A 134949-nucleotide genomic window follows, 5' to 3' on the forward strand; every position below is an offset into this window, starting at 1 on the left:
TGGTGAGTTATCACAAGACAGTTCTCAAAATAAAATATATTGATAATGATATTAATCCGCAATGTTTTAAGGCCCACCGATTACAAGCTGATCAAACTATATGGTAAGAGCTGTTAGTCAGTGATCCACAATTGTGGAGCAACTTGCTATTTGTTGTTCACAACTCATACTTAGCTTGCTGATAATCAACAACTCAAGACACCTTTTTACATATTTGTTTTGTCTGGTACATCTGTAAATAGCAAGTTTGCAATTTGAGACTTTTATGTTGTTTCTGTACATTTTATATGTACAGTGTTTTTATCAATTCAATTGTGTGCTGCTAGTATTTTACTAAATGATGATTTCCTTGTCAGCTTGGCTCTCTGACATTTTTTATGTTATTTAATAATAAATAATAGTAATTGCTGTATTCATTCACCCAGGGTATTGTTTATTTGCAAAATGCTTTATTATTAAGCACACTCACTGTTTGTTAAGCTTCTGAATTTGGCAACCTTGTGATCTAAAATCAGTGATTTTTTATGTTCTCATCTATGGGGATAAAATCAACAAAAGGCAAGGACATAGGTGCTCTAATTTCATATTTTAGGCTCCATTTTTGTGTTTAAAAAAACAACTTTTAAGTGTTATTTCAATGTCATAAATTGAAATAGAAAGATGCAACTTTGTGGGCCTCCCGGCCTACAGCTGTATCAAAATTCGGAAAGTTAGGACATGCAATGTTTTAATACTAACAAACTCTGGTCAGTCTATGGGTTTTTAAGACTTGTAAATGATGTAAAAAATAAGCGCCCACCTAATATGACTTTGTTAAGCACCCTGGGTGCTTCATGGAATAAATATGGTATGTTTGGCCATCTTTAAAAGAAAAAGCTTTTTCTATTATTTTGTTGTCTTCCTGGTTTAGTAGTTGATAGTTATTACTTAAAGATGTTTTTTTAAACTTCCGTGGTCGGGGTACGCGCTGGTGAATTGCGATCGCGTAAAAGTGACAAGGTCGCCTAATACGCGCCGAACAGACAACCAATAGGTCAACCGACTTGTTGTCAAGTGCGTTGATCAGCCAATCAGTGTGATTGCTTATCTTTTCTGTGTGTACCCTTGTGTACGCGATACGCACAGGCACGACCACAGAAGTTTTAAAAAAGCAACTTAAGGGATGTAATATTGTTTTTTAGTAAATGGTTCACAAGTTCTCCCTATTCCAGATAAATACAATGCTCATTTAAAAAAAATAAAAAAATGCATGATTTCTGACAATTTCAGTCACAAAATTCAAAGACTTGGAGCAAGTCTAAACATTTAAAATTTGTAGTATGGGGTATGTGTTTGCTCATAAATTGAATATTTTATGATAATTAGTTTACAAAGATATAAGACTAGAATTACGTGGTTCGTAATTAAGGTGGCCCCCACAAAACTATACACCACATGAGGCCACCATATACTATCATAATACCAAGTTTGATATAATATTGGATGGCTGAGCATGATACCATAACATATCGGATGAGTCATAAAAATATCGGACGGGCCAACGGCGAGTTCGATATTTGTATGACGAATCCGATATGTTATGGTATCATGCAAATAAGCCATCAATATTATCATTATTAGGTTTTCTTAACTCCTAATAACCCTGAAAACATAATTATGAAGTTGATCGGTGATTGCGTTTAAGCTGGAGAGTGGATTAATGAGAATGAAGGCAAACTATGCAAATGAGCTCATTAATATTCATAAATATGCAAATAATGCAACACAAAACTATACAGCACATGAGGCCACCATACCCTACCTCCGTACCAAGTTTGATATAATATTGGATGGCTGAGCATGATACCATAACATATCAGGGGCGTAGCCAGCTTTCTTGGTCGGGGGGGGGGGGGCAAAATAAAATTTTGGGGGGCACAGACGAAAAAAAAATGCAGTTGCATCATACAAGACTGTATGTCTTCGAGCTTCCCGAAAAGGGCCTCATTGGGATGATGTGCGTGCGTAGCGCGAAAAAATTGTATTTTACACTATTTTCGCCCATTATCCGCTAAAAAGGGCTTTATTGTTACAATGTGCTTGGCGTAAGCGCTGAAAAGTTTTGTATTTTATACTATTTTGGCCCTGAATTTTGCTAGAAAAGGGGCTCCTTGCCCTTTTTCTTTTCTTTTGCCCTCCTGATTTTCTCGTTCATTTTTTGTCAGAGGGGAACTTTTTCTTTCATTTTTTTGTCAGGGGGGCACTCTGCCCCCCCTGCTCCCTGCTGGCTACGCTACTGTAACATAGCGGATGAGTCATAAAAATATCGGACGAGCCAACGGCGAGTTCGATATTTGTATGACGAATCCGATATGTTATGGTATCATGCGAAATAAGCCATCCAATATTATCATTATTAGATTTTCTTAACTCCTAATAACCCTGAAAACATAATAATGAAGTTGATCGGTGATAGCGTTTAAGCTGGAGAGTGGATTAATGAATTTGCTTCCGCCCGGACAAACAAACAAAGAAAGAAACAAAGAAACAAACAAGGGAACAAACAACCATCTGGATGATAACATAAGCCCCACATATATGTGGGGGCCAAACAAACAACCATCTGGATGATAACATAAGCCCCACATATATGTGGGGGCCAAAAAAATGTGTTTTCCAAAAATTAGAATGCGTAACCTGAATGTCTTGGGGCTTGATTACAAAATATGCCCTAAAAATATGAGTTTTTGGCCCGTATTTCCAAAAATTGGCCAAATATTAAAATTTGACTTTAATAGCCAGTTAGAACTAACAAAAGGATTAGTATTTAGCTGTTTCATTTGACAAAACAGGATAATATGTGACATGATCATAGGGAATGAGCACATGTCAGCAATGTTCACAATTATAAGTTTTTTTCCATCATTTTCTGGCAGTTAATGAATGCTACATTTTGATGCAAACCCTATCAAAATCGGAAATGGTTACCTAATTATGAGCAATTTATCAATGGCTGAAAACAATATAAAACAAAAGAATTTGAACACTCATTCCTCTTGATCATGTCACATCCCAAATCCCAAAGAAAGTGCCTGGGAAAAAGTGCTGTTTTTCTGCAATAGGGAGTAAGTTCCACCTTGTTGCATTCTGCATGCTTTGGCTCCCCACCAATAATTCACCACCTGAGTCGGAGGGTACACATAAAGTATTGCACCCAGGCCCATAGCCAGGGGTGCAACAAAATCAGTTTTTTTAAAGCTTATATGGTCAAAAAAGGCCCAAATTTGGAGAAAAAAGACAATTTTTCACAAAATTTCCCCCCTCCCCACCTTGGAAAAAAGTCTACTTTTTCAAAATCAGTACCCAAAAAAATCCTGGCTATGGGCCTGATTGCACCACCCTTAATATTTGAGGAATTGATAAAAATTACCACTCAAAATGAAGAGTTCCAATGCAAAAGCTGAATTGACACATGATCATTGGTACATGGTCCAAAATATTATTTCCTGCATATCAGTTGTGTCAGATAGTATTATACTCTGACAGAGTAATGCATGCACAAATGTCAGTATGAGATGCTATCAAGTAATATGAGTCTGATGTTGACAAAATCAGATGTTAATTTATGATCATCACATGGTCTCTGTGTTTTCCACAGACACATGTTAGCTTGTGTCCTTGGCCCAACACTATTAAAGGATGTCTCCAGCAATCACAACATTATGCCTAATATGATAGAAAATCAATTATCAAGCATGAATCGCATGGTTTTATTTGAAAAACAAACTCATATTGACCATAAAAATGAATTAGTACAGCCATCTCTCAACAAGCGATATTCAAAATTCCCAGGTGCGAAATTGTCCAGTGCAATGGCGTACATATGCGGTACTAGTAATATAATGAAGGCTAACAAAAATTAAGCACAAGTAACCATGACATCATTGCACTAGACAATTTTGCCACAGGGATGTTGAATATCGAGAGTTGAGAGCCGACTGTTTTATTAATTTTATGATCAATGAGTTTGTTTTAAATAAACATACTGACAAATGGCAGATGACTATAGACTGTTCACGTCCACATCCTTTTGTGTTATTTGTGCTATAGAGGGTGACATCAACAACTTTTTTTAATGCAAAGCCATTTTTGCCTTGGTTGTTACCATGGTTACTTGCACTCAGTGAATCATATAATGCACCTCACAGGTTTATTTAGGGACAGTTGATAAAAATCTATTACTTGGCATTCTACATAAATCACAACATGCAAGAAACAAGTGAAAAGTGGTCAACAGCTTGACTCATTTTGCATGATTGCATCATTATGAAGTTTGTTTTATCATTGAAAAAAATTTCACAATCATGACACAAAAATGTCACAAAATGTGGACCAGTGTAACATTAAAAGCTTAAGGGATCTAAAATGAGCGTTTATTGCGTTTCGACAGTATTTTTTGTGGGACATGAGAGCACCTCAGACCTATCAAATTGCATTCTGAATACTGAAGCATGCTTTCTGATATCAAATAATTTTCATTTTTGAAAATCACAATATAATACAAATTTTATGACAAATTATAAAAATTTGATATTTTTCAAATTTTGATATATAACAGTCCTCGAAGTAAATTATATAAATCTAATGATATATTCTTAAAGTGTATGTAGCAGGGAGGAAAAGCCGACGGTCAATTGAAAATTTTGACCTTTAGTATTAAAGATATGGATTTTTTCCCAAAAGACCTAATTTTTTTTTTTTTTTTTGGGAAAAAAATCCATATCTTCAATACGAAAGGTCAAAATTTTCAATTGATCGTCGACTTTTCATCCCACCTACATACACTTTAAGTATAAATCATCAGATTTACAAAGTTTACTTCAAGTACTGTTAAATATCAAAAATATCAATTTTAATGATTTGCCATAAAATGTGTATTAAATTGCGAATTTCAAAAAATCAAAATTATTTGATATCAGAATGATATTCTTCAGTATTCAGAATGCAATCGATATGTCTGATGTGCTCTAATGTCCCAAAATAAATACTGTCCATGCGTTCATACCCCAGCCCTTAATTAAGGCAGCTGTGTACTCTCAGATATGCATGTAGTAAAAGTGCCATAACTTTGTAATTATTCACGCAAGACATGTAAAAGTATACATTTTATAAAGGCAAGACATCAATGAATCTCAATATAAGTACACCAGTTTTGGTGTAAAAACAACAATTATGAAAAAAATCACAAAAAAGTGAATGTTTGTTTTTTTTTTTATGGTACATCATAAGAAAAAAACACTCTTTCAAAAAATTTTGTTTTGCTTTTTTCTTTATCTTGAGGCACCATTCCAAAAACATTTTTTTTAGTTTTTTGATATTGACCTTATTTTTGGAGATATTGACCATATAAGGCATCAAAATGAACTTTTTAAAATTCAGAACCGCCTATTTGAACAAAATGATGCCTAAAATTGGAAATAGACCAAAATATAAAAAAAATGAGAAAACCGTTTCTTAAGTCAATCATGCTTTTTATGATGAGCATAATTGCTTACCTATAGATGCTGTATTTATTGAGTTATCGTGTACCTAAATCGTCATTTTACCGAGAAAATGAACATTGAAATAAAGGCCGTTGTAAAGTGGTCACATTTTGCATTTTGATCGAAGCTTACAGGAGAATCGACAGTTCTTGTTTTTCTACCTTACATTACGTGAACATCGGGTAAATCCACAGCCCCTTGAGAGGTTTGAGCGAAATCTATTCATATCTTGGATGTTTAAATCGGGGAAAGAACTTGAAAAAATCACATTTTATCAGCTAAAAGCGGAGCCATTTGACCGCTAGGTTTTGTGAAATCAGTGCTTCGCGGTGTTTCCATAAGATCGCCACGCATGCAGATAAGCGTCAGCGTATCGTAGTGTATATTGTGCGTTACCAAATTGCGCGATACATAGCGATGAGTTGTTCTTGGCGTGTACCCTGCTGGTACAACAAAGATTTTCTTTCCTTTTAAATTTCAAACACGAGTGGAATAGTGAAATAAAATCCTTAAAATATTGCAGTTGGAGTTTATAAATCTGGATTTTTATTCCTTGTATTTATAAAAAACATAACAAAGTACAAACATATAAAAAAAAAAACTCAATTTCGCGAAAGAAACAATGTCTAGAGTACACAGCCGCGTTAAACATCATGGTATTGTATCAATTTTAGAATGAGTTTGGAGCCCATTAACTGAGGCCCACTGATTTTGATGCAACTGTTAAATCAGTAAAACACTATTTGAAGCTTTAAATAAATGACATAACAAAGTATAGTTTTAGCAAAGTGTCAACTTTATTTAAAGTTTTCATACATTGTTTCCATATGCATATTATGACTTCCATTCAAAACCCATACTCCAGGAAGATTTTGAAATTCCAAACAATACAGTAAAATCCATTCCACATCCAAAAATGTTCACCAAGAAACAACAGAAAATGTGGTGTATTTTGGAATTCCACACAAATGTCCCAAATGATAGGTATAGATGAGTTGACCTCAATGTTTGCAACCACTCCACTGTTGCGGGCGTTTTAAAAACACGAGTCCTGTTCAAAATATGATGCACGCGCATACTGCCAGGCAAAAAACAATGGAAATTGTGATGATGCGTGCGCATACTGCCAGGCATTGACGTCAGAAGTCAACTATATAGTACTGTTACAAATCATTTCAAGATGCCCTGTATTCGCATTATGATACACAGAATCGCCAAGCAAAAAGTTATAATACATTGAAATAACTTTTAATGTTGAGTTATTAAAAGATTAGGAAAACATTTTAAAAAAACATTTTATTTCTATATCAAGAAGAAAGGTTTTAAAATGTTGTAAAGATTCATTTGTCAAATATTTTTTTGCAATGTTCATCTTTTGACAGCAATTTAAACATGTTATAATTTACAATGTTTTGTTATAACTTTTCGGAAAGTTACTACAATGTTGATTATGCGACGGGAAAAAAAACCCTACCCTACGGGCGAACAGACTTTTCAAGTAGGGTCGATCGGTCAAGCCTTTTTCCTTGCACAGAAATTTTTCCCCAATTTCTTAAAATCTGGGTCACTCGGGCTGTAAAATGTTCAGGGTTTTTTTTCTTTGCCTTAATTCTCCATTTTAAACATTATTTGACAACCTTTGTGCAACCTTGCCCCTTGTGAGAATGTTCCAATGTGTTTGTGTTTGCTTGGCATCTAGGTAAAGTTCCATAAGCAATGATCATCACCTGTGGTTGTCTAGCAAGCATCCATTACATTATTTGTGTAGACCTGGGCTGGTGCAATATTTTGCTATATTGAGGGTTGAGAACCAGAAAACCGTAACTCATCGAGGGACCCTTTATGAGTTGATGCTTTCTGGTTCTCGACCCTTGATATGATACTTGGGCAGTGTCTCCCATCTCTCCAAAAGTGAGATGTATGGTATGACCACTTGCACCTCTTCCAGTCAGTATAGATGCTAGTATGGAAGAGATTGTGATCTCTTATGCCAATACTAACTTCTATCTATGAATCAAAATAGAGTCAAATTCTGTAAATTCATTCAATCTACTTTGACACTGAGGGGCGTGTGCAATATCCCACCGTACAATGATATCACATTATCATTTTTAATATATCACAATGCAATATCTTTTATGCTTTCAAAGATGTAAGCATATAAATTTATATTGAGAGATTATAGGTCCATACACATAGTGTATAGTACACTGAATCGGACAAAATATCAAGCAAAGATTAACTGTAATGTCACAAAAATGCAACAGAGATGCCTGATAGCTTAGTCATGCACTACTGGTAACTTTCACCACCTAATCAGATGGAATCTATGGCAGAGTCATTTGCATAATTGACATTTCATCAAAACCATCGCTACATATCAATCAGAGCAACCCAAATTCAAGCATCGCTTCACATTCCACAAAATGACATTTGGTATCGCAAATACCAATACAAGAATTTGACCACAGTTTGAAGCAAGTGTCTATTGTCCACATCCACTTTGTCACCTCTGCTCAATCTCCATGTGATGCTCCCCATTCACCCTTGGAGCTGGTATATCTAACAAGGCATTACCATTGCTACCATTTATTTCTATAGGCCTAGATGCTGCTAATAATGTGTCCATCATGCCTCCAACCTCTTCAAGAGTTCTGTGATATTTCAGTTCGTTGCTGATGGCATCTTCTAGTTTTTGAAACTGACTGGTGAGGTCATCTGATTGGCTTATTACTGAGCCGTAGATATCTGTAAGAAAACATCAAGTTGTGCAGAGTTAACACAAGAAATAAATATGGTAGGGACATTAAGTATGTAAACTCTTGAGAAAGAATCCCACTGATACAGCTTTCCTGTAGTTTCATCCACGTAGAAGCATGATAGTCAACCGTAGTGCATTAGGCATGAGTTTCAAGCTTTCAGTTTAGCCAGTAAAATTTCAAATGCTTTAACAAAATGTTTTTCTTCTTTTACTTTCAGTTTTATCAAACCAGTGAAAACTTCTTTTAAACAAACGTTTTTTTTCACAGATACAAAATATTTTAGCTTTGCTATAAATTGTGTCCCGATCTGATCCACTCAGGCCAAAATCTGAAATTTTGACAACTGAGTTACTTCATGAACTTGCTCAGTTACCTACTCTTACTGATGTTGAATTCCCAGGTCTCTTGAATACTTGGCTGCAAAGAACCTTTTATATGTCAATTTTCTTATGTTCCCTCACTTTTGCCTTTATCTTAGTCTCATTATTGCCGACTTTAGCCTGATTGGATCAGATCTGGTCACAGTTAATAACCGGTCATTGCACTATCTGTCACAGGGGTGTGAGTGACCACAAACAAAACAAATTAGAAAATGGGTATGGAAAGTCTGAAAAACAGAGGCAGTGCAGAAACAGAGCTGAAAATCAAAAGAAAGAAGTCTGAACTCTGATTCACTACACTCGCACAACCATGCAGTGTCTTGAGTTTCATGTACAGAATTGGCTCTTGACAGCTTCCAAGTTTACTCAGAAGGAGAGAGCACTCAAATGGTTCACTTAATCTAAAGATGTTACACACTAAATTCGGAATCCCCCCTGCCCGAGCAAGTGGCTCTGTTGGGAATTGAACTTGGACCTTGCGCACCATAGACTATGCCATAGTCGAATTTTATTAAAAATATGTTATTATTAGTCATGATGAACCCATTTTGTTGAACTCAAAATTATACTGATGTTTATTAAAATTAAAGTATTCAATAGTAAAATGGTCATAAAGAGTTAAAAATATCAGACGATTAGTGACAATAAAAGTAATTGAATGCAACTTTATCTTACATAATTATAATGGCTCACTTTAATACTGAACAATTCTGATTTTGGAATCTACCAGTTTATTGATAGCGAACCCCGAAATTTCGACTATGAACTTTGAATTGTAAGCAGAACTTTGCCCCCTGGACTTTGCTCTCTAAAAACGCACTGTCAAGCATACTTGTTTATCAGTCCATTAACCACAAGTGCAGCTAGATGTTTGATGAAAGATTAACTTTCGCGTCAACACAAAAGCGCCACAAATACCACAGACAGTTGTTTACGGTGTAGTTAATGGTAATGGCGCGGGCCCAGACGATTTAAACCATAGCGAGGTATGGGCGACCAATCACAATCATAGCCAATTTTAGTTAGGCCAGAAATTGGCCTAACTCTCCATAGAGTCCCGTGTTAAAAATCTTAACCGCAAGGCAATGTCAGTAGTCCACTTGGGAAGCTAACAAACAGAGGGAGTAGGGTGACTGATCAGATGTGAAAATCTATCAATTGTGCACACATTAATTAAATCAGAGTTTTAAGCTTAAATACAATATCCAGAGTATGCACAATGGGCAAGTGGACTACGGGGTAGTCTATGCGCACCAGAGACAAGTACCTCAATAACTACTGCACCATGGTCTATTTTGTGGTCCATCAAACAATCCTACCTGACACCCTAGAGGCTTTTTGGTAAAAGGGGAAGGGAAGAAGGAAGAAGATTAAGAGACAAAAATGCTTTCTCCAGTCCGGTTTAAATCACAGATCCTTTGTTTGCCAAGCACAAGACCCAGGATAGCAAGCCATGAGTGAATATGCTGCCTAGAGTAGCGTTTTTCATGTGCATATGTGTGCTCGGATGACTGCACAATCAGATCACATGAGATACTTGGGCTTCATGCTGTTAGTAGCAGTTAGGGCAACATCCTTGCCTTTTATTGTATTCATTTTATACATACCTATGAGCATACTTATGACATCAATAACAGTTGCAGCAAAGTTGGGATCACCCAAATGCCTCTTCAGGAAAGTCAGCATGACTCGCACCCATTTCTCATCTCTGCCAGAGAGGGCGTTCTTCATGACACCTCGTCTGATGAGTTCTTGGAAGACACTGATGGTAACTTTTGGCATCTTGGCCCTGACATGAAGCTGGAAGAATATGGACAATATTTTTATTAGTAATACTCTTTTATTGCTGATGTGTGAAATTCAGTTATGGAATGGAGATTTAAGGAAAGGGTTTGTACAGATTTTTATAATTTATAATTTTTTTTAATATTTTTTAATTTTTGTAATTAATAATATTCAGCTGAAAACCCATCAGTGGCTCAGAAGCACACAAAATTAAATGGATGCCTACACACAAACAAACATACACCCAAAAAGGACCAGACAAATGGGTAAAAAACATACTACAAAAGATGGTGACTGGATGTGGTTTTGAATGAAGTGTTATGACAATTTACAAAGAAGATAATTCCACAATGTGGGCACGAATGGGTCAAATGAGGTCTTGGGAATAGAGAGTCGGCAGAATGGCAGATCATGAACACAGCTGTGAAAGTTAATAAGAATAGTAGATCTGTAATGAATCCTTCACTAACTACTAAATATGCACAACATTGCAGGGTTACGCAAGATATTCCATATGTGCCAAGCACAAATATGATTTCTGACCTCTTTGCACCTCATTTGTAAGCGCAAAGACTATATATGTTTCAAATTCCAGATACAGTTTTAAAATGTTACGTACATGGATGCAATGGCCCAGAATCGAGTCCCCATTTTGGGCTCAAGTCCTAAAATTACATGTGTGTGCCTGTGTGGGTTCAGAATTTTTAATGTACTTGGTGTTTAAACCTCCGCAATGTTTCTAATATTATCACCTACAAGCCACACACCTACTATCGTCAACCCCTACACTTTAGTGTTCAATTTGGTTTTCTATGGAGAAAATGTAATCAAACCTCTTCTAAATAGAGATTGTACAAAATTGACTCTGACCCTCCCCAGGCAAAATGTATGTAAGTGGTCATCTTTTCAATTCTCTATAATCTGCATACATTTCTGGGTACAAAGCAGTTCTTCAATGTTCATGACACTCCCCTCAGTCACCTGTCAATATACAAACCATGCAATTCGCACAGGTGTATTGCTCTATCTATGGTCTGACAAATTTCTGGGAATTGTTTTGGTGAATGGGCTATTCCATTTAAAATCTATACTATCCCTGTGCAAGATTTTGGAAATATTCTCCACAGGGGGAGTATGATTTCAAATTTGAAAATCACTCTCCCTCAGCGGAAGATTCAGGGTTGAATATTTCTCAGAAGGTGTATGAAATTCAAATGGAGCTGCCAAATGTGCTCATTCCGTTTGAAATTCATACGTCCCCTGTGGCAGATATTTCCAAAATCTTCTACAGGGGTAGTGTGGATTTTAAATGGAATAGCTCAATCCATGCTAGTGGTGTGATGCTTGACTGACTGATAGTGACAATCTATGATAGACTGTGACAGAGCATACCTGTAAAGCAGCATCCAATGCCTTGGAGTGTTGAAATCTTCTCAGCATTCTGTCATACTTCTCTAAGAATTCCTTTTTCTCATGTGGAACTATGACATCACCCTGTAATCAAGAGATGATTGAAATGTATAAAAACATTAATACGAATCACCCCATATTGCCAAATAGCATCCAACTGTATATGTTCACATCTTTTGATTTGTTACTAATTTTTCTGTATTGAAAAGCTGTTTTTGCCTTGGTTGCTACTCATACTCTGCGAACCATGTAAAGCACTTCACATGTTAAAATGGTTTATATTTATGGGTTATTAAATGCGTATTACTAGTTGGGAGTAAAATTGTCAAAAATAATGCATGCATACTGAGATGTTGATGCGTCTAATGCACAAGCCCGCAAGGGGAGTGCATCAGACGCATCAACATCTCAGTACAGGTGCATTATTTTGTACAATTTTTCAAGCATTATTAACCTTTTTCATACACAAGAAAAAAATTCAGTGATTTTTGCTATTTCTATAACAAAATTGTCACTAAAAATGTTGGGAAATTCAGGCAAATATAAATGCATCAACCTGCAAGAAAATGAACACGTCTGAAAGCACTATGGCATGCGTAATACACGCCTGTGCATCATACACAATCAATACACTTCTGGCATTTTAAACAGTGTATGAATAATCCGTCATAAGGCATTATGCAAACATCCTGATGATATTAACATGCTTATTGAGACTTTTATGATTGCTTTTGATTTGGGTCAAAAGTAAGTGTTTTAATCATTCAGTTTAATATCAGTTGGAACAGATCATGACTTTCTAAAATAGGTTTAAAAAAATATTTTAATCACACATTAATAAACGAAACATATAACATATCAGGCCTTGCCGTCTAGATTTTAAAGACAAGTGATCAGTCACTCGCTAGCACAATGCTAGGTGAATGGTCGAATCACTCTCTAGTGGTCAAATTACTTTCTTAGTCATTTGTATCAATTTGAAATACTTATGCACTGTTGACACCCTCCACCTTGGTTTTCAGGGATTAAGGCTAATTTATTATGATAAATCAAATACACTGTGCTGAATCTTGAATGTATGACTTGATTGAAATCAATTTTTGATGATTCACAGCGAGCGGTATTTAGTGTTTATGGTGAGTTGAAAACTGCTGACTAGAAATTGAGTTGGGGCGAGCGGTGGCGAATGCGATCGAGAGTTATCGCTCGACTCAAACAGCAAGGCCTGGCATATGAATTTGCAAAGTAGGGCCTTATTCACTAATGAGTGACAATGAGACAATGGAGCGCCAAGCCAAATTTGCTACCCTCCTGTTGCAATTCACTATCATTTTAGCGAGTCAACTTTTGTGACTTGACTCGTGGCAAAGTGTCACCGACCGAGTGCTTGGCATGCGAGGTGTCTCGGGTTCGAATCCCACCCAGAGCAAACAACTTCTTTCCTTCTTTTCTCTCTTTATTCTTTCCTTCTTTCCCTTCCCGTCGCCAAAAAGCCCTTAGGCGGTTAGGGTTAAGTAAACTCCAGCTTATCAGTCAGAAACTCAAACTGACTTGTGACTGAACCACTGGTTAACTTGACTTGGGACTCGGGCAAATGGTGACTTCCCGGGGTGACTTCATACACCTGAAACCACATCATTTGACAGGTTATTCCATTTTGGATTTCTTTTAAATTGATAACAACAAAGGAATGTATGACATAACACTTCTATAGAAAACAAGAAGCAACCTACTATTTTTGGTGCATAAACTGTTCTGCTTCTGTCATAATATCTATAGGTGAGTTTCTGAGGTCGTTTCTTCTTTGGTTTCTTGTCTTCATCAGCGTCGTCAGGTTTTCTATGCTGTATGGACAACAGACCGGTGGCCATACCAACGACTAAGGTGTTATCTGTAGGCTACAATATGAATAAGACAAAGAATAGTGCTTTGTTCAAAGTTCCTCTCATAATAGGAGAAAATTACTTGTTTTTTATTAATGAGTGCATCAATAAAACCCCACCTTGTAATCACATGAATTCACATCAAGTGCATCCAGACAGGTACTACTCCCTATTCCAGAAAAATACAGCACTAAATTTTTGGGATTAAAAAAATATTATCAAGTTCTGCCAAATGAAAAATAGCTGAATCCTTATCATTCATTAAGGGATCTGGAATTAGCGTTTTGAGCGTTTCGACAGTATTTTTTGTGGGACATGAGAGCACCTCAGACGTATCGAATTGCATTCTGAGTACGAAGCATGTCTTTCTGATATCAAATAATTTTAATTTTTTGAAATTCACGATATAATACAAATTTTATGACAAATTTTTCAAATTTTTGATATATAACATAACAGTCCTCGAAGTACATTTTATAAATCTAATGATATATTCTCAAAGTGTATGTAGCTGGGAGGAAAAGCCGACGATCAATTGAAAATTTTGACCTTGCATATTGAAGATATGGATTTTTTACCCAAAAAGACCTAATTTTTTTTGCTGTTTTGGGAAAAAAATCCATATCTTCAATACGAAAGGTCCAAATTTTCAATTGATCGTCGGCTTTCCATCCCACCTACATACACTTTAAGTATAAATTATCAGATTTATAAAGTTTACTTCGAATACTGTTAAATATCAAAAATATCAATTTGTAATGATTTGCCATAAAATGTGTATTACATTGCGAATTTCAAAAATCAAAATTATTTGATATCAGAAGGACATTCTTCAGTATTCAGAATGCAATTGATATGTCTGATGTGCTCTGATGTCCCACAATAAATATTGTCCAAACGTTCATACCCCTTCCCTTAAGTACTAACTGGAGATAAAAGAAAAAGTTCACTATTTTACTAATTTCTTGAAAAAAGAGCCAAAAACAAGCATTTTTGGCATGTTTTTTGACAATCCAGTGAAGACTTGGAACAAGTCTAAGCATTCAAAATCTTGATTATGTGCCGAAATTTTGCTCCAATTTTCACTTGTTTGTGTTATGATTGGTTATAAGAATGAAACATGTCCTTTCCAAAAATTAGAATGCATTAACTGAAATTAGTCTTAGTACAAGTCTTAGGGTTTGATTGTCACAGCATACGAAAAACACCCTAAAAATGCATGTTTTTGGCCCTTATTTCCAAAAATTGGCCAAATATTAAAATTTCACTTTTATTGCCAGTTAGGACTAATTAAAGGATTATGATTTAGCTATGTTTCATTTGGCAAAACAGGATAACATTTTTTTAATCCCCAAAAATTAGGTCTGTATTTTTCTGGAATAGGGAGTACGCCCATGCAACTGCATGTACACTATTCTACATATATATCAATCCATAATGTTATGAATCTCACCTTTTAAGAGTTAAATGAATTATAAAAGCCAAATTGAGTTTAACACTACCTTGATTTTTTGATTGATTGATCAGCATCCAAAGACCAAACTTTTGCTTGCTTGACTGACTGATTGATTGAGCCATGTTAATCTGAAAATAAAGTTGTTCTCTTCTCTTCTGTTTAAGGAGGATCGATAGGCATAGATCCTGGGGATGGGGGATAAATCCCCTCCCAATATTTTGCCAGGGGATGATCTATACAATCATCCCCCAATGTTGATGCCTGTATGTGGGTTTCTGACCAAATTAACCTCATATTTGGCCATTTTAGCCCCCAAAGTGCAATTTTTTTTGTGCTTCGCACTTTTTTATTCCACTTTTGTACCATATTTCATCAATTTAGCTTCAATATGGCAAATTTTTTCGCGCGCATTTGTACCATTAACTTATTCTGTCGCTAAAAGGTGCTTCATTCACTATACTTCACAAAAATTTTCCAATCCCATATCCCCCATTGTCAAGTCAAAATCTACGCCACTGAGCAGATCTGCAAATTTTTGTCTGAGTTAGATCACTTGAGTGTATACGACCCAAAAATGCTCCTCTTTGTTCATTATACTTACCGAAATACTCATGCTGAGAATAGGTCCTGGGTAGTCCAGATTAGAAACTAGCTTGTAGGATGTTACATCATAGATCTTAACATGCCTGGGTAAAATAAGCAAACAAAGGCAAAGATTTACTTACATATAAATTATACACATGCATAAAATACACAAAAAAATATAATAATGTTCTTACAGCCTGATTTTATTACTCTGAGATGAATCATGCCACCAATGGCGATCATCAGATAAAATTGCTGGTAAATTCTGAAACCCCCAAAACTCTTTTAATCTAACAATGCTGTTTGTTGCTCCTGTTTTGTACTCATTTTACATTCTCACTTTCAAATAGAATTCTGCTACTTAGTCATGAATTTTGGCATTTAGTTGTGGAATTTCCAAGACCACAATTAAAATTACTCAGCTTAACCTCACTGGGCACAAAGTTTCAAGTTAATTTTTTATATCTTAACAAAAATCACAACACATATAATAGTACGGATGCCCACTGTCCATACAGTTTCCACTAGAACGATTTTTCTTTTACTTTGTGCGTGCACTCACACACGTATTGTCTATGGAGAAACTGATCGATACAAGAAATCCCAGGCCTGTTAAATGGCGTACATACTTGTTTTTGATCCAAATGTAGGCCTATATCAGGGTGTTTCAAGAAATTCCTGATTCCACGGAAAACATTAACCAAACTTTTTCCTGATTGGTCAGTAAATAGAGAGGACCTTCCTTCATGCAGAGATCAACTTTTGTTAATGAAAAATTTAATGAGATGAGAACTACAACAGGTTGAAGTGACACCATTCCGTGCATCAGGTGTTCAAACGCAATTATTTCCGAATTTGGAGTGAATCAGACAAGCAAACTTACATAGTCATAAAATGTAACTATTTTTGAAGACAAAATGTACAGGATGTTAAGAAATTTAAGAATGTTTAAGCCTACCGCGGCCCATCTCAAATCATGCACTTCTCACTACCATGTCCATTTCATATGCTATCCATCATGGCTTCCATGCACACACAGTGTATTGCTCAATGTATTAAAGATAGCCTTTGAGTTGGAGCAAATTTCTCAAAATTGGTAGTGATTAATATTACCAAACTTATGCCATGATGAAATATAATAATTTTTGAAGATAAAATGTGCGAAAAAGATTGAACAATGTTTAAGACTACCGCCATTCATTTGAAATAATGCACTTATTGTTCATCTCCTCTATGGAGATATTTTCCATGGCGGCCATCTATGATCATGCTTGCGGTTTCACCAAACACACCATGGGTTTTGAGGTCTTATATTTTTTGTTGTATGTCAACAAAATCGATTAAATTTTCAGGATGATCTTATGTTCATGTTGTTATAAGCAAATATAATGTTCCAGATAATGCTAGTTAATAAATACATTAAGAAAAAGTACCTTAAAATTGCACTTTCTGTTAGTAATCCTTTTTGGACTTTAACTTTTAACATGTTCTAGCAGCCCTATATAAAACCGTAACACTCAAAAGGCCATATCTCTGGAATGAAACGTCCGATTAAGATTATTTAAACGTCTGAATCAATTTAAAAGTACTTCAAATTTGAGTGGACATGCCTAATAATAGTCTTGTACAAGACTTTGAGATTGATTTTTCTAGTATACAAAATTGGTGAAAATTATCAAATGAAAGGGAAAACAGAACATTTGCACAAGTGACTCAGTTTGCTGCTGTATCACATCCCAGGAGGTACTCAAGTTTGGTTTGGTTAGGAGTGGCCCGCTGGGAATTTGAAAGTGGACCCATTTTTCAACTTTTCCATCAAATTGTGGGTAAATTTCACAATTTTGGCTCCATTGCGGCAAAATTGGGCTACTTTCCACAAAAAAATACCAAAATTGGCCTAAGAAAAGGGGTCATTGATATACCAAAAGGCCAAAAATGCTACCCTTTGTTTGTGGCGCGTCCCTGTACGGTCATTTGTACTGAGTACCCTCCCTGGGTATCATTTAACATTTTGATGACACCTACCTATCTAGTGATCCTGTAAGCAGTCTATTATGAGCACCATTAAAACATAGAGAAGTGATGGTTTTATGATGATTACTGAGAGTTGTAAGCAAACGTCCACCTGCCAAAGCATCCCAAACTTTAATGTAATTACTTCCTGTAGGAGAAATGCAAGAGATTGATAGTTCTTCAAATTGAGATAAATAAATTCCTAATTTTTCTGGACTGGTAATCAGACGGGTGGGTACATATTTTTACAACAATTTTTTCCTGGATATTAACCCGGGTCTGGCCTTTATTTACTCATGGAGTTCATAATTTGTTTTCATTTAGGACAAAACCAAAATAAATAGGTTTAAGCCAGCCCTCAGACCTAAACATATTGAGTCCATAAGTGAAGCTGGCATAGCTGACAGAACTGATCAAGATATTACAGAATTAATGGTTATTTCCCATGTTTATTTCCCATGTCTGAATCTGAAATAACTTGGTTCCTCATTGCAGTACCACTAGTTGTGAGTTTTCCCAAATAACAACAGCCCCGGATAACAGCAACTTGGTTCCTCATTGAAGAACCACTGCTTGTGGGCTTTTCCAAAACATTACAAAACAACAAACTACAAATCCAAAAGAATTTGAGGAAACTATGAAAACAATCATTTTACCTGCAGATAAGAATATACCACCAGCAGGAAACATCACAACACTCTCCACTGGGTGACCATGTTCTACTGTTAACACACTCTTCTTTGTCCGTGTATCAAACAATTTCACTTTGTGATCATAAGAACCTGCAGAATATAGAAACAAGTAATCAAGTCATTATAGCACTTTTAGTGCTAGATATTGCAGCGTGGCTATAACACCCTATATAATTATTTTATATGGATCACGCTATGTTATATAATGTATATGAGCATGCGCAGTGCACATACTCTAGAACATAACCAAGTCTCATTATATAATACTAATTCATAGCATGAAGCATCACATAACAGATGAGATATCATTGTAATCATGACATATTGCCAAATAAAATCCAATGTAAACCTTTCACTGATAAAAATATAGTAATGTCACCCTCTGTTGACATAATAAAGCAATACTAAAGCTTGGTAGCCTGAAGCACATCATGTGCTAGATAGTGGGTCAGTCCATGTCGAAACAGATTGAGTGTACACCCACCCTCTTGGATTTTGCTCTCCTTTGGCTCAGGGGTACCTTTCATGGATCCCTAGGTGAGGTCACAAGAAAAAATTCAAATTCCATTTCGTTTATGAATGGCGGGCAATCAAAGTTTGGCGACCTCGACCAAAATTGTGAATTTAAGGGTCCAAATGACAAAGTGCTCTCTTTGAGGGCACTTTCTTCTTAATTGAATCAGTTGTGATCCTCTTTTTTGAATGTGGTCACTCACTGGCTGTGTCTGAAATACCTAATGCCAAAAAGATAGATTTCGAATTTCGTTGGGATTTCAGAGGGGGTCAAAATCAGCACTTCGTACTGTTCAATCAAATTATCTTGATTTTGAAGGACCCATGATAATGTCACAGTGCACTTATAGGTCTTAATTATGTTCAGAATGGATTAACCATATGCCAATGTCTATGAGCAATTAAAAAAAAAGAGAAATTTCTAGACCCCTACAGAATTTTAGGCCACCCCTAAAGTGGTTCAGCCACAAATGGCACTTAAAGTCAGCAAATTTTGACCCCTAATAACTTTAGGTGTACACCAGATATGAATTTCTAGTCTTTTGCATCTGAAAGAATGTAGTTTAATGTTACTAGGAACATAAGATTTGTTTTGTATTTTTGTGTTTTAGTATTAAGTTGACGCTTTCAAAAATAGTCATTTTTGCCTAACATACCATGCATACAGAGCTATACAGGATACGGTACAAAATGCCAATTTTAGTATGATATTTTTTTATATTTTTGATCACTTTATAGCCATTTGTATTATTTATCCTGATATTTCAAGTTGCTCTTGAGTCAAGTAATAAGAAAAAACTACTTTCTAATCCTCTGTATGGATTTTTAAGGGGGTCAAAAATGCACTTCCTGGCAACGATGCACATACAAAGTACAGGTTATGGGGGTCAAATTTTCAGAATGCTCCCAATTATGTCAAGTAATATATCAAATTACTCGTATGGTCATGAGGATTCCAAAAATGTATAGTTTGTTATGTGTCAGACCTTTCAGGAGGGCGCTATGACGAAAAAATGTTCATAGGTCAACGACCTTTTGAAAGTATCAAAACACAAAAATACAAAACAAATCTTATGTTCCTAGTAACATAAGACTACATTCTTTCAGATGCAAAAGACTAGAAATTCATATCTGGTGCACACCTAAAGTTATTAGGTGTCAAAATTTGCCGATTTTAAGCGCCATTTGTGGCTGAACCACTTTAGGGGGGCCTAAAATTCTGTAGGGGGTCTAGAAATTTCTCTTTTTTTGAATTGCTCATAGACATTGGCACATGGTTAATCCATTCTGAACATAATTAGGACCTATAAGTGCACTGTGGCATTATCATGGGTCCTTCAAAATCAAAGATAATTTGATTGAACAGTATGAAGTGCTGATTTTTACCCCCTCTGAAATCCCAATGAAATTCCGAAATCAATCTTTTTTTTGGCATTAGGCATTTCAGACACAGCCAGTGAGTGACCACATTCAAAAAGAGGGTCACAACTGATTTAATTAAGAAGAAAATGCCTCTCAAAGAGAGCGCTTTGTCATTTGGACACCTTAAATTCCCAATTTTGGTCAAGGTCGCCAAACTTAGATGGCCCGCCATTCGAAACGAAATTGAATTTGAATTTTTTCTTGTGACCTCACCTAGGGGTCCATGAAAGGTACCCCTGAGCCAAAGGAGAGCATAATCCAAGAGGGTGGGTGTACACTCAGTCTGTTTTGACATGGACTGACCCTAGTGTTAGTTAGATAGTGATGGCTTTTAGTTGTGTAAAAATAGTTATTCGGCACCCTGTCATATTTACATGACCCATTAATCCAAACATGACAGATTTTAACTAGAGCGGTTCTCGACTTGCGCGGTTCTCGACGCAAAGCGTCGGCCGCAATGCCTCCACCTTGACGCGTATCATTTTAACTGGTGCAATTTCACTAGGAACTGTGCTACTCTCCACCAAGTCACATCACTGTAACCCATACGGATCTCCAGGTAATTGGTTCACATGGTTATTTTGCTTGATATGCATAAATTAATGCCCATACCACAGTATTTACTAATTTGACCTCAGCTGACCCCCGGATGACCTTGGATGACCCCGAAATGACCTTCCACAAATTTGGCTCTAAATGTTGACTGTACACACCAAGTTTCATGCCCATACGACAGTTTTTAGTAATCTGACCTCAGATGACCCCTGTGTGAACCCAGATGACCCCTGTGTGAACCCGGATGACCCCAAAATGACCTTCCAAAAAATTTAACTTTATATGTTGACTGTACCCACCAAGTTTCATGCCCATACGACAGTTTTAAGTTATTTGACCTCAGATGACCCCTGGGTGACCCCTGATGACCCAAAAAAGACTGTCCAAAAATTTGACTCTAAATGTTGACTGTACCCACCAAGTTTCATGCCCATACGACAGTTTTAAGTTATTTGACCTCAGATGACCCTGGATGACCCCAAAATGACCCTAAAAAAATTTGGTTCTCAATGTTTACAGTACCCACCAAGGTTCATGCCCATACAACGTTTTTTTCTAATTTGACCTCAGATGACCCCTAGATGACCTTGGGTGACCTTGACCCACTAACCAAACCTACTGGAATTTGAAGACCGCCAATGACCATCCCTCCACCAAATTGCATCACTGTACATCTTACCAGTTCCGAGATATTGCACCCGCAAGCTCGGACGGATGGATGGATGGACGGACAACCAGGAAACATAATACCTCCGGTGGAGGCATAATAAAAATGTACATTCACATTTCTTAACCAAGTCAAAGAACTGCTTGTTTAGCTTGTTTTAGACTCACCTGTAAGCCACATGTCTTTGCTAGCTTTGCTAACCACACCACATCTCACATAGTCTGTGTGCTCAGTAAATCGACATGTCTCTTTCTCACTTGGAATGTCCCAAGATCTGATATGACAGACTTGTCTTCCCTATATGATCTGTTTTACTCTTAGACTCACCTGTAAGCCACATGTCTTTGCTAGCTTTGCTAACCACACCACACCTCACATAGTCTGTGTGCTCAGTAAATCGACATGTCTCTTTCTCACTTGGAATGTCCCAAGATCTGATATGACAGACTTGTCTTCCCTATATGATCTGTTTTACTCTTAGACTCACCTGTAAGCCACATGTCTTTGCTAGCTTTGCTAACCACACCACATCTCACATAGTCTGTGTGCTCAGTAAATAGACATGTCTCTTTCTCACTTGGAATGTCCCAAGATCTGATATGACAGACTTGTCTTCCCTATATGATCTGTTTTACTCTTAGACTCACCTGTAAGCCACATGTCTTTGCTAGCTTTGCTAACCACACCACACCTCACATAGTCTGTGTGCTCAGTAAATCGACATGTCTCTTTCTCACTTGGAATGTCCCAAGATCTGATATGACAGACTTGTCTTCCCTATATGATCTGTTTTACTCTTAGACTCACCTGTAAGCCACATGTCTTTGCTAGCTTTGCTAACCACACCACATCTCACATAGTCTGTGTGCTCAGTAAATAGACATGTCTCTTTCTCACTTGGAATGTCCCAAGATCTGATATGACAGACTTGTCTTCCCTATATGATCTGTTTTACTCTTAGACTCACCTGTAAGCCACATGTCTTTGCTAGCTTTACTAACCACACCACATCTCACATAGTATGTGTGCTCAGTAAATAGACATGTCTCTTTCTCACTTGGAATGTCCCAAGATCTGATATGACAGACTTGTCTTCCCTATATGATCTGTTTTACTCTTAGACTCACCTGTAAGGCACATGTCTTTGCTAGCTTTGCTAACCACACCACATCTCACATAGTCTGTGTGCTCAGTAAATAGACATGTCTCTTTCTCACTTGGAATGTCCCAAGATCTGATATGACAGACTTGTCTTCCCTATACAATCCGTTTTACTCTAACACTCACCTGTAAGCCACATGTCTTTGCTAGCTTTGCTAACCACACCACATCTCACATAGTCTGTGTGCTCGGTAAATCGACATGTTTCTTTCTCACTTGGAATGTCCCAGCATCTGACAGACTTGTCATCTCCACAAGACATGATATGTAGATTATCACTGGAGAATTTACTCACATGAACTGGCCTGGATGAAAAGGGAAAAGAAGATAAACTTATACTATGATCAGCTCATAATAGGCGAAAATTGTTAGGTTTTTGTTACTGCCCAAGTTTATAAAGTCTCAACATATGCCCGCGTAAAATGACAAAAGCGAACATCAGTCACGCATTATGCAAAGTGCAATTCACGTAGGTGCTGCGCCATTGTACACCATTCTATATCAATCCAAGATCCAAGTCCCGCCTATGAAATGATTAGAGTATAGACAGGCGTTTGTAGCACCTGGGGCAATGAGAGTAGGGAATCGTGCTCCTTCTCCCAAGTGGGGTAGCAACTTGCGTACTGAAAATGGAATGGTTTGAGAACCAATTATTTTCATATCATAAAAGCTGCAATGTTGAAGTAAGTATACACATTGTTTGCATTGACTGATTGACAATAAACTATTCCTTCCTACCCTTGGTGTCCTTTGAACATCCTCAGCACTGATCTACCATTCATATCAAACAAACGCACTATGCCCTCTCCTCCACCTGCCACTAGGAGGCGCCCATCACTGCGAAAACTACCGCTGTATGCCACATCACGAAAACGTGACAATGACTTGTCTACTTGATTGGTGGCTGGGTTGTACAACTGAACCTGAAATTATAAATTAATAATAAAAACATATAGAATAAAATTAGAATATGATCGGAGAGGGTTCGAGCCTTGGGCTTGCCTTAGGTGAGAATTCTCTTCCTCTCCCAAAATGTTCCTATAACGTCGGAAATACTACAATTGTGTTCAGTTACTTTACAGAATAAAATTGTAGAATTTCTTCTCACCCCCATACACTGCTTAGCACGTGCAGATATAAGTAGTGTGTGTGCATGAATAAAACTGTTGGTTCTGTGTACAGGAAGAGTCAAACCCTGTGTAAGTTAAGTGTCAGAGCTATTCGAAAAGAGAAGGGGGACCATCCCTGGTTCTGTAAACTGTGCACGTAAAGCCTGTGTGTTGATTCTCAAACAATTGAGGTAAGCACATATATAGGAAGGAAGGAAGGAAGGAAGGAAGAGAGGGAGGGAGGGAGGGAGGGAAGAAGGAAGGGAGGAAGAGAGGCAGGGAGGAAGAGAGGCAGGGAGGCAGAGAGGCAGGGACGGAGGGAGCAAGCAAGCAACCAAGGAACGGTGAGTCATTAGTCCGAAAATGGTTTAAGTTAGCGATTAGGGCATTTTAGGTTTTAAAAAAGGGATATGATTAGGCTGGGGTTAAGATTTGTGATTAGAGTCCGGATTAAGTTTTTAGTTTTGTGTCACCATTAGGGTTGGGTTTAGGGTTATGATTAGGTTATATGTTAGAGTGAAGTTTATGCTTATGGTAAGGATTGGGGTTTTTTAATACTGTAAGTTTTTGGACTAATGACTATCGACCTGTAACCTCAAATGTAGGACACAGTCATTCCAAACCAAATCAAGGTACTTTGGAGAGGTTCTCACATGACCCCTTCAGAATCTTGTCGTAAATGGAAACATAACATTATTTTTGTCCAGATCATGAATGATAAATGGTCGCATGTCATAAGTTGGGTATGCTAAAAGGGTGGAGGGATTACACTTTTCTGAAAATTGCGATACAAATTTGATTGGCTTTCCGTAACCCCATATCCTACAGCAGTGGTTGATACCTCATTTTAAGCCTAATACTATACTCTTTCAGTCTACCGAAGCATATAATTATAAATTATTCAGTAAAAAAATCACAACAGTTGAAATAAAAAATGCCAGGGGTGGAGGAGCAGGCGGATGCGGGAGTGCGCAATAGGGCATATGTGAACATTCACATGTCAGCATGTCAAAACTACTGGTTACTTTTTCAAATCTAGGGAGGGTATAATGTATTGACAGCTTTGAATGTTGAATTTGTACAACTAAAATAATTATTGACTACTTAAGGTGGCACTACACCCTCTGATAAATTTTGTGACAAATTTTGCATTTTTCTCAAAAAGTGACTACACACTGTTTATTATTATACTCTTTCAGTCTACTGAAGCATATAATTATACATTATTCAGTAAAAAATCACAACAGTTGAAATAAAAAATGCCAGGGTGGAGGAGCAGGCGGATGTGGAGCAGGCGGATGCGGGAGTGCGCAATAGGGCATATGTGAACATTCACATGTCAGCATGTCAAAACTACTGGTTACTTTTTCAAATCTAGGGAGGGTATGATGTATTAACAGCTTTGAATGTTGAACTTGTACAACTAAAATAATTATTGACTACTTAAGGTGGCACTACACCCTCTGATAAATTTTGTGACAAATTTTGCATTTTTCTCAAAAAGTAACTACACACTGGTAACAAAAGTTACATGTATATTATAGGGGCAAGGAATCCAATTCACTGAAATTTCAGTGATTCAAGACAAGGGGTTCATTATATATGTTAAGAAGTGAGGTACATTCTAGCGGTACCTCTTTTCTTATCATTTATAAATAACGTACCGCTTGGATTGAGTCACTGAAATTCCAGTGTAGTAACTGGATTCCGTACCCCTATACATGACTTTTGTTACCAGTGTGATATTATTTTTTTGAGAAAAATGCAAAAATAGTCACAAAAATATCAAGGTGTGTAGTACCACCTTAAAGGGTTATATGTTCCATATGTTCCATTTTTTTCATTTTTAATGAAATCCTAGTTGAATTTCAGTATTTTTAGCAATATGCTGATGTACAATTCTCTTCTTGATATTCATTTCCTCAATAATAGAATAACCATCTTGCTAATTACTCATAAAAAGGTCATTGACCTTTACAATGTAATTAACATACATACAATTATTTTAAATAGTTCATTTGAAGCATGAATGTTTTGAGAACATATCCTCCAAATCTGATGACATTCTTGCATAAAATAAAAATTTTACAGTCATTTTTGTAATTGAGGTCCGATTTGAGAAAAACGCATTTGAAAATTGAGATTTACATAGACGCCTGTGTATTAATTAATTAGTAATTAAGCATTATCTCAAAAATTAAGCAGGTGTTAAGGTTAAAAATGGTGTTGATTATTAGAGATTGTCAATATATACAACATATCAAAGAATACATTTTTTGTCATTTTTTACCATGTAATGGAAATTGTACCCAACTTATGACATGCGACCAAATACAATTTTTAAACATAATTAAGTGCTTACCCTTGAAGAACTTGTGACTGCAAATTTGTGTGGTTCAACCGGAGAGAATTCAATATGCGTAATGGCTCCAAATTCTTTTACGGTCACTGGAAACTACAGAAAAAGGAAAAGAATGTGGCACAAAGTGTAACTGTAAGGTATCTTGAAGATTCCCAAGTTTTTAGTTTAATTGCACTCAACAGTTTTGATATTAGAAGCAAAAAACATGTTCCGCATTTAATCGACTCATGACAATAGGCAAAATATTTACACTATGAATTCAAATTTGAATGAACACAGCTTTCAACAGCTGTACTTGATCCAACCGCGATCGTATATCGCATATTTTCAAACTACAACATGAACACACAACCTTGGATACAATACTAACCAATCACAAGTGCGTTTGCATAGTTGGGTTCACTTCTGTGTTACTCATGCACAGTCGCACATGCTGGCATGCATCGCACAGTGTATGCAAATAAACATCACGCTATGTCAGGCTGTGTTCATTCAATTGAAATTTCCACCTTAAATCTTGATCAAAAGAGCAAACTTGAGTACGCACAGATATTTATGCGTTAAGCGTACTACGCAAAGTCCACATGCTACGGAACAAGCACAGTTTTTGACAATTGACCAAACTCAGTCTTTGAGGTTCGGTCATGTAGGTCGCAGCGCAATCATGTTATTCCCAACAGTACACAGAAGGTACATCATCCCGTGATCGAGAATTAAGATATTTTGCCTATTGTATGGGTGGTAACCACTAAAGTTAGAAATCCCTGCTTAATTCCTGATAAATTTCATTTGCAAATGTACACATTACTTCCTTTTTTCTGAATCGGTACTGCATGGGTGCAAAAAAGAGCCAAAAAACAAATTTTCTGTTCAACATACAGGCAGTGCAGCATATGTTGTCGTCACAATCATCATGTCTGTTTTGCCATATACACACAAATCTATCAAGATTGATAAAGAAAAAAAAAAAAAATATTTAGAGCATGCCACCCCTTCCAAACTGGTTGTGGGGAGATATCAATTAGTATGAACTGGGGCAAACTGGTTGTCAGCATAACCAAAAGATATGCACGAACGAGGATACAGCACCTGTTGTTTACTGGACCAGAATGCAATTCATGGAGGTACCAACCCATTGGATTGCTAATTTTGCTACTTATTCACATTTAACCTGAAAATGTTCTGTTTTTTCACATAGCTGCAAAGAGGAGACAATATTAGACATTGTATGTAAGTTTGAAGACAACCCATAAACCAATAGGGTTACCCCCCCCCTTTAAGTTAAGTTTATAACTATGATCTTGATGATGCAGGGTCATGCATGTAGGATGACTTGCAATTTGATGTGCCTATTGTCAGATGTGCATTGTAAGTTACTTTATTCAAATATTCTGAATACTACTCCCTGCTTTTTTCGGCGTCATTAGCTCGTGTATGTGTAGGACTGGGAGTCTGGCATGTCTGGGAGCTGAGTGTAAGCATATTGTAGGTATGCCAGGTGAATTCAAATTTGCCATCAAACTACATCATTTTATATAAAACTGAAAACCTTTTTGTTATAGCACTTTCCGTGGCAAAGTTACATCTTGTCAAAGATCGACTTTCATCAAAAAGATTCTGCTAGCAAAATTCCCCAAAACGGCATTTCGGGGGTGTTTCTTGATCTTAGTCTCATGATGATAGCAGCTTTTTTTAATGGAACTGCTATCAAAATCCGGATGTGTGAGTATCTTATTTATCACCATAAAAAAAAATTATATTTGGGTCAAGTGAAGTATAGACAACATATATTTATGTAGGTTTCCTTGAGCTAGCAGTTCTTTTATATTTCTATGTAAATATGTATAATGTATTGCCGGTTTTGGTCATTTTGGCCAGACATAGACCTTAAGGTACATATTTCGAGGAGCATAACAAACACCAAATTGGTGTCGTATGACCTTTGACATGCATGCATTCTTTTGTCGAGAGTGACATGGTCTTTCAATTCGTGCCGAGTGTCCTTGGCAGACTTGGCTATGCTTCAGTGGTCACGAAAGGAATCAATACTTGATACTTGATAGGTGACTTCCATAAAAGCATTATCTGCTGTCCCGGAAGCTGGCAACAATGTGCATGTGGTCCAAAGTGCAGAAAATTAAATGCTGAAGAAACTTAAGGTGCGGTGTGGTTAAAAACTTGATGAGTTGCTGATTACCAACTCTTGCCGGAGGCTGCTGGCTGCAACTGCCTGATGAAGGGCATCGCAGCTAAGTTGAAAGCCTCTGGTGATGTTGCAAGCACAGCCTGGGTTGGGAGCAAATTCCACAATGGTATGACTCGTGGGTAGAAAGAATATCTATAAATATCAAGGTTGGTCTGCAGATGGTGGTATCTCAGTTGGTGCTGCCCTCTTCCTGGTCTTGTGTTGGGTTTGATGCATTGAGGTAGAGTGATGTTCACAAGTCCGAAGCGAATCTTGAAAAACATGTTAGCCTGGGCAAGTAGACGCCAGTGTAATGTGTTGATCATGGCAGTGACGCTGGAGGATCTACTATAATCACCCATGGTGAAACGTGCTGCCTGCCTCTGCACACTCTCAAGCATTGATTTATCACGCTGTGTATAGGGGTTCCACACAGCTGCAGCATACTCTACTTGGGGTCTAACTAGGCACTGGTATGCCTTCTCCTTTACAGTGCGATCACAGGGTCCAAGATTAAACCGTATTAACTCAAGTGTTCTTGATGCCTTGGCTCTGATGTTTGCTATGTGTTTACTCCAAGTTAAATCAGATGATATGGTAACACAGGTCTAAGTATTTGGTAGATAGTTCCTTGGGTATTGTGTCTGTGCCTACTGAGTATTGGTAATCAAGTGGCCTCTTCTTCTTGGTGATCGTTACATGGACACACTTTTGCACATGAAATTGCATTCCCCATCTCTCAGCCCACTCAAACACTTTAATCAGGTCTTGATGTAGTGCCCTCTGGTCCTCAGGAGATGTTATATTCCTGTAGATTACACTATCATCTGCAAAAGGCGATACTGATGTAATACCATCTGTGATATCGTTGATGAAGATGAGGAATAATACTGGACTCATAACTGAGCCCTGCGGCACTCCAGAGGTGACAGGACACCATTCTGACTCTTCACCATCAACAGCTACATTGTACACATTGTGTGCGACCAGATAAAAAGGCTCCTATCCACTGTTGTGTTGGGCCATTTATTCCATAAAAGGATAACTTGTGGAGCAAGTGTTGATGAGAGCACTTTGTCGAATGCCTTGCTGAAATCTAAAAACAAGACATCCGACTGCCCACGTTGGTTGAGTGTGGTAGACCAATCATTTACAGCTTGCAGTAATTGGGTATCACAAGAGAGTTTTTCTCTAAACCCATGTTGATTATTTATGATGACATTGTTTTTGCTCAAATGTTTGGCAAGATGACTAACCACAATATGCTCTTGCACTTTGCAGCAAATGCAGGTAAGACTCACTGGGCGAGTTTTCTGGGTTGGTTTTATCACCTTTCTGACCTCTGCCCCAGCCCACTAATCCCCAGACTGCCTTACTAGCCTGTATCACGCTTTCAGCAAAAGAACGTCTGTAGTACATACCTGTTTTTAATGACGCTGCAACAATGTTTCTATTGTCAGCAATAACACCTTGCATTCATACTTTTGAGTTTGTATGGAGCACGCTTAGTACACATTATAAATAAGTGAAATCAGAATATCCTGAAATGAATTTAGGTAACGAATTGAATGACACTGACCTCGCAGCAGCATTAATGTTTTCATGTAAACATGGCGAATGTAGACATTTTTAGCCTACGTTTCGTATCCTACTATCGGATCGTTGAAACAAGAAAATCTCATTCCCCGGCCTCATTCACGAATTCACTCACCTTCCTACACCACCAGTTGAAATAAAACTCAAAACATCCCGTGTTATTCCTCAACTCATGCACCTTCATTAATAAAAATTGAAATCCTAGTAGAAATCCGTTATCGAAAATTGTTTGATATAAAATGTCAACAAAAGTAATTTTTCTGAAGAGTATATACAGCGTGTCAAAATGGCGGCTCACAGTCGCATCCCCTTCTTTGTACGTGTACCCAGGTCACGGTCTGTCTACGTGACGAACAGTCAGGGTCAGAGGACAGCGCAACCTGTCTGCTGCCATGCCGTAATATATGGGTGACGTGTGCACAACAACAGCCTAATATGGGCATAATGGCTCCGCCCAATGAACCATATACGGCGCTGTCAATCATCCTTATTCACAATCGCCTTTGTCGAACAGACTCTTCTTACGCAGGTAAGAGCTCACGCTGTCCTCACTTTAGCGATTAGGATCGACAAGCGTCAGGCCGACACAATCTGGTTGTATGCAGGAGACTATCATTGTGATGCCCACGTTGGAACCATTGGATTACGGAAGAAATATTCATACCAGGGCAGGACTGAAGCAATGCGGCCATTTCTATGTTTGTACCAGGCAAGTACCGGACATTTTTCAACACGGAGCTAGCGGAGATTACAACAAATTCGTCCAAAGGTAAGCAAAGGGTTGGGGATCGCATTTTTAACTTTGACTAAACTGTTTCGGAGTTAAGTAGACCATTTCGGGGGCTGTATTTGGTGTACATGTGACGTTTTGAACAGAGTAAAAAACGACCATTTATTCGCTATTGCTGATATATACTCTCCGAATCATGTACCGTACCAATACACAAGGTATTGGTACATGAGATCAGGTACAAAAAATGTATAACTAATCCCAAGCTATTGTCTGAAATTGCTCCTCGGTCTCAGATGATGTATCATCATGATCATAAGAACTCAGTCTTCAAACATGTTATAGGTATCCCAGGCAAACCTTAGTTAACACATTTGCTAGTCAGCCAAATTCGCTGACAATGTCAATGCATATTTACATTGAAATTTAAAACAACTGGCCGAGATGGAAACCTACATAAATATGTTTTCTATACTTCACTTGACCCAAATATATGATTTTTTATGGTGATAAGACAATCGCACATGGAATTTTAGAGGGATTTTGATAGCAGTTCCATTAAAAAAAGCTGCTATCATAATGAGACTAAGATCTAGAAACACCCCCGAAATGCTTTTGGGGAATTTTGCTAGCTGAATCTTTTTGATGAAAGTCAATCTTTGACAAGATGTAACTTTGCTACGGAAAGTGCTATGAAAAAAAAGGTTTTCAGTTTTGGCTTTGTTTACTCAAGGGCTTTAATTTGATATATAAAATGATGCAGTTTGATGGCAAATTTGAATTCACTTCACCTAGCATACCTACATGTTAAATGATAGTCATATAATGACCAAAAGATAAATGACTGACTATCATTGAGGACTGAGTTCCGCAGTCTAATTTTGGCTGACTAGCAAATGTGTTAACTGAGGTTTCCTCTCATACCTACTTATTGTTACTACTGTTCAACGTCTTGGTTTAGTGCCGTACTAACGCTGTTACTTTCCTATTCGGGGAGGATGTCGATATTGTCATCCTGAACTTGTTCACGACCACTCTGTGTTTTACATGATATTTTTCACCACTAAATCATTTTGTATAATTACCTGCAATCCCCTATACGTGATAATAACTTACTTACCTCTCTCCTACAATACTTCAAGCTTCTGGATGTGCACTGGAAATGTGCAAAAAAATCTAATTTCTCGCGCCTACACCGTCGAAAATTCCTGGTCATCGCAAACCTTGTTTGCATGGACAAGCTGGACAACGGAAGTAAACCTATAGTCTCCTTCGCAAACAGTTTGGTGTCTGTGTGGCGGGAGCGGAACCAAACTAGCCGGCGAGGAGACTAAGTCAATCGGCATTAGCAGAGGTAAATAAATACGAGTGTGTGGCGAGAGAAACTGTGCTAAAAAAACGCAACTGGAAAATAGCTTTTTTGTTGGAATGCAGAACGGTTTTTGACATCGATTATACACCCAAACTTCTGTGTTAGGCCCTTTACAATTAATTTTAGTTTCCTGTTTCCTGCTCATTCCAAAGTAGAGAATTGCAAAATATTTAATTTTTTTTTTTTTTTTTTTTATTTTGGATTTTCTTTTTAAATAACTTTAAATGACTTCCATTTGCTACTTTCTGACTTTGATCATATCAACTATAATGATGAATATACAAAGAACAACACTGTACCATTACTTATGTATAAAATCAAACATAGCTAGTTGTAAAATAATTAAATGCATGTTCCTGATCAAAACGGATTGATGTAGGTCGCGACCACTTGTTTTAAAATAAAGAAAATAAAAGATAATTAATAATTAATAATTAAAAGTCACCTCATCCCTTGTTTTCAACATGAAACAGGAAACTAAGAATCAATTGTAATAAGCCCTTTCGCAAATTCAGATCATTGCAACTGCGCATGCTCAGACATCGTCACACAATCTTCCACGAGAGATAAACACGAGGAGGCTGCAGTGCATTTTCAATGGTGGCGAACTTTGCACTTCCTTCAAAAACATATTTCTGTAAAACATTTTTATTCATTCCTACATATGTTAATATTTCCTGTGAAATACAAATACTGTGAAGGAATGAAGACCGAACTGTCAGCGAAATTCAGTACAAAACATTTTTATGCAAACGCCAAAGTTCACCCCATTGAAAATGTACAGTAGCCTCATCATGTTTATCTCCAATTTTATCGGCAAATATTACCCATGATGCACCATGATCTGAATTTGCGAAAGGGCTTATTGGCTGTGTACACCCAAGCAACAATTTGGAGTGTGTTATAATCCAAGTGAGTACAAGTGCAACTCAAAAGTGACATAACTGTTGCCATAAGCTTTACTGTTGTAATTCAATTCAGTCCCTATACAAATTTTGTATTGGGACTGATTATTCGGTCTACGTCTAGTCTTGGTTGCCGAATTCGACAGACTTTGACATACAAACGAACACGATACTTTAGCATTTATTTTTGTCATTTTGCTGCTGGGAATTACAATTTTTATATCAGGATAATTATGAAAAAAATCCTTCTTTAGCTATGTTACCTCAAAGTGTTTCCAATACAACGATTCCTGGGTTTCTAAAGCCCCAACACGTGGGTAGTTTTTGATCACCGTCTTCTTGAACGTCGCCATTTTGTAAGTGATTGCGTAATCAAAACAAGGGTTGCCAGCGCACAACAAAAATTGGTGTTGTTTCAACCAACGTGCAAATAAATCTTTTATTTTGTCCATAATAGTTAAGGGCTATGGGGTATGAACGTTTGGACAGTATTTATTTTGGGACATTAGAGCACACCAGACATACGAATTCGTGCAGCCGGTCCAAACGCGCAAATCTTCACGCCTCAGCCACAATCAATCTTACAGTAGACTAACAGGAAGAACTGATCGGGGAACTGATCAATACATGAACTCATATTTCCCACTCACAACCAAGAGTTGGAACAACCTGCCGCAACAACTAGTGGACATTAAACTATCTACACAATTCAAGACAGCCGTGGCTGAGCAGATCTTCAGCCAGGAAGAAAGCACCCAACGAGAATAAGTAACCGAAAGCACCCCTCTACATCCTCTCGCCTGACCTCCGAAGGAGGTGTTGAGAGTACCATCAGATTCAGATTCAGAGACATATCGAATTGCATTCTGAATACGAAGAATGTCATTCTGATATCAAATAATTTTGATTTTTTTGAAATTTGCAATTTAATACACATTTTATGGCAAATCATTAAAATCGATATTTTTGATATTTAACAGTACTTGAAGTAAACTTTATAAATCTGATGATTTATACTTAAAGTGTATTTAGGTGGGATGAAAAGCCGACGATCAATTGAAAATTTTAACCTTTGGTATTGAAGATATGGATTTTTTTTCCAAAACACCCAAAAAAATTAGGTCTTTTTGGGAAAAAATCCATATCTTCAATATGAAAGGTCAAAATTTTCAATTGACCGTCGGCTTTTCCTCCCTGCTACATACACTTTAAGAATATATCATTAGATTTATATAATTTACTTCGAGGACTGTATTATATCAAAAATTTGAAAAATATCAAACTTTTTAATTTGTCATAAAATTTGTATAATATTGTGATTTTCAAAAAATGAAAATTATTTGATATCAGAAAGACATGCTTCGTATTCAGAATGCAATTCGATAGGTCTGGGGTGCTCTCAGGTCCCACAAAAAATACTGTCGAAACCCAAATATAAACGCTCATTTTAGATCCCTTAATACCATGCAATTTCAGTCTTAGAATATAAAGAAATTTTATAATTCGAAGTTTATGAGGTATTCAAATGGGGTTCTCTAAATCTGAAGATATACTGCAACCAAAGTGTTTGATTGATTGATTGATTGGTTGGTTGATTGATTGCGGGATTGATTGATTGATTGCGGGATTGATTGATTGATTGCGGGATTGATTGATTGATTGATTGCGGGATTGATTGATTGATTGTGGGATTTGATTTATTGATTGATTGATTTATTGATTGGTTGATTAATTGATTGCTTGATTGATTGGTTGATTGATTGTTCGATTGATCGAGTGAGTGAGTGAGTGAGTGAGTGAGTGAGTGAATGAATGAGTGAGTGAGTGAGTGAGTGAGGGGGGGTGCACGTGCGTGAGTGAGGGGGTGAGTCGGAGTGAGTGAGTGACTTTGAGTAAGTGAGTCTTTACTTTGTCTGATTGTCTCATCTCTTCGAAACTACACAAATTTTTTATCAGCTTCTGTTCCGTCCCTTTTTCCTCCTTCTTTTCTTTTCTCTTTTTCACGTCCATTTTCTTCCTTCAATTTTCACTGGCTCCCTAGCTGTAGCTCCTATATACCCAGTGGCGTAACGTGGGTCATCATATTGGGGGGGTACGGTAACTACCGACCATGATTGGGGGCACCGGCAGTGACGTAACTAGGGTTGGTGGCGCCCGGGGCAAGAAACAAAATTGGCGCCCCTATCCCCCCCAACCCGAGAATATATTAGACGCTGGCAGTGGCGCGCGTAGCTAGGGGTTGTGGTGCCCCGAGGGCTAAAGTCTAAAGATACAAAATGCCCCCACCCCCCCACCCCCATTCTTGAAACAATTGCGTGCGGAGCGCTCGAAATTTTGGACAATAGGGCCTACCACTAATAAATTTTGGTTACCGTACTAGAAGCAGATGATGGTGGATGCGATATCGCTATTTTTGACGTCGCCATTGGATTAACACATACTCATGAAATCTTCACAAACAATTCTAAATTTGTTATGTGGTGTCAAAGCAAAATTATCTTACTCTAAAACCGTTGGGGTTCTGCAAAGTACCCCACTGCAAGTATGTTTTTAATAATTGTCCATTTATAATCGCTAACCGTGTATTGTGAATGGGGCTGTCAGCCCTGTATCTTCGCCAGCCTCGTACGTCCGAATTGCGTGTCCTATGCCGCCTGACTAGAAGTTGAATATCGGTCTTAAAATGTTCTTTCAATTGATTTTGTGCTTGGAGGGCGCAGAATCTATCCTGAATGGTCAATTTGGCACCCCCTGAGGGTGGCGCCCGGGGCACCTCCCCCCTGCCCTGCACAAGCCGGTTTTGATCATTTTCCTAAGGAATTTTCCTATTGGGCACGTGTCCCCCCCCCGTTTTCAAAATTTAGAAAGTCCGAACCATGCGTTCTATTCCGTTTCCATGGTAACGGTCATGCCATTTAAGGATTTTTTTGTTATTTTTTACCTAAAATGGCACATTTTTATAACTAGCGATTTCTTGAAAACTAAATGGAGTAGGCCTAAAGTTCATATTTAGTGTGAAGAACACATGTCACAAGGATATTTTAAATATGTAAACAAAATCATCGCTTAATTCAATACATCTATATTTATGGGTAAAAATGCCATTTTTTGGAGATTTTTGTTCAGTTTTGACCAAAAAATGTAATTTTTACATGGGAAATATTTTGAAAAAATGACTTATGCATCATGGAAAGTGTATCAATTTGCTAAGATGGATGTATGAATAAAAAAAGTCAATTATAACATTTTTCTGTAACCTATGGTTTTTGACCTATGAACTCTTGGAATTCACAAGTAGGCCTAAAATGCGTGTTTTAGTGATTTTTGATCATTTTTAAGCTATTGGGGAACTCAAAGAGAAGACAGTTTCCATGGAAACGGCAATTTACACCCCGGTCCCCGCACTCCGTGCATCTGTGGGTATTCATGCTCGTCGTAAATTTCGCGAAATAAGGGGTGTTTTCAGATGAAGAAACACGATTCGCGAAACACAAAAAAGGGGTGCTTTTTCAAACCACGTGTTCGCGAAATTGAAAAAAAAGGGTATTTTCATCGAGCAGCCTACGCGTTTCTGACAGAAAAGGGTATATTAGAAATATAGTTCGCATTTTAGCGAAAATAGGGTATTGTCGAAGGGCAAATAATTCGCGAAATCGCTAAAAAAAAGGGGTGTTTTTCCCCTAAAAACTTCGCGAAATGAGATGCATAAGGGGGTGTTTTTAAAGTTCACCGACAAGCATGAATACCCGCGGATGCACGGAGTGCGGGGACCGGGATTTACACCCATTTTTTTTGTTAATTTTACTCCAGGGAAATTAGTTCTATTTTACAGGAGATATTTGCTTTAAAATAAGCATAAATGGCCGTTGCCATGGAAACTGCATTACTCTTCGAATTCTCTCAATAGCCTAAAATTAAAGAAGTCCTGTTTATCAATAAAGTTAGTGTAATGTAAACTTTTGTAATGCAAGAAATTGCTAGAAATTGTGAAAAGGGGTCTATTTTTGCCCAAAATGGCCCAAATCACTAACAACGTGTATTTTAGAAATGCACAATTTACAAAAAAGTTTCGCTTTTCTGTCCGGGCTTTTCTCCCAAGAAGGTCCCGATTATAGAAAAAATAAACAAACTATAGCTGTGTAAACCCAGATAGGGGAGAGCGGGGAGTGTTCGCCCTAGGGGCAGGTTCGCCCACCCCTTGTTTCTCAGCACTACGGCTATCAGGGAATTTGGTGATGGCAAAATTAGGTGACATAGGTCATTATAAACTTCTCATATTAGCTACGTGATATATAGGGACGTGTTCATCGAACTGCAGCCAAAACAAAAAAAATTACACCAAAACGTAATTTTTTCTTGCATTAATAATGTTGTATTATCATTGATACATAAAAACAGATGGTTTTAATGGAAATCTGTATTGGGAATATATGGGATTTGTCAAAGATTTAATGCATTTATAAACTCCTTATTCGCTTTGTATTTTGCATACCCTGAAGAAAATACAAAATGTGCACAAGGGGCACGTTCGCCTTTTGAGGATGGGGCATGTTCGCCCTATATCTTCCCCAGGCGGACTTACCCCAAACTGGAGGGCGGACCTGCCCCATCAGCGTATTATGCAAAATATTTATAATTATACCATTAAACAAGGTAAAACTACTGAAAAGCATGTTTTTAAAGTTATGTGGTATCAGTATTACTCATACCACCGTTTATGTCCTAATCCATAATCTCCCCGAAGTTGTAAACATGATACGTTTAAGCTCACTTTGGACCCTATACATTTTACCCTGACCCGACCCCTGCAACAAATTTAGTGACTCCTCAGAAGAGAATGAATGCCCTGTATACTCTTGCTAAATGTTTGCATATTATGTTATTGTTATGCAATGTTTAAACCTTTTTTTGTGATTAGGGTGAACTTACCCCACCATATGGGCGAACCTGCCCCAATATGGGGTAAGTTCGCCACTTTGCAAAACTTTTTTGTTTGCTCTATCCTGTTGCTATTGTAAGGCCTGTAGTTCTGGGATTGTGGCCGTATATAGCTAAGACATAGGGCTTTCACATGGGCTAATCAGGTCATCCCTAACCTTAAAATTGACATCGCTAGGCTGGTCAGAAAAATATAGGGCGAACACTCCCCGCTCTCCCCTATAGGATTTTACACAATTTAGCCCTAGTCTACTTTATAGTTGAAGCTGTTGTAATTTCGTTCTGGTATACATGGTATAGGTCCTACCAGAACGAAATTCAAATTTCACGATATCTTTGCTATAAACGAATTAATCTGCAAGAATTTTGTACATAAACATTAGGTCCTATGTAGCCAGAGGTTTCCAGTAATATAAAAATCTCAATTTTTTTTTATAGAAAAGTTGGGGGATGATGTTGTGGATCACGAAATGCCCTTTTAGTGGTGTGAATTGTTTATTATTTAAAAATTTAAAAAAATTGAATCAAAAGCAGCCTATTTTCGGGTCTATTTTATCCCAAAATCAAGGTGAAATTTTATTTGCCATGTTTATTAATTTGCTATTTTAGCCCATTAGTTTTTGGACTAAAAGCTCTAAAAATAGTAAAAGCACAGATCCAGGATCTGTGGTAAAAGGAAGATTCACATGGAAACTGGAAAGCATGGTCGATATCAAATATCTATCCGATTCTGATGGACCATAGCATAGCGTTGGAAGAGAGGTTCAAGTTAAAATCAATGTGTTTGAAATTGAATCGATGCGAATCGTATTAAACTTGAGAGTGAATTAAAGCCGTTTTCTACCCTCCGTTATTCAGGTGCAAGACGTGCATACGAGACGCAATAATTGGCAATTAGACATCATTTTGAACTTCTACACATGTCAATCATGCAAAGTGAACTCAAGTGATGGACGTTAACACAGGCCGTTAAGCCTGTTATCATCATTGGAAGGGGTGGGGAGATAATTATACAAGCTATTGTTGGGTAAACAGCACTAATTGTTGATAATCATTTGAAATGAATGCTGCTCACGATCATGACGATCAAATCCAAACTACTAATTTTCTTGCACTGAACAGGTCTCTTTTTGTTATAAATTTTAGAGTAAATTTGAATTTATGGATTTTGAATAATCTTGTTTCCATGTTGATTTTATCGATGGTCGTTACAGATACATGTTGCTTATTTTCCATAACTATGGTACCGCAAGTGTTATAGATGAGGGGCGGTCAAAAAGTTCGTAGAAAATAATTTGGCTAGTAGGCCTACTCTTTCAAGTACCTTGTTCTACAAACTTATTGACCGCCCCTCGTACATGTTTTGATGGCGTGAGAATGAAATCTAGATATAAAACAATGACAAATTGTACTATTTTAAAAACTGTTGAGAACAATCAACGAACAACCGAATGATAGAACGTATAGACCTATGGGAGCAAAAAAAATAAAGACAGACATGAAAGAAAGAAAGAAAGAAAGAAAGAAAGAAAGAAAGAAAGAAAGAAAGAAAGAAAGAAAGAAAGAAAGAAAGAAAGAAAGAAAAAGAAAGAAAGAAAGAAAGAAAGAAAGAAAGAAAGAAAGAAAAAGAAAGAAAGAAAGAAAGAAAGAAAGAAAGAAAGAAAGAAAGAAAGAAAGAAAGAAAGAAAGAAAGAAAGAAAGAAAGAAAGAAAGAAAGAAAGAAAGAAAGAAAGAAAGAAAGAAAGAAAGAACCCCAATTATAGTAAAAATAATTTTGGGAATAATTGGGGCCCCTACCCAGCTGCGCACAAGTATGGGTATAACCCTAACCCTACAACCTAACCCAACCCCAACCTGCAACTCTAATCCTAACCTAAAATAAATTATATATAGGGTGCGCATGCACGGTAAACCAGAATATTATTGTCCCGGGATTATTGTACCCCAGAATTGTACTTAAAATATAGGGTGCTCAGGGTAAACCAGAATTGTAACTAAACTAGAGGCAAATGATGGTCATAGACCACAAACCTAGGTGGGGCGTGTTGGTGTTGTGGAGGTATCTGACCCCTGCAAAATTTTCCAAAAATTTTCCCCTGGTCATGTTGTTTGTTGTCGCCGAGTTTGAGTCCCTTTCTCCTTACGGATGTCCAGAAAATGCAATTTTAAAATTTGACCCCAGATGACCTTTGACCTGACCCCTGCAAAATGTTCAAAAATGTTTCCGTGGTCATCAAGTTTGTTGTCACCGAGTTTGAGTCCCGTACCCCTTACAGATGTCCAGAAAAGACATTTTAAGATTTGACCTCTATACGACCTTTGACCTGACCCCTGCAAAATGTTCCCCTGATCATGAGATTTGTTGTCACTGAATTTGAGCCCCATACCCCTTGCAGGTATCCAGAAAGTGAATTCTAAGATTTAACCCCAGATAACCTTTGACCCAAAATGTTCCCCTGATCATTAAGTTTGTTGTCACCAAGTTTGAGCGCCGTACTCCTTACAGATGTACAGGAAATGCATTTCTAAAATTTCACATCTGCATGACCTTTGCCCTGACCCCTGCAAAACGTTCCCCTGGTCATGAGATTTGTCGTCACCGACTTTGAGCCCCATACCCCTTACAGATATCCAGATAATACAATTGTAAGATTTTACCCCTTAATGACCTTTGACCCCAATTCTGTATGCAAGTTATAGGCGTGTGGTATAGCCGATGCATGCAAATGACATCATTGTACTATATATAATATGTGACAGAAGAAGCAGTTTGAAGGTATTTGGTTAAATACCGGAAATGCCCTCTTAATGACCTTTGACCTCAATTACATGTAGGAGGAGAAGCAATTTGAAGTTATTGTCAGAAAGAAGAAGAAAAAGAAAGATTGGATAGCAAAACAGTACCTAGCTCGGGGGTTGTAAACCCCAGATAGGTAAGAAAGATCGAATAGCAAAACAGTACCTAGCTCGGTGGGGGGGGGTTGTAAATCCACCAGCTAGGTAATCAACATGATCAATGCTCATCATCTGCACATTATTATAATATCCACAACAACCATGACAACCGCCAGTGAACTTCTGAATGGTGAAATCGGAGTAAGTGGCTGACATCACCTGCTTGGAGGTCAGTGAAATTAGAGTTGTGACTGGGTTGCAGCAAGGGGTGGTTTTATTACCCAATTGGGAATCAACTTCCAGCTGCAAGTCTGATTCTACTTTTGATCTCTGTTCTGACCATGCTCACTATATAGTATACTTCCATGATTATATGTGCAAGTGACATAGCATTTTGAATTTGTTACAGAGTATGAGTTTTTTTTTGTACCCAAATTTGTCAAAGGTTATTCAATGAATATACAAATATATTGGGGTTCAAGAACTGGGCCATGATAGGTGAGTCTCTGTTGCCAGCGGAAGTACAACACGACTGATTCTAATGTGTAAACCCACCTAGGTAATTAGTGTGCCATGTCTCTGATATCAGTATTAGGCCTATCTGTACACGATTTTTCAATTGGGACATTTTGTATAGGCCTACATGAATTTGTATTATTATTTTTTTTCATGATTCAGTGATATAGAGGGTACAAACACATTTTCCAAGTGAAAACTACTCCACTGGATATGCCATTATTTTCACATCAAAGACCCTGGGTCTAGATCGTTCATGTCATTGTACCCTGGCTGGGCTAGCAAGTATTTAGTAAACCTCAAAATTATGCTATTTGTCCCTGTCCCACAAAATGAGTACAAATTCAAAAGACATACTACAAGTATGCCTGCAATTGCTGCAAAGCCGCGATTTGTTAGCAAATATGGGCAATTTTGGAACAGACATCTTTAAATTTTAGAAACCAAATCAAAAACCAATCTACAAATGTTTGGGGCACTGACTGAAAAGCTATTGAAGTAGCTACAGCAAAAGAACAAATACTTGCAACAAGTTATTTTGTCCTTATTTTCAGAAAGCTGGACCACAGCACATAATTCCAAACTGTCACCCACAAGCATTAAATCACTTGAATCGGCTCAACAATTTGAGCATCATCATGATAATAGCTGCTGCAAACAAACATCAGATGTTAGACATGTTAAAGAATTACAAAAACAAATTCCACTTTCCTCATAGCAGCTATCCCAGAGGTGCCATCAGTTATTTATGGTTTTACTAAACTTTCTTTGCAAGTCCCACGGAGACTGCCCACAATATTAACCCTCACAGGTTCTAACACACACTATTACCACAGAGGAACAGCCTCTAGTAAACAAAGGCAAAACAATTTTCCATGACATCAACTTGGGTTTCATACTTTAACCCTCTCTGAGTCTCTGTTGCCAGCGGAAGGAATGGACTAAAAAAGAATACCTAGGTGGGTGTAAACCCACCTAGTTAATTAGTCTCGAAAGGAATTTTAAAGGTAATACCCCCAATTTTTTTAATTCACTTTTTGCGGCAATTTTCTGCAAAAACTTCAACAAAATTGTTTCATACAAAAAACCAATAATCATCGTGAATTCATGGGGCGTTATTGATGACGTTATTTGATTAGCATGGTGATCATTGCATGATACAAGTCTATCAATAATTATTATGTATCTATTTATTAGAGTTGCCGGTCCAATGGCTTTCGCGGATGGCAATTCATCAGGCAATTCATATTATTCATTAAGCTGACTGACTTCGTTCGGTGCAGACAGGTGTACAAAGTCTTTGGTCCCAATTCAACTTTGGAATATTTACTACCATGAAGATACACTATTTCACTGATAATAACAGTTTTCTTTGTGATATTGGATCTTTGTAGACAACAGTGCAGGCATCGTTAACAGTGAACATTGTTGATTTTAGGAACTTTCGCAGAAGTTTTAGTTCATTCCTGGAGGTTATTTCATAGTTTTGATGATCAAGCTAGCAAGCATGAGCGAGGGAGCAGTGACGGCGGCGAGCACCGCAGTAGTCAGCGGTATGGACAGAGGCTCAGACCCGGTCAACGGATCTACAAGATTACCATTGGTGAGTAGCGATTTGTTCCCAAAAGCAGATATCAGATAATTTGTATAATTAACGGAATTTTTAATTGCAATGTTTGAGTGCTGCAGTTTGTATTTTATTTCTCCACATTTGGAGTTATTTTAATCATTTTGGGCCTAAACTTCGTCATGTCAGACATAACAATTTTTATGATTCAAGCAATTCACATGGTTTGAAGGTTTTTAGCTGAAACGTTTTTACCTCAGTTCAAACGACGTTTTATATTCTTAATTAGGGCCAGTAGATATTTTTTCTTTTACCAAACGAATCCCATATTGGCTACAGGTAACTATGCAGATTGCTAATTTTAGGGGGAGGGGAATGTGAAAATGTGCCAAAATTTGGGCAAAGTGCACTCTCTAAATGTAAAAGAGTGAATTTCCACACCGAGTTGAACGAAGGGCAACCCATTTTTGAGTGGAAATACTCTAAAATCAAAGAAAGTACATTTTCTTTAGGCAATATTCACTCTTTTGAGAGTATACAGACTACTTTTTTCAATCTTTATAGAGTGAAATTTTTCCATTCAAAAAGGGGTTGTCCTCCATTTCACTCTCTCACTTTTTTTTTTTTTTTTTTGCACTCTTTCCACTCGGTGTGCATTTAGAGAGTGAACATTCCCGACTTGTCATTTTGACGGGGGTAACACTAAGGCCTACATCAAATAAGATATTAAAAGTAAAATTGGTCCTAGGCCTATAATAGGCCTATATTATTTGCTTTATTAAATAGATATTTAGTTCATAAGCAGGGTATTTAGTTCTTTCTTGAAGCAAATGTGGCCTATCTTTCCTTGTTCATATTTATTCATATATGATGTGTTTATTAAAATGTTTGGGAGTGTTAGTGTTAACATGGTTAAGTTAGTGTTTAAATTTGTTAATTTAGTGTTTATACCTACTATTCATTAACTGTGGATTAAAAAATTTAGCAGTGTTTAAAATGTGTTACAAAGTAAATTGATTGAATTGAATAAAGTGTGGGGTGGAAGTGTTTAAAACCTAATTTTTTTCTCTGTAGGCCTATAGTGCACCTGCAATGGCTGCCACGCAGGTGTCATACTGGTCACCCTGCTATGATAATTACCAAAGTCATTTTTTAATATTTTGTGAACGAGTACAAAAAATGGTTCAAGCATGCATTTGAACATAAATTTATTCACCAATATCAAAATGACTTAGGTAATTATCATAGCAGGTTGACAATATATTTTTAGATGTGTGTACACTAGTTTGTAATGCATACAGGCATTTTATGTCAAGGCAGGTTCCAGTGGCATAGCTGCCGGGGGAGTAATTGCCTCCCCTGGCAAAATTGCCTATTTGGGCCCCCCCCCTAGTACAGGGAAAAGAGAAAGGAAGGAGAGAAAGAGAGAGAGAGAGGAAAAGGGGGGGGGGGGAGAAGAGAAAGAGGGAATCCATATATGATATGTAGTTCCATACGATACCGGTATGTAGTTCTATACTCGACAATATACTTGACTTCTTGAAGACAATGATAGATAGTCCAACCAAAAGGTGAAGTGGGCAGGAGACCAGCAACTCCCTTGTAATCAACATTCAAGTGGCGTAAATACCTTGAGATTCTTATATAAATTTCAAATTAATTTTTGTTAATTTATCTCTCCCATCCAACAGTCACCACCAAACCACCTCTCACATTCTCCCCCACTACACCATCAATACTCATCGATGTACACCCATGCATTATCTGCACTATCCCAACACGCAGCCAGACAAGACCATCTAGAAACACTAGCTCGTCTTCACAATGGACACATCAAGACACCCACAGACCTCATTGTAGATAAGATGGAGCCTGTTGATTATAATGGACATTCAGCACTTTTACAGCGTCGTCAGATCAGGCAGCCTAGTTTGTCCCCGCCGAGATCTCGTAAGGACTCACAGGACTCCTTAACACATTATGCAACAAGTCCATCACAGTTAAAAATGACAGATAATGCTATTGACTTGTATGTAGCAAGAGCACCACAGTACAACTGCAAAAGCCCAACAAACATGGCAAAAATGAACAGACGAGGAAGTCCTCTTCCAGAAAGAGACTTTATAAATGGACCTAAGTATGTATCAGCAGCAGCAGGTTCACCGCCAAGACAAACAAGGAGTCCACTAGATGATTCCTTCAAAATAAATGGAGAACAGGACCCAATCAAGGACAGATCGTTATCTCCACCTATAACTCCTACAGACTTGTCCATGAAGAGGACTTCAGAGTCAGGCTCACCACCAGCAGGGATGGAGGATGGCAGGAGATCCCATGGATCTAGAGAGGATGGTGAGGATCTGATGGAAGGGGATGACAGTAGGGACATGGAGAGAGGGAATCAGTCTGATTGGACGTTTGAAGAACAATTCAAGCAGGTAAGTTTGAAACTTGAATAAGCCCAATCGCCATTATAACTTTCGGTTTTGAGAGCAGTTTTGGGACACTTTGACCTCTGACATATCGGAAAAATTGCTGCAATTATTATTAATTTATTTATTATTGTCATAATGTTATCATTAAATATATTTAAATAATCAATTTATTCAATAATAATGTTTTTTGGGTTTGTTTTCATTCTTGTAAAACATTTTAAATTATATTTTGTGCGCACAAAAACCAATTTGTCTGAATTTTCCCAATAGGTCAGAGGGCAAAGTGTCCCAAAACTGCAAAAACTGTCCCACAATGCATTGCAAACTTCCAATGCCGATTTGGCTTATTCAACCAATCGATCCGTGGTTATTTTTAGGATTTGTCAAATTATTTTGTCCAAAACTGTAGCCCTAACCCAAGAAATGTGCTGAATAATAATTTGACAAAACAACAACAACCAAATACTTGTACGTCCTTTTTCTCAATTCATCATTTTCATGTTGATTATTCATGAAAATTCAAAAAAAAAGGTAAAAATATCAAAAATGGACCTGGTTTTAGTGGCAAAATCAGCCAGAAAGCTTTTTCTGTTAAAAATAACAAAATTAGGCCAAAAAGACAACAATTTCAGATAATACCCCAAATCATGAACTTTCTGTGAAATTTGTCTAAAATATAGTTGTAGAGGGGATATAAAGGTGTGCTTTTATTTGGCCAGAATGAAGATTTCTCTTGAAAAGGTCTGCATGGAAGAACAGCACTCCAAGAAAAATCTATTCCAAAACCACATTATGCCAGAAATTCACAAATCTCATCAATCATCATGGCTTGTTGGCTACATTATAGGAAGCACCCACTCAAATTGTGAAACAACATAACATGGACCATATTACTCTTAATAATACCTAATTACATTTATATTAAATTCTCTTTGTAAATTTAAAAGGATAGAAACGTGACTGATAGATCACCTGCAAATCTATTTTCATGCACTGAATCATTTTGATTTGAAGATTTCATGTACATTGTGTGATTGTAAATAAGAAGTGAAGATAACAATTGATAAGAGGGAGCGGGGAAACTTCATTGTCATAATGCACATTGTGTAGCATAATAATAATGAACATGACATTGTGTAGCGTAACAATAATGTTCATCAAAGTAAATTTAGGTAGACAAATCCAGTAAATTACTCACGCCTTTAGCTTTCGCCATCTCGGATGATGGCTTTCTCAAAAGTGACTTGGTTCACTGCTTCTCCCTGGAAAGCGGCTGTAGCCTCATTCCCAGAGTGTGATGGTGCAAGCAGTGAGTCATATACGTGATCTAGAGTGTATGAGCCTATGTCCCGGTTCATGGTGGCGGCCCCCTTTCTCCTGATCCATATGGCCTCCCTGACTTTTCTTTTGAACTGATTTGCTTCCTTGTCAAGTATTGTAGCTCCCTCCCAATCTATAACATGGTTGTCGGCAGCGACGTGGTCCGTAATTGCTGATTTGTTGAATTCTGTGGTAGATTCTTTCCGTCTTGCGCGGATGTACTTCTTGTTTTCCGCTTTCTCTGCATCTTTCTGGTGCTCTTTCAACCGTGTGCCAAACGCTCTCCCTGTTTCACCTATGTATGATTTTTTCACAACCCTTGCAGTCGATGTTATAGACCACCTCGCACATCTGGTTGGTTTCTCTCTTGTCTTTAGGGTGCACTAATAAGCTCTTAATTGTGTTATGAGGTTTCATGTCTGTTGCGATTTTGTGCTTCCAAAAGATGCGCTTGAGCTTCTCTGAGAGGCCTGCAACGTACGGTAAAACTACCATACCCTTTGACGGGTTATCATCGGTGCTCTTCTTTGAACTGTTACTCTTGCTCTTGCTTGTTGACATTTGCTGCTTAACACTGTCCATTGCCCACCTTGGATAGCCACAGTTTTGAAGTGCGGTTCTGATCTTCTGTTCTTCTTCCTTTTTATCTTCCTCCTCTGTCACTATGCTATCCATTCTGTCAAACAGTGTACGAATGACCCCGAGTTTCTGATGTAGGGGATGTTGTGAGTCAAAGTTCAAATATTGATCCGTGTGGGTTTTCTTTCTGTATATGAGAAGCTTTATGCTGCCATCTTGTTTACGGACCACTAATGTGTCAAGGAACGGTATGCTACAATCCTTCTCCTCCTCACGTATATGACTCACTGCTTGCACCATCACACTCTGGGAATGAGGCTACAGCCGCTTTTCGCGGGAAAAGCAGTGAACCAAGTCACTTTTGACAAAGCCATCATCCGAGATGGCGAAAGCTAAAGGCGTGAGTAATTTACTGGATTTGTCTACCTAAATTTACTTTGATAACCAAACCAATCCTACAGATGAAACTGTTCAGTGAAATAATGTTCATAAATCTGAAAACAACTCTGAAACCATACAATCAAGTTTAATGGGATTTCAGCAGAGAATTAGGCAAAACACAAAAAGGGAAATTGACACCAAGCCTATACTTGATAAATGACTCGTTTAAAAAAACTTGATTTGCAATCTATTTTTGGAGGCGATTGCGAATAGGGTGCAACTCTACTAGTCTTATTACAAGACTGCCCTACCCCAACCCTAACCCTAAACTCTGTAAACGAGGACTGGACTCAAGTCTAGCAAGTTGCACCCTATTCGGTAATTGTACCCTATTTTCTTCCAGCAGTAGAAAATCTGAAGCAACTCACTCCATTAGATTTTTAGAGAATAAACAATAGGCGCTGGCATCCACAATGATCAAGATTGGACCTACCTGTTGTCTTTCACATGGTAGAGGATAGTAATATCATTTTCGTAACTAAAAGCTACTAAACCCTGTTTTATTTAGCAAATGAAAACGCCACTCTTTCTGAAACTTGTTTACTGTTTTAGTTGCGCGTACTGTGATCTCGTTAACTAAATTATCATGGAACATGCTGCTACATACTCGCACTTCGGCAAGCATCTTCCGTGATGTCTACTGTGTGATCATAGAAGGTAAGCAGAAACCAATGAAATTCAGCGCTAACAAGCTAAGCCACAGCCACTGACTAAGAAAAATTGATCACTGAAGGCAATCTTTTACAGCTTGAAATGCCCTTTTTGCCCTCTTTTTGGCGCCCTCTACGGAGGCGCCAAAATATAGGCATGACTTTGTGATTCTTTGTGAAAAGCTTCTAATTTCACTCTTGCTAGATTGACTTCATAATTGTTTTGCTAAAATTATGCCCAGCTCAGAAATAAAACCACAATTTGCTTGGATTTTATTTTATTATTGTTTTCTGATATGCACAGGATAAAATGGTGGCGTATATTCTTTGTTTAAAATACAAAATTAGGATTTATAAAACACCAAATAAATCCTGACCTTTGTATGGGTTCAACCAGTTTACCGTGTGCCTTAGAAACCCGATAGACGGTGACATTTGACCATACACTAGGATCCACAACATGCTCATCTATCATGGGAACAATTCTTAAGCCCTAATACATTTGTAGGCCTACTTTCATCCTTTGAAAATTTGGGTACACAAACTCATACTCTACAACTTGAGGTCAAATTTTGCACTATGATTATGTAATTGAGGTTATTGGACTATGCCATTGGGATGAGACTATTGTGGTCCATAGTGATAAAATCAATTAACGAGGACTCTACTGATGGCTTTTGTTTGCTAATTACCATAGAATCTATATAGCGGTTATTGCCAAAGTTGCAATATGGTGGCACAATGGGGCGGAAAACTGTATGCAAACAACACGGCATATTAATTATACATGTTCTACATTGTTGTATTTTAAAACACTGAAGACCAAAATTGACGTTATTGCCATGATTGGATCATGGAGGTAGTACGCCTACTACAACTCTGGCGGAAATTCGTTCCCACACCAGGGCCACACCAGCACGTTCTGGTGTTAAAAGCACGTCGAAGCTAAATATGGGATAGTTCCGTACTATTTTGTATAATAGTTGCAAATGCACATTCAGATTACACTTGTCCCCTTCCCCCCCCCCCATTTTCCAATGTTGGGAGACTGTAATGTAGAAATGATGACGATTTTGTCCAAATCAAACTGTAGACAGAAAAGGCAAACAGACAGAAATTTAGAGTTTTAAATTAGAGAGTTGACAGGAAGTTGTAAGAGTTAAATTGTTATGGATATGATTGGTGTAAGAACGAAAAAGTTGAATGTCAGATCAAAGTCATCCGAGGTGAATTAACTAATGTCAATCACAAATTGTTACAGGTCATTTGAGGTGGACTAAGTTTATATTTGGATTGTCAGAACACCTTCCCCAATCAGACACATTTCTCTTGTTTGGCTTGACTTTGCAAAGAGCGTCTAATTTCGGTCTTGCTAGATTTACTTCGCAACTGTTTTGCTTAAAAGTATGCCCAGCTTAGAAATAAAACCACAATTTGCTTGGATTTGATTTGATTATTGTTTTCTGATATGTTCGGGATAAAATGTTGTGCGTATATTCTTTGTTTAAAATACAAAATTAATGGCCTTCTTTCTATGCTAATATTACATTATTGTTTTAAAGAGAAAAAAAAAGTATCCAAACAGTTGGGTGCCCATTCCTTTTTTAAAGGAATTTTTATTTAGGGAGTGTGAGGCTATAAATGCATGATCAGATGATAGGACACATATGAAATAGATAATTTCATGGTTTAGTTAATTTCATTGGGTTACTTTTTCTTACATCCCATTCCTAACAAACAAAATATATATATCAATGTCATATGTCCAAGTCCGATTTGGGTCATTGATTTCATATAATACCTGATAGCTTAATATGAAGCCATATTTAGACAGTGGCGTCGCCTTTATTGAAAGTGGGGGCAGGTTGTTCAGTTCCCGAATGGAGTCTGATTAGGAGTGTGAGGGGGCAAATTTTGATGTTTTCCCCCGAATCCCCCGAATGACCAACAAAAGTGGGGGGAATTGCCCCTGCCCCCACCCCCATTGCACACGCCACTGATTTAGATACAAGTCCTTAGTAATAAACCATAGAAAAAGTTTGTCTGACATCAAACTTTTTTTAAACTTTTAAAGGTATATATTTTAGATTAGTGATACAAGCAGGGATATGTAATATAGACCTACAGCTTTGTTCCTCTTTGGCAAATTGAAATTCTGAAAATAGTCAGACTGTTCAATTTGTTTTCATCATTATAAAAAATTAATGGTGCCAATAAGCTCCAATATGACATCAGTATGAAGCTGAAACGGTGAAACCAAATGAGCATTTACTGAAAGAAAATTACTGTGTGCTTCGAGTGGGTAAATGGGTGTCTGATGGGTTTTTGTACAGAGAGTCATTAACAGTGGCGGCGCTTCGGGGGATATATTTTCTTTCCCCCAGTTTTTCCCCAGAGACAAAACCCAAAAATTATGTAAATTTCCACATTTTGCAGCAATTTTGAGCAAATTTTGTTGATTTTGCCCCCCCACCCCCGAAAAAAATTCCTGGTGCCGCCACTGGTCATTAAGCATTGAATGGCAAAGAACTATTCCATTTTGGCAGACACCCAATCTTATATAGCATCTCTGAATAATCTTTAGAATAGATGCCTGCCTACTCCTGAACAGAGTAAAAAGTGTAAATAGTAACTTTCCTTCAAAGGTTAACTTTCAAATCACGAGGTTAGGGTTGAGATTAGCATGATTAGGACTGGATGTGGAAAGGTTAAACAGTAGCATATAGCCAGAATTTTAGTGTGAGGGGGCAAATTTGTGTCCCCATTTCATGCATTTGTCCCAATTTTGGTACACTTTACTCTTTGCCGTCCTCATTTATCCCTGAAATTTTCTGTAGGGAGAAGTTCCCCCTCGGGCCTCCCCCTGGCCACGCCCCTGCGGGTTAGTCAAAGAATAATCTGTCTTTGATTTGTGCAGACTGAGTTACATATGTCACTTTAAATGGCAAGTCTGATCACAAGAAATGAAAATAAAATTCAATCAGCAAAGTTATTAGCATACATTTCATAACATCCATACCCAGAAGGTAGTTCATTCTCTTAATGTCTATTTGTACAATGAATCACAATCATGAGCAACAAGTAATAGCACTTTTCCATTCTATGTTTGTTTGTCTTCCAACACTCATTGAGGCACCATTTTAATCCTCCCTCTTACCAACCCCATTCTGATGATTTTATTCAAATGCAATTTGGTGGAAATAAGAGGTTGTAGCATTCAGTATTAGCAAATCTTGAAACATCATTCATGGGACACAACTTTAATTATAGCAATGAAACAAAGAAATATATCTTGACAAGCTTGTATTGTATGTAACAAAGTTACCACAAGTGTTGTTTGCTCACAGGTTGTCACAAAGTAGCAGGCTCTTTTGTAAATATTAATTTCCTTTAAATGGATGATCAAATTGGACAGTAAATAAATCAAGAGAGATACAATGTAAATGCCCATAGGGCTGGGTTGGAAGGTTGGAAGTTCTCTGAAAGACTTTTCCTACTCATGGTTAAAGTGATTTCGAAAAAAAAAATCATGCTCAGAGGCATGAGCCATTTTTTCCTTGGCAATTTAGGCCAAACTCCAAATGTACAACTTCAGTTGAAGTCTGCTATGGCCTACACCATAGCTACACCAATTTTCCAAGAAATTTGAATACTAAAATGCCCAAATTAACAAAGTTTTTACACCTTCACCTTTGACATCTTGCTGACTTTGGTGACAAAATTTCATGGGTCTACAGAGTTAACCAGTGGCGCACCGTGGCCGCTACTAGGGTAGGAGCAAAAACATTTTCGCCAATTATTTTTAAGTACAAGTGTTACACCCCCTCATTACCCCCACCACCTCGAGCTGTTGACGACGGTCAAAAAGGTATAGTTTCATTAGTTTTCCATCATTTTTTGCCCTTTTTCCTTCATAATTCATCTTACCGCCCCTTCAGTCCTGCCCTTTTTTCTTTGATTATTCTTCTTGCTGCCCCTTTATCTTCCACCGCCCCTCCTTTTTTGCCATCCCCTGCTTTTACCCCAGGGCTCATGCTTCCCAAAGCCACCCCCAAAAACAACTATGCATGTTAACATACATATAAATCGGTGGGCCGGACAGAAATCTGCTGTGATTTTCACAGGCTTGAGGCCCGCCTTATTTCAAACGCTGTGCACCACCATGCCTACCTGGCTCTGTACAACTTTTACACTCTTTCACAACTTTCTTGACCTTGATTGTAGCTTCCTTTATGATATATCCAATGACCTAGATAGGTTAAACAAATTCCTATACACCAGAATTATATTCCAATTAATGTTATCCTCAAAATTTTAGATCACAAAGATTTGAGATTGCCTTTTATTGTGTAAAGTTACTAATACTGATCTTCCTGCCTTTAACTCAGTGCTCACTTGATTTCCTGGCTATTACAGCCTTGTATTTTACTTTCCTTTGAAATCAGTTAATTACAAGCAATTTGGGCATCTCCTTTTGTTGTCGATTCTGTTAATTGGTGTCGGCCATTTTGTTATTGTCTTTGATGAAGCAATTAATTGTGGGCATTATAATCTACCATATTCTCATTTTCACCACCCCTTGCCTACAAACGCTGATCAAGTACTTCAATCAAGGACAATGATGTTATATACTATGTAGCCGATTTAGGCATAATTTACATACATGAAGATTAAGTTAATTAGGGGATACCACCTTAGTTAATAACCTAAGACCTATTCTTAGTCCTAAACTCAAAATGGATCCCTTCAATATGGGGGAAGGGGCAAGACCCCCCAAACCACAGACCTATTATGATGAATGTAAGATACTACCTAATCTATAACCCTGTATGGAAATGGACCTCACACATTTAGAAAAGGCAAATAATATACCTCAATTCTTTGTGAATTTGATGAATAAAAAACCAAAAGCACTCTTACACACAAAAAGGCTTGTAAGTTGTACCTTTGTTGTTGAACTCAAATGTACCAAGAATGTCAGAAAAACAAGTTAATGTATTGTGGCCTATAATTACACAAGCTTATAACGCCGATGTTTTCTTCTACTTTTGTAATCTTCAAAGAGCAAAATTCTCTTTGCTGATGGTTTGCATTCTTACTTCATTTTGTATTAATCAAAGAAACTCCAAAGCAGTGAAGTAGAAATGCAAATAAAATGTAACCAAATTAGAAGTGTTAAGTATATCACATAGGGCACTTTTTGTTCTTTGAATTCCAGTTTGGTGTTGACATAATATCTCAGAAGACCCTTTAGTTAAGCTTACTTCACAAACACCAGTTTGCTATGGCATCAAATCACAACCCTAAGCAAATAATATTAGTAAAAGTCTCCTGTCAAGAGAGGAATTCAAAGTAATATCCTTCTTGTTCAAATGAAGCAGATTTTTGTTCTGGTATTATTGGAAAGTGTGAATATTCAATGAGCTGTTGTTACACAACAGCTTAAGTGAACACAGGCAAATGTGTTGACTTTAATAAAATCCTCAAAATTCAGTAAGCTTATTGCACAAATTCTTTTGCTGAAAATAAACCCCATTTTATACTTCTACTCCTTTACCCAGTGTTTACTGTATTTACTATTTATTATACTTCTAAGCTGTTTTTCATGACATCCAATGAAAAATGTCAAAAAACAACTTAGGTGGCACAATTTGATAAAAGGGTCTAACTTTCATTAGACCTCAAGTATTTGGTGCATCCATTGGCAATGTTTGACTATTTCTGTTTAAAAACACACTTGAATCTCCCTGGGACCCCAGGCCTGGGACTACAAATTCTGAAATTCTCATCAGAAGTGTTGGGGGCACTTTCAATGGGATATGTAAATGAGCCCCATCCTTCCATCAATGTTAATCAGGCTAAAAAAAAAATTAGGGGATACCACCTTAGTTAATAACCTAAGACCTATTCTTAGTCCTAAACTCAAAATGGATCCCTTCAATATGGGGGAAGGGGCAAGACCCCCCAAACCACAGACCTATTATGATGAATGTAAGATACTACCTAATCTATAACCCTGTATGGAAATGGACCTCACACATTTAGAAAAGGCAAATAATATACCTCAATTCTTTGTGAATTTGATGAATAAAAAACCAAAAGCACTCTTACACACAAAGGCTTGTAAGTTGTACCTTTGTTGTTGAACTCAAATGTACCAAGAATGTCAGAAAAACAAGTTAATGTATTGTGGCCTATAATTACACAAGCTTATAACGCAGATGTTTTCTTCTACTTTTGTAATCTTCAAAGAGCAAAATTCTCTTTGCTGATGGTTTGCATTCTTACTTCATTTTGTATTAATCAAAGAAACTCCAAAGCAGTGAAGTAGAAATGCAAATAAAATGTAACCAAATTAGAAGTGTTAAGTATATCACATAGGGCACTTTTTGTTCTTTGAATTCCAGTTTGGTGTTGACATAATATCTCAGAGAAGACCCTTTAGTTAAGCTTACTTCACAAACACCAGTTTGCTATGGCATCAAATCACAACCCTAAGCAAATAATATTAGTAAAAGTCTCCTGTCAAGAGAGGAATTCAAAGTAATATCCTTCTTGTTCAAATGAAGCAGATTTTTGTTCTGGTATTATTGGAAAGTGTGAATATTCAATGAGCTGTTGTTACACAACAGCTTAAGTGAACACAGGCAAATGTGTTGACTTTAATAAAATCCTCAAAATTCAGTAAGCTTATTGCACAAATTCTTTTGCTGAAAATAAACCCCATTTTATACTTCTACTCCTTTACCCAGTGTTTACTGTATTTACTATTTATACTTCTAAGCTGTTTTTCATGACATCCAATGAAAAATGTCAAAAAACAACTTAGGTGGCACAATTTGATAAAAGGGTCTAACTTTCATTAGACCTCAAGTATTTGGTGCATCCATTGGCAATGTTTGACTATTTCTGTTTAAAAACACACTTGAATCTCCCTGGGACCCCAGGCCTGGGACTACAAATTCTGAAATTCTAATTAAGAAGTGTCGGGGGCACTTTCAATGGGATATGTAAATGAGCCCCATCCTTCCATCAATGTTAATCAGGCTAAAAAAAAAAATTGTTTGTTTGTCCTCCACAACCATTTGAAAATTGGTGCGGTAGGCGGATTTTTTTTTTTTTTTTTTTTTTTTTGCAAATCGGCAATGGTAGCCACTGTTTCAGTAGGAGAAACAGTACTCCACGGTCCATTTCTTTTCTCCCCCACCGCTATCTCCAGGCCGGTAAATTGATCATCAGCAGTAGCCGGAACATCTGACATTACATTATTAAATAATTCCCGTAAATTTAGGGATATAGGGGCACTTACAAGGCGATCTACAATCACTTTCCTTTCACAAGCAAAACACATACGCAAACTGCGTGAGGTCGCCATGTTTGGACTGCATCACTTGAACGTTGTTATGCAGACAATATAAATCACCACGCGTGAAAATATTTAAAAATCAAAAACTATTACATATATCATTCAAATATGTATTTCAAATGTATGAAAAATATTTTAATACAATGTATTTAGTACATTTTTGTAACTTGTGAGAAAAATCGGTATATTTACACATTTTCACCCTGCGTTTTTGTCCACAAACAACGCTAGATATACGATATAAATTCAGGTCTTTTAATAGTACGATCGCCGAGGACAAAGTTCACAACGAAATATAGATTTGTATAGTGAGTTTGGACATGCGACCACACGTATGATATGGTCTGCGTAAAATGCCTAAATCAAGGCGTAAAAGTCGTAGAAAGGTAGAAAATCCAACAAAATCGATGTTTTTAACTTACAGTTTTGGGGAAAATGTTAAAAAAAAAAAAATAGAAAAAAAAAAAAGTTGTAGGCGCGGGCGTAAAAATAGGTCTTGGGCGGTCGAGGACAAACAAACAATTTTTTTTTTTTTTTCTTTATGTAATGTTGCTCATGCATGCTTAGCAGTATCTAATATATTAAAAGCTACCGTATTAAACATTGATTGGTGGGGAAGTTAGGGAATGGTTTAGGCATTTCAGCGCTTTTTAAATAATGGAAATAATGCCATATTATAGTATTTTCCATAGGTGTCCCAACAACTTTTTGCGAGGATTGTAGGTTCAAGCAAGATTTAGGCAATTGAAAGAAGGAAAAAGCAAACAGTTGTGAGCTAGAAGATAATAAATAAAGAAATGAACCTCCCCCCTTCCATCTCCCATCAAATCACTAATAGTCTCATAAAAAATGTGATAAAATGATTTGGATTTCACAGATTTACACATCTGAAACCATATAGTTTACAATTTGTCTTGATGTTTTTCTAATGAGTCATATTTCGGTATACTGATGCTTGATAACAGACATTGACATTTAATTAATGATTTAATTAATTAATTATGATGTTAATTGATTCATAATAGAAGATCTAATAAGAGAGCCAACTTTCATGGAGCCTACATCATGTACATACTAGTATATTGTAGGCCTACACAGTCATTAAGAAAAATGTCATACAAGAGGGGAAATACTTTTAATTGATTAATTAATAATTTAATTAATTGAATTATCAATTTAATTATTCAATTAATTAAATTTTAATTTGAAAACAGTCTCCATAAGTGCAGATTTACTTTGAGATGAAAGTTTCGATTTGAAAAAGAAAACCAGCTGTACAACAAATAGTTTTGGCATGCGCTATATTAAGATATATGCATAATATTTTAATTATTTCAATCTGCAATATAGAAAAAAAATGCAATATTTTTATATTTCAACGTATTCCAGTAATACTCGCATGAATTAGATTAACTTTTGTAATTGAAGTTAAAGTATGCTGGTAAATGTTCAAATTGATTTCAATGATTGCTGGTAGTGGTACAGTTGGCATAATTATTGTTCCTAAGATATACATTTGCATGTGCATTTATAGATAATCAGCATACTGGAAAGCAAAAGTTATTTCATATAAAAAGCAGGTACTGGTAATGGTAAGTCCAGTGGAAGCACCAGGATTTTATTTTTGAGAGGGGAAGCTGAAAATGTGCATAAAATTAGGCTGTTTTTGCTCCAAATAATGGCATTTAAAGAGAATTTTTGATATGGCATAATCCCCCCATTGTACTGAGTACATGTATGTCCTACTCTCTAAATGTACATTGAGTGGAAAGAGTGAAAAAAAAAGAGTGACATTTTTTAATGGAAAAATTCACTCTAAAATGATTGAAAAAAGTAGTCTGTATACTCTCAAAAGAGTGAATGTTGCCCAAAGAAAATGTACTTTCTTTCATTTTAGAGTGTTTTCCACTCAAAAATGGGTTGTCCTTCGTTTAACTCCTTGAGAGAGTGGAAATTCACTCTTTTACATTTAGAGAGTAAGTTCCTAAGTTGAAGTTATCATTAGTTACTTTTAATAAAACTGTAACTCAATAAAATACTGTAACTCAACACTGTATACATGTATTAAAATATACAGTGTTGAGTTATAGTTTTATTTACACCCACAGAGATGTAGCTTTGATCCTGCATTTTAATAATTTTGTTTTCATATATATAAATAAATATAAATAATAGCCTTAACCCAAGTATTATTTTTAATTAAGTTTTTAATTGATTATTTCTGCTGGTAGGCATTTTGTTGCAAAATAAAATAAACCGTATTGGAAAAAATGGAGCCAGATTTTGACCACATCTGTAAAATATAATTTAAGTGCATGATGAATTGCAAAGATGGTTAGTGTGCTGATATTATAATCAGGCAGATTCAGGTTGCAAGTCCAGATTTTTTTGGGGGAGGGGGTATTAGGTGGCGTTGGTGGGATTCTAGAATTTTTGCCTTTTCACTTCTTTATTTATTTTTCTTTCTTCTCTTTCTCTAATTCCTCCTTCATTTCTATCATGGTCCTCTTTTTTTAATTTTTTTTTGTCTTTTCTTTTGTTTTGGAAAATTTTTGCTTGATTGCATCACATATTGCGGTCCAGAATGGATTTATTTGAGTCAACTTTCTGACTGGAACGTCATTCAAGTCAGTTTGTTTGATTAATGTAATATATGTCAGACATCCTGAATTATTAATACTTACAATGTGTTTTAATACTCGTAATAATGATGTAACAAACAGCATCTAACCTAATCAATATAAATATCATGTACATCTTCCTTTGGTTCTTGTCTCCTTCCAAGTTTCAGCAGCGGTAGATCAATTCTCTTTGGATGGCCCACCAGAGGTTGTTTAAATGTAACCCCAGAATACATTGCAGCCACTGATGGCATGTTTGAGAAACACATGGTTATTTTCAGAAAATATCACACTGGGCTCCTGCTGTGCATGGTCAAGGTTGTAAGCTATGTGTCTGCATGCATGCATGTGCAAGAAAACTTTGCTGGTTTCATCTTCTTTTCCCAAGCATTTAAAATATCTAAAATTGTTTTAAAAAAACACAACTTTTTAACTTTCTTGGTGGCAATGTATCCACAAACATTAGCCGTACCCAATTATCAATTCAAAACATAAAAGTCTCGATGAATATTCCACCAAAACTACTGGTTCTTATTTGTACATAAATTCGAATGTGAAATGGTGTTGAAATGGCTCCTTTATTACACTGCACATAAAACCATACTGCATGCTGGGATTACATTGAATCAACCTCTGATGGCCCACAGTGGATTTATTCGATCATCAATAATTTAGTAGTCATTACAAGCGATAAGACTTGGAAAAGATCGAATTGGCACACCCTATTCATGTGATGCGTGGATACAATTAATTGTTGATCGGATTCTTATCATTAGCTGTGTTCATTCATATATAGCTGCCTTATGAGCTCTTATGATGTTTTCAAAATTCAAAATGTCAACAGATTTCAAATTGACTAAATTGTGCCACATTTTGAGAATTGGTTGATTAGGGTTTGCCAACAACCAACCGTAGCTCAGGATACAGAAATCTTATGAAATTGAGCAAAAATGCATACATTTTGGTATTTGGTAACAAGAAAACCTGAATTCAAGTTTAAACCTGAAAATGTTCATGCCTGATATTGGTGCCTGCCAGTTGGGTGGGAGAACAAATAAAAATTTATCATTCTTGATATCAAATTGCCATATTTTAATTCACAAAGCTATATAAAATTGTATGTCATATTTCTGCTGGAGTTCAAGTTCTATAGCTCATTTGCATCAGCCCTGCAGGTTCCATGCAAAATCAGTCTAGTTTGGGCATATTTTACTCCAGCTCTAGTAAAGACCATCTGCATTTATAAGCTTGATTCGCCACTTCACGAGAGGCTGCGACAAAAAAAAAGTAATTTACAGCTTCTCGGGAAAGCATTGATGTATACTTCTATCAAATCATAGACCATTTAACAGTGTTTTAAATGGTCTATGATCAAATCAAAGTATCGTGAAGAATTGTACCCCACCGCCCTGTGCTTTCTGATAGAAACTTCACTGGCATACCCCCCAAAGTTGCTAAATCCAACTCTCCACAAAGTGAAGAAACCTGCTCTGAGAAGGAAATTTCTTCACAGAATTCGTAAAATTTCAGCTCAAATTTCTTGGCGGCCAGGGAAATCATGGCTGTGAAGTGGCATACACATCAAGCTTTATCCACAAGCAATCTTCCGGTGCTGAGGTGGTGGTCTCTGTACTATCCACATGCAATACTGTCTATGCTGAGGTGGTGGGCAGACCCGGGGGGGCAGACCCGGAAGTTTTTAAGTCACATTTCTTTTCCACTTAATTGGGAGATTTACGTTCTAAATTCATGTAAAACCACCCAAATATCCAGTATTGGGCACTTGAGAGTCGATCATCCCGCGGCCTGGCAAGCCAATTCGCCATGCCTTGGCACTAAAAAGTTTTGGCCACACTCAGTGGCGTAACTAGGGGGGGCAAGGGGGGCAACATGCCCCGGGCGATACCACTAGGGGCGCCAAATTATAATGCCGATGCCATTCCCACACCCTCGCGTCTTAGATATTCTCAGGTGGGGGTAGGTGCACCAATTTTGTTTCTTGCCCCAGGCGCTACCAACCCTAGTTACGCCACTGGCCACACTGACCATATTAACTTGTTTCCTAATCTGCCTTGATAGAAACTTATTTTACAAAGCAGCATCATATTCATTTCTCACTTCAAGTGGCAAGAAAGCCCCTCAGATGTAACATATGGGAGCGCAATAAATATATCCCATACCACTTGGACGTATTAAAATCTATCAAAAAACACAGCATTGAATCAATAATAACAGCATACTACACATGTACCGATGAATTGAAATCAATTGATAACATATGTTTGCAAAGAGATGCTAAGATGCCGATGTGATAGAGGATCAATATGACATCAATTGCTACCAAAAATCTTTGAAGTTAAGAGATGAAAATGAAAGAGGAATCAATGATAAACAAAATGTATCAAATAAATTTAGTATTAGATGATGAAAAGAACATAAGGACTGTTAACAAAAATGCTTGTGTGGTAAGTTGTCATTAACAACAGCTTCACTTATCACATGCACCACCATAGATCTTTTTAGGCACGGTGTAGATGGTAGCCCTACCACAGGGCCTTTTTGGGGCGCCCTCTACGGAGGCATCCCACAATATAGGCATGTTTTTGTGAGAAGCTTCTAATTTCACTCTTACTAGATTTACTCCGCAATTGTTTTGCTAAAGTTATGCCCTTGCTCAGAAATAAAACCACAATATGTTTGGATTTTATTTTATTATTGTTTTCTGTTATGCACAGGATAAAATGGTGTGCGTATATTCTTTGTTTAAAAGACAAAATTAATGGACTTGTAAAACACCAAATAATCCGCGACCTTTGTATGCCTTCAACCTGACCACCGTTTGTATTAAAACCCGATAGACGATGACATTTGACCATAAGATCAATGGCCTTTGTTTGCCAATTACCATAAACAAATATATATAGCGGTTATTGCCAGAGTTGTAATATGGTGGCACAATTGGGCGGCAAACTGTATGGAAACAACACGGCATATACTTTGACCATACACTAGGAGCGTGTTTCTACAGGCGCACCGCTAAGTTACCGCTAAATGGATAACGCTATCTTACCGTTATCTTACCGTTTAACCGGCTGTTTCCACAGACAGGTTTTTGCCGTTGGCGTGTTCATACCGATTTTAAAAGTGTATTTTGTCTTACCTTTTACGGTATATATGGCCAAAATCTTGCATCGTAGGCCTAGAAATAAATGCTAGAATGGATTGTTTAATGGTTGATTATTGCTAAATAATCACTTTTTTTGTTATATTTTGCAAATCAACAGAAAAGTTTTACATTTTACACAGTTTTTCACTATTTTGTAGCATTTACAAATTTCCGTGAGCAAACCCCGAATTCCGTGAGTTTTTCTGTTTTTCCGTATCATGGAGAAATTGTGGCTTTACATAATAGTTTGGACTTGTTATGTTGCCCAGGCTGTTATTAACGTTTTTGTCATGTCGTCTGTCCAATTAACATGTTGATTAACAGCCATTTTGTTTGATCTTGCTCAATAATCGGCAAGTTACCGCTTAGGTCTGTTTCCACAGAAAATCTACCCGCTTCGTCAACGGCAAAAACCTACTCCAACGAGGTTTCCGTTGGCGATGAAAAGGCGTTGGAAAAAGGCGTTGGAGGCTGTTTCCACAGGAGTGATTAGCGGTTCCATACCGTTTCCAAAACGGTATTTGGCTCTGTAGAAACACGCTCTAGGATCCACAACATGCTTATCTATCATGGGAACAGTTCTTAAACCTTGATGCTACCCAGTAATGTTTGCTTAATTAGATGTTATCTTAATTAGAGCTCTAGTAGGCCAAATGTTATTATTTGCATGGTATAATTGACTTGGAAAGTTTGTTTGCTGGGGAGTTATAGGCCTATATGTCAGAGTCAGGATGTAGGTATCATTATGCCTCAAATCACGAATTATTGTAAGCTTTAGTGCAGAGTAGGTTAGATATGAAAATGGAAAGTTACAACAAATGACTATACACCTGATTCGTGAACTGTGTCATTTTGAAAGACTCTTCCTCTTTATCCTTCATCTCTATTTGATTTTCAGTGTATTAGCAAGTAGATGATGTATATGTATCACAGACGTTATACATTTATAAAAACTTAACGTTTTCTATTGGTCAACATAGGCGTAGATCCCGGGTGGGGATAACCCCCCCCATATTTTGCCAGGGAGCTTACTTATTTGTGTCTTCTATACTATTCATCATACATGTATACCCCTGCATAACGAAATTCTACAATATTCAATATCCAAAGCAATATCCTCACTATAATAGGTCCCAAAAACAGAATTTTTCCCCACCCCACATAATCGCAAATTGACACGAAAGCTTCATTCCCATTTTTTTCATCCAAAACGGTCCTGTCATACATCTTCCCCAATCAAACACATTTCTCTTGCATTTGATCATTTCCTACTCTACCCTAGAAAAATCATTATAATACCAAATCTACACACCATGGAATTCACCATATCACGTCCAAGCACTATTCATCATATACCCCTGCATAACGAAATTCAACAATATTCAATATCCAAAGCAATCTCCTCACTACAATAGGTCCCAAAACAGAAATCCCCACCCCACATAATCGCAAATTGACACGAAAGCTTCAATCCCATTTATTTCATCCAAAACGGTCCTGTCATACACCTTCCCCAATCAAACACATTACTCTTCCCTAGAAAAATCATTATAATACCAAATCTACACACATTACTCTTCCCTAGAAAAATCATTATAATACCAAATCTACACACCATGGAATTCACCGTCACGTCGGCAAGCTCACATTGGGCGCCCCATTCCTTTTTTAAAGGAATTTTTATTTTCTTCTTCCTCTTACACGCTATACTCCGAGATACGCTATACCCCCTGGCTATACCCGAGAACTGCTTAACCCACAGGACAGCGGTTAGTGGGTTGTGAGCTGTCACTTAGTTTTTAGCAGTTCTCAGGATATAGCATGGTGTCTTGGAGTGTATAGTGTGAAAAAAAAGGCCCTGTGGTAGGGCTAGTAGATGGGGACCATTAGGGGTATGCGCCACAAACATTGGTCCCATTTTTGGCCATTTGGTATATCGTTGACCAATTTTGGTATATAGATGGGCCATTTTCGAAATTTGCCAAAACTTTTAGATAAAAGTTTAAAAACCTTTGACTTTTTGGTATATCCATACTCTCTTTTTATTACTTGCCATTTGTAATTGAAATATTTTTTGTTATATATTTGCTTTGTTATATTTGTAGCTTACTTTCATATTATATCATTATATTGCTTGCCTTTATTTTGTGGTTCTATAACTGTAATTTTCTTTTATTGCTTGCCTGCTTTTGTAAAACCATCACGTTTGAGTTTCAGCCTTTGGCCTTGTTTTGCTCTCCTTCTGACTGTTTTCTTAGGCGTGTTGGTTCTTTTAATGTTTTTTATGCTTGTATATTTTGTTGTAAAGCGCATTGAGGCTCTTCGTAATAATGCGCTATATTAAGTGTCTGTTTATTATTATTATTATTATATCGATGGATCCAAATTTCTTGGAAAATTGGTATATCATATGGATAGATGCACTTTTAAATTTTCCGCTGCATATTCTTACCCTACTATCAGTATCAGGCTATGTTGACGTATCTATGCTACCAAACAAATGTGCAGAAACTGAAAGTGGATGATTTTTATGATTTTCTGAATGAGGAAATTGCTGAATAGGCCGAGTACAGCAGCATGGCTTCAACGTAAGGGCAAGGTTGAAGTGACAAAAGGACAAAAATATTGTCACCATGGGATGCAGTGTGGAATCAAAATATTAAGTTAACAGAACAAAATCAAAATTGAGTTTATTTCAGCTTATTCGGTCAATAATCAAATACATTGTAGCATGAATCTGTGGCCAGCATCCAAGTTTATTTGTCATTTTAGCACCCCAAAAGTTCAAAGAAAATAAAAGGTGATAACATGACTTTGTAGTGACCCTGAAAATACGATAATTATAAACCAGCTTCTATACAAAATAGTGTCTGTATATTTTTTGTATAGAATAGAAGCATTTCTTTAGATTTCTTGTAAAGAAAATTTCAGGGGCTTAGCCATGCAGGGGGAGGGGTGCCTTTTGTTCAAAAAAGGTCCAAATTTGCCCATTTGTAGTAGCAAAATAAATTGGTTATGATGCTTTCTTGGCCAAAAAAATCCAAAAGGTTTTTCAAAATCCACCCACCCTACGCCCCTGAGAAAACTTAGTGCTATTTCCGCATCTTTTTCTACTCGTCAAATTTAAAATAGGTGAGTTAACATGGTTAAAGGGAAGTTCACAGATATCAACATATTGTGGCACATTGAAATAACATCAAAGGATATTAAACAACAATTAAAAGCCAAATTGCGGATGTGACTATGAAACTTGAGTTTCCTAGCCCCCCCCCCCCCAACATTTTTTCTCTCTCTATTTTTGCATTCTAATAATTGATCAATAATGCGTGTAATTTAAAAACTAATTTTTCACTTAAACTCTGCTTTACATGTTTAAAATGAAGTACCACAGTGGCATAATATTGCAAGTTATACATTATTTATATTTAGGCAACTACAGGTATATTAAACCAGTTAGAGATGTTACTTTATAATATTAAAGAAAGAATAAAAGGACTCAACTTTTTTTTTTTTTTTCCAAGTGAGACTATTTAAAACATAGACTTTCTGGCCTTAGGGTGCAAGCAAATCTCCCAGCTCTACCATGCATATAAACATAGAATTTTTCCCATCCTGTTGATATTTTGACCTAGTATGGCCCTTCCCTATTTTATTCAATTCGTAAGAAAAAAAGAAAAGAACTGTCCACAAATATATGAAGAGCCATTCGTGCATAATAGTTTTCCTTTTTATTGAAATCACTGAATTCAAGCCGCCAACGCCAATATATCAAGTTAATATCTGTGATGCTGTATGCCTGAGTGATAAAACACAGAGGACCTAGGGAAGAGTAAATCAACAATTTGGACTTGGATGATACATAAATAGTTGTTATTACGCAGCCAACTTTTTGGTGCGTGCCGATACCATTTCAAATTCACCCTGCCTTGCTTGGTCAAGCTTTGTTTCATTTAAGGTGATACTGATACTCCTTAGGTATTGCAGTGTTCTAAATCAGTAGTATTATAAGTACAGTGCCGCCGACAAGGGGTGTTAAGTGGGTGCATTACCCCTGGGCCTGGGGTCCTAGGGGCCTGTAAAAATAAAGAAAGCATACCTTAAAGGGTCATAAAAGCAAAGAAAAAAGACCTTAGGGAGCCCATAAAAAAGGGGGCCTGTGCGATCATCCTGGGCCTGTAATGGCTTTCGGCGGCACTGAATCAGTAAGTAAAATAAATCAATGTATTGTACCAGGAAATTTTTGGTAAAATACCGTAATTTACTATCAAATTTGATCAGTGAAATAAAGGACACCAAAGGAAAGGAAGTTTTTGAGATGTTGTAAGAACCAGGGCAGGGTTCAGATCCATCCAGCATGGACAGACAAAGTAAAAACAACAAAGTTTGTCCAATTTGACTGAAACTTTGTCTGGGTTGAGGTCAAGATGTTTATCCTATCATCTATAATGAGGATCCACATGATTTCATTGCCATGGCAACACAAATCAAAAATTGGTGTGAAAATGGCAGTATTTTATCATTTTAAAAGGCTAGATATAAAATAACTTTAGAGTGTTGGTCTATAAACATGTTACATAAATAAATAGCTTGCATGTTTTATTATTAAATAGACACTATTCAACTTCATATATACCGCGTGTTGCTGGTACATTTGATTCCCTTATTGTGCAGTTGAAAAATAACAATTTTTGATCAATTTTGCTCTTCCCAATTTGCCGTAACTTGGAAATGCTGTCACAAGTTTCTCAATAAATTTTCCAATTGATCTGATTGTTCATACCTTTGAAAAAAAAACATACGAGGGGTATCCAAAAGTTTTGAAATCACCCAGAAGTGAAAGAGCTATATCGATGAAATTTTGTCAGTGTAATCACTGGTCCTTATGTACATTATGATTCAAAAATGGTCTCATAAGTATGTTTACTTTCTTTAAAGGTTGCGCTAGATGGGCAGTAGGCGCATAACCTTTTCATGATAAGATCCTCCACTTTTTTGAGTTTTCTTCACTGTTGCTGCATTATCAGTGATGGACGTCCACTTCTTGGCTCACCTGTGAGGGACATGTGGCCAGTTTGGAAATTCCTTTTTCAAAAAGCAATTGTGCCATATGATGGGCAATCATCACCATAGATAGCTTTCATTTCATCATAGATTTCTAAGCATTGTAGGCCTAACCCTTCTAATGCAGGAACTTATCACGCTGCATGCCTCAATTTTCACCATCTTGCAGGTTATGTGCCTACTGCCTATCTAGCACCAACTGTAAAGAAAGTAAACATACTTATGAGACCATTTTTGGACCATAATGTACAAAAGGACCAGTAATTACACTGACAAAATTTCATCGATATAGCTCCTTCACTTCTGGGTGATTTCAAATACTTTTAGATACCCCCTTGTATATCATAAAACAAAGGTTTCCTTCAGACAATTACTTGGAATACATATTATATTAAACGAGATTGATCACTACCAGTATTCAGAATATCTTAATATAGTACTTTTGTCTTGATCAAAATTTGTAGTGAGTGTGATATTTTTAGGAGAATCATAAGGTTTCCTTCTTTCCTTCAGACAATGCTGTTTTACTTGGAATACATAATACTAAATGAGATTAATAGCTACTAGTATTCAGAATATCTTAATAAAGTACTTTACAGTGCACATCTGGCAATATGCAAATCAAATTGTAATTCATCCTACATCAAGTTCATAGCTATAAACTGAACTTACCTCTAGCACCTTAGTCCTTTTGAATGATACAATTTATTTAGATTGAATCAATGATAAACTTAACTGATGCAAATAGAGGGTATCTGTGTTCTATAAGCTGCATATCCTATCAACGACTGCTATACCTTGTTTACAACTTTCAAAAGAAGTACCTGCATGTGCAACCATGACTGTTTCAAAATAGCCCGCCAAGAGTCATGCAGGTAACTCCGAGGTCATGAATTGATTTGTTTTGAATAAGGAATACTACGGGAATCGGCGCCTTTTGTTAGAAGTCACACATGAGTGAAGTGGATAACCTCTAATCACCAGGCCCATTACTAGGATTTATTTAGGGGGGTGATTTTGAAAATGTAGACTGCTCGGTGGACTGGTGGGAAGGGGACTTATTTATTTATTTTCAAAATTTGGACCTTTTTTGACCAAAAAAAATGTGTATAAATTTGCAATGTGATCACAGATCCTGGTTGGAACTAGTTCCAGGATTTTTGATGTGATGTGGGTTTCAACATTAAAAAAACAATTTTGAATTCGGGTTGTAACTCAAAAACCATTTTACAAAATACAACCTTTGAAAAACTTTTCAATAATTTGACAAACTTATGCATTGGTCAGCGCCACTCTAATATATTGCAAGATGTACAGGGAAAAAACTTACAAAAGTCAAGCGATCCAATAAAGTTAGGACAACTGTCGGAAATGTTTGGATTGCTCATTGGTGCAAGAAGCGGGCAACAAGTGGCAGATTTTTGTTGTTTTTATAGCACTTTTCAATTTGTGTTAGTGTGTATCAAGCAAGTTCCCTTCTCTCATTTCAAACCAATTCAATAAAAATAGCGTAAAACTGAGTAGAAATCAAAAGTTATTGTATAACAGTAGGTTCAAATAAATCCCAGTAGGTTGCAGAATTTTCACACAAATGTATGCATGCCAGAACACACACATCGCAAAGTTATATCCCATTCTCAACAAGTTATAGGTTTATTTTTCAAAATTTTCTTTGGTATTCTGTTAGCTAATTTGCTCCAAAGCCAGCCTTTAATTTTCCATCCAATAGAAGCAAAAATGAAGAAAAGAAAACCATGGCTTTGTATATTTTGCCGGTTTACTCCGTGTCGGTGTAAAATATACAGCAAATTAACTATACTGTCTACTGACGTGACATTGTCAGAAAACATGCTGGAACTATGCCTGTTTTTGGCTCTTTTTACAATAAATTAGTGAAATAGTGAACTTTTTCTTTCATCTCCAGTTTTAGTACTAAATGAATGATTAGGATTGAGCTATTTTTTATTTGGCAGAACTTGATAATATTATTTTAATTCCTGTATTTTTGCTGGAACTGGAGTTTAAGCCCAGTCAAAAAATGAAAATACAAAAAAAATAAATAAAAAATAAAATAGATGTATTCAATGTTAACCTGTACCACAACATATTTAAGCTATTAGTGGGTTTTTAGCGGGTTCGCCGTCGGACAAGTTTAGAACTGTCAAGCTTTCGTCAGGAGTAGCTCTGACTTCTATGAATTCCCGTCGTAAAAGCCTATCCCACAATTTTATATTTAAGCTACATCATCCGTTTATTGAGATATCTGGCGCCTGTTTGTCGGAGCGTAATGTTGTATTTAATGTTATTATTTTAAACAGGTAAGAAGTTGAAGAGAAAATTAAAGGGACAGATTGGAAGTTTTCTGTACAAATTGGTTTTTTTTCTTCAAAATTGCTCAACAAGCATTGGGCTATTCTAGTTGAAATCCATACAACCCCTATGGGAGACATAATCCTCTTTCCATGCGACTGGGGAAAATCTTACCAAAAAAGGGGGTCATTCGGTGAAAATTTTGGGTTAAATATAAAAGTTAATATAAAATTGTCAAAAATGTTGAAAAATGTGAAAATATTGAAAAATTTGAAGAAAAATAATGAAAAAAACAGGGTCATTCAGTGAAAGATTATCAGAAAATTTCTCAAAAGTTTTGAAAAGGGGGGGTGTCTTTTGGTGACAAGAAAATAAAAAGGGGATCATTGCGTGAGAGGGAGTTCAGTAAAACAAAAAGAGGGTCATTGGGTGGGAGGGAGTTGAAAAAGCGAGTTAATGTGGCTGCACATCCCCATCACCCATTTTAGTGATTGCCCCCCCCTCCTGGGTACATCTATATATACTTTTATCATACTTTTTTGCATAACAGCTTTTGTCTTCTAATAGGGACATTATAAAACCTTTACCTTAGATCAAGCTGCAAACTGTTTGGCTTAAATCAGTCATTATCAGGTTGCTAAAATCTGAATTTATTTCTGTGTTCTGGTATTGCAATTCACTGACTGTCCCTTTAAAAAAGTTGAATAAACCGCTCCAACCTTCAACTTGTATATGAAAAAAAGTTGAATAAACGCCAAACCTTAAACTTGTATACATGTGAAAGTACCTACATAGATCATGAATTGGTTACCGTGACCCATGGATAATTGCAACAAAAGATAGAGTTGATCACATTAATAATATTAATTCTATCATGTGTATCAAATTGGTATCATGTTGATGAAACATTTTCCAGCAATACTGTAACCCCATAATGCATTGCAAGAAATGCTTCATGATAGGCAGGGTTGTTTGATTTAAATCACGTCGATTTAAATCATGTAAAAACATATTTTGAATTTTTGTAAATACCTGATAGTATTGTGCATGTGTCTAGCATTCCACTGGTCTCTTTTGAACTTATTATGGGGTATAGCAGTTATTGGAATTAAAAAAAAAAAAAAATCAATTTAAATTAATAAAATCCCTCTCCGTTTTTCCACAACACCGAGTGGAAATGCACTGTTTTGTGGGAAATTTTATTCTTCCTGTGACAAAATAGCCATGCATTGATTATACCCATCCACATTTATATAACTCTTATAAATAGTCGGTATCGTACCATACCTTTTTGGTCTGCTAATTATTGCAAAGGTCCGAAAAATATATGAAAGGAATACTTTCAAGTTCACTGAGAATCAGTGATTTGAGTCTTTCAAAAGATTATGAAAAAAAAATAATAGAATGAAATTAATTTTCCTTCCAACTAAACACAATTCTAAGACATTCTAGGACTCACCAGGTGTCTAATTAAAGATGCAAATGTAAAATCCCGTTTACATTGGGCAAAAGTCATAAGTTTGAATCAACTTCACAAAAGTCGAAGTGGAAGTCAACTCAAGGTAAAGTCGTAGTGAATTACATCAGTCATATTTCCAATGATAACTTCAGTCAACCTAAGTCGTCATTTGAATAAGTTTCAATTCATCATGACTTTTTGCCAATGTAAGCAAATCACGCTGTTGAATTTGTATTCACTTGTTAAACAAGTTACCCCTGCCCCTGGCTGATGCACCCCTTGCCAAACCGAAAAAGATCCACTTTTTTCTGTAAAAAAAAATAAAAACCAGCACTGTTTTAAAGAAAAAATTCACAAAAAGTTGTTTCAGGAAAAACATTGAAATTATTCTTTTAGAAGGACAAATTCATAAGTGATCCAGTTTTTAGCTCCCCCCCATTAAATTCTGGGTATGGGCCTGCAACCCTGCATGTGACATGATTCCAGACACACAGGAGGGTAGCGTCATATGGGCACAGAGGGGCACAACGATCTGAAAATTAAGAAAATCCCACATGAAAATTGCCGAAAATCACTTGTGCCTCCCCCATTAGCCCCAATGCCAACCCAATCATGGTTGGTGCCCCCCTATGATGACTCGTGCTACACCATTGTAGACACATGTCAACTGCCAGTTCATTTTAGAAATGTAGGCAGTCCCATTCACTATGCTTCAGGAATTTTTTTCCAACTGCATTTCCCCAATGTCCATGGTAGACTGCACCCATATACCCATAATTTCACAGGCTGTGGAGCAGACTAGGACCTATTAAGGTGCCAACCAAAATACCAAGGTTTGCCACTTTTAATCAAGACTGAATTGATCTTCAGATTATATTTGTGTCTTTTTAATTATCCAAAGTTAAATCGGCAAAGGAAGTGATATGAAAACCAGTGCAATGCCTGATTAACTCGTTCCTGTATGAAATCATAGAAGTGTGACTGACAAGTCAATTGTATGGCTCATAGCCACTGGGCATTGGCAACTTTTTCTTTATTTGTTTAAAAATCCCAACATTTATATATTTAGTGAACTTGACTTAATAATATTGATTTAAACTGGGAATTATTATGTTTTCAGATACAGATCCGCTAAGGGTCTAAGGGATGCACCATTTCACGGGGGGGGCTGTAATTACATAAAAACAAAAAATTAACCCATCAACACTTTAAAAAAAATCTTTTCTCCAACATAATTTAAGGTTAGCAAGTATTTTAAACTATTGTGATTTAGTGATTCACAGCATTGTGTGAATGGTAGAGAGCTTTGGCAAAAATTGCATTGATCATTTCATAGCGAGTGTGTAGAAAAAAAATCAAATATCACAAATATACTTTTGTAGGTCCTGTGGTTCTTTAGTTATGTTGTAAATAGGGCTGAAACAACAACACTTTTGTAAAACGTACATACGGTAATAACTCATTCATACATACTCACGATATAACGACGTTTCTGATTGGATTTGCGCCCATTTTTGCTGGTCATAAATACCGTTTATGACCAGTACGCAGGAGCATAAACAAGCTAAATCACGCAGCGTTGGAACCCAATTAACACGATCCACGATTTGCTTGTGTTGCTTACACGCGCATGTCACTGCGCCCATCTCACGCGGAGCGCAAAAGATGACGCGTATCACGCGTTGACTCCCGGCCGTTGACCTCATGAGCCGAGCTGCTTCCTGCAAGTAGGCCTACTCATTTTCTTCCAATTTATGAAGGAAAACGGTATGGAAATGTTATTTAAACTTGTAAACCCTTATTATTATGCCCTCAATCCTATGAATGAACCCCTAATTCACAACAATAAATCAAGCAAGTTTATGATTTGTAGAATGAACTTATGCAAAATAATATGGTTTAGATGGAGTTTGTCAAAATTGCCATGGAATTGGCAAATTTCCATTTTGAATCTTGATTCTGTCAATGCTTTGTGTGCTTGCCTAGTAGGGTAATAGTTTTTCTCAAAATATCAAGATCTGGGCTTGTTTTAGTCATTTTGATGCATTTTTTCATGCTGATTCCAAATATGGCCATGACAAAATTGGAAATTGTTGTCGACACCCATGTGTAGAGGGTTAACTTAGAGTCCGAAGTTTTCCATTTTACGGAAAACGGAAGGAAATCGTGGAATTGGAGGTACAACACAGAAAATGATATTTTTGTATGATGTGACAAAATTTTTAAAAGATAAGAGATATATATGTTAAAAACAATCATGAGTTGTGTATATCAATTTTTATGAAAAAATACTGTTTAATAATACCGAAATAAAGGTATATATTTACCAAGGCATTAGCGGATTAGCCCCTTATATTCCTCCAAACATCCTAATAGTCAGCCTATTACCGTGAGAATATTCCAATCAGAGCATATTGATCGAGATATTGAACATTTTATTGTGATATTAATATCATTGTTTATACATTTTAAGCTTTATTCATGACACAGATTTTACAAATTTTACAACACGGATTACAATACGGAAAATGGTTTTAGAAAACGGTAAACTTGGGACTCTAGGTTAACTGTTCTGTGTTTTCTTTCTATTTTCAGCTGTATGAGTTATCTGATGATCCACACAGAAAGGAATTCCTAGATGACTTATTTTCCTTCATGCAAAAGAGAGGTAAGCATTATGTCCATAAATTGAAAGTTAGGAGTTGAGTTGTAGAGGTGATGGGGGCACTTAATTCAAATGTTCCCCCGGAAAACCCTTGTTTTTGGATTGCGCAGCTCCGAAAGCCCCTGAATTTTTAACAGAGTGCTGAATGACCCTTGATATTGATCATTTCAGGTCTAAACGACCCCTGAATTGCTCATTCCTCACATTTAGTTTTTGCCAGACAATTTTCAACCAGGCCAAGAAAGTCCCTTTCCTTGATTTTGATCGTTCACATCCCTGAAAGACCCTTTTTTACTGGCACACCATCAGCGCCCGCACCATCAGCTCCCAAAGACCCACCATCTCCAAATTCTGTGGAAACATGCCTACAAAAAAATTGATGAGGTGCCCCCTCCTTCAAAGCTTTTTATTTTTTGAATGAATAACAGTGGTGTAGCTAGGGGTTGTGGCACCCACCCAGGGCTAAGGATACATAATGGCACCCCATTTTTGAAACAATTGCACATGGAGTGTGCTAAAATTTGGACAATGAGAGCCTACCACTAATGAATTTTGATTATAATGAAATTGAATACCGGTCTTAAAATGATCTCTCAAATGTTTATGCGAAAAATTTGACTTCCACCACTTGAAGGGGTGCAGAATTGATGCTGAATTGGTCAGGGCACGGACCCCCAGCCCCCCTCCCCACACCACTGATGAATAATAAAAAAGAAAGGCAAGATAGAAGGTTGAGGTGGGCAGTGGTGGGTGGGGGCAGGCTTGATCCCCTTCCTGATACTAAATATGCGCATATCAAAATAATTATGTTTTGCAAAGACCTGTAAATTTTCTGCTGGTACATGTAATCAGCACAATGAACACACTATTTATAGATATTGAATTTTATTTATGATATCAACTGCTATCACTGACAAATCAATAGTGGAAGACAATCAGCTATTCACCACTTTGCACACTGATGAAGTGTGTGATTATTAAACTGTGTAATTAAATAAAATTGTAACATCTTTATTGATAAGCTCTAATTATTGATTCCAGCTGTCGTGATGGATTGAAATGTATCAAGTCTTTAATTGATGGAATACAATAGACAAGATAGAAGAAATATAGCAGATGTTTATTATTAACAAAGATATGATGAGAAGACAATGTAATCAGAACAAAAGATATTTGTAAGGTAGTTTCTACTAAAATAAGTCTGTCCGTTATAAATTACGGTAGTCAGTCTGTCATGTGGAATTTAATATTGATTTCAGTGTTTTGTAGAGCGGTAGGGATATTTCTTTAAATTATTATCAAAGAATATCAGTAAGGTTGGCCTAGCTTTCTTTTCTTCTTCTCTTCTCTTCTCTTCTCTTCTCTTCTCTTCTCTTCTCTTCTCTTCTCTTCTCTTCTCTTCTCTTCTCTTCTCTTCTCTTCTCTTCTCTTCTCTTCTCTCTCTTCTCTTCTCTTCTCTTCTCTTCTCTTCTCTTCTCTTCTCTCTCTTCCCTTCCCTTCCCTTCCCTTTCCTTTCCTTTCCTGTCCTGTCCTGTCCTTTCCTTTCCCTTTCTTTCTTTCTTTCTTTCTTTCTTTCTTTCTTTCTTTCTTTCTTTCTTTCTTTCTTTCTTTCTTTCTTTCTTTCTTTCTTTCTTTCTTTCTTTCTTTCTTTCTTTCTTTTTCTTTCTTTCTTTCTTTCTTTCAGGTTATTTATAACTTTATATTTTTTGCTCCCTATAGGCCTATCGTTCTTTCATTTGGTTGTTCGTTGATTGTTCTCAACAGTTAAAAAAAAATTGTATAATTTGTCATTGTTTCATATAAATTTCATTCTCACATCAAATTTCATTCTCACATCAAATTGGTCATAATTAAAATTGGCTTAGACAACTCAATTATTTTGAAATAATTCAGACCAATCCCATTCTTGTAACATGTATTATTAAAACAAAAAAAAGTAATATTGCATTGCAGTATCATAATTATCTTTTGTTTCCAAATGAGGTGGGTGGGGTCAGATTCTTTGTGTCCCAAATATATTGTTATGCCTCAGATGCGTACTAAGTCATGTGTAAATTGGACGTAAATGGACATTGAAGAAGTTAATATAAATAATGTTTAATTTTTCATGGAAAGTTGATTTTATTATAATTGTTTAATTGGTGTCATGTCAGTGACTTTTGTGAGAGGTTAATAAGTATAAATAATATCCATCTGTGTTTTTCTCACAGTGGAGTCTGAAAGTGATGCATGGGTCTTCTTGTCATGGTTGACGGAAATCAATTACTGAAAATCAGATCAACAATAACAACAGATCTTTGTGTATTGTGTGAATTATGGACAAAATCATTAGGAGCTAATTTGACCATACGAAATATAATAGCTTTTTAACGGTTTGTTTTAGGAACAAATAGGAGCTAATTTGACCATAAAGAAATATATAGCTTTTTAATGATTTGGTGGGGTTTTTTTTTTTTTTTATATCTGTAAACAAGTAGAAACAAACAACGAGAGACTTGGATAAATTGGAGTGCAATAATGCATTTATTCTAGAATCTCTGCAATGCAATATTACCGGTAATCACATATTAGTACTTCTCCCACTATTTCGCCATTGACATGTTGACTAGAAACCTGGGGCCCAGGGGGTTACTCAAGTTTAGCTTTGGTAGTGGTGTGCCGCTGAGAATTTGAAAGTGGACCCATCAATATACCAATTTTACAAGAAATTTGGACCCATCGATGTACCAAAAGTCACAAGTTTCGGCTGAATATGACCCAAATGTCTTAGTTTTTACAAATTTTCCCAAAATTTCAAAAATTGTGAGGGAAAATTGAGCTATTTTCAAAAAAAAATTGATATACCAAAAGGCCAAAAATGCTACCCATGTTTGCAGCACATCCTTCTTATCTTCAACAAAAACCATTATTAGGCCAAAAAACATTGTTTTGTTGTTCATAATGGGATAGGTGTGGGTGGTTACTAACTATATTGCTAGTAAACTTTCCAATGAAGCATATGTGAATGGGAATATACCACAATTATTTGCCTTCATTCATGTTATAAATCAGTTAAGTTTGAACTGACTATCTTATTAATAATAATAAATCATAACAAAAAATGCTAACATTCTGAAATAATAATAAATATGAAAAAGAGCTTTTGTGGTTTTGACCTGGAATTTCAAAATTAGGGTATGTATTCTTTTGCAGTTTTCAACTTTTTGGGCCTGGGAATTGGTAATTGGATGCATAAGGCCTAAAAAAGAAAATTGTTTGATTGGCATAGCATACAAAAATTAGGGTAGGTAGGATTTTTAAAGCTTAAAATTGCATTGGATAAAGACCTTGGAACTTTTTTTGTTCCTTTTTTAAAATTCAATTTACTTTTTATTTATTTACTTATTTATTTTTTTCCAAAAACAACAACAACAACAAGAAAAAACTCTAGGGTCTGGCCTAATTTTAGGATCGGTTGGGTTATTACGCCAATCAAACAATTTATTTTTTAGGCCTAAGTTTGTGTTCATATAATAGGCTTTCATCTTGAATTTGTAAGACTGACACCTGTATTACATTGAACCACTTACCTATCTACTCATCTGTGGTGTCATCATTGTTAATATTACATGACCCCCTACTAGGGGCACAACTTGGCAAGTACTGAATAAGTGGATTGGAACCCCAAATTAAATACATTAAATTAAGCAAGAAAAGCAGCTTAAATGTGTTCAAATGACATAAGTGATGTTATCAAATCATTCATGCTTAACATCCAACACCTGCAAAAATAATGCCTAGATCATACCATAGACCATTTAAATGGTCTATGATCATACTGGGTGAGTCTCCCATGCATGCTTCAGTACTATGTACCTAATATTTAGGAGTAATTTTTGCTCAAAAATTACAAATTGTGCTCCTATCAGTGACGGAAAAATATCCTTTTCTTACAATAGGAGGTTTAAATATTTTGACTAGTTACTTATTATGTTGTCAAAGAAAACCTGAAAAGAATGATTTTGAGATCATGAATATGATTAAAATGACTATTTTAGGATGAAATTTTAACATGCAATGATTTTTTATCCTGCATTATTTTTATTGACTTACCACACCTCGGACATGTCAGAAAAAGTCACTACAGGTTATGCGGAAACACCTCACTGGCAATTTTTTACGGGAGTATGTGCTTTCATAATACTAGGGTTGTAGTACCAAATTTGAAGAATTGCATTAATTATGTTTCATTCACGAACTATACTTTATGCTTCATTAATTGGTGGCAGTTAAATTTAGTTTGAAACCTCCAAATTTAAAGAATATTGTGGCAAATTAGACACCAATTAAGATGTCTGAACTGAACTACTAAAATTGGTGTTGTACCACCACCAGTTTATAGTTGTATTGAAGAACCATACAATGCATTTTAATGAGGACCAATTTCTCACTTGAGGTTCAGTAGATTATTTCAAGAGTTAATGGTATTCGGTCATTCACATGGTTCAGTTTGCAGAAAGACTTTATACCAAAACCCTTATCTGGCCACTTTGTTCTTGGCAGTTTTTATTGTAAGAATATTAAGTGTCTCTTTTCATTTTCATTATTTGATTAAGGGGTGGCTTGGATTTGAGAGTTATTAATATGGGGAGTTGAGGGTTTTTTTCTTAGGAGGTTAAAACTCAAGTTTGCTAAACATGAGTTATGACCAACCATAGAATTATTTGCTTTGGTTTGAGATTCAATGTCAACACAGATGATTAAAGTAGGCACTTTATATTTATATTTGTATATCCTTGAGGGTAAATTCCTAGGAAAATTTGCCCCACCCACTACAAAAAGTCCCTCTGAAAATAGTCTACTTTTTAGGGTAAACACAGTAAAGAAGGCAACTAAAAAAAAAAAGAAGAAGAAAGAAAGGACCATTGTTCAAAATAGCCCCCAATGGTAATGTTTAGTGGGGTGGACTGAATTCCACTTTTTGCATGCAATTTTTTTTTTTTTTTGGGGGGTAATAAGTTATATACCCCCCCCTATGTAAAAAAAAATCCTGCATTCTGGCATGTGCAAAGGGAATTGGAGTTGATATTTAGGTGCACAAAGTTCTGGCATTTTGGGGGAGGGGGTTACACATGATTCACAGCCCAAAATGCCTATGAAAGGAGGAATGTTGCAAATAAATTGGTTGCCTTTTATCATTCTAATGAACCTCGTTGACATTTTATTTGATGGCTTCTAACCCTTCTTGTCATATTCAGGTGTTAGGTGATACTCTTGAGAAGATCTATCCACTTTCACTATGAAAACAAAATTCACAAGACAAGTGTGCTAAAAGCAAGCAAATAGTATGGTATGGGCAAGGAGTGTTTGTACTAGGTGAGATTTCGCCTAATGAAAGCTTTAATTCCTTTTAAATACTTGATGTGTTTCATTTGAGATTTTACAGGCCTATATTTGTGTTGTTTCTTTGGATTTTAAGCAAGTGTTTTGCCATTCTCGTTTTAATTTCATCATGGAGTATTTACCTGCTGTTTGCTGGGACAGTTTAGGAAATGATTCTACATAGGTGCATGGAGCAAACGATCGAACGAACGAACGAATGGATGAATGAACAACAAACAATAAAACAAGTCAACACCCAATTCATGTCAGCATCAGTATCATTGTTAACATCACCATCAATAAGCCAACAATCATCCTCATCCTCATCCTCATCAAGTTCATGGCCAACTTCAAAATTTTTATGTCTCATAATATCAGCAAGGAAAAAAAGTCTGTAACTTTCTTGGCTGGCATGTCGTCATGGAAACCAACAATTTTGTTGACGTCAACGACAAGTAATCATTCTAATTAAAGCATTAGATAATATTACAGGCTTTCATTTTAAGTGGTCTGTTCTGGTTGGTTACTTAAAAAAAAAGTTACATTATTAAATATACACATTGATAGTTGTAGCATTATTAACAAGCAACCTATATGGAGATATTTTAGATTGATTAATTACACAAATACCATAATTGCAGGCAACATTCATGCCCAGATGCTCTGAAAAGTTATTGTTCTTTGCAGCACAAACTTATATTAGAATGAATGTAAACTCTCGACCTCGCAAGCTTAATACACATACACGTGTCATAAGTGTAATTATCAAAAACAAAAGCCATCATTGTTTTTTTTATCTCTGCGAATATGCAACAATTACTAGTAATTTTCAGTATGATATCATAATCATGATTCACATTACACCTTGGTGATGCAAGATGCACACGTCCCGCACGTGACTAGTCTCATCTTGTGCATATGTGCGCGCTGGATGGTGATCTTTGATATTATATAATTATTGTTTTAGTCTAATTAATTGCCTGATAAACACAATACAATTCATCACCAGTCTGGTCATATCCCTGCCATGTAATCATGAAACAAAAGCTATATAATCGTAATTGTATTCTAACGAAGCGAGCAAATTAGACTATGCAACCAAAATGAAGCCATGATATTGGTTGATTTTACCTTAACTGATGAAGAGGAAAGAAATAATTGAAGATGGGCTTGGTTGACTAACTCTAAACTAGACTTAATGGTAAAGGATAATAATAACAGACGATGCAATATAATTGTTTAATTAGATAATGGCATTGTTTTACATGCCTGCACATAGACGTTAGTTCAAAGAAAATAAAATGAATTCATAAAGGCGAAAAAATTAATGGGTTTGTTTATTAGCTGTTTATTTTGTTAGATATATTTTAAGTAGGGTTAAATGCATGTCAGTACAGCTCACTTTTGAAAATTAAAATCCACTGGATCAGGTTGATATTTGTTAGGACTGGTAAGTGCAAGCCTTTTTAGTATGATGTGTAAAGTTACAGAAACAAAGCCGTAGACGTGGAACTGCACCCAGTGTTATTGTTAATGTTAGAAAAGTAAAATAAAAGATTTTTTTATAGAACACGTTTATAGGTGCTATACCACAGGGGTGCTATACGTAGAGTCCGAAGTTTACTGTTTTCTAAAATCCATTTTCCGTGTTGTAATCCGTGTTGTAAAATTTGTAAATCCGTGCCATGAATAAAGCTTAAAATGTATAAACAACAATATTAATATCACAATAAAGTGTTCAATATCGCGATCAATATGCTCCGATTGGAATATTCTCACGACTATTACGATGTTTGGAGAGATATAGGGGGTTCATATATTGATAATATACCTTTATTTCGGTGTTATTAAACAGTATTTTTATCATAAAAATTTACATACACAACTCATGATTGTTTTTAACATTTATTTCTCTAATTTTTTAACAATTTTTGTCACATCATACAAAAATGTCACTTTCCGTGTTGTACCTCTGATTCTGTGATTTTCTTCCGTTTTCGGTACGGAAAACTTCGGACTCTAGCTATACGTTAGGATGATAATGAACAAAGAAAAATATGCCTGACACACCCAACAAGCAATGGGCAACTCTTAACCTTTGTGATAACAATTAAAAGACTTTATATTCTCTATATAACATAGGCAGAGGTGCAGTATTTTAGTATTTAACATTAGCTTTGGACATTTATTTATTTTCTTTATTTTCTACCTGGCTTACCCGGTTGAAAATAAGTAAATAATTAAATATCCAAAGCTAACGCTAAATATATGCGTCTCCTCCTAATGATATAGCCTGATGCCTCAACAATTTGATACACAAAGACATGAACACTCTCTATGAAGTGTGAAGAAGGTCATCAAAGGAAAATATGTGAAATTAGCATAAATTAAGAAGCTAAAAAGTAAACTCTACTGTCTGGACTGGATGATTACATTACAGATTTGTGTTACTGTCAATCAGGGAACATACATTATTCTTTAATGCAAGGTTCTTTTTGATTCTATTCAAGCCTTTTTCATTCCATGAGTTGATACATGGATTGATTTTATGTCAGGTACTTCATCTCTTTAACACCAGCAATTTGAAGCCTAAAAGTGAAAAGGCAGATCTTTGCCAGGGATCTTTGTAAACCAAAACTGCACCTGATCTTAATTTGTTTGTCTAATTATTAATACAAGTGTCTCTATTATGGAACTTGCATACAACCTCTGAATTTCTTACAGCGATGCCAATTTGCTAACCCTCTGCCAGTACAAAAATCAGCTTGTATTTTAAAAACTACACAGATGCAGAAAAGATTCAAATTGAGGAGTTTGCAATCCGGGTTTCAATACTATAGCAGGCCCATATCTGCATTTTAGAATCTGTGCAGCAGGGTGTCAATTCCTTATAGTAAAGTCCCTGCTCTGAAGAATGTGTTTTATTTAAAAGCAATATCTCAAACCTGCAAAGATTCAGTTTAACCAACGATGTAACTCATTTAGCTTGTGTGATCAATTAAGAAATCAATCAATGCTCTGTTTCTGATAATACCACAACAATCAACTCTTCTTAATGAAAGAATGAGTGGTATCATTTGATATTGAAAGAGAAATTTCAATCAATGAAAACCCTCCAATTTGTGTCAGAGAACAGGAAATTGAAAATGACATGGAATTAATTGACCAATTTGTAATCAGTGTTTAATTACCTCGGGCATCAGGAAATCAAGTAAAGTGTATAAGTGTTGCCAGATTGGGCATAAAACACAATTTTGGGGTATTTTGAATTAATTTTGGACAACTAGCTTGAACATTATACGAAATATTTAAAACAAAGATTGATTCTTCATGAAATGGATTTGAGAATAGATAGCTAAATTATTGAATATAGTGTTCTTTTAATGAGATTTGAAATGAAGGTGGAGTTTCATTGACAGCAATTTGAAAAAGGCTGAAGGCACCATAATATTACATATTACATATAGGCCTACTTACAAAAAGAAAATGGGGTTATTCTAAAATTTAAATTTTTGAATTTAAAATTACTCAAAAAGAGGTCAGTGGTAGATATACAGCAGAACAACAGTAGGGGCTGTGAGCCTGTTGGGTGAGAGAAGGCTGACAAAAAGGGGGAGGGGAGGTAAATGCAGTTTTTCACCTGTTTTCAGTGGGAGCTTCTAGAGACCATGGGCTTCATGATAAGTGGCAACTGTGATTCTCTCTCTTATTAATTTGACTTGAGACCTCATTACTATGAGTGATTCCATCACTAATTTACCTATTATGTCATATCATTTTATTATTCATCAGCTTCTTATTGATTTCATCAGCTTTCTTCGTCTGTAGTTTGATTGTTTTCAGCAATGTTATGCAAACAGTATTACTGTCTTCATTTTGGTTATGAATTTGTTTGGTAAAAAGAAGTTGTGTAGTTTCATCTAGGTTAATTAATTGATTGATTATTTGTTGTTGTATAGTAATATTGTTGATTGATTGATTGAGCTACTAGTGGCTCAGTGGTCACCGGGATTTTTGGTTAAAAAAACCACTTGTCATGCTTGTTGCATCATTGTACCCAATCTTCTCAGCTTGTAACTTGGAGTATCTTCCTTTGTCTGATATGATGCAATCAATGTAAGTGAGTCATTTGTGCAGAAAGTTGATTCCTTTTGGTCATTCAGTATTCTAGTTTATTTCAAACAAAGCAGCTGAAAGGAGTATCCCATTATAAAAAAAAGCGCAGTGATTTATAGTGCGCTACGCACAGGCACAACGCCTAGACGTCGATCCACAAGCCTCAGCACACTTGACAGGTTGTCGCTGACCACTACGGCCCACATCATTCCACAAACCAATTTAAACAACAAATCAGGGACTTTGCTGCTTCAAGAGCGCACACCCTAGACATTCCACAAATAACCATCGCAACCAGGATCAGCTCCCGAGTTTCGTACGGGTTACAACGAGACAAATTAGCAGTGAGTTCCTTGTCCAGGGGAATTTCATGCTAACTCAATTTTCTTTCCACGTAAGCGTACTAGGCACCGCCAGGGTTCGAACCCACAACCTCTCGCACCACAGTCGAACGCCTTATCGATTATGCTTGGGAAAATCATCAAAAAACATTAAAAATGGGTTACTTTTTCAAAAAATCCTTGGTAATGGGCTGAAAGGGCAAGTTTTAGCCATGTTCTGAGTAATAATTATTCCTAGAGTAGAAATGGGATAACATTTTACCTGGGCATTTCATTGGATGCAGTTTCAAATCACAAGTGTTTGCGTACACACCGCATAGAACTAAGCACATGTGAAACAGCTGCCTTAATTTGTTGATGTCACAGACTCACCAAGAAGAAAAATAGAAGCCAGATTGCATCTATTTCACATTTTATTTATAACCAAATACTTAATATGGCAACAGGCTTATAAAAGGCTAACCAAGCAAATTAAAATAATTCCCTTTGTATGTTGTCCTTAAATCCCAAGAATAACAACCAGGTATTGTCAACTATCATACCAAATACCAGTGCAATTCAAATTTGTCCAAAAAACCAGCTAAGCAAACAAAATTGTCTTTTATTCATATACATGAGTTTAATAAGCCCTGATTATTGAAATCATGAGTAGGAATTGTAAATCAGATAACTGTTGAATAAAAACCACTCATGTAAAACACAATTAAATAGAAGAATTTTTATTCAAAGCCTAATGTTGGATTACAAGTCATACAATTGCGTTTTCTTGGCCTGGGGGTGCTACTATTGTGGACACATTGGGATTGATTTAATTGGATACAAAATTAATGCTCTCTTATTGGATTACTATAAATTGCTAGTCCTTCAAGCAGTACCTGGGCTATGGGGGGGGGAAGCTTGGCCAAGCTATGCCTCGCTGTGTATAGATGAGTTGACCCCAATGTTTATCAACAAAGGCAAGGGACTGGTATATCGATATGCTTGAGTGAACCCCGTGCAACCACTGCACTGTTCAATAGCCTTATTGTGATGTGGTGGGAGTTTTAAAAACACGAGCCCTGAACAAAATATGATGCGCAGATTGCGCACACATACTGCCAGGCAAAATACAATGGAAATTCTGATGATGGGTGCGCATACTGCCAGGCATTGACGTTAGAAGTCAACTCATCTATAGATTTTAAACCTCAGCCGATAGTCATTCTTGAAGGATTATCTATTGCAACTAAATATCAGTTACTCTGGTAATTTTACACAAAATTAGGGTAAGTATTAGGCTAAGGATTAGGATTAGCTTACACAAAATAATTATATGAAGGATCAATCCAACTATCTTAAGATGGTGTATGCTATTTTTTGGTGATACTGAACACATTATTCTTTCTGCAGTATGTGAGACAATATCAAGGGGTAATGGAAGCACTCAATTTGGAAACTTGAGGAAGATTTTGGAATTCCAACCAAATTCACTAGATGCAATTATTCCAGATCCAACCATTTTCATCCATAAAAAGTGGAAAATTTTGCAATTCCAAACACAATTGTCTAAAATTTAGGTCAATTTGTGCAAATTCAACAGGATTTGATCAATTTCACACAATTTTCAACTGGAATTTAACATAAAATTAGCTAAAATTTCCACTTGCACTGAGTGTATTAAGGTGTAACTGGAATTAAGATGGTAGTCAAATATTCCAAAGGGTGTGTGTGGAATTTAAGTGGAATATGTCATTCCTGATACCAGGTGCATAACCAGCTTTGTGCTCCAACAGGTAAAATATGTTCATTGAGAATTGTGTCCCTGTATATCATCATCATCATCATCATCATCATCATCATCATCATCATCATCATCATCATCATCATCATCATCATCATCATCATCATCATCATCATCATCATCAGTCGGCTGCAGGGGCTGCGGAGTAGGCAACTACAAAGCTTTCTCCAACTATTGCCATCTTGGACAAGCGAAACAATTTTGTTTGGCTGCAGCATCCCTTCAGTATCTCCCAGGAGGTGCTGGACATACTGTTAGTACAGTGTCCCTATAGAAAGATATCCAAAAAGGCTTGAAGAGAGTGAACATGAATATGTGGACATTTGAACAATATTACAGTTTCATAATTCTTAAATGGAAATGAAAGTGAACGAGGCATCCATTCCCGGTGTTGTCACTTAACATTGACTATGTGTACGCATGATCGTTCCCAATTTCGCGAAAAAAGGGGTTATTTTGTAACTATGTTCGCGAACATTTTATGTTCGCGATGTTTAAAAAAAAGGGTTGTTTTTGACGACGGTGTACTCAAAATTAAAAAATAGGGTATATTTTTGTGAATCATGTTGAAATCCCAAGAAATCTTACCATTTTTCACTCAATTTACTCCCGAATTTCACTTTTGTGAAACGTTTTTGCCTTCCTAATATCCCGGCCTAAATATTCAGCAACACGCTCGACTCGGTTTTATTTGTTTCATGGTTTGTTTACACCAATTACGTCACTGGGGACTTACCCAGTTTGGCCGCTGATTCCACGGGGCTTTTTTCATCGGCTTTATTAATGATGCGCCCGGCCTCCAGAGCCTTGACAAACTGGGCCACAAACTCTTCGAAATGGCACCTGATCATAAAGCAATTGTTCCTTCTGAACCTTCTGAAGTTGTAGTCAGCAGGGCGAAAACAGCAAATCGCGTGACCAGCAAGCTATAGGGCCTAGGTTTTTCTTGAAAATATCTAAAGATGGGGCCGATATAGTGGTTTGAGTGAGGGAATTCGTGGCAAATGCCAGAGTTTGTAATTTTTGTCAGTCAGGTTATGTATTGCAAAAAAAACCCAAAAAAAACGGGAGGAAAGATTACATTGATAACTGTATCATAAAAAACACATGATGCATCCTATTGGATGTATTTGTATATATTTTTCTGTTATTTTCCTCATTTATATATAAAAGGACAACAGAGTTCTCCTCAGAAAAGACAATGAATCAGAACAGGTGTTTTTGTGTGTGTTCTTGAAATGTTAAAAAAGGGGTACTTTTGTAAAAGTGTACTTGAAATGCAAAAAATAGGGGTATTTTTTTAAGGCTAATTTGTACCTGTTTTCGTGTAAAATAGGGGTAAAAAATTATGAAAATGTTCTTGAAACCGCGCAAAATAGGGGGGTATTTTTGACTTAGGGAACGATCATGCGTTACGCCTTTGAATGTTAAGTGACGACACCGGGCATCCATTAGCTGCATGTTTACAGTTTCATTGTTAATTAAAACCTTTCATTGAACTAGTTCATTTATGTTATACCCAACTTTTTATCATCAGTTATCAATGACGTCAAAAGTCGGCACCAAACTAACTTGTCATGCATCATGTCAAACATGTGGCTTGTTCAATGTCCACTTCTCAATCAGAAAGAAAATTAATCAAGCAGCATTCAGTACATTAAACAGATAGCTTCATTAATTTGTTTTGTTGTTGTTTTTCTGCAAAATAAACCAGTTTGTTAGTCTTATCTCTAAAGAATATTTGCGCTAATTTCTATTGTGTTCATTTCAATTTTGTCTCCCTTCAATGGACATGGTGAATAGAAATGATGGCCATCAAGGTCGCGTCACTGAAGTCATTGATAGATTACGTATTGTATTGTTCTAAAAAAATTGAGTTTTCTACCCATGGCGCCCTAGCTGAAATACAAGACAATGTAAGATAGTAAATGTAAACCTGTATTTTAGATATCTTGGGCTACTCATCATCAGTGAAGTCATGCATGCAATCATGCAAGGCGCATATCATACACAAATGTTTACTTCTCAATATTATAGGAAGTTAATCAACCAATGTTAGTATACTAGTGGTTTGTTGTTGTTAACAATTAAACCGGTTAACCAGGTCAGTAATTAGTTCAAACACAAATAACTAAGAAACTGCTTGAACAATGCAGGATAAAATGTCAGCTGGTTGATGAGTTCACAATCCTTTCAACCAGTTTTGTAAGAACATTTCAGTAATGCGGTTTTGTAAGAACAATATACATACAAGAAGAAAGCAACTATGGGTAACTTACTTACTCATTATACTCCATCGACTCATGCTGTTGGGCATCAATGATGGCTCGCCATAACCGCCTGCATGGGTAACGGATCAATATAATTATCCCCTATTACTTTTTCCTCCCAAATAAGATCATGTAGGAGCACCCCTAACTATTAATGCCTTTTCAGTAATACACAGGATTTACATGTTTTTAATACCAGATACAAATTGCAATTCCTGATCATTATTCAATGTGATGAATAGAAATAAGTGGTTTCCAAATCATCACATGGCTGCAGACCACCAAGTTGTAAATAGAATTAGCTGCCTTCTTGTAGGTTTTTGAAATGCATCATGAAAATCAGCAAATCAAAATATCTTGTCAGATGCTTTTGATACAATTGGTACAAGTACAATTTAAAAATTGTACCAATCAAAACGACTGAATTGTTACATTTCCAAAAGTAGCAGAGCAATATTTGAAAAACAGACCAGCCTAATTCTAAGAGCTATTAAATGCCAACATTGAAAATGAGCTCTTAATCTTAACTCTTGCTTATGGCAATCCTAAGTCTAACCTTAATTCTAATCTTAACTAGTGAAACTCAAGTTACGCCATTCACACTGAGCATACAGACTATATCAGCATTCAATGGGGGTAAAAGTTATTTGAAGTGATTAGTCTAGCACTGGTTACGTGCTCATGATAAATGACAATCCAACTCCCTAAACCACCGCTCGCGCTCGCGCTTCGCGCTCGCAATTGGGGCACCGCGGTCAGAGGAACCTCGCGCTTCGCGCTCTCAATTGGGGCACCGCGGTCAGAGGAACGGAGCCAGTTCTAGATTAGTCAATGAGAATTTGATCTTGATTATTTCGAGGTAATCTTTGTCAAAGACCGGATCCTAGGGGGGCGAGCAGCGGAGTGGAATAATATAGGTGGCGCTCCCATTACGGTGCCAGGCAGAGCCTTGTTGAAAGGCTAATTTCGAGGAGAAAGAGCAAAGGGCTGATTTAAACCAGGAAAGTTGAGACTTTCCTGTTTAAACATAAGCTTTCATTTTTGTGTCACATTTTACCTGAAAATATTTTAGAGGGGAAGTCCCCCCTCCCTGGCCTGTGAGCATGAGATTAGATTGATGGTAAAGGGGTGATATCTACATATTATGACTGTTTCAGTTATAATTTTAAGGGTTTTGGAAGAAGATGTTTTTAGCCTAGGCAGACAATTTAAGATAAGGCAGCTTTTGTACATAATGTAGTAGGCAACTTTCTCTGGACAATCATCATTAATATGAGGTGGTTTTCAATTGTCCTTCACACAGGAAGCTTAGCTAATATGATATAGGTTTGAACCAATTGAAATCAACCAGGTAATAATAGGGTGTATAAGCGGAGATAATTAAGATGAGACTTAATTGAAGCAGCACCCACAAATAAAGAAATCTTGTTCCAAGGTGACTTCTATTAAAAAGTGATTTACTTTGGGTGACTTAATTGTGATATTACATCCTATTATTAACCTGTCAATCGATACATTATTCCTTTTAATATGAAGGAGGTATTGTGATTTTCTGAAACTTAATTTTCTTAATTATATGTATGACTATTAAATTGTAACTTTTTGTATCATTATAGATTTTGGGCTGGGTATAGTTTAATAATTTAGGTTATAAATTATTGTAATGAATATGTGCCACCTGTGTGTGCAAAGAGGGATGGTTAATGATTGTGGTCACTTTGGTATTAGCTGTGTTCACTTTGTCGGACGTTCGCCTGGCGGAACTTGCTAGGCTCATATTGCAGGTTTTTGGGTATATTTATTTCGAATTTTGACATATTTGGCCCAATTTCACTATTTTTTTACAGACAAAGCGTCGCACTCCTGTATCCCCTGGCTACGGGCCTGGTTTTAGCTAGACAAAATGAGTGAATATGTGTCTGATCTCATCACAAATATGTTGTCACTTTGAGAGATGATGATATGGAAGGAAACCAAACATTTGTATCCAAATATTATTTCACCTTAGTAAAGTGGTTAATATCACTTCCAATATGTCAGAGTTTTCCTCATGCTATGCTAAGGATGTAACACATTATCAAGCAACCAATTACAGGTGCATATCACAATAAGGGCAACAATTGCCAAAGATGTGGATAAAACACCCAATTGGGCTATCAACCAGTGGCTTGGCAGGACTTTTTTTTTTTTTTAGGGGGCTTTCAAGGAACAAGCGATATAGTCGAAATGGGTTACAAAGTACAAAAAAGCCTAGACAGGTTGGCCCTCTTGGCTATGCCCAGTGCCAGCACCAGGATTGGGGGGAGTGAATTTCAGGGAGGACAAAGTCCAAAATGTTTGCATAAAATTGCCACAAAAAGTTGAAACTTGCATTTTGGGTATTTAAGGCTGACAAGGCCTTAAGCAGGGGGGGGGGAGGGCTAGATCAAGGGGGGGACTGGGAGGAAGAAATTATTTTGGGAAATTTACCCTTCCTTTCCCCCTCCTCCAGCTTGATTGTATTTTGCTTCACAGCCATTCTCACTCTGCATGCTATTTGAGGGCATCGCAGTCGCCAGTTCAAACTATGTTGTCTGATGACTCCCCCTTTTGGAAGGAATGGCACTGATAGCATCGGTAGTGTTCTTTTTATATGAACATTATTTTAAATTTCTTTGTCTATTTTGTCAATTTCAAACTGTTTTTGGTTTTCAGCATACTTTTCTTGCAATTCTCTTCTAGGTTAGGGGGAAATTCTAGCAACACAGGGTATCTTCTATCATGTCTATTGCTTGATCAAATATTCAATTTCCTTCTCAGGAATTTAAGCGGCTATTGTATCTCATGTATTTGTATAATTACAAGGGGAGATTTAATATTGTGTAAGGAACATAATTTAATTGAAAATTGCATAGCCTGAAGGCATGGTAAAACAATGTGTGTGTTATCAATAGGAAATCTGCGAAAGACTGATATGTACAGGTTCATACACAGGACTTTTTGGGACTTTTTTATACTTTCGCAAATAGGGGGGGGGGAGGGTTTTGGTGCATCCCATGCATGCAGGCCTGGATATGTAAGTGGAATTTCTATCAGAAATGGGAAATATCAATATCATTCTGTGTTTTTAATGTTTACATAAAATATATTTGATGGCTCAGAATACTCAACATGCCAAATATTGGGGCTGAAGACGTCCAAGAGAATACTGGATGAAAGCTTCCTCTCGGTAAGCAAATTCAAGTTTTTGAGAAATAAGAAAAGTTAAACATATATATTTAATGTATTTTGAATAAATTGCAAAATTCAATTAAACTGACTGAAACGCCTGATGCAAAAATGGGTCTGCTGACCCCACAAAACTTGATTATGTGAGGAAAACAATCACAAAAAGACAATCTTGGCAAGATTTTAAAGACAAGAGGTCTTAATACATAAAGAAGTATAATTTGCTCTCACTGCATAACTAGGGTTCATAACTTATTTCTCTAATCCTGATTTAGACAAATTGATATTGATGAATGATGTTGTATTCAGTGAATCTCTAGAGGAGAAGTCAAAACAAGGAAACTTTTGATGTCACAAAATTCCACCCATCCTGAGCTTGAGGGTCCTAGGAAATCTGTCACTAAAAGATGTGTCATTAAGAAAAGTTTAACAATCCTGAAAGTGATGGAATTATATGCAGAAGTCATTTATTATATGATATATTTATTTGGATGATGGTAAAAGAGGGAATTTTGTAATGTACCCTGTGAGTCATTTTATGATTATTCCTGAATACCTATAGGCATTTTAAATATAATGTATTCAGTCATCAATTTTAAGTTTTAATTTTTATTGAGATTATTTTACACTGCATTTTACACTTGTACCAAACCATATGTAGTGGGTTTTCAGTAGCAGATACAGGCCCCTCCTGGATATTTTTTTTCATAAAATCAGCCCAAAATTTGAGTCCTAATAGTTCCTCAGCCCCCAATGTACCACTCCTTCATGTGTGACAATTTTTGAGATCCTGGATCTGCCTGGATTTTAACAGTACGGTATTTAAAAATACTGTTAAGTTCTTCCACAACCCCTACCCAAGATGTTTTTGTATAGGTCTAAATGATGAATTTGACTTTTCCAAACTAACACTATGGATCATAGGTGAGTAAAGGGGTTAACATCCTACTAAAATCGCCTGTCTACTGATGATATTGCACTGGTAGTTTAAATCTCTCTTGGAAGGTAAACCCCCGGGGTAAACCACAATACAGTAACATTTTCAGGACAAAATTTTACACAAAATTAGGGTTAGGGTTAAGGTTATGATTAGGGTTAGTTTAGGATTAGGGTTAGGGTTTGGATTAGGGTTAGGGTTTGGATTAGGGTTATGATTAGGATTAGGGTTACTAAAGTTAATCCGTACCCTAAGCCTAATCTTAACCCAGGGTTAGGATTAGGCTTATGGTATGGATTAACTTACACAAAATAATTGCTTGAATTATTAGGACCAGGTGAAGTAGTAGATATCGGGGAAACATGATGTCAATAGTTGGTTATTAACAAAAAGCCATTATCTGGGTAAACATTGTTCAAATTGAATGTCACGTTGGTGTAGATGGATGTGTAGAGCTAGCTGTTTAAGACATTAATGTCCCCGATTGTCTAAGGATAAACCCCGATTGCGCAGTCAGTTTCTACCGGGACAGCCAAACAAAGCAATAACTTTTTGTCTCTTTTGAAGGTTGAAAATGAAAAGTTTTGTATGGCATGCAACACCTGTATCTGTCATTGAGACCTCTGTTGTATCAACAGAATAAAAAAATAAAAAAAATTAATGTAATGCATCTTTGCCCTGTTTTGCTTTATTTATTGTCATGATTGTCTTTGCGTTATTTTGCTGACTTGACCTTGTTACCGAAAATAGTTTTATGGTTGTCGACAAAAGATGAAAATTGCAAGTTTATAAATATTGTAAAATGGAATAAACCATGTGTGAAATAATTTGTCTCTGAATTTGATTTTGACAGATTATGTCAAAATTAAGGTTATTAACTATTTTAAACTGTTGCGATTTGCTAGTTCACAGCATCTTGCGTATGGTAGTGAGCTTGGGCATAAATTGCATTGATCATTTCATGGGGGGGGTTATTTAGGGCAAATTGCAGGGGGGAACAAATCAACAAATTGTTGCACAAAATTGCTGCAAAAAGTGGCAATTTTTGTAATTTTGAGTTTTTACTGGGGGGAGGACTGCATGGGGGCCAGAGTTAGGGGAGGGATATATGCCCCCGTGGTCGGCACCGCCACTGTTTCTAAGATTTGCTGTGAGATTTGCAGACCAATTGTCCTTTTCAGTACAACATCCACAACATCTGCCACACCATTGATCTCACAGGATTTAGAAAAAGTGAAATAGTCAAAAAGTTTTGACTATAAATTTGTAATTAATGGGTCATGCCTTATTTTTATGTCAAAATGGAGTCACTCACCAAAATCTGCTTTATGAAACAAATCCAATTAATAGACAATGATATTGTCCTATCAAACTACACCAGGTGTTGAAGATGATACATCTTGTTGTCTTTAGATAAGTTCATGCATGAAATACTGGTAATAAGTCAAATACTGACTTTATGGGGGAAGATGGCACTGTGCGGTAACTTTGCTTTTTAAAATTCACATAATCATTGTGGAAAGAATTCTGTATTGTGGGAAATTTTTGTGAGGGTTTCATTTTTGCGAATAGAGGTAATATTGAAAATTTAACAACACACAAATATGAAATTTTGCCATTTTAATATGTGATGCAATCAAGCTAATCAGTTGGAACTCAGAAATATTGATTTTGAGATATAGCCATACAAAGGAAATATTTTCTTTTGTTTCCTGTTGTTTTGGAAACACTTTAATTGCTAATATCTTTGGAACTGGTTGTTCAATTTCAATATGGCTTTCTGTTAAATCCAGATTTGTAAATGCTTTTTACTATCCTATAAGAAACTGAAAATTTAATATTTCCAAGTTCCACATTGATATGGCATGAATTTTGCAAAAGTTTTCTGTGTTGGAAATCGTGAAAATAAGCACATATACAGTGTCACAAAAAGGAAGTATATTGAGTGTCATCTTAGGTCTGTAGTTAATTGTGTCGCACCTACCATGCTTACATTGTACCAGTACTTCCATGATTGTACCAAAGAAATAATCTTTGATTGTGTTGGCCTAGGCCTACAGATCAAAATGTGATCAATATTAGTTAATTAGCCATAATAAATTCATCAAAGGTCTACTGCCCTTCCGGCACCTTATTAATTACCAGGATACCGTATCAAAGATGACACAAAAATCCTGGCACAAAAATCAAACAAAGACCTATAAATTTGTTTTTTTTTTCTTGTTTGACAATAAAATAGGTAAATAAATTTGTATATTGTACGCACCTGCATGCACAACCAGTAGCAGCATCAAAAAAAGTTTTACCGCCGGGCAACAGGGTGGTATAAAAATAGTCCCTTTTTAATGACCCCCTTTTCTATGTCAAATTTTGATATAAAATGGGTCATAATACCTTTAAATTTCAGTAAAGTCCTAATTTTTTTTTTAATTGAAATTTTGTAAAAGTCTCATGCAATTGTGTATAAAAATGGGTCAAATTTTCTTGGGAAGATTTGTATAAATGTGGTTCTTTGGTAAGCACATCCTTAAGCAAACCAAACTAGAGGGTAAGTGGCACTAAGTAGTTGCACTCCTTTTTCTAGAGTGATCAAAAAGCAATGTGCCAAAAATGTAATGCAATCATGACCAAAAATGTCAGACACAGTAGTGGTTAAAAATTTCCCTCATTCATTTTGTATTAACTACACAATATGTGAAATTGCTCTACTGTTCTGATTTTCTGCATTGAAATGACATTTGAGGTATTTTATAACAAAGTCTGTCAACATTGCTTGAAAATGTTCCTAAATTTACCTATTTGTAACTATATTGGTTTCAGTGGAATGGATTTGAAACTTACTTGCCAAAGCACCCAAGCATGATAGAAATCCTACCCCAAATGGCCATTTTGAATAATAGACATGGACACAATTGCTAACCCCAGATAACAATATAGTAATATGAACTTGACTGATCAGTTTGAAATCGCTATACCATGGTCATGGTCATGGTCATTGAACTATAATTATAATTTGTCATAAAATTTTTATTGCATCATATACAACAATATTCAATGACAGATTTGAAAAGTGATTGAAGACTTAAAAAGTTGAGATAAGACTTAAGGGGGTACACCCCTGGCAAATTTTGTGCCTATTTTTGCATTTTTCTAAAAAATTATAACACATTGGTGACATGTTAGATATGTATATTATAGGAGCAAGGACTACAACTACTTTACTGAAAATACAGCTACTCAAAGCAAGTAGTTATTGATTTATTGATCAAATATTGGTTTCCCTCATTTTTGACTGTAACTCCACAACTGTTGTCTGTGCTGAAATAAAATTTCCAGTGCAGTAGTTGTAGCCCTTGCCCCTATAATATACATATCTTACTTGTCACCAATGCGCTGTAATTTTGGAGAAAACTGCAAAAATAGGCACAAAATTGGGTAGGGTGGAGTACCCCCTTAATGGTAGACAACTAAACCAACAATCAGCCAGGTTTACTTTTTAATTATATAGGTATTTACTAAAGTAATTTTAAGGTGACCTGACATTTGTTGTCTTCTGATGTCTGTCGTCTAGATGAAGGGACAGTCAGCTTTTGAACTTATGGGGGGAATCACCCATGGGTAGTGAAGGGGGAAGGGTGGAAAATCACAGGAATGTGCAGCCAGCATTGTCATGATTGTATTCAAAGTCATGGTTCATTTGGTGAGAGATTTAACCGTGTTTATTCATAAATAAAAGGAGTGCCATTGGTCACCAGGTAGATTTAGTGTCAACAAGTTGGTCTGGATCATTCAGCATGGGCAGTTTGTGTTATTTAACAAGATGGAAATACTAAAGCAAAATATAGAAAACAGACGACAATTATTCAAACTCACAATAGGGCCTTAAAATATTGTTTGATTGGCGTAACCCGAACGACCCTGCCCTTTTGAGAAAAAAAAAAACAGAAAAAAAAAAAAAGTTCCAACGGCTTTATCAAATGCAATTTACAGCTTTAAAAGTAAAAAAACACACAAAAACAACGACCAATCTACCCTAATTTTTTTAATGTTACGCTAATCCAACAAACAATTTTTTTAGGCCTAGGCTACTGAAAATGGTTTTAACACTTTAATCTGGCTCCCTTCCACTTACCAAAACTACTAAACCATAATTTTCTTGTCATCCAGGACAGCCCCCCCAGTAAACTTGTTTTTATTGATTTAAGTTTTATTTTGTATTGGAGCCAAGCATACCCCTGGATTTGGTCACATCCCCTTGCACACCAAAACTACCAACTAATGGTAGTAGCAGTTCCGCTAGTCCTAAAAAGTATCAAAAAAGAACTATTTTTACCTGTTTACAGGCTTTATATTTATTTAATGATCCTAAGCACCCCCAGGCACTCTACTTAATTGCCTTGACAATTAATCTGGTGAATCTTCGTTTATATAAATCTGGATTTTCATGGTGGAATTGAACACACAAAAGGTACGAAAGGTTTGGAAATTGGGGAAATAGATCCTTTTTGGGGAGAAAAAAGTGCAACCGACTCCTCCACGTTTTAACTCATATTGATGATCATTCACCTTTTCAGTAATACCTAGATTCCTTTGCAAACGGTCAAGTGTGCGCAAAAAATGATGTGCACATTGATGACAACATATACCGTATTCGTCCAAGAAATGCCCATACCCCAATAAGCGCCCACCCAGGGTATTTTCAATTTGCTGACTGATAGATGTTGATTCAGTGAAATAGCTTGAGGATTTGAAGTCCTGCATACATTACTGCATCAGAAAAGCTACTAGAACGTCTCTCGGTAAATTTGTCTCTAATAAACAGCCCTTACGAAAAATTAGGTAAACCAGGTAAAAAATAAGCGCCCACCCAAAATGACTTAGTAAAGCACCCTGGGCGCTTATTGGGATGAATACGGTAGACATGGGGGGCATTGGAGGGAAAAGTGAATTTCAGGGAAAATCAAAAAATTTTAAGCAAAATTGTTGCAAAAAGTGGTGGAAATTTTTGGGTTTTGCAGGGGGAAGAATTCTAACTGGGGGATTTTTCCCTTCCAAATGCCCCCCATTTGGTGCTGCCACTGCTTTTAAGATGCGCTCATCATTTATCGAACATTGATACTGCGAAATGCAAGTCGGTGTGACGTCATTCAAATGACGACATCTCAGGTGTACTCGCAAAGGCTTATGGGATTTACCGAAAAGGACAATTGAACCATGCAATTTCAAGCCCCTACCTTTAATATACCATTTTACCTCCATTGTGGGGGTGTGATCAGTGTCCATGAAATGGCAATCATGCTGACTCTAATTTGATTTTTTCCACTTGGGAGAAAGTAATAAAACTAACTTTTGTTATTTTTGTTTATATTTTTCTCATACATCAATAATATAATTATATATAATAAGTTAAGGTCGCTTGCCTCTACCCTTGGAATTCAGAAAAATCATGAATAATGACAATTATATTACCGAAAGATATTGGGCGGGTCAGACTGTTTGTTCTTTTTTGTTGGTAACCAAGTCAAAAATAGACTGGCTGACCAGACATCTGACTAGCCATGATAATACGGTTACTTGGGTTTACATAATAGTCTTTATTTTATTTTGGGTTGTTGCTAAGGTTGAATCAGTATTGCAATATTGTGCACGCAATGTATAAAAGCGACCTTTCCTCTCCAATGCTCCCCCAAAGTTCTGGTAGACTGGTGGAGAGAGTTTGAGTGGCAAAGTGATAGGGGGTTGTCATTTTCTTAGGGGTATGTGGGGAGTCTTTTTTTTAAGTATTGGGGTCATTCAATTATCTAAGGGCCTGGACTATAAAGAGACTGACTAAATTGGTCATCTCTGGTCATGTGTCTGGCACCTGAGGGGTCTGTGCATGGTTCAAAACCACATCCGAGAGACTTTTCACTTCTTTTTTCTTCCCTCTTTTTTTTCTTCCCTTATTCTTACCTTCTCTTTTGTCAAAAATCACCTGGGGCAGGTCAATAGATCCCTTAAATTGGAACTTTGAATATAACATTAACATTATGATGTTTAAATGACACAATCATCAATAAGACACTACTTTAATACCATCTTTTGTTTCCTTGTGGTGCACAGGTAAACAGACCATAAAAATACAGCTGGTTTCATATCAACAAATCATCTAACTTCTTTTCAAAATCAACATCTGTAAAATAGGTATCTGTGATCATGGATCTCTGATCTAGATTGGATTTTAATTGAATTTAATAGAGTGTAGCAATTATGATGGCATCTATTGTCAGATGCATCAATTATTTCTACAAATTGAGAGCTATTGAGTCACCTGTATGCATCTGTTTTCTTGTATTTCCAGTTTTATATTTTGTAAGTCTTTTGTAAGATTTGGGGCTCAAAAACAAATTTTCTCAATGACAGGGCAAATACAGAACGTTTTCGTAAAAGAGGGCAGAAATGGTTGCCAGAAAATGTGAAAATTTGGGTTATACAAAACGTATAAAACTTTTGTAAAGTTGCTCGAAAACATTGTAACATACTGAATCATGGGCTGAATATTTAAGTGTTGACAAAATATTATGGAAAAAAAGCAATAGCATTTTTAAATTGTTTTTTCATACAAATATTTTAAAACGTTTTCATGTCCATTTATACACAATATTTAATGATATCAAAACCTTTATTCAAAAAAACAAACAAAAAACAGTAAGAGTGTAAATTGGTGCACCAAATCTTCGCTTGGGGCTTCACCGCTTGCTCCATTCAAATTGGTCTCACACATGCCCCCCCCCCCACACACACACATTCAAATCGTTGCACCGTAATAGTGCCTGGTACAAAGTTGGTTGACTTTTTCCAAAATTGGTCCAGTGATTGCATTGAATTGAATATGGTGCAGTAATGTAATGGTCTATTTCATGAGAATTGCTGAAATGGTGGATGGTTAATAATCGTATGTTCATTCAGGTTTAAACATCCAACGTTACATGTCTATTTGTGTTTGTAACCATTATTTTCCTTCAAATGTTTATTGTGAAAATTGTTCTGATTAGGTAAACATGCATTGTATTACTGTTATTTTCTTTAACAAGACAAGATCAGAAAGTCATGTCAGGATCTTCTTGATTGAATATTTACATTTGGTTCAATTAAAACCAGAGTCGTGCGATGACATGTGAGAGAAAATGAAGGGAAATGGAGGAAAAAGATAAAAGGGAGGAACAAGTGCATGGACAGACATGATAAAGAGCTATAACTCTAATTTGAAGTAACGGGAGTGTGGGCACCAGGTCTGATTGAGAGGGCACAAGCCGTTTTTCGGCAATTTTCTTATGGGATTTTTAAAATTTCAGATCGATTGAGGGAGGACATGCCCCCACATGCCCCTCACTATGCCACTGATTTTCACCAATTTTGATACAGTCAACAATGTTAACAAATTACATCGATTGGGTGCAGTTTAGGAATATTGCACTCTAAAGTGCCCAAATTTGTCACATTTTGACTTTCCCCTGATATACCCTCCACCCACAAGCGATCAGAGTGTACTGACACTGTGCAAGTTTACTCTCTAAATGTACACCGAGTGGAAAGAGTGTAAAAAAGAGTGAGAGAGTGAAATGGAGGACAACCCCTTTTTGAGTGGAAAATTACACTCGAAAAGGATTGAAAAAAGTAGTCTGTACACTCTTAAATGAGTGAATATTGCCAAAAGAAAACGTACTTCCTTTCATTTCAGAGTGTTTTCCACTCAAAACCTTTGAAAGAGTGGAAATTCTCTTTTACATTTAGAGAGTAGATAGACTCACACTTGTTGCATCGCAAAGTCGGATTTTGGAAAATTAAAGTAACATGAAAATGGTGTCACCATCTTGGTTCCACCAGAAATGTACAAAGACCAAGGCAATTTTGAAGCAGTAGTCATAGTAATAATGGCTATCCTCATTTGATGAGAGATGAACTCTAGATGACAAGGACAAGGAGATGTGCAATATTGTCATGAATTTACTCTTACTCCTACTCTTATACTCTTGTTTTACTCTCATCATTAACAGGTACTCCAGTGAATCGCATTCCCATCATGGCCAAACAAGTGCTGGATCTTTACTGCCTTTTCAATCTGGTCACAGAGAAGGGTGGATTAGTAGAAGTGATTAACAAGAAACAATGGAGGGAGATTACTAAAGGTCTCAATCTACCCGCATCTATCACTAGTGCAGCTTTTACTCTTAGAACACAGTAAGTTGATTTTGGTTGTTTTGTTTGTGTGTTTGTTTGTTTGTTTGTTTGTATTATACAAGAAGGTAATGAGCGAGTACTAATGGTCTACCAGCATCTATCACAAGTGCAGCTTTCACTCTTAGGGACTGATCAGTACAAACACTTGTTAGTGGGGCCTGATGCAAAACAAAATTGACCCCCCCTTTTCAGATCTCAACAATTTCAGACCCCTGCTTTATGACATGAAAATTATGGGTCAACCCCATGGAAAAGCATATAAACTCAATTTTCCTTGGAAAATTTGTGGTCAATTTTTTTCAGGACCCCCACCCCCCGTAGGAGGGTCAAAACTTTTAAGGACCCCCAATTTTGCATCAGGCCCCCAACAAGTGTTTGTGAACGGTCACTTAGAACACAATTTATGTGTTTGTTTTAAACAAGAAGTAAGTGCAGAGTGAGTACTAAAAGTTCTCAATCTACCTGCAGCTAACACTATTCGGCTTTTAATTGACTTGACTCATAACATTGTGTATTGATATAGAATGGCATGCAGGCAGTTGGTTGCAGCATCTACGCTTAGTTGCATGTTGTGCATTACGGTAATGCTTGCCTTGATTTGTTTGTTCAATATTAACAAAACTATGATAAAAGATTACCAAGTAAAAACCTGTAGATCTATGTTCCTTCAATGCAATGGACAACTTGGATTCTTTCAATTTTGTGCACCACGGCAAAAACTTTTTGCACCTTTCATCATTGGAAGGGGAAGAAAAGTAAACCAGCAAATAGTCCTTGACATTATACCGCACCTTGAAGGCACGCATGAAATGTTGTCAATGTGCCACTTTTTATACAAAAGAATCCAACTGGACTTCAAGCATGAAAGTTATCTTACCATGGTTCTAAAAAAAAAAAAAAAGAAAAAAAAAAAGGAAGGTTTTATTTCAAACTCTAATGGTGACCCGCAGGTCAAATTGCAAGAATTGTACACTAAACACACCTAAACAGACACAATGCAATTTGCAGGCAGCAGCTTAATCAGCGCCAATATTGCAACATTGAAACAAACAACTATACAAACATCCAATCCAACCCCACCCCATCCCCCAGTAGGCAATGAGGATAAAGTGCCTTGCCCAAGGACACAACACGTTGGCACGAGCGGGGCTCGAACTCACAACCTATGGATTACGAGTCAGGCGCCTTATCAACTCGGCCACACGTGCTCCTCAATTTTTCTGCTCCTCAATTTTTCTGCTTTCATGATATCATAACACCTGGTCCATACCATTTTATTAGATTGCTTTATTTGAATGAAACAAGTCATGGGTATTTACCTTATGATTTGATTATTCAAATTTTTGCATATGGATAAAGTGGCAACAAGCTGTCTAAAAGTAGTACAAAAGCAAAGAGCACCCAAAGATCCTAAATTGTGGAAACATCTTTGATTGAATCCAGTAAAGATATGCGAGTAGGAAAATAATGTTTCCACTTGTGGCTGCAGTTCATTTGGCACTTCAAAAGTTACAAGAACATTAGCAGCACACATACTGCACTGGGCTGTTTTGTTTTGAGTAACGTCCCTTATATCATACCTTGAGAGAGTGGTTTCCACTTTTTAGGAGTGATTTTCACTCTTTTAAGAGTGGTTTCCACTCTTTTAGGAGTGATTTTCACTCGTTTAGGAGTGATTTTCACTCTTTTAGGAGTGATTTTCACTCTTTTAGAGTAATTTTTACTCGTTTTTTGGAAAACAAGTTTTTTACTCTTTTGCATTAAGAGAATACAGCCATTTCTTCGACTAAAGGTGCAGAAAGTTTTTTGAAGAACAGCAGTCAATGTGAAAGTAGCCCATTTGGGTGTAATAGATGCTTTCTGGCAGTACCCTGCTTTTGAATTAATTAGAGGTTAAAATATTTTCTGGCAACTCAGATTTTTAAATAAGATTGATGCTGTCAGATTGTGTTGTATTGATGATATTTCTTTGATTGTTTAGCTTGAGTAATTTCCACCTGGAAACAAAAATAGGAAATGTGTTTTGTGTTGTCATAGATTGCACCCAAGTTTAATATGCATAAAATGATACAAAGACATTTATAGTGACAGGTTTCTGGTCCAATGGAACTATCTAAAAGTCAAAACTAATATCAATAGAACAATGAGTTTATATAAAGTTTAATTTATCAAAATAATGCTGTGAATGGTGACAGTGTTCAATCTTGTTGCACAAAACTTGTGTGTGTGTGTTAATTTCAAACATAATGTTATTTTATGTACAGCCTGTCTCAAAAAAAATTGTGCAAGTGAAAAGCGCCCACTGTGGCAATTAGAAAATACCGCTGTGACATATTGCTTATATCAACGTCATGGGCACAGTCTTAGCTCTCAAATACCGTTTATTCTGTTCAATTTGCTTTTTTAAATCTCGAGATATGTTTAGTTAACAACGAAAAGGGTAAAATCACAATTGTGCCACTTTTACTAGGGAATAGGGCTGTACATGTAATTCAATGATAGCTGGTGTTGATAAGTCTAATGCACTCCCCGGGGCTCGTGCATTAGATGCATCTACATCAGCCCGCTGCAGCATTATTTTGTCTAATTTCATTAATTTGTCAAATTTCATGAACTTGTCTGTGTTCATTAACCTATAAGTGTGCAATATTTGTTTGTCTTTTAGCATACATGCATTGAGTGTCAAAAAGAACAGTATTTACCATGATAAAATCATTGACATGCCCATGTATTTGATTTTACAGCAGAATGTGAAAGTGGGAAAAGAGAATCATTATACCTGTATCATGATAAAACAGTAAAAACAATGTTGCATTGTTGTGTGCATTCTTTTGATTTTACGGAGGAACTCTTGATAAACTTGATGCTGTCATTTGTTTTACATGTACAACCCTCTTCCCTAGTAAAAGTGGCACAATTGTGATTTTACCCTTTCGTTGTTAAGTAAGCATATCTCGAGATTAAAACAAGCAAATTGAATAGAACAAACAGCATTTGAGAGCTAAGACTGTGCCCTTGACGTTGAAGTAAGCATTATGTCATAACAGTATTTTCTAATTCCCATAGGGGGCGCTTTTCACTTGCACAATTTTTTTTGAGACAGGCTGTAGTATTTCACATGTAAACAGTGCATGTAGATTACTTGATTACATGTGGAGATGAAGGTTGGTGTGTAGTATAACCACCGGCGTGTCCAGGATCTGTTCTTGCGGGGGGCTCAGAGGGGCTTTCAGAGTTATGCCACAAAACGGCTGATTTTACATGATTTATAACAAAGTATGCTGGGGGCTTCAGCACCCCCTGGACATGCCACTTATAACCTGTGAACATAGTCAATTGAGAATCTTTCACTCCATCTTTCAACATATGTGACCAGATCTGATCCTATCAGGCTAAAGATGGTAATTATGAAACTGAGATGTAGCCAAAAGGAGTGGAGAAAAAAGCAATGAAACACATAAGAAAATGGATATATAAAAGGTTCATAACTTTGCAACCAAGTCTTCATGAGACCTGGGGATTCAACATCAGCAAGTGTAGATACTGAGCAAGTTAGTAATGGTAGTAACTCAATTTTCAAAATTTCGGACTTTGGCCTGAGGGATCCCGGGAGTGGATGAGATTGGGTCACATATTGCTCAAGGCACACACAAATTGCAATTTTGAAGCCAACATTTTGCAATATTTAAAGTGACAATGGTCAAATGTGAGGTTATTCATACACATTTATTGTATGGATCAGTTTCCTTACATGACCTGTACACAAAAGGAATATATCGGTGTGTTGTTATTTTCATGGTAGCAGCTTAAGGCAAAAAGCACAATAATAAATGTAGCGCACAAATTTCCACTTATACAGTAATAAGTATCAATATAGAAATGGGTATAATTGCAAAAAATGATGAAATCTCTCATTTGTTATATTTTTATTTGCCAGATATATGAAATACCTGTACCCATACGAGTGTGATAAGAAATCGTTAAGTACACCAGCTGACTTACAAGCAGCTATAGATGGCAATCGTCGTGAGGGAAGACGGCCGATATACCACCACGCCAACCCAGCTGCCTTTAGTTTACATCATTCACGGGGCTCACCACCTCCTACCATGATACCTCACCCTTCACGATTACCACTTGCAGCATTGGCCTCACCTTTATCACTATGTAAGTATTGATTGTTCAATTTACATTTCACAAGGCTCACCAGTTTGTAATTTTACATTCTTAATTCAAAGATTGAAGAAAAAAACTTCAAAAATAATACAATTTTTGATTAAAATTTTAAACTAAAAGATCTGTATACTGTAAGATTTAAAATGTCTTAGATTAAAAAAAAATATGCTAAGACCATATTTGGCAAATCAACTAAATCAGGTCATCTTGTTTGTTTGCACCCCAGGGTTTGCACACTGCACCATAAAACCAATTGTGTTTTCCAATTTCTGTCTTGTTGGTATTTTTTGATGTCTATTTCCTTTGTATCTTACCATGACTTTAGTTTGCGGACTAGAATGCAATAATAGTCTTATTTCATTGTCTCTTACATTATTAAGGGGTTATTATTGCAAGAAGGCCTTTTTTTTACATTTTTATATTCTATGATTGATAACAAGTACCCCTGTATAAATTCTTGGAAATGATAAAATCACAGGCCCACATGCATACATTATCTTTATACATGTGCCAAAACAATGCGCCAACATTGTCTCATTTCCAATCCAATGGCATCTCTACATAGGTATTGACTGCAGACAACAAGTTTCAATCTTTTAAAAATTGAAGAATTTCAGAATTGTACATTGTTATGAACATTTTTTGAAATCAATATGCGAAAAGCAATATATGAGTACAAACAAGCCTGGTATCTAAGATAGCCTTCAGACGATGGTGGACTACATTATTCAATGTGGCAACAGCCAAAAGCGTAAACAAAACAGACAATATGACGGCAACACTGCCTGCACGATGGACGCAATTATATTATCCCGGAGCCAAGATCCGTTATTACATCTATTGACCGGGTGGCCCCATAAAAAAAAAAAAAAAGCACAAAATATATTTCCCAGTGCAATATATACATTTTCACATGAAAATAAATAATTTTAAATTCAAAGAAAAAGAAGAAGAAAAATTTTTAATCACCGCCGGGAGGAGAATCGATCTCGGACCTTATGCGTGGGAGGCGAGCTAATTAACCACTACACTACGATTCTCATTGACAAACGAGGGGAAATTTTCAGTATATATCGTAACATATCGTATGCGTTATTCATACAAAAAACTCAAAAAACAGTACTTACAATGAGGTTCACTGGCGAACCTCAACGGATTTAGACTGATAAAATAGTGCTTAATAACATACGACAGTTTTGGAATAATTTGAGACATTTTGTGTTTACGTGTAAAACCAATGACAACGCCAAAATTGAGCTAATCTTGGCCGCCCCCCTGGATAGCCTTGATAGTTTGAGAAAGTGTTTCAAAACTTGAGGAACTCTTTGTGCTGAAGCCTTTGGCCAGCACACAGAGCATTTAAGTCTGTACTGTCACATGAGCATGCTGTAGATCAGTGCATGGTGTACCAGGCAAAATTTCCAGGAAGGGGGGGGGGGGCAAAATAATTGCTAAAGTATACTGCTGATTCACTCTCACAATCACCTTATCAGGACAAATGCCCATGGAAATTTGCCTTTTAACATTGGCCTGAAACATGGCAAGGGGCAAATTACATATTTCTTCTGTCAAATTTGTCCTAGTATTTTGAGCCAGTGAAAAGCTTGCCCACCCACTCACCCAGTCAGAATGTGGCTCTAGTAGTGATATAATTTGGTAAGCCATCAAAATTCTAGTTAAGGATCCCTACCCACTCCACTCATTTGCCCTATGATTTTACAAAAATGCATAAATGGTTGAAAGCTGAACATTAAAAATTTAATCAAAATATACATTAAAAATTAATGTATAAAGAGGCTGAGTTTGCTTTCATATACACCATTTGCTGCTTTGCTAAATATTTAGATCAACCACTGAACGTATGTGTTACACAAATCAAATGCGCCACAACACCTACCTGTCTAAACCCGATTAGCGGTACCATAAACCATTTTACGGTATATCAATTACTGTCCACGTGACAAATCCAGTGCTAACTAGCTAGTCGGCTATACCTTCAACACGGGCTCCAAATTTGAGGTCACGCTCTAATTAAGGGAGCACGGTGGCCTAGCGGAACGGGCACTGACTCATAATCGGAAGGTTGCAGGTTCGAGCCCCGGAGACGCCATCGTGTTGTGCCCTTGAGTAAGGCACTTTATCTCGATTACTCCTCTCAACCCAGGTGTTTAAATGGGTACCGCATTCTTAAATGCTGGGAAGGTAACAGACTCGCTGTAGAGGAGGTGTAGCGATCCCCTATAGCAACATTACATGGAGGAGTCTGGCCCAATCGCCAATGAAAGAGAGATGGGCACTCCGATCACTGTTTATACAGGATCGCTCCATTACCTTAATACCTTTACCTTTTTTTTCTAATTACAAGGTCTGTGTGTTGCGTGTATAGGAAAAAGGTCAATAAGTGCAGTATGGTTTATAAAGATGATCATAATTAAATAACCATAAGCTACCATACACCATAAATGTCAGCATGTTCACATTTTGAAACATTTAAACAGTCAAATTTTCCTCAAAATAAACTTTACAATGATATATTACATGTCCCTGTTGTGCTTGCAAGGTAGTAAAAAATCAGTATGAAAGAGTTGGGAAATCCTTTGTTTTCTATTGTTTTTTGAGAAGTTTAATGGAGCATATCTCAAAATATTATTTCTACTGACATTACACATTCGTGGTGGATGATCACATGACTATGATAACACCCACATAATATATTTTACAAAATGTTGCAAGTAAATCAGTTCGGGAGCCCTGTGAATTCACTTTCCCGGTCTGTGATTTCAAAGACTTTTCACTTGTTTCAATTTTGGCAGCAAATAAAGCAGTCTGTTTTGTACATCAGATATTATAGTTAATGAGCTTTTTTGCTTTTCATCTGTGCAAATTAAAATTCTATCTGTGTAATTTAATGCAGAGCAAAATGACACAATAAAGTAGAAATATCCAAAAAACTTTTAGCATAACTTTGTTCACTGCTTTTCAAAGACATTATGTTATTGTAGCACATGGCAAATCTTTAAACCACAACAATATAAACGACAGCATGTTAGCACCTTGAAACAAAACTAGCTAAAAATACAGTAAGAAGTTAGCAAGAGTATTTGAATTCACAGATGGTCTGTGAATTCAGAGGAGTCTGTTATTAAATCCACAGTGCCCCTGAACTGAAATTGGGCTAATGTGTGCCTATAGGATACCATTACATATGCCTTTAGGCTGTCAGTAGGCTATTCCATTTGAAATCCACCCTCCCCCTGTGGAAGATTTTGGCAATATGTTCCACAGAGGCAGTATAAAGTTTGAATGGAATTAACACATTAGACAGGTCCAATTTACATTTGAAACTCGCCCTCCCTCTGTGGAAGATTCAGGTTGAATCTTGCTCGGAGGGTGTATGAACTTCAAATGGAGCTGCCTAATGTGCTAATTCCATTCAAAATGCATACTCTCTCTGTGTAACATATTTCCGAAATCTTCCACAGGGGGAGGGAGGATTTCAAATGGAATAACCCAATCGCCACCTGTTGCTATCTTCAGTAGATAGCAGGTAATTCCAAATACTTATTATCATCATCATAACCACAGAAAATAGCAATTTTTCTCATCAAGTAATTAATATAATTTGTTACAAGAAAAGGTAGAGTTGATTACCGATATAATACATAAGTAATGATTATTAAAACCAATGGATGAATGATTTACAATACATTCCATTACTCTAAGCATGTAATCAGCCGGCTGTGATACCGGTAAGAAGGATCTTACCTGAAGCTATTATCATGATTATGAAATTGCAAAATATAAAATATTGGAATCATCTTAATTTCTACCCAAATAAGATTTAAGAACTGATCCAAGACAAGGCATGTTTGTCCTTAATTAATTTAATTTTTATACAAATTCCATAATGACAGTGAAAATTTAAAATTCTAGTTTATTATTAGTAATTTATTTTACCCATTTCATTCAATTTTTACACAAATGATTATTTTTGGGGGGTAAATAGGCAATTTTCTAATGTGCTTAGTCTTCCATGAAGCTTAGTTGAAGGTTATATTACCATATCCAAGGTGTAATAACTTAAAGTGATTGTTGGCTAACCAAATGATTAACTTTGGTATCGCTAATGATGTGCTTCAATTAGAGTTAGCCAATTCTTCATCTTTATTAAGTATATAGCTATCATTACAAATTGGTAGTTAGTTTGTATATAATAAGATAATTGATATGCGTAGGCTGTTTGTTAGTGCGTGATTAAACCCAAGTGCGTAAGTTGTAAAAGATTCTTGAATTACTGGTAATTTTCTTATAATTTTAGAATATAATTGACTAAATTGACTTGGTGCCATGATTAACCTCATTAGCAGGCCTGTACACAGGGGTGTACATGCTTGTAACAAAAATTGCCAAAGGCCCAAAAAGTCCCATTTTCGAGCGTAGCGAGCGAAAAAATAGGGTTTTTTTATGCCACTTTTTCAGCCCCCAAATAAGTCCTGGTTATAGGCCTGTGTGTGAGGGGTGGAGGGGTAAGGGTCTTTTTAAAGAAAATTAGACTTGTCATCTGTAGTCCACTTGTGTGGATAGTGTGTTTTTCTTACCTTGTATTTTCTTATTCTTATTGTAGTGGCATCTGAGGAGGAGCAGCTAGCTCTGGCAGCAGCACGTCAAGAATTCTCTTTCAAACATTCGCTTATGCTAGAAAGGGAACGGGAAAGGGAGAGGGAACGAGAAAGGGAGCGTGAGCGAGAAAGAGAAAGGGAACGTGAAAGAGAAAGGCAACGGGAGAGAGAAAGGGAAAGGGAAAGAGAGCGTGAAAGGGAACAAGATGAAATGGAATCACCGCCTCCAGCAAAGCGCCCCCATCTGTCAGATGATCAGCAACATCGGTTCTTGTTACAGCAACAGCAGTTGTTAGCACCTGCCGCACATTTGAAAATCACAAGTGCTAGAGGTATGTCAGCTACAGTCTACAGAATGTTAACACCAAATATTAAACAAATTCGATGGTTTTAGCGATGCATGCATTTCAGAAATATTTAGGCCTTGCTTCAATTGTGTGTTATTGATGCTCTTCTAAAAAAAAAAAAAGCATTTCGCATTTGTTTTTAAATTTCTCGTGAGCTTTGAGACAAACCTTTTTTTTTTGCCTAATAAAAGAACCTAAAATCTGAAAAATTTGAAGAAAAATAGAGACCCATCCATATGCCAATTTTACCTAGTAGAAGCATATGTCATTGGCATCTTTGATAGCTGAAAGTGCATCCCATGTTCATGAGTGCCAAGCTGTCATGAAATATGGGAAACAATCGGCCTTAATTGTCAAAAAGTGGCTGAAAAGAACAAAAAATGGGACATTTTGCTGAAAGTGGGATTGACGCCCATGTTTATTGCACAACTTCTTATTGTCATTTATACTGAAACATCCCCTGTAAGCTAGATTCAGTACATCCCTGTAGGCTAGATTCAGTGTTTACCTGACTCTTTGTTTATACTAATAATTGTTATTTCTTGTTTTCCTTTACAGCTCATTCCGATACCGGATTCCCAATGTTTGAACTTCGCAGCGACAACTCTCTTATCGTCAGCATTGAACTAAATAGTGTCTTATATCAGGGGGTGCTATACCCTAGAGGTGTGCCGGGACATCCCTTACATGGAATGACCTCTCGGGGTCTAAGTGCATCTTAACCAACTGACTCATTAGAGAAACCTATATCCGGGGGTGCACTATCCTCGGGATGAACTGGGATATCCCTTCCATGGACTAACCAGTCAAATCAGCCTATATCATCGAGTGCACTATGCAAGAAGTTTATGGGACATTGTGTACATGGACTGACCTTAGTCCATCAGTTATCAGGGGTGCTCATGCAACTGTAGAAGTGCAATAGGACATCCCTCACAATGACAAACGAAGCTAAAACTTGTAACCAACTGTCTTTCAGCATCTTACATAAGATTGTGCTCTTACCTTAGGAGAACTACCAATCATTTTAGCAGCTGCTTGGGCTAGTGCAGTGGTGGAATTAGACTTCAGTAATTGAGGGGTGGTGTGGCAGTGAGGATTATAACCTTCAAACATGCTATTCCATTTAAAATCCACACTACCCCTGTGGGCCCCTGTGGAAGATTTAGCTTATGTATTCCACAGTGTGAGTACAAGTTTTGAATAGAATAAACAATTGGGTATTCCATTTGAAATACTTACTCCAGTTGTGGAATATATAGGTAAAGCCATAATACTGGGGGGAGTATGGGTTTCAAAATGATTAACTCTGACCAATTACATTTGAAAATATATTCCCCTGTGGAAGATATATTTCCAAAATCTTCCACAAGGGTAGTGTGTATTTCAAATAGAATAGCCCAATGTAGTGTCTGTTGGGGGAAAGTGGTTAGATTAAATCATCTACAACTCTGCATCATGTTATGCTAGTGACGACTGAAAACCTTACCGTTCATATTGTGTCAGACTCATGAAAATATTTGGGTGCGACTTTGGTTTTATGCATTTTCTATTAGCGCCCATGTTTTACCTCACTGTCGTGACAGGATCGCACTCTGATGTTCTAAAAATATGTGATCAAAAACAAACATGGTCAAAAGGTCAATTTAGACACAACTGCGCAGTTTCTGGATTCTGGGGAAATGTCTGACACTTTTTGAATACAAGTTTCTCAGTCGCCAAAGTATCTGGACGTTGACTGATTAAAGGTAGCAGTCTAGAAAGGGATAGGGTGCATGGTATGTAAATTTTGTAGTGTGAAATGGCAAGGATCCTGACAATATGCTATGGAGGCATAGCCAGGGGGAGATGGGTCAAATTGACCCCTCCCCCACAGAAAATTTTCAGGGATTTAATAGGGATGTCGAAGAGTAAAATGTCATTAAAATGACTAAATAATATGGGACAAACAATTAACAAATGGGGAGGAAAATTTGGCTTTGCCCCATCACACGAGCTGGCTATGCTACACTGTATGGAGGGGCTTATTTTCCATAACCCCCTCCTTCATTTCCATGACTATTTGCTTCATGGGTAAATTGTCTTGATAGTATTGATTGCATATCATGATATAATTACATTTAAAATGGCTCAATTTTTCTGTGCCACTAAATGGGTCACAGTATCCCGGGACAGTATCACATCATCACTTGCATAACTGAAGGATTCCAGGCTTACATTGAGTTGTGTAGCATGATGGTCTGAACATGACTATTCTGCTAACAATAATAAGTTTATTTGACATCATAATCACATTGTACTTGACTGATGAATTACATTTTATACAGTCTAGTTAACATCTATATTAATGTGAACTAGTTCATGCACAAAAAAGATGAATCGTGTGAACAAATTTGATTTTATTTGAAATTTGACATGATCAGAGTCTGAGATATAATGGGTCATATCAATTTCACTTATTTCAACAGAAATATTGAAATGAGTCATGGAAGCCACTAGTCACATTTATATTTGCATATGTATTGCAGTTATTGAGTTATGACAAATAATAGGCTAACATGAAAGTTTTCACTACTTTCCCCTATAAGGAAAAATCATGCACATGGGGGGAAAATAAAAGCCATTACAATGAGCCTTACAATCTCATATATTGAACCCATACACTATGGACCACAATAGCCTCATCCCAATGACATAGTCCAATAACTTCAATTACATAATCAGAGTGCAAACTTTAACCTCAAGTTACAGAGTATGAGTTTTTGTATCCAAATTTTCAAAGGTCATTCAATGAATGTACAAATGTATTGGGGTTTAAGAACTGTGCTCCTGATAGATGAGTATGTTGTGGATCCTAGTGATACCACTGCTAGCTTCATGTAGAAACCAATAGAATACAAAATAAAGTTGTGTCCAACTTTATTTTGACAACTTCTATTAATAGACTGAAAGCTTCAATTATTAGTTTAATCATTAAGTGACTCCTTTTGCTTAACCGTGTCACATATGCAGGTCTGGGTCATGTGATCTAATTTTACACAATTGTTATGAATGTTATCAAATCAGGTAATTGTTGAGCACCTCTTCATGCGTGCAAAGCGGGTCCTTTATGTTGCTTAAGTTTGCTTAGGGGTACAGTGCTGATCAAAGTTCTGTGTCTTTTCTCATGGCATGACATGTGAGGCAAAATTCCAGAACAAAATTGACACTCATCGACATGCAAGGTTTTGCTACGCTAATTTTGCCAAATGCCTTGCCATCCTGCATGTACATTTGCTGTAGTCATGATCTACAGTTAAATTAACCCCATGAGAACTACCTGCCGATTGGCCAAAAAGAAGTTTTCATTATCAATTGGACCAATCAGCAACATTGTTAGAATTATAATTTCAACACACACAAAAAATTGGGGTGAATTATTTGCAAAGCTCCATTCTGATTGGTGATTAAAGTGAAGATATCATGTAATTGACCAATCAGTGGCAATGTTAGATCAGCAGGTAGTGCTCAGGGGGTTTAGACACGTGATCGCGTGCAAATTCAAGGCACTTGTCACAAAGTTAACTTTGTGGTGTAGGCAGTGGTGTAGGCAGCACTTTTACAAAGGGTGGGCAAGTTAGGGGGACATGGCAATTTTCAAGGGGCAAACTTGGACGAAAATGGGCAAAATGGGCTAAAAAGTACAAGAAAGAACTATCAGGGCAGCCAGCATCCCACAGGGAGGGCAAGATATGCCCTGCATGGCTTGGCTACTGGCCACGTAAAACCTAGATAAAAAGACCTTTGATCAGTATTATACTGTAGTTTATGTGTAAAAGGCGGTAAAGGGTTATATTGAGATATATAACCACAGACCCATACTCCATGCTATTTTAATATGTTTATTTGAAACTTTGTCCTATTAACCTAAATAATTGCCACCCCTGAATGAATAAGCTAGAAAATGTTTTTCATTCAAGTAAGATGGAGTTGGATAGAATTTGCGGAATTTCTTTTCTCTACGCACAAGAATCTGTGCGTGCAGAGCATATCCCCCGATTCGGAATCAGAAACCATGCCTTTCATTTGCAGACATTTATAGACATTTCACAATTTCAACATTCTTTATTATATGTCCTCAATTTAAAATATGACACCGATCAGTTGTTGTGGATGCGGTGCCTTCCTGCTAATTCGTTTGTGGTCTGAATAATGTTGGGGAAAAAAAGGAAATAAATTTGGCTTGAAGATCAATGCTTTTTCTTTGCTTGATCCGTTATTTATACATGTATATAGCTTAAGGTGGCTCCTTGTAGACTAACCTAAGTCGTATATGATCATATCAGAAGTTGTGTTCATACGATAGTTATTTCTAAGCATAAACTTGCGCTAGCAGCAATTGGAGTCAGCAAACTTTAGGCCTAAACCTGATGCTAACTGATGATGATAAATATGGCTGGTAGAACAGGGTTTTCTTGACTATACCTTACCAACTTATGCCTGTTGCTCAGCATAACATTGTAAGTTCACAAGCTCCTACCAAATAAATATCCTACCCAGATACTCCTGCTATTAAGCAGAAGTATGAAATTGTCAGAAGTATGGGTGGCATAACTTCAATAAACTAACTCCAACCATTTATTCGCAATTTATGGGCATCAATCCTGGGGGTGGGTCAGGGAGGATGTATATACCCCTCCCCTTTTTAGCAAAATGACCCATTTTTGGTTCTTTTCAGCCACTTTTGGATAATTCAGGCCAAATCCCCCCCCCCCCCTCATTTCAAGACGGATTGACACTGGTTCACATGGTCACTATTATAACTAAGTCTATCTGGCTCAGTCCACCCGGGAGTCCACCCTTCCTCGGACCAGAGATACAGATCTGCAACACTTACACCTGTTGAATTCCAGCCATGTGGGCACTGTGAACGCTGCTAATGCTAATGATCACGTAATAGAAAATACAGGCCGATAAAAGTGTGTGGGTGTGCCAAAAAACTATATAAATAGAATTATATTAATGTTTTGATCCATTATATTTATTGTGCCCTGGATACCAGCAATAGAATGTCATCATGGTACGCTTAACAATATTATTATATCATTGTGTTGGTTGTCTATTACTAGACAAAATATCTTCAATTATGATATATAAGTCGATCTGTGATCTAAAATCACCAGAGCATAGAGTTCAATCATGGGCCTTGAATGTGAAAATGTATTACAGTATAATACTGGGCAAGGTCTTTTGCACTAATAAAAATCCAGTCGTTGAAATTGTTTAAAAGTGGTAGTACCAAAGGCCGGGCCTGGGAGGCCGGGTCCACTTTGTCCAAAATCAACACCTGCTCAAAATGAATTCTTGACATTCCCTAATGTAATTGGCTTCTTACATCATTTTATGACATTCAGGAAAGGTGTGAGTTCCACCAGCGTGTCCAGGATCTGTTCCTGCGGGAGGTTCAGAGGGGCTTTAAGAGTTATGCGGGAGGTGGGGGGGGCTTAATGGCTAAAATCGCCAAAAAAGCGGCTGATTTTACTTGATTTTTAACAAAGTGTGGGGGCTTCAGCCCCCAAAGCACCCCCATGGACACGCCACTGGGTACTATAAATGACATCCCAAGGCTTGATGTAAGGAGTGTCATTTCTGCCCCATGTCCATGATATTTCTCATTGAAAGCAGCAAGCATCAAAAACTTTTTTGTTTTGGTATATTTTCAACCTCAACTCCAAAACCACAAGACCCATATGAAATATGAATGTGACTCTTAGCTTTCTAGACTGATGTATGTATTGATATACTAGAAGTACACTGCAGTTATTTTTAGTTCAAACCTGTAAAAACGTGACTCTTGTAATCCCACTTGCCAGTATGATAAAGGGCGCCTGACAGGGTCAATTCCAAGAAATTGAGCTATTTTGTTGTCATATCCAGGGATGCAACTTTAAGACCCAATTGCTACGGTTGATGTTACGCCTCGTTGTCATATCAGCACTACAGTCTACATGTCTGGGTCCCGGTCTGGGTCCAAATCAATACTTTTATTTTTGTTTGCACCCATGAAATCATATTGGCATGTAATTTAAGCCTATATATTATCTTTAAGTCCAACCATCACTTCTGTGCATGAAATTGGCGACCTTGAATCCATTTCACACGGTAATGCAAATTAGTGTGATCTGCCAACGCAAGAGATCACTGCACGCATACCATGTTACACGCAATGCAAATGATACATGTAACTGTACATTTCAATGGCAGATGTGCTCTATTTTCTCATATAACACAGGCAATTAGAACCAATGAAACTATTCCAACAACTGTTTAAGAATTTTTTGTTATCTTTGTTGATAATTGATATTGATTTTATACCGTCTTTCAATGTTATTTGCAATATGCAATATGGTTTCTCTTATATTGATAATATGGATACTACCTGTTGTGCCTATTTTTGTGTTTCTAATATTTTTGCATTGTATTTAAGACAATCAGGGAATGAATTGAAAAAATATCTTGAGTTGAGGGCAGAGGAAATGCAACCTAATGGTGAGATAATAAACTAAGCCCACCCATCACAAAAGGGGGTTATAACATTGTGTGAGATAACCGCAGAGATAACAAAGTAGGCCCAAAGCATACCTCACCCCTTAATCTTATGAGAACTACCTGCTGATTGGCCAAAAAGAAGTTTTCATTATCAATTGGACCAATCATCAACATTGTTAGAATAATTTCACCACACAAAAAATTGGGGTGAATTATTTGCAAAGCTCCATTCTGATTGGTGATTAAAGTGAAGATATCATGTAATTGACCAATCAGAGGCAATGTTAGATCAGCAGGTAGTGCTCAGGGGGTTAAGATATTCAGTTTTAATTGTTCCCAGTGCTCCCAACAGATACTTGAAAATCACCTCTAAAATCCTTTTGTACCTGGCAATGTGTACACAAACATGAGATGTGTGGCCTGATTCAGCCAATGAAATTCATCCATACATTAGATGATTCAATCAGCAGCCAATCACAACCTCACTCTCATCAGGCTTAATACATCAGAGAAAAGGTGCAAAAGAATTCTGGCATTGGTTTTCATACTTCTGGTGTAGTAGGTCTAGTATACAGTACTTTAAGTCCAACTGAAAACTGCTTCAATTCAGCAAGGGATTTGCTTGTATTGTATTTTATGGTTGTTATTTTGTTCCTTCATGTCATTTCCCAAATCTTTGCTGTATATAGGAGTACATCTTTGGATTTGGTTTCTTAGGCCAAAAAAAAAAGTTCGTCTCAAAGCTTGCGCGCGCGTTTGTAAAATCCCACGATTTGACAAAAAACAAATGCGGAAATTTTTTTTATTTAAAAAAAAAAATTTTGTTTAGTTTTTTTCCAGAAAAAATCGGCGAAAATCAGACTTTTTTCTCAAAATACCATGAAAAAAGTCGGGAATAAAAAACAAAAAATCGCATTTCGCATTTGTCTTTAAATTTCTCGTGAGCTTTGAGACAAACCTTTTTTTTTTGGCCTTATAACTTTACTTATAACTTGACTCATTAAAAATATTTAACTATAGTACTAATTTTTAAGTTTTTATATATCTATAATATAAACCTTGGATTTGTATATACGTTTTTTTTATTTTTCTGTTACCATGTATGTGGTATTAACTTATGGGCTTCTATGAAAATGTCTTTTATAGATAATTATGTGCTTTCTCTTTGTATTCAGACATTTTAAGAATACATTTTATGACATTAAAAGATTTACAAAAAATTCTGAGACAGCTGAATGATAAGAGGCTATATAAATATATAAATATTTTCTTGCTTTTGTATTGTGACATTGCTTGGCTTTATAAAGTGCGAATATAAAAAAAATTGGCTATACTAGTGAAAATGTCTAGCTATACAGTAGTCACTAGAGTTGGTATGATGTCAGTCTCAGATCTGCACCAAAGGATTTTTTATACAATAGTCAATGGGCTTTTGCTATTTTATCATTATCAAATATAAAGTGGACACAATTTCCCACTTGAGCGCAGGTCTGAGACTTATGGATTGGTTTGCATGATGGGTTAGATTTAGGGTTTCATTGATGGTTTAGGTCTGAGCCCGGATCTGTGAAAACCTAAGTACTGTTGCTGGATGATACAGAAACGCATAGTTTGAAAATTATTGTAGTAATTTTTCATGCTAGAATAGTATATTTAAATGCAGGCCTGTATGTATGAATTGGGTTTTTTTTGGGGGGTGGATTTTGAAAAAGTGGACCTTTTTTTCTAGGGGGGTGATTTTATAAAAAGTGGACCTTTTCCCAATATTTTGACCTTTTTTGACCAACAAAACTATAAAAAAACCACCCTGTTTTTATATTGCCCGCTATGCTCACAAATTGGGATTTTTGCAAATGGGGGGGGGGGCACCTCTTGGTCCAGGCCGATTTGAATGGATACTTGATCGGTATCATTATCATGATATGAAGCACAGTGCCAGGTAAAAGTGAAGTTAATGCAGTAGGCTACAGTATACGACTTGACTGACTATAAACCAATTTTTGTCAATCAAGTTACTGCCAAAGTAATGAACGCATACCATAAGATAACTTGCTAATCAGACCTTAATTTACTTTGGCAATCATTTTCTGAAACTCAGGGTAGTGATTTATCATTTAGGGACCATGCTGGGGGTGGTCATCTCACGGTGTGTACATACACAACTTGAGGGTACCCCCCCCCCTCCAGGCTTGTACCATATCAGTGCCTCTTCATAAGAAAATTTGAAAAAGAAAACAACAAAAAACACACAATTTCCTATGCAAGTATAGTATTGGATCAAAATTTTTTGACAATCGTTATGTATTCACTTAGGTATAAAGTGTTGGTGTCATGTGACATGTCATGTGATATGTCATATGACAAGCCTCACAACAAACAGCATTTGACAATGAGAGCAGATTGTAGTCTAATAAATTAGTTTTTGCGTTTATGTTTCAACTTACAGTTCAATATATTAACATAGTGTTTAATACTTTAATTGTATTTGACATTGACAGAGTAGTATTAATAAACATTGTTTAGAAACAATTAAGACAATCTTAACAAATTTGTTTGTGTGTTTATTTGGTTTCAAAGTTTGTAAGCAATTTTTTTTGCATGTGCATGCAGAGATGTATAACTGAGCTGGCCCTTGATGGGACCCCATCCAGAACCTCAGTAGTTGTTTATAGTTAAGGCCTGGGGGGTCACTCCCATTGTGGCCTGTACACCATCCGTGATAATTAACTTTTAAAAAGCACCCTAAACAAGGATTTAACCCTTGGCTAAAACGATCCCCTAAACAGGTAACACGCGCCTGTTTTATTCCTTGCATCAAATTTCATACCCTAAATTTCATTTCCACGTATTAGCAATTGCAATTTTACTACCCTTTTTTCCATTTTTTCATGCTTTTGACACCCTAAACACGATACGCAAGATATCGTGCCTACCCACCAAAAACTACCCTTTTTCCCGGGGCACTCAACTTAAATTTTGGTAGGGGTGGCGGCGCTGAAGCGCCGAACTTTGGGAACTAAGAACTGATTTTCGGGCAAAATAGGGGCTTGAAGAACTGAAATTAGGGCCAAATTATAGGCTGTTGAGCTAAAAATTTCTAAATTATTTTCAAATTTGAGCTTAAAGAGCTACAATTGTCAGAGTTTGAGGCTCAAAGAACTGGAGCAGATCCAAATGTGGGGCTTAAGGAACTGCCGGAGAGCCTGAAAAAGGGACCCTTGACCGCCGCACATACCCGTACCACCTTAACATTTGAGTGCCCCCCGGGCCCTTTTTACGCGTTTTTATTATCACGGATGGTGGACAGGCCACAATGGGAGTGAATCCCCGGGAGTTAAGGTTCCACAGGTGTCAAATTTAGAATCTTTATGTGTACTTTCATAAAAGTTGTTGAAAGTCCTTAGATTAGACATTAATTTAAAGGGCAATTAACACAGGTCAAATTTCAAAGTTGGCCAATTGTTATTAGAATCTGTGAAGCAAGAGATCCTGTGTTCAATTCCTGGTGGAGGACACTCTGGTGCAAGAGGTCCCTCTGTTCAATTTCTAGTGGAGGCAAAATATCATGAATGTATTATCTGCTCTCTCTCCTCTCCACACTTGAATTGTGGGTAGGTATAGTGAAATCCCGCAGTGAAATATGAAGGACAAAGATCTCGCAGCCAGTTCCGATCACAATGCATGACTATACCCGGGACTATACCCTGTGCATGTTGGAAGAACAATGTCTGGACATTGATAAGCAAGTTGCAATTTGATCACAACTCAAATGTTCTCTTAATTTCTACTTTTTTCATGATTGTAATATCCAATGATGTTCTTAAATACCCTGTGAAAGCCTGAAAAGCTTTAATTACAGTAAAATTGGAGTTTTATTAATAAATGTGGGATCCCTGATGCACTGATAGTTACACACAGCGGATAGGCGCAAAAATGCATTTGTTCAGCCCAGAAGTAGAACAAACAATATTTGGGAAAAACATAAGTCTAATAATAAACGTCATGACATATGAATGTCTGATCCTAAAAATTACAAGTAGGGCCTATGTAGACTGCTTTCAATAGACCCTGGGTATAATATAATAGTAGACCATCAAACACTGTCTCAATCCACACAAGTGTGACCTGATGACAAAAAGTTTGATTTTTTTTAATGCAACTTAAATTTCGGAATTGTAAATTTTCATGACCATAATATGTGGAATCAATATGAAAAATGCATTCAAATGTACAAACTAACCCAATATTGGTTCAGTGGTTCTTGAGATAACTTTTCATATTTTTATTCCCGGTTTTTATTTTGAAGCCTAAAATGTAGCTATAGCACCATAAAGTAGTTAATTGCAATTTGGTAGTTCACAGCATCCTGTGAATAGTATAGTGAGCTTTGGCAAAAATGGTATTGATCATTTCATAGTGAGTGTGTAGAAGCAAATATTTGGTAGAAGGATTCAAATATCACAGATATACTTTTGTAGGACCTGTGATTCTTGAGTTATGTTTAAATGTATCCCTGGTTGTAATGAGGGCTGAAACCACATCACCGTCGTAAAACGTACATAACTCAATTAACAGCAATAAATCAAGCAAGTTTTCAAAGTATTAGGCTGAACTTCTGCAAAACATTAATGTTATTTTTCAATAATATATTGATTTAGACAATGAAAATTGATCTTTTTACTACCTCTACCAACAATACTTAGTCAACCTATAGTATGTTCAAAACTATGTCAAGGTAGAGAAGTTCAGATCAGAAATAGTGGTTATTCACATGTCTGCAATCTAATTTCTTTGGAAAGACGAAAGACATCCATTTTGAACTGTCATGTATATTGTGCTATGTAGTTATAGCCAAATGAAGGGAAATAATAAGTTGATATGACAGTGCACAGTCATCATCAGATCATGCACCAATGAATTTGATTTTAATTGTTCACTGTAAGGCCAAAAATATTGTTTGCTTACCCTCCACCGACCGACCCAAAATCGGCCAAAATCAGGGTTGACCGACCTTTTCAATTTTTTTTTTTTTTTTTTTAGATTTTAGTTTATAATTTTAATGGTTTTTAAATTACTTTTTCTGTGTGTAAATTTCATTTCAAAGCTAAATTTGGCCAACAGCTCCTGGTTTTTGGCATTAGAAGCTAAAAAATCAGTGTTTCAGAGTACAAATTTCACAATGAAAGTAGTGCAGATTTGTTTGAAGCTGCACTAAAATTTGTACAACAGTTATCCTTGATTTTAGATTTTCATTTTTATTCTCATTATATTAACATCCTAGATAAAATAATGTGCTAAAATTAAAACTGAAATATATACAATGTTGAACACTAGGCCCTTCCCCTTTCTTTCCCTTTTTCTCTTCTCTCCTCCCCTTTGTTCTTCCCTATTTCTTCTTTTCTTCTTTCCCTTTTCTCTTCCTTCTTTTTCTTTCCCCCTTTCTCTTCTTCCTTCCCCTTTCCTCTTCTTTCCTTTTTTTTTTTTTCTTCTCACTTCCCCTTTCTCGTCTTCCCTCTTTCTTTCCCTTCTCTTCTCCCTTCCCCTTTTGTTCCCTATTTTCCTCTCCTTCTCCCTTTCCCCTTCCCTATTTTTTTCTTTTCTTCCCAGTTATTTTGTGTCCGGGGGGGCTTTCCCCCCACTTTTACACCATTGTTTTTTGATGGCATTTTTGAAGCCTGGGGAATGGTCTTGTATAAAGCATTGGGTAAATCACCCACGTAGGTCACGTGCGTTTATTTTTACACAAAAATAAATGAAGATATTTCATTTCTAGTCAAGCGTTAACTTTGTTGTTTTGAAATGAAGATTTCTTTTACAGCTCTATGGTAGGTAGACAAAAGGATTTTATACCTGTATACCCAAAGTATCAAATCAATTATCAAAACACTGACCTGGGGTGCTGCCATGTATGGTATAATGACATCCAAATATGGTTAGTGTTCTAAGAAATCATTTATTTCATTCAAGTTCATTGGTGCACCAATGCATTAAATGTTATGTTGTCTCTGATAAAATATACACTGGTGATCTTGAATGATCCATATCCCACAATGCAGTGCAGTATTACATTTCATACATATAGGCCTATTCTAAGTACACTTTTTAGGGGGAAAAGGGTGCAACTTTAGAACTTTTTTTTAGTCCTGTGTACAGCACCCTAAGAAATGATAGGTTATATAGAACCTTAAAGATTTAAATAGACCTATACCGACTTTCTAATTATAAGGGACTCATCACAAAGTTAAGAAAAGTAAAAAGGAGTGTTAACCCTTTTTGGTACCAAAAAATCATTTTCTTGCCTAAAGAACCTTTTTTTCTGGTCTATTAGATCTTAATGGTTTTTCAAGCTTAAAGTTTTACAAAGAACCGTTTTCTTGCCTAAAAACTCTTTTTGGTTCTACAAAGAACCCATGGAAAACCAATTGAGTCCTTTAAAGCCTAAAAGGCTACACTGAGATACAAATAATGTTCACATTACTAATAAATAATTTTTGTCACCTATTCTGCTATCTACCGAAGATAGCATACTGAAGATAGCGCAGTATACAATGTAGGCCTACTGTATGCCTATACAGTATTATCAGAATCGATTTATTTCATCGGCTTAATAATTATAAAGCGCTCCACAGACTCCGAGTATTGTACGTACAATATTGTATGTAACATAGCTACGTTATTTAATCTATTGCCATTCTATTTCCAGTAATGTTTTTAAACATTACTTAAAAGTTCTAACGAATATTTGATGACGAAAAATCGATAATATGTTACATACAATATCTAGTAGAAATATATTATCGATTTTACGTCATCAAACATTCGTTAGAACTTGAACATTACTGGAAATAGAATGGCAATAGATTAAATAACGTACATCCTACATACAATATTTCACGTACAATAAAAAGTCTGAATACTGCTTAAGACCTTGTGCAATGCGATCAATTCAATTGGCATAGGCCTAATTTTCAAATCAAAATATCCAAAACTAAACACTTCAAAATTGATCATGTAATTTGTTTTTGGATCAAAAATTGCAAACTTGCATTTTTGTCTAACTAATAACTATTGCATCATGATAACATGATTGCAACCTTTTTGTTCACATCACTGATGTCGAATAGTCATGTGACACATCCACAGCAATAATATAAATATTTACTTTTTTTAGTTACTAGTGCACCTGCAGCTGTGAGAGCCCTGATGCTGTGAGAGCACTGGCATGATAGCATTTCTGTTTGACCCCAGATGACCTTGGTGTAATTTTTTTCATGCCCCCCTCATACAAAGGATTCCACCTATCAAGTTTAAGCCCAATAGGGTAAAGTTTAAATTTAGCCCCTACATGACCTTTGACCTTGGTTGACCTCAATTTTATTTTGCGCATATATTCCCCTCGCATCAAGGATTCCACCCACCAATTTTGAGCCCGATAGGACAAAGTTTGAAATCCATGACCTTTGACCTTTGACCTCGGATGACCTCCATATAATGTTTTTCATGCTCCCCTCGTACGAAGGTTTCGACCCACCAAGTTTGAGCCCGATTGGACAAAGTTTGAAATTTGACCCCTCCGTAATGACCTTTGACCTCGGTTGACCTTGATTTTATTTCGCGCATTATATTCCCCTCCTATCAAGGATTCCACCCACCAAATTTGGGCCTGATTGGACAAAGTTTGAAATTTTGACCTTTGACCTTGACCTCCGATGACCCTCAAAACCACATGGCCAACATGCTTTTCCCAATACCTACCTATATCCAAAATGTCAGCACGATGCGTCGAAGTGCGGCGAAACGCATAGTCGGACAGACAGACAGACAGATAGATACACAGATAGACAGATAGAGACCGCTTATTATTTTATTAGTATAGATAGCCCCTACATGACCTTTGACCTCGGTTGGCCTCAATTTTGTTTTTTACGATATATTCCCCTCGTATCAAGGATTCCACCCACCAAGTTTGAGCCCGATAGGACAAAGTTTGAAATCCATGACCTTTGACCTTTGACCTCAGATGACCTCCATATAATGTTGTTCATGCTCCCCTCATACGAAGGTTTCGACCCACCAAGTTTGAGCCCGATCGGGCAAAGTTTGAAATTTGACCCCTCCGTAATGACCTTTGACCTCGGTTGACCTCGATTTTATTTCGCGCATTATAGTCCCCCTCCTATCAAGGATTCCACCCACCAAGTTTGGGCCCGATCGGACAAAGTTTGAAACTTTGACCTTGACTTCCGATGACCTTCAAAACCACATGGCCAACATGCTTTTCCCAATACCTATCTATATCCCACATTTCAGCACGATGCGTCGAAGTGCGGCGAAACGCATAGCCGGACAGACAGACAGACAGACAGATAGATAGATAGATAGATAGACAGATAGAGACCGCTTATTATTTTATTAGTATAGATAGATTTCAAATATTTATTGGGAAAATGATTAAAACTGATCACACAAAAATAATTATGTAGTTTTCATTATCAACTCACGTCACTTTTGGACATAAATTGGGCCGGAATAAACAAAAATCCGTTTTCCCTATGTACACGGACGGTGGGCGGGGCGGAATCCGAGGCCTGCTGCTGGCCATCATTCATGAGCTATAATCACTCACCATTCCTGATATCGAGCTATGTGAGACCCCGGATATCAAGAAAGGACGCACCGTTTTGCGCATGCGCATAGTAGTGATTTCCCGACTTTGAGCATGCTCATTTCAGTGATATCTCGACTTTGCGCACGTAATTAATTAAGATGCGCATTTGAACGAATTCCCTAGTTTGCGCAGCCGAATTTCCGATTTTGAGCAGCGTGCGCAAACTGGGAATTTCTTTGATATGCGCATGCTCAAACAGCCGAATTTCCGAGTTTGAGCAGCCTGCGCAAACTAGGAATTTTATGAGCATGAACGTATGGAGCGAAGTCAACACTGATCACGGACGGTACAACTGTCAAAACGGTGGAAATTATTGCTCTGAAGATTTAATTTTGCTTTCTATCATCAGAATTGTATATTATTAGCAGTAGTAGTAGTATCAGTATTATTATTATTATTATTATTAGTGTTATTATTATTATTATTATTATTATTAGGCCTATTATTATTATTATTATTATTATTATTATTATTATTATTATTATTATTATATTATTATTATTATTATTAGTGTTATTAATATTATTATAAATATACTGTGGTTTTATTATTGATATTAGCCGGACTATTTGTATTATAATAAAAGTCACATTGGAGAATTTAATTTGTTTATAATATTATTCTCTTTCTTCTGTTACTTATGTATATTTATAATGTATCTTTTATCTATTTATAGGCTGTTTATTTATTTATTATCATAACATATTTTATCATTTATTGATTTATTATTATTTACTTAGTTGTTCATCTAACAAAATAAGTACCTTTTTGGGGAACTATATTGGTTATAAATAATAATAAAATAATGACAAACGATACAGGAAAGGATATCATAACAATTGTCCACTTGACAAGGTGATTAGCGCAATGTCACGTTATATAATAGGAACAATAGCTGAATGGCTAGGATATTGAATTCTTTGGTATTAATCATTGACTGGTGTGCTATTATTAATCAATGGAATCTGTATAATATATATATATATAAAATCAATGGATTCTATAATTTAACCAGATTCTTATCATTGATAAAAAAAATTAAAATCAGCCATCTTTCTTTTGTATGAAAATGTTTAATAAATCATAGACACGGTAACACCATGGCTGTCGAAAGATTTAAAAAAAGTTTAAAATGAAATCACACTTCTAAGCCCCTATATCACTAAACTTGAATGTTTAACATGTTTGAGTATATTGAGGGATAGTGCTTATAGCACTAAGAAAAAAAAGAAGGAAGGAAGAAAGAAACTTGCGGAATAAAAAAAAAAAAGATGGGTTCCCTGTCCATTCAGTCTTTCCGATATCCCGATTTTAGATGAAAAGAAAGGAAACAAACGAATCCGCCCTTGAAAATATAATAATTAGTCCGATTTTAGATGAAAAGAAAGGAAGAAAAACAAATGAAAGAAAAAGAAAATCAGTTCAAAACTGTTTAATATTATACAATAACTCATAACATCCATGCTAAAAAGACAAAACAATGTTTTGCTAAAACATATGGAATAAAATTATAAGAAAGTCACTGAAAGAGAAAAACAAATAAGAAAGAAATATAATTTTCTAATTTGCAAATTTGATAAGTATATTGAGGGATAGTGTTTAGAAAGAACGAAAAAACACGCGAAAAAAGACAAAGCAATGTTTTGTCAAAAAATGTGGAATAAAAAGAAAGTCACTGAGAGAGTGAAAACAAATAAGAAATATAATTTAATTTTCTAATTTGAAAAAGAAAGTCACCCCTTTACAAAGATCTTAATTAATTATCCAATTAAAGGGTGCTATTATACAGTCTACAGCCTGACCATGCACACGGCATAAAACGACCAACTTCTGTGCTTCCAAATCTGGGTATTTGATATACCCAGATATGGAAGACCTATGTGGGCGCGTGAACAGGAAAAATAACGAGTTATGAAATATATATATTATCACAAAACGCATTATATAATGCAATCACTTTGTAAACATGTTTGAATGCTGAACATGTTTGAGTATTTTGAAGGGTAGTTTTTAAAAAGAAAGAAAAAAAAACGCACCAAAAAGACAAAGCAATGTTTTGTTAAAAATGTGGACTAAAAGTAAAAGAAAGTCACTGAAAGAAAGAAAACAAATAAGAAAGAAATATATTTTATTTTTTTCTTATTTGAAAAAGAAAGTCACCCCTTTACAAAGATCTTAATTAATTATCTAATTAAAGGATGCTATTATACAGTCTACAGCCTGACCATGCACACGGCATAAAACGACCAACTTCTGTGCTTCCAAATCTGGGTATTTGATATACCCAGATATGGAAGACCTATGTGGGCGCGTGAACAGAAAAATAACGAGTTATGAAGTTTAAAATGAAATATATATATTATCACTAAACGCATTATATAATGCAATCACTTTGTAAACATGTTTGAATGCTGAACATGTTGGAGTATAGGGATAGTTTTTAGAAAGAATGACAAAAAAACACGCTAAAATTTTTCCACCTAGTAGAATTTGGAAGACATTTGCATACCCCACTCAATTAACAAACTTTCCTCTTTGAAAAATGTATACGGGTCTGTAGGAAGCGGCCATATAATTATTTCCAATTTGCATGCAATGCAAGAATAAGAATTTATATACGAAACTAACTATAAATTGCACACAGGTGACAAATGGAGCAGAAACTGTGTCAAATTATGTCAATCACTAATTATATCTTGTCTCATATCATATGAGAACTGTTATATCAGGCTCAAATATCTAGTGGCCCGTCGGGTCAGCATTGTTGGAAGTTATACTGGCCCAATGCAAAATCCACTGGCGCAGGGCCACCGGACCAGGGCCGGACCACCGCTTAAATCTGTCCCTATACGGGTGAAACTGATAATTGATAATTTAGTTATTATCAAATTTACATTCTAAAGTTATTATGTAGGTCTACAGGCGAATGCCATGTTGCATTCGTGACGTGAAAATACTATTATTCAACAAAGAATTAGGCCTGGTTTATAAGCGCTTCGACCATGTTGACCGTGTCCAAACAGGGATTTCCCTTTTAATAAAGGAGCACCGCGCAGTACAACGCAATGCCGCATGTAAAATAGGCCTATATTCAAAATAGCTGTCAATCATCAGAATAGTTAGTACCCCTTTTCATGATTAATATTATAATAAATATAATATAGGTGTGGTGTTTGCTAGAAATCAGTAATTTGCAAAGACAAAAAGACAATCAGGGGGTTACCAGCCTTTAATTTATGCAAAATTGACCATTAATGGCCAAGTTGACCTTCCCATTTTCGGCTTGCGGCTAATCACGGCGTATTATACAATTGTATGACTTACCGAAATATGTTAATCCCTTTAATCAACATTGATTTGACAATGATTGACAGACGAAACATAGATTAATTATATCTGTCAATCATTTGCATATCGTAATTTTGGTTTTACTTTTTTTTATAGGCCTCATGAAAGAAATAAAGAAAGAAAGAACATTATAAATATTTGAACTTGACAATCTTTTAAAAATTGTGATTTGACCATAAATGATCAAAAAACAGGAGTGTGCTTTGTTAGGTAAATATAGGACCTGTATAATAGTTGATGAGGCGTTTGTGATGCCAGTTACATAGTGAGCTCAAAAGGTACTTTTCCGCATTATGCGCTCAACATCTATCATATGCGCACAACAACTTCAGCATGAGGCAAGGTTGAAAAACATTACACGATCGCAGGCCTACATTATGAATTCATCTCTTGACCCCAGGCTCTGACAGCTTTATAAGAAAGAAATAAATAAAAGAAAGAAATAAAGAAATAAACATAAGAAAGAAGGACACTTGAAGACCTGAGCGCAAGAAGACTGTAAGTCCACTTGGCCCCTCAACATGTATACACTAAAGTTGCGTAAGTTTCGTATAGTTTGGTAATGTTTTATACATGTTCAGGGTGCAAAACAAATCTTTCACAACCTTTCATGATGTTTTCACCCTGGAACATGTATTAAACATTATAAAACCCTAAGAAACTATACGTAACTTTTGTGTATACATGTTGAGGTGCCAAGTGGACTTACGGTCTTCTTGCGCTCAGGTCTTCACTTGGTGAAAGAAATCAAAGAATCAGAGGCCGGCTTTGAGCTTTTCACCAAATGACCCTATGTTAAAATAATGTGGTGCAAGATATATAGTGTTTAGCAGTGCAGTTTTCAACACATTTATCCCATCGTATTGGAAGAGAGAATCAGGTATCATGCCAGCCTGATCGTGCAAACGATAAACTGGGTCACTAGCTTCCAAATCTGAGTGTTTGATATACCTAGATATATAGGGAAGACCTATTATGTGGGCGCGTGAACAGGAAAAATAACGAATTCTGGAGTTTAAAATAAAATCAAAACCGGCCCTATATCACTAAACACGTTATTGTCGATCAATTCGTAAACATAATTAAATGCTAAACAAGAAAGATTTCCTTGTCTATTCCGGTGATTTCAAACATTAAGTTGACCGATTCCAATTGAAGCTTTGACATTGTTTAGACATTATAAATAATGTCAAAAATCCGCATGAGGCAGTGTTGAAAAACATTAAAACGATCGTAGGCCTACATTTAATGACTTCATCTCTTGACCCCGGGCTCATGACAGTTGCACACCATTATCAAATTGAAGGAGAAAAGAAAGATAGAAAGAAAGAGAAATAGAAAGAAAGAAAAAAAAAATTAAGAAAGAAAAACAGAAATTTAAGAAAGAAAGAAAAGAAATTAAAAAAATAATCAAAGACAGAAATTAAAGAAAAGAAAGCACCTTTATGGAAAGAAACTTAAGAAAGAAGGACACTCGAGGAAAGAATTGGAGGATTTGAGCTTTTCACCAAATGACCCTGCATGTACGTATAGTATACTAGGCTATATAGGCCTAATATATTGAGCTGTAACCAATGACCGAGGAACTCATCACAGTGTGAGGAGGAGATGGTCCAGAACGCCGATGTAACCTGTCAATCTTAATTATGTCATGGCCCTGAAAAAACCCAAAATAGTATGTTTTAGACCATGGTCTAAATATGCACAACTTTGCATTTGTTCCAATACGTATGCTCCTTTAAGAAAGGACTCACAGGAAAGGATATACAATATAGACTTTTAGCATTTCAAAACTTTAAAAGAAGGACTCAAATCCTCTGAACATGCTGAAAGAGTCAGAGGATTTGAGCTTTTCACCAAATGACCCTATACTATACTACACTCCTCAAAAAGATCAGATGAAAAATGATCAGCATTTTTTAAAACAAAGGATATAATGATAATATTATTGATAATTGTGCTTGATCTTTCAAAAGGCAAAGTAGCATAGGGCCTAAAAGTAGGCCCTATAAGACTCGTGATCATGACATGACACTCGGCTAAGCAAACTTGACTTTCAGTACGTGCGTTTTTCACACAATCAGAAATTATATGGTTATAATGATGCATCATATCACACTATAGCCTATACACAAATCGGATAATCCACTAAGTATTTTGAAATGAAATGCTCAAATAATATTATAAATACAGATATCGATAATAACTCAAAAAAAGCCTGCATGACAAGGTATTAAAGTGAAATAACCCTTCTGGCTATTTTAGTCTGAATATGACATTATCTCTATATTTCACTATCCAACATTTAGGCCTACCGGCTATTTCATCAAAAGACTCGACTATAAACCTGTAAACCTCGGCATGCATAGATGTAGGCATAGGGAGTGGGGGTATTTGTGTGTAGGCCCACTATACTGGTCCCGGGATAGGGCCTATATATATATATGATACCGTATATCAAAATGAATCGATGCACGCAAACGGTACTGTTTCTTGTTTTGTTAAAAAAAAAATTTGTTCTTAACAATTTGCCATTCGTACCGTATATTCTTTGAACGTCATCAGAGCTTTCAACATGGTTGAAATAATTATACTAATTTATTTATTTATAAAAACGACTGCAAAAAGAGACTAGGTCGTGCGCAAACTAGGAAATTCCCATGAATGCGCAGATGCTCAAAACATAGATTTCCCGAGTTTGAGCATGATGCGCAAAACATAGATTTCCCGAGTTTGAGCATGATGCGCAAACTCAGGAAATCCCAAAAGGACGCAGCTTTTAAGAGCTGCGCATATCAAGGAATTGCTGGGTTTGAGCAGCTTTGGGATGCGCAAACTCATGATATCACCATTTCCCGCATGCGCATTTTTCTGCGTAAACTCATGAAATACGGTATATTACATACATGTGATATCAGCAGGGTCTGTCATGCAGCAGGCTTGTTTTAATAGCATCCCCTGTTATTTTTCTGCCTCCGCAGGAGGTAGTATGCTTTGAAATTTACACCTAAAATGCCGCACATTGCGCGGCATGTAGGCCGATTGTACAAATTTATATTCTGACAAGTACTCTAATTTCCGCCCAATATCGAGAGCCCAATATATATCCCCCACCTCTTTGCGCCATACATAAATTCGCCTATCGCCATTTCCGAATGTTCAAAAAGGTAATCACGCTTCCTCAGCATGTGCAATAAATTAGCATTAAAATTAATCTTATTCTATAGGGATTCTAGAAACGCCTAGCACGTGGCGCCAATGGCGTGGGTCTATCAAGTTAATGAATTATGCATTAGAATATTTTCAAACTCATATGTTGTATAATTGAAGACCGAATTAAAAAAAGACTAGCTTGCGTATGCCGTCCTGTAAACCAGACCAAAAATGCCATACTGCGCAGGTCAGCAACCAATCACGGCGCGCCTTTGTCATGACGTCAGACGCAAACTAGTCTTTTTTAATTCGGTCTTTAATTATAGGTTGTAACCTCAGCGCTCATCAGCAGCCACACCACCTCAATGCCTTCGGTGTGATCAGCAGCTTTATCGTTGAAGACAAGTTGGAAAACCGTTATGCTGTGGCAATGGGAATACACCTCAAACAAGGTTTAATTTCATGATTACATGAAACCTGATTATTAATGCAAAAACTTTGGCTGGAGAAGTTGAAGCTGACGTTCATGGCGACACTTTGGATGTGATAATTTGACATCATGGATTGTTTTGTGCAAAATTGGAGGTATTTTTGTGCCACGGCGAGTCAGCAGACCGACTGGCATGCATGCTAGGCTCGACTAGGCCACAATCATGATCCGATGCATTTGAACTGCAATGTATGGTATGATACGCCTAGTCGCGCCTATGGCCGGCTTCATTGCTGCCCGGGCATTGCTGTTCAAATACATGTACTAAAGTATTGCAATTTTATTGCGTTGATATAATTCGGAATAATTCGTTTTAAAGTATTTGCTTCCCCAATTCCCATGCGTGGTTGTGTTTTATGTTCTACTGAGTACTGTTGCAATATTTTTGCATGCATACCCATGACCGTTTCAAGACTTTGACTGAGAAATTTGCTTTTTGTTTGTTAAGATAAAAATCAAAAAATAAAATGCAAGAATCATCTTTCCCAACACAATACTTCTTACAAACAAGGTGTTGATATTGGCCCTTTCGATGCAAGACAAAGCACAAATGAAGGAAACAAAACAAAACAATGTTTTTTATTTTTTATTCAATTACACATACAAAAGAGTAATGACCTATAAAAAGACCCCCCTAAATATAATAATATTAATATTATTTTAGTCCTGAATACAAAATATAATAAACAAGCATTAAAAAAATCTGAAACGTTACAATCGTAATTTTCAGTCAAAAAATCCACGAGAAATGACTCTTGATAGGGGCCTACAACTTAGGCATATATGCATTTAAAAACAGAAACGGCTGCCTGCATCTGGAACTCTTCATATCTGAAAGTTTGAAGGTCTTATTTCATACATCAGAATTATCTGCAAGATTGCAAGATGGCTTTAGGTGACCGTGGCCCTATTGGCTAATGCACAAATTTAGATTTTCTTTCTATTTAAATAATATGTTAAAGCTTATGCCCTGTAGATTACATTCGGTTCTTGAGATATGGCCTGTCAAAATGGTGCGAACCCAAAACAAAAAATTGGCAACAACTTTCTTTTTATTTTCTATATTTTGACAAGTCCAGTTGCCAGATGATTTTCTAATTACATGTATGAATTATGCAAAGTAAAGATTTCAGATACAATTAAAAGAGCTATAGTAGGCCTACTGAGGCATGGTACATGGGTAGAACACACACTGTAGACCTACTACAAAATTACGGTTGCGTTTTGGCAAATTTCAATTTGCATAATTAATTTGGGCCACTTATTAGAAAAGTTGATTAGGGCCCTAATTAATTATGCAAATGGAAATTACATGGAAAAAACATTCATGGGTTTTATATCTTATTTTGTAGCCGATCTGAACATTCTACTTTGTACAATTCTTGCATATAGAATTAGAAAATAAGGCCTACCTGACATCATTGCATATCAAAAATAAAAGAAATTTGTTGCCAACTTCTTGGTTTCGCGCCATTTTGACAGGCCATATATTTTGGTAACCGAATATCCGATTAAAATAAAATTTTCAGTCTTGTAATCAGGAGAGAATGGACTCACATATTTCAATCAGACAAAAATCTATATCCAATAGCGTTACCTTAAAGCTAACATTATAAGTGTCTCCTTAACTAATAACAAAAGGTGCCCACTGGTATCTTGGAGGCATTGTCTTTTTTAAAGACATTTCTTGTTCATGATGAGACAATAATTTTAAAAACGATGGCGCTATTGCAGAAGAACAGATGATGGTGGATGCGATATCGCTATTTTTGACGTCGCCATTGGATTAACACATAATCATGAAATGTTCACAAACAATTCTAAATTTGTTATGTGGTGTCAAAGCAAAATTATCTTACTCTAAAACCGTTGGGGTTCTGCAAAGTACCCCACTGCAAGTATGTTAATAATCGCTAACCGTGTACTGTGAATGGGGCTGTCAGCCCTGTATCTTCGCCAGCCTCGTACGTCCGTGTTGCGTGTCCTATGCCGCCTGCAAATGTCCTCCAGGTGTCCTATTCAGGACGCTGACCACCAAATAAACATCTCAATTGAAAAACACGTAAAAATCAACATTTTTAAGCGGCGTTTCTAGACTTGATCAGTTGATCGGTATTGAAATCAGTCTTTTTGACTCCCTACTTTTTGATTATCAAATATTTTATGACCTCTATTTTCTTTGCAAAAATGTATGACCCCTTAGGACCCTACTTCCGAAGAAAATGATAGCCCACTTACCGTACTTATATTAGCCAATTTAGGCCTACTAATTGAAATCAAGGTATAATATTGCCTGCCTAATTCCCGAAACGTTGGGGGGGGGGGGGCCAAATGTACATAGTCCTATATTATATTATAAACCTGTAGGCCTACGTCCCGCTGCCCTCCCCCCCCGGATTGAAGCCCATGATGCCTTGTCACAGAAAAGGAACATTATGAGATAGGCCTACTTTTTGATTTTTTTTAGCATTTTCAATATTTCTCATCACAGGATCACCCCACCCAGCCAGGTACTATTTGAGCACATTTGCCATTTACTATAATTATACACGTAATCACCGTAGACCAAAAAATGTTACAAGCTAGAATCAATATCATAAAGCGGGCACCATTATAAAATAATTTGAATGTCTGAGATAGGCTTAGGAAACGGGCCGGCCGGGGGGGGGGAGGCTCAGCAATAATCCTGAAGCTAAAAAATTGTGATAAAATAGAGGGAAATGGGTGCTTGTGACCTATATTAATTTGTAAAATTTTCTTACCCCTTGGGCACTCCCAAATACCAGGAGTTTCAATTATTGGAACTGGGGGTCCCAAATATGTTGGTGAAAGGAGTCAATATTTTTACGACCCCCGTATCTTGGGACGAAAATTTTATAAACCCCCCTCCGCTTACACAGACTCGGATTGCGGAACAAAGGCACGGAGCACACCAAAACTTGGATAAAGTGTATGGAGTGCGCTCAAATTCTGATCGTAAGTGTAAATAATGTGCACGCATGCAAAAAAAAAAAATTTTGAGTCACCAGCCCTTAATAATTCTAACCCCTATTTTGGGTATTAAAAGCTATAACTCCCCCCTCTTTTGGTCTAAAAATTCTGTATATTGGGACAATCCACCCCCCCCCCTCCCGAAGAAAATAATAGCCCCCAATGTTGAAAATCTTCCTAAGCCAATGCATAGGGTCACTGGGTAGTGGCATTAGGCCTACCCCAGAAATTTTAAAGAGTGAAATGGTTAATGGGGAAGGAGTAAAGTGTCTAAATGACTAAAATCTGAGACGAATATACCTAAGGTATATACCTTAGTATATTCGTCTCAGCTAAAATTGACGACTATCATGCAACGTGAAGGCAGGCGTGAAGGATTGCAGATAAAAAAAAGGCGCCGCCAGAGGCCAGAAGGATTCAGGCTACAGCCATACAGTGACAGAGTGCTCCTGCAGAAAAGGAGGGATTTACACCCAACACAACAGAGCAAACAAATGGCAGCCTACATGATACAAAGTAACCGCGCGAAAAATTAGAAGCTTACCGTGTTATGCTAGAAATTACGGCATTGTTAGCCTAAAAGGTGTATCAATATGGCGGCAAATACGGCCCATTTAATAGAGTTGACATCAGTTCTCAATGATCTGCGCAGTAAAGCGGCATTACATGATTTTACGATTATCATTGGCGGCAAACGACGTGGCAAGAAATTCCCAACACATCGAGTTATTCTGGCCGCTGCAAGTGATTACTTCAACACGCTGTTTCTATCTGAACATTTTAAAGAAAACGATAAAGACGAGGTAGTTTTGAAGCATACAGACTGCTCATCGCCAGACGTATTTGAGATTGTTCTGGAGTTCATTTACACTGGGAAGTCAGATGGTGTAACCAAAGAGAATTGCTTTGATGTTCTTGCTGCAGCTTGCTATTTGCAGATTAAATACTTGATAAAGGTAGGCTACATTATAAGCATAGTTATGGGCACTATTATATAGCTCAGTTGGGCCATCTAAAATGCTGGTTTCATAATTTCCTGCCGCTTTAACGCTGTGAAGATGCACAGTCAGTCAGTCACAGTTGACTCGCACCAGAAACGCTAGTGGTGACCAGCGTGCGGCAGCAAGCTCCACCCCTTTGCCCAAGCGGCAGCACTGCTGGGAGTTGAATTCAACTCAACTTGGAAGTTGGAGCGGTGCCGCTCTGACATGTGAGAACAAAATACGATTTTGGAGCAGTGCTTAGCGGCAACAGTGGCTTTCAGAGCGGGTTTCAGAGTCATGCCGCTGCTACTCAGCGATGTGCCACTCCGCTTGCAGTATTACACAGGGGTAACACTAGGT

At 36.6% G+C, this 134949-nt stretch overlaps 4 protein-coding genes across 4 annotated transcripts in view; 3 read left to right on the forward strand and 1 right to left on the reverse strand.

Annotated features, from left to right (window-relative positions):
- LOC140171348 (methyltransferase-like protein 25B) overlaps positions 1 to 1133 on the forward strand; it is a 14495-nt gene extending 13362 nt beyond the window's left edge. Inside the window, exon 10 of the mRNA XM_072194587.1 lies at positions 1 to 1133. This exon is cut by the window's left edge and continues 994 nt beyond it. The gene's annotated coding sequence lies outside the window, so the exon portion shown is untranslated.
- A 4927-nt stretch (positions 1134 to 6060) lies between these two features.
- Positions 6061 to 33495, reverse strand: LOC140171350 (U3 small nucleolar RNA-associated protein 15 homolog). Its single transcript, XM_072194588.1, has 11 exons — positions 33329 to 33495; positions 26278 to 26370; positions 23545 to 23729; positions 22933 to 23111; positions 18453 to 18578; positions 17809 to 17944; positions 15800 to 15884; positions 13593 to 13757; positions 11842 to 11943; positions 10272 to 10464; positions 6061 to 8270 (listed from the first exon to the last, which is right to left on the reverse strand). Exons 1-11 carry the CDS (start codon positions 33416 to 33418, stop codon positions 8029 to 8031), a joined length of 1596 nt encoding a protein of 531 aa, XP_072050689.1. The 5' UTR covers positions 33419 to 33495; the 3' UTR covers positions 6061 to 8028.
- A 9176-nt stretch (positions 33496 to 42671) lies between these two features.
- LOC140171355 (protein dead ringer homolog) lies at positions 42672 to 117504 on the forward strand. Its single transcript, XM_072194597.1, has 7 exons — positions 42672 to 43017; positions 44673 to 45419; positions 72985 to 73057; positions 99103 to 99286; positions 103224 to 103453; positions 108087 to 108413; positions 108987 to 117504. Exons 1-7 carry the CDS (start codon positions 42904 to 42906, stop codon positions 109148 to 109150), a joined length of 1839 nt encoding a protein of 612 aa, XP_072050698.1. The 5' UTR covers positions 42672 to 42903; the 3' UTR covers positions 109151 to 117504.
- A 16540-nt stretch (positions 117505 to 134044) lies between these two features.
- The window catches only part of LOC140171351 (kelch repeat and BTB domain-containing protein 3-like), a 14490-nt gene continuing 13585 nt past the window's right edge, over positions 134045 to 134949 (forward strand). The window contains exon 1 of the mRNA XM_072194589.1: positions 134045 to 134562. Within this exon, the coding sequence (XP_072050690.1) occupies positions 134200 to 134562 (363 nt within the window). The 5' untranslated portion in view covers positions 134045 to 134199. The remainder of the gene's footprint in view (positions 134563 to 134949) is intronic.

Source organism: Amphiura filiformis, chromosome 15 (assembly GCF_039555335.1).
Source record: "Amphiura filiformis chromosome 15, Afil_fr2py, whole genome shotgun sequence".
In the NCBI taxonomy this organism is placed as follows: domain Eukaryota; kingdom Metazoa; phylum Echinodermata; class Ophiuroidea; order Amphilepidida; family Amphiuridae; genus Amphiura; species Amphiura filiformis.

What these genes read in the sequence shown, in the direction of transcription:
- LOC140171350 (XM_072194588.1), bottom strand. Translation starts at nt 33,418, where the DNA reads ATGGCGACGTTCAAGAAGACGGTGATCAAAAACTACCCACGTGTTGGG. An exon ending in CTTACAGGATCACTAGATAG is followed by an intron (nt 15,885 to 17,808) that starts GTAGGTGTCATC and finishes TATTTTACCCAG; the next exon opens with GCATGTTAAGATCTATGATG. An exon ending in CAGTTTATGCACCAAAAATA is followed by an intron (nt 11,944 to 13,592) that starts GTAGGTTGCTTC and finishes TCTTGATTACAG; the next exon opens with GGTGATGTCATAGTTCCACA.
- LOC140171355 (XM_072194597.1), top strand. Translation starts at nt 42,904, where the DNA reads ATGATCAAGCTAGCAAGCATGAGCGAGGGAGCAGTGACGGCGGCGAGC. An exon ending in GATCTACAAGATTACCATTG is followed by an intron (nt 43,018 to 44,672) that starts GTGAGTAGCGAT and finishes CCCATCCAACAG; the next exon opens with TCACCACCAAACCACCTCTC. An exon ending in GGCCTCACCTTTATCACTAT is followed by an intron (nt 103,454 to 108,086) that starts GTAAGTATTGAT and finishes TTCTTATTGTAG; the next exon opens with TGGCATCTGAGGAGGAGCAG.